Source organism: Oncorhynchus tshawytscha, linkage group LG33 (assembly GCF_018296145.1).
Source record: "Oncorhynchus tshawytscha isolate Ot180627B linkage group LG33, Otsh_v2.0, whole genome shotgun sequence".
In the NCBI taxonomy this organism is placed as follows: domain Eukaryota; kingdom Metazoa; phylum Chordata; class Actinopteri; order Salmoniformes; family Salmonidae; genus Oncorhynchus; species Oncorhynchus tshawytscha.
The window spans coordinates 3,999,823-4,110,847 of record NC_056461.1 but is presented as its reverse complement, the minus strand read 5'-3'; the positions used below and the strand labels follow the sequence as shown (position 1 = coordinate 4,110,847).

Genomic DNA, 111,025 nt, shown 5'->3' with positions numbered 1-111,025 from the left:
GCTGTCATTGAAAATAAGAATTTGTTCTTAACTGACTTGCCTAGTAAAATAAAAAATAGTTGTGCCATGATTAGCTCAGTGTTCTGTCAGTTGGGGACAGTACGTCACCACCAAGTCTAAGGGTAGACCTTGAAAATTCAAGCCACTTAGGTGCTGCCATAGTTATATTAGAAATGTCCATCCAAGAAGGCTCAAGGCCATTGGCCACATATAATGTAATTTGACATCATTTTATATCTACAGGAGCTTTGATTGGACTGATACTTTCAAAATCTTAGCTAGCCGTCGTCATCATGAATCAAGTCGACAATCTACTTTTAATCCTTGTCATATGAAGAGAAATAATTAGGAGAAATTCTAGATAAAATGTGTCAGTGCTCATTGGCCATTTGACATAAACATTAGACAGCAAGTTGGAATTCGCAAATTCAACAACGAGTGGCTAACTGCAAGCATTCAAAAGCAATTACTAGCCTGCTATTCAATGGAGTGGCTGTATGGTCCCACATTTGGGATTAAGTGTCTCTGTTCCAAGTTAAAATGATAAACATTCAACATTGGCCATGCTGTCAATGAAGCATGATTTGTGCCATGCGCAAAACAACTGTTAACTCGGAACTGCGAAAACTTGACTTCAGTGAGTTCAAGACAACTGGGAATTCCGGGAGAAAAAGAGCTCCAACTGGGAAATGTGTTTTGAACGGTCATCCAACTCGAAATTGTAAGTCGGGAACTCTGGCCTCTTTCTAGAGCTACGACCTGAAGCTCAATGACGTCATCATGATTCAACCTGGTTTTTTTCAGAGTTCCCAGTTGTCTTGAAAGCACCATAAATCCAGAGAATACCAGACTTTGATGACAAAATTTGCCCACGAAGGACCGCCGCGTCACCTTCCTGTTCAAGTGAGCACAGCACAACAAAGTGAGTCAAAAAATGTATTGTATGCTGCTGCATAAATGATGTAATATGCCAGGGAGATATGTATCCTGGAGCTAAGAAAGTACCACTTTGCTGTGTAGTAAGCTGTTAGTAGCCCATGTGCCTCACCCTAATAATTTGGTCTATTTACCCCTCTTAATTTCACCTACTGTTCTGATTTGGTGGTGCACATGTAGCCTAGAACTTGTTTTAGAGAAATGTAATCATCACATTTTGTAAGAGCCTTCATTGTCTGCTTATATGCCCCCATTATATATCCTATGGTTCTGATTTGGTGTACAGGGAGAACACTGTAAGAACGGCCCATGTTCTGAATTCTGTCGCTGTACATTTCAAAAGTGCTGAACAAATAGTTATATTGACTACTTACGTCCTACCTCGCTCATTGTCTTAATTGAAATTGCATATTGCATCTTATCCGCTTGTTCTCCTAATGCAATAGTTTGTGCTTATCAATTGCCATTAGAAACCACATTTGTTTAAGCAAGTAAGCCATAACAGCGGTTTTAATTTTTTTAAAGCAGTAAATGAGGCTGGATGAACTGTTTCGCTGCCAGACAAGGCTCCACTGATTGTCTGGTGTAGCAGTGGTAAGATGTTGGGACTGCTGCTGGCACAGCTTTATGTAGACCCAAACAGTTTGTGGGCACCGTTTGTCACCGTTATAATGCAATTAATGCATTGTTTAGTTTTGTGTTGCGTGGTGGTTTGCTGGCATGCATCCCTCTACTGTTAATTTTTTTTGCCCCACCAAGATTTATATGATGAAATCGCCACTGATCACTGGGCTTGATGGATTAACCACTTTTGTCCAAATTTGAAACGTTTAGCATTTTGGCTAACCCTTAACCTAACCTAATTATCCTAAACTGCTACCGAAAAGGCACATCTGACGTTCATTTGACAAAAGCTGTACCCCTTCTAGCCATGCCCAGGCCATTGGCCCTTCCCACAAACACTTTCGTTAGTCAAAATGGCTGCGTCTTTGAGCTGTCGGGGTGTGAAATTATCGGTGAGAAGCATGTTTACATTTAGTCCATAATTTGACAACATTATACTTTAAAGTATTGTTACATTTGAAGTATGAACCGTTTTTGTTTAGATACGTGTGTGGGCTTGGAGAAAGTGTGTTTCTGGCTGGCTAGCCGATGTAGCTAACGTTAGCTGTCAATGTTACTTGTCTGTTTCTCGGTGTCTTTGCATTCATGTCTTTGCCTCACAGATCGCGCTTGCCAGAGTCGGTACCCCGATATGCGTCAACTCTGGAACACGAACACTTCATGCCACTGCAATATGCTGCAAGGTATCTTTTATTCGAAGACAAACGTTACAGCATTTCCCTCCTCCACATTGGACATTACCTAGTCACTCACTTGCTGCTGACACGGCTGCTTTCAACTAAACATCTGTACCTTTCTTTTGTCTTAGAATCGGGCAGCCCGTATCCGAGTGGGGAAAGGAGACCGACCACTGACCTACGAGCAAGCCCTCCACCCCCACCACATAGGCCACCGCAAAGGTTGGCTTTCCCAGCACACTGGTGAGTTTAAAAAAAATCCTACACACTGAGTTATCTGATCTTATATGTAAAGACAACCCCAACCATATGAGCAAATATGCTGTCCTAGGGGCTAGCCTTCAACTCATCAGTTAATTATGCAGCTAAGTAAACTTCATAATTGTTCAAGTATTCCTAATGTTTGTCTCTTCTCCCTCCATCCTCTATTCATCCCTCTTTATCTACTAGGCAACTTACAGGGAGAGGCAGGAGCATCCGATCGTACAGTAGAGGACATGTTTGTGCGGCGTTTCATCTTTGGCACCTTCCATAACTGCCTAGCCAATGAGGTTGTGATAAAGCGGCGAGGGAACATGCTGGTGGTGTGTGCCCTGATGGTGCAGAAACTCCCTCCTCAGAAGTTCTACTTCCTTATTGGCTACACAGAGACGCTGCTCTCCCACTTCTACAAGTGTCCCGTCAAGATGGAGGTCCAGACCTTAGCGGACAAGGCTGTCTACAAGTACCTCTGAGGAGGAACAGGAACTGCTGACAGGAGACTGGTCATGTAGGACTTTGTGGAAGGACTTAGACACAATAGTTACCATTGTTAAAGCTACATTCTGGGAACCGAACACAACAAAATGGCCACCCCACCACTTGTTTTGCTATATAGCTGAGGGATGAGATTAGGAAACTAACATTTCTCAAATTCATAAATCACACCCTAGATGCATGGACTGACTCACTGACAGTCCATGACATCCACATGATAATTTTAAACATATTGAGGGGTTTATGTCCTTGTTTGTAACCAGTGAATAAAACCTTATATTTTGGGATAGGCTCATGAGGCTATATATTCAAGAGTCAATGGGTATCTTATAACTTGTAAGTGTCAAGACTTGAAATGACCAGATTCCCAGACTAGCTTTACCCTGGGTGAAAAACCTTTGAATAAAGAATATTTGAACATGTCTATTGAAATCTGTTTTCACATGGAATTCCTTGCATTTATTTACCTTGTGTGTGTTAAACAGCTGGCTGTTCACAGTAGGAAGGAATAGGCGGGTTAGCTGACAACGTCACAAACGATGCACACAATTTAATGGGGCAGAAGTCTTATTCTGGATGGGCAGATGGCTAGCAACAATGACAAGAAGCTGCCATGTGGGGAATTGTAGGTGGCTATTTTATCTTGTTCTTTATACCATGTCTTGTTTTGACTGATGTCATGCCTATGCTAATATGGCTCAAATCTGCTAGTTAGCTAACCAACAACTGCAACAATGTATTTGAGAGAAATGCTCACTGTGCAAATGTACTTCTGTTTTCAATAAACATTGGAGACGAAATATAGTCTACATGTTAAAAATCTAAGCCAACCCTGTCCGGTTTGCCCCATAGTTTCGCACACATTGGTTTTGTTGCTAATCAACCAGCCCGTCTATGGAGACCGTACCAGATGGTGTTATTGGATGTATTCAGTCTGGTGAAACGATCAGAACTTTGCATGTTAATGTGTAGAAACAGACATGCTTCTCTATTCTACATGGCAGGCAATCATATCAGTCCTTTACATTCTCTATGGTGCAACACAATACATTTCTTTAAATACAAATTGAGTTAATGCGCAACTCCTCCACATTTCATTATCTCCAGCACAATACCAATGTCAGCATATGTGAAAATTTGCCCATTTCTAAGTTTTGTAGAAAATAAGTTAAGTTCTAGCCGATGACATCAAACACTTATAAGATTCGCAGTCAATCAAGTTTGCAGACGACACTACAGTGGTAGGCTTGATTACCAACAACAACGAGACGGCCTACAGGGAGGTGAGGGCCCTCGGAGTGTGGTGTCAGGAAAATAACCTCACACAAATGTCAACAAAACAAAGGAGATGATCGTGGACTTCAGGAAACAGCAGAGGGAACACCCCCCTATCCACATCGACGGGACAGTAGTGGAGAGGGTAGCAAGTTTTAAGTTCCTCGGCATACACATTACAGACAAACTGAAATGGTCCATCCACACAGACAGTGTGGTGATGAAGGCGCAACAGTGCCTCTTCAACCTCAGCAGGAAATTTGGCTTGTCAACAAAAACACACAAACTTTTACAGATGCACAATCGAGAGCATCCTGTTAGGCTGTTTCACCACCTGGTACTGCAACTGCTCCACCCACAACCGTAAGGCTCTCCAGAGGGCAGTGAGGTCTGCACAACGCATCACCGGGGGCAAACTACCTGCCCTCCAGGACACCTACAGCACACAATGTCACAGAAAGGCCAAACAGATAATCAAGGACAACAACCTCCCGAGCCACTGCCTGTTCACCCCACTATCATCCAGAAGGCGAGGTCAGTACAGGTGCAAAGCTGGGAGAGAGAGACTGAAAAACAGCTTCTATCTCAAGGCCATTAGGGTAGGGTATAACACTCGTATTAACATCTGCTAATCATGTGTATGTGACCAATAAAATTGGATTTGAGTTACGTAGGGAGCAAGAAAATCCCCTCCCTTGGGCTAGAAACTCATTGCAAGTTCTGAAAGTCTACTTATATTGGTCACCAAATACAAGAGGTGTAGACTTTGCTGTGAAAAGTTTATTTGCGAGCCCTTTCCCAACAAAACACAGTGAAAAAGTATGACAAAAAAAAATTGTAACAAAATAACGAGACTATATACAAGGAGTACCGGTACGGAGTCAATGTGCAGGGGTTCGAGGTAGTTGAGGTAATTATGTACATGTGCTGTAGGTAGGGGTAAACGTGACTAGGCAAACATGATATAATAAACAGATTAGCAGCAGCATACTGTATGTGGAGAGTGAAAGTGTGTGTGAGGATATGTAGTGTGTTGGAGTGTGGGTGTAATATGTGTTGGTCGGTTGATAGAGTCCAGTGAGTGTGCACAGAGCCTGTGCTAGAGAATCTGTCAATGCAAATAAGGGAAACCATTTGATGAATTGTTCAGCAGTCTTATGGCTTGGGGGTAGAAGCTGTTCAGGAGCTTTTTGGTCCCAGACTTGGCACTCTGGTACCGCTTGCCATGCGGTAGCAGAGACAACAGTATATGACTTGGGTTGGAGCCTTTGACAAATTTTCGGGCCTTCCTCTGACACCGCCTGGTATAGAAGTCCTGGATGGCAGGGAGGTCGGCCCCAGTGATGTACTGGGCCATAGGCACTCCCATCTGTAGCGTCTTACGGTCGGATGCCAAGCAGTTGCCATACCAAACAGTGATGCTCTCAATGGTGCAGCTATAAGTGCCAATACGGACTAAGATTGAATTCTTCTACATCGGATCTAACGCTCATCAGATGGGGCAGGGCTTGCAAACTATCACGGATTACAAAGGGAAACCCAGCCTCCAGCTGCCCAGTGGTGCGAGACTACCAGGAGAGCTAAATGCCTTCTATGCTCGCTTGAAGGCTAGAAACACTGAACTTTGCATGAGAGCACCAGCTGTTCCGGACGATGCCAAGGAAACCTGTCTAAATGACTTTCACCCTGTACCACTCACATCTGTAGCCATGAAATGCTTTGAAAGGCTGGTCATGGCTCACGTCAACACCATCATCCCAGACACCCTGGACCCACTCCAATTCACATACTGCCCCAACAGATCCACAGATGATGCCATCTCCATTGCACTCCACACTGCCCTTTCCCGACCTGGACAGAGAGAATGCTGTTCCTTGACTACAACTCAGAGTTCAACACCATGGTCCCATCAGAGCTAATCACTAAACTTAGGACCGGGACTGAACACTGAACACTGAACACTTGACGGGCCAACCCCAGGTGGTGAGGGTAGGCAACAACACATCCGCCGCACTGAACCTCAACACCGGGGCCCCTCAGGAGTGCATTCTTAGTCCGCTCCTGTACTCCCTGTTCTCTCACGATTGTGTGGCCGCACACAACTCCAACACAGTGCCAACAACATGACAGTGGAAGGCCTGATCATTGTTTTTTAAACTTTTAAACCTAGCCTGTGATGTCACAAAGAAGCATTTCTTTAGGACCTTTTCTTTTTAACCACAGATCATATTAACGTGCTGTTTTCATATATGTAGACACTGGTTTGGGTCAGATTCGAATCCATGCAGACACTGGTAGGCATGTGAGCTCTGGGTGATGGAACGGACCGCCAGACCACCCCAGGCAACAATACATTTGTTTCTGAATGTTCTGTAACATTATGTCTCCTGAACGACTGCCAAACTAAGCCTGATTCAGATGACCATCCTTCCCATGCTAGATTACAGAGACGTAATTAATAGATCGGTGGGTAAGGGTACTCTCGAGTGGCAAATGTTCTTTACCATTCGGCCATCAGATTTGCCACCAATGGTCCTTATAGGACACATCACTGCACTCTATACTCCTCTGTAAACTGGTCATCTCTGTATATCCGTCGCAAGACCCACTGGTTGATGCTTATTTATAAAACCCTCTTAGGCCTCACTCCCCCCTATCTGAGATATCTACTATAGCCCTCATCCTCCACATACAACACCTGTTCTGCCAGTCACATTCTGTTAAAGGTCCCCAAAAAATACACATGCCTGGGTCGCTCCTCTTTTCAGTTCGCTGCAGCTAGTGACTGGAACGAGCTGCAACAAACACTCAAACTGGACAGTTTTATCTCAGTCTCTTCATTCAAAGACTCAATCATGGACACTCTGACTGACAGTTGTGGCTGCTTTGTGTGATGTTTTGTTCTCTCTACCTTCTTTCCCTTTGTGCTGTTGTCTGTGCCCAATAATGTTTGTACCATGTTTTGTGCTGCTACCATGTTGTGCTGCTGCCATGTTGTTGTCATGTTGTATTGCTACCAGGCTGCCTTGCTGTTGTTGTCTTAGGTCTCTCTTTATCTAGTGTTGTGTTGTCTCTCGTTGTGATGTGTGTTTTCTATATATTTGAATCCCAGCCTCCTGGCTTGCCTAGTTAAATAAAGGTTAAATGAAATAAGTAAAAACAGGCACCATTGGGTTTTGCCACCTCAGTTCTCCTCTTGGAACTGGATTCCCTTCCTGTCATGTCTAATATAACAGTAACACTTCATTTGGATTGTCCATCTGAAGATGCTCTACAGACTATCATGAACATTTCAACTAACTCTCTACTAATCCTAGCCCTAACCTTAATCCCTATCCTAACCCTAAACCCAGCCCTAACTCTAAACCTAAGATAGGGCTTCACCGAAGTCCGTCATCCTCACTCTGCTCATGAATGAACAGAGATGGTTTTCAACATACAGATAGTCTCCTCCTGCTAAGGCTTCAATGTAATCCTTCACCTCAGCAACTGGGATTGTATTGCAGTACACTACACCCAACAGACCATCATGCAGCGCATGCAACCCAAAAAGGAGACACAGTTATCAGATTCACTTCAGTTCTCTACCAAATTGGTGGAATCACACACAGATACAAGTGACTGTACTTACGTTACCTATACATGTAAGGTGGTGCAACTATATCAAATTCAAAATTCATCATCTGTTTACTCATTATCTCTCTGATTTGGTCCTGCGGTGTATACTTACACGTACTATACAGCCACAAGATACAGGCCTGCTAATTGTTAGTAGAATTTCTAAGCAAACACTGTGAGGCAGAGCTATCTCCTATAGAGCTTAATTTGTATGGAATGGCCTGCCGATCCATGTAAGAGACATAGTCTCAACCTTTAAGTCTTTACTGAAGACAACTCTTCAGTAGGCCCTATGATTGAGGGTAGTCTTGCCCAGGGGTGTACACTACCCTTGGTGTCTTTGCCTTGCTATTCCCCTCTCTCCACTGGGATTCCCTGCCTCTGACCCTATTATAGGGGTTGAGTCACTGGCTTGCTAGTGTTCTCCCATGCCGTCCCTAGGAGGGCTGCATCATGTCTTGCCAGGCTTTTTTCTGCTATACTCGACTTGAGTGGGTTGAGGCACTGACGTTATTTTCCAGTCTGGTCGTGCACCCCCTTAGGCCCGTGTGGTGGGGGAGATCTTCGTGGGCTATACTCTGTCCCCAGTGTCTATGCTGCAATAGTATGTGTGCCGGTGTCAGTCTGTCCTATCTGGTGTCTTTCTCCTGTCTTATCTGGTGTCCTGTGTGATCTTAAGTATGCTCCCTCTAATTCTCCCATCGCTCAATCTCTCTCTCCCCTGCCAGAGGACCTGAGCCCTAGGATCATGCCTCAGGACGTTAAAATCACACACAATCAAGCATTTCACACAAACTCGGCAAAAAAAGAAACATCCTCTCACTGTCAACTGCGTTTATTTTCAGCAAACTTAACGTGTAAATATTTCTATGAACATAACAAGATTTAACAACTGAGAAGAAAACTGAACAAGTTCCACAGACATGTGACTAACAGAACGGAATAATGTGTCCCTGAACAAAGGGGGGTTCTTGCTGTGAGATGTTACCCCAATCTTCCACCAAGGCACCTGCAAGTTCCCGGACATTTCTGGGGGGGAATGGCGCTAGCCCTCACCCTCCAATCCTCAGCAGTCCTAGACTTGCTCAATGGCATTGAGATCCGGGCTCTTCGCTGGCCATGGCAGAACACTGACATTCCTCTCTTGCAGGAAATCACACACAGAAAGAGCAGTATGGCTGGTGGCATTGTCATGCTGGAGTGGCATTGTCGTGCTGGAGGGTCATGTCAGGATGAGCCTGCAGGAAGGGTACCATATGAGGCAGGAGGATGTCTTCCCTGTAACGGACAGCGTTGAGATTGCCTGCAATGACAACAAGCTCAGTCCGATGATGCTGTGACTCACCGCACCAGACCATAATGGACCCTCCACCTCCAAATCGATCCCCCTCCAGAGTACAGGCCTCAGGGTAACGCTCATTCCTTCGACGATAAACGCAAATCCGACCATCACCCCTGGTGAGACAAAACCGCAACTCGTCAGCAAAGAGCACTTTTTGCCAGTCCTGTCTGGTCCAGCCATGGTGGGTTTGTGCTCAAAGGCGACGTTGTTGCCAGTGATGTCTGGTGAGGACCTTACTTACAACAGGCCTACAAGCCCTCAGTCCAGGCTCTCTCAGCCTATTGTGGACAGTCTGAACACTGATGGAGGGATTGTGCGTTCCTGGTGTAACTCAGGCAGTTGTTGTTGCCATCCTGTACCTGTCTCGCAGGTGTGATGTTCGGATGTACCGATCCTGTGCAGGTGCTGTTACACGTGGTCTGCCACTGCGAAGACAATCAGCTGTCTGTCCTGTCTCCCTATAGCGCTGTCTTAGGCGTCTCACTGTATGAACATTGTAATTTATTTCCCTGGCCACATCTTCAGTCCTCATGCCTCCTTGCAACATGCAAGGCACTTTCATGCAGATGAGCAGGGACCCTGGGCATCTTTCTTTTGGTGTTTTCAGAGTCAGTAGAAAGGAGTCTTTAGTGTCCTAAGTTTTCATAACTGTGACCTTAATTGCCTACCGTCTGTAAGCTGTTAGTGTCTTAACGGCCATTCCACAGGGGCATGTTCATTAATTGTTTATGGTTCATTGGGGTGGCAGGTAGCGGGTAGAGCGTCGGACTAGCAACTGGACTAGTAACTGAAAGGTTGCAAGATCGAATCCCAGAGCTGACAAGGTAAAAAAATCTGTCGTTCTGCCCCTGGACAAGGCAGTTAACCCACTGTTCCTAGGCAGTCATTGAAAAAAATAATTTGTTCTTAATTGACTTGCCTAGTTAAATAACAGCGAAATAAAAATATAATTTTAAAAAATTGAACAAGCATGGGAAACAGTGTTAAAACCCTTCACAATGAAGATCTGTGAAGTTATTGGGTATATTTAAAAATTATCTTTGAAAGACGGGGTCCTGAAAAAGGGACGTTTCTTTTTTTGCTTTGTTTATTATCCAGATACTGACTATTAGTACTTGGTGGCCTTATAGAAGCACCCCAAAAGAAGAAGCTTTAGATGAGGCAGGTGAACCAACAAATCAAAAACATTAGACATAAGACATCCTCTCTAAGCTTTACAGGAATATGGCTCTGAATATACAGTACCAGTCAAAATAGATTTGAGATTCTTCAAAGTAGCCTCCCTTTGCATTGATGAACGTTTTGCACACTCCCACATGCAGTTGAAGTCGGAAGTTTACATGCACTTAGGTTGGAGTCATTAAAACTTGTTTGTCAACCACTCTACAAATCTCTTGTTGACAAACTATAGTTTTGGCAAGTCGGTTAGGACATCTACTTTGTGCATGACTCAAGTTATTTTTCCAACAATTGTTTACAGACAGATTATTTCACTCATAATTCACTGTATCACAATTTCAGTGGGTCAGAAGTTTACATCCACTAAGTTGACTGTGCCTTTAAACAGCTTGGAAAATTCCAGAAAATTATGTCATGGCTTTAGAAAGTTCTGATTGGCTAATTGACATCATTTGAGTCAAATGGAGGTGTACCTGTGGATGTATTTCAAGGCCTACCTTCAAACTCAGTGCCTCTTTGCTTGACATCATGGGAAAATCAAAAGAAATCAGCCAAGACTTCAGATAAAATATTGGAGACCGTCCCAAGTCTGGTTCATCCTTGGTAGCAATTTCCAAACGCCTGACGGTACCACGCTCATCTGTACAAACATTAGTACACAGGTATAAACACCATGGGACCACGCACCTGTCATACCACTCAGGAAGGAGACGTGTTCTGTCTCCTAGTTATGAACGTACTTTGGTGCGAAAAGAACAGCAGCAAAGGATCTTGTGAAGATGCTGGAGGATACAGGGACAAAATATCTATATCCACAGTAAAACGAGTCCTATATCGACATATAACCTGAAAGGCCACTCAGCAAGGAAGAAGTCACTGCTCCAAAACTGCCATAAAAAAGCCAGACTACAGTTTTCAACTGCACATGTGGACAAAGACCGTACCTTTTAGAGAAATGTCCTCTGGTCTGATGAAACAAAAATAAAACTGTTTGGCCATAATGACCATCGTTATGTTGGAGGAAAAAGGAGGATGCTTGCAAGCTGAAGAACACCATCCCAACCGTGAAGCACGGGGGTGGCAGCATCATCTTGTAGGGGTGCTTTGCTGGACGAGGTACTGGTGCACTTCACAAAATAGATGGCATCATGAGGCAGGACAATTATGTGGATATATTGAAGCAACATTTCAAGACATCAGTCAGGAAGTTAAAGCTTGGTCGCAAATGGGTCTTCCAAATGGACAATGACCCCGAGCATCCTTCCAAATTTGTGGCAAAATGGTTTAAGGACAACCAAGTCAAGGTATTGAGTGGCCATCACAAAGCCCTGACCTCAATCCTATACAAAATGTGTGGGCAGAACTGAAAAGGCGTGTGCAAGCAAGGAGGCCTACAAACCTGACTCAGTTACACCAGCTCTGTCAGGAGGAATGGGCCAAAATTCACCCAACTTAATGCGGGAAGCTTGTGGAAGGCTACCCGAAATGTTTGACCCAAGTTAAACAATTTAAAGGCAATGCTACCAAATATTAATTGAGTGTATGTAAACTTCTGACGCACTGGGAATGTGATGAAAGAAATAAAAGCTGAAATAAATCATTATCTCTACTATTATTCTGACAGTTCACGTTCTTAAAATAAAGTGGTGATCCTAACTGACCTAAAACAGGGGATTTTTACTCGGATTAATTGTCAGGAATTGTGAAAAAAAGTTAAAATGTATTTGGTGTATGTAAACTTCCGACTTCAACTGAACAGTCTAGAAGGAGTTCCCACATATGCTGAGCACTTCTTGGCTGCTTTTCCTTCCCTCTGCGATCCAACTCGTCCCAAATCATCTCAGTTAGGTTGAGGTCGGGTGATTGTGGAGGCCAGGCCATTTGATGCAGCACTCCATCACTCTCCATCTTGGTCAAATAGCCCTTACACAGCCTGGAGGTCTGTTTGGTCATTGTCCTGTTGAAAAACAAATGATAGTCCCACTAAGCGCAAACCAGTTGAGATGGCGTATCGCTGCAGAATGGTATGGTGGCCATGCTGGTTAAGTGTGCCTTGAATTCTAAATAAATCACTGACAGTGTCACCAGAAAAGAACCCCCACACCATCACACATCTTCCTCCATGCTTCATGCTCCAGGCTACTCTGCGTCTCACAAAGACACAGCGGGTAGACCCAAAAATATCAAATTTGGACTCATCAGACCAAAAGGACAGATTTCCACCGGTCTAATGTCTATTGCTCGTGTTTCTTGGCCCAAGCAAGTCTCTTCTTATTATTGGTGTCCTTTAGTGGCAGAAATTCGACCATGAAGGCCTGATTCACACAGTCTCCTCTGAACAGTTGATGTTGAGATGTGTCTGTTACTCTGTGAAGCATTTATTTGGGCTGCAATTTCTGAGGCTGGTAACTCTAATGAACTTATCCTCTGCAGCAGAGGTAACTCTGGATCTTCCTTTCCTGTGGCGGTCCTCATGAGAGCCAGTTTCATTAAAGCGCTTGATGGTTTTTGCGTCTACGCTTGTAGAAACTTTCAAAGTTCTTGACATTTTCCGCGTTGACTGACATTCATGTCTTCAAGTAATGATGGACTGTCGATTCTCTTTGCTTATTTGAGCTGTTCTTGCCATAATATGGACTTGGTCTTTTACCAAATAGGGCTATCTTCTGTATACCACCCCTACCTTGTCACAACACAACTGATTGGCTCAAACGCATTAAGGAAAGAAATTCCACAAATGAACTTTTAACAGGGCACAGCTGTTAAATGTATTCCATGTGACTACCTCGCGAAGCTGGTTGAGAGAATGCGAAGAGTGTGCAAAGCTGTCAAGGTAAAGGGTGGCTACGTTGAAGAATCTCAATATAAAATATACCCTGCTCAAAAAAATAAAGGAAACACTAAAATAACACATACTTCTATCCTTCCATCAGCCTTCTATAGACTAGGCCTACTACATTTATTTCTCATCTTTCCTAATATTAAGCACATTGTTTATAGTGTAGCCTACCTGGCTGGCATGAAAATGAACCATGGGGAAAGCATCCTCCATTTGTATTTTTCCCCCTCTCCCTGTTTCGAGACAGGTGCATTCTAAATCAAAACAAATTTCAGACATATATATTACTTAGTATATGTAAAGACCAGATTAAATCAACAATAGTCTGATGGGTTTATTTTATGTCACCTTTATTTAACTAGGCAAGTCAGTTAAGAACAAATTCTTATTTTCAATGACGGCCTAGGAACAGTGGGTTAACTGCCTGTTCAGGGGCAGAATGACAGATTTGTACCTTGTCAGCTCAGGGGTTTGAACTTGCAACCTTGCGGTTACTAGTCCAATGCTCTAACCACTAGGCTACCCTGCCGCCCCATGCTTAGTCTAATAATGTTTCTGTTTTCTTTGCAACTTGTGGTAACTCTCCGTTCTATAGCAGTGGTTGTTTAGTCGTCAGGAAATGTCAGAAACCTCAACTTGTGGTAACTCTCCGTTCTATAGCAGTGGTTGTTTAGTCGTCAGGAAATGTCAGAAACCTTAACTTGCTTGACTATGCTGTAGGTCATGTAACTGTTTGTTACATGCAATATGCTTTGAGGACTTCACCGTACAGATGAAGCTACTGCTTCTTTCTCTCCTTTAGAGCTCACTTGTGTTCATCCAGTTTCACATGGTGCACAACCAGGTTAGAACCTTCACTCGATCACCATCACAGGTGGTGTCCCTCCTCAGTCTAGATAGTATAGATGGGAAGTGAAGGATCTCCTCAGCAGTCCTACTCTGTTAATGTTCTCCCCAGAATAACAGGCTTGGTCCCTGTGGTGTCTCTCCAGCAGCAGCAACTACTGTACTCTACTCCTCTACCATAGTAGTTGTTATTAATTGCCCGAACTGTCACTACTGCCAGAGGCACTGGAGGATACAGCACTCAGAATAACAAACCCTGGTAGGATAGATGCGATGGGGGAGGGAGAGAAGAAACATTAACAAGGAAGGGAGGGGGGCGAGGGAAGGAGAAGGCTGTTGGCTGTGAAGCTGGAGTTACTTTCACCCCACACCCCCTGAGACATACCGTTACATGCATGCACACACAGCACACAAGATGCAAGAGTTTATCTTTTCAAAATTATATATTTTGAGGGGGGAATACTGAAATTTGTATTGGTCAAGTTGATCATTCTTGTTTTTACAGATATAAATTGACTTGAGTTTTATTTCAGGACGTGCCATATTCTCACTTCACAGCTAGCTGATGGAGTCATCCAGTCGCTACCTTTGGTGTGGTAAAATCAATTGGCATGTTGTCAAGGAGGGTGGGGTCACGTTTGTTTGTGAAGCAGAGGATCACTGGTTCGGGGCAGTCGGACACTGGAGGAAGGTAAGCTGTTAGCAGCACACTGACCCCCGTTAGTGGTACTGTGACCCGGATTGGCAGTTGGGCTCATCTCAATGGCTGGGGTAGCTTAGAAGGGGGGAGTGTAACCGAGTTAAAAGGGACAGTTGACCCAACTTACACAGTTACATAGGTTTCCTTACCCTGTAAGCAGTCTGTGGACAAGGTATGACAGCAATCCATTCTTTGGTTTACTAACATTTTATATTATTTGAACGTGTGCAAAAAATGCTCATATCAGTCCCATGACTTGAATGGGATTTGTACCACAAATGCTAAAGGAGCCATCCAATCAGTTTGTCAAGGAGGGCGGTCACTTGTTGCGAAGCAGAGGATCACTGGTTCGAGCCCAGTATGGGGCAGTTGGACAGTGGAGGAAGCAAAGGTGTTAGCAGCACCTACATCAAGAAAAGAAAATAAATCAATAAATGTAGCTAATCAAGAAAGTTCAGAAGTCTGATGTCTGAAATAAATACTGCAGAATGGTTGGGGTCATTTCCATTCCATTGTATAGCAGGGTCTGAGTCAATTCCATTTCAAGTCAGTCAATAAAGTGAAATTCTAATTCCAATTCTCCTCAATGCTTTTCTATGGGGAAAATGTTGAATTTCAGTCTACTTCCTGATTCGACGTAATTGAAATGGAATCTACCCCAACCCTGGCTGGAGTACAGTGACATGAGGAGCTGAGAGGCCAGTCTGCTCCACAGCCACAGGCGAATAGGAGTCTGGCATCTAGAACACTGCACAATGACATACTTAAGGCACAAAAGTGACCGCCAGTTGTATGCATGTACGCTCCCTGTCCTTAGAGGTTTTTTCCTACAGAGACACGCTTTAAAGGTTAGCAGACTGCCTTATTTGTTGCTCACAGAGATGGGGAGAGGTGGTAGCAGGTTGCTAGGCAGGTGCTGACTGATAGGACAGTGTTCATTAGGCACCAAACGGAACAAAATGGACAAAAAAACAAGGAGGGCGTTGTTGGTTTTTGACGCGTCAATAAGAAATGCTCATTTTCAGTTGTAAAACATTTTATTAAACGTTTTCTGTTGCATGCCCCAATGAACACAACCCTGGTGGTTTAGTTAATCAGCCGGTTTCTACTAATCAGAGCTCAACAATGTGCCTTAAAAGTCTCTAAAGTTAAGTTATGCTGACTTTTCAATTATCTCCCAGAAATGTTGTTCCACTAAGCCAGTAGCTTGTAGAGGTGGACTTTTCTTGATGAAGCATGTTCCACATAGGAATGAAAAGGACTAAGTAAGTAAGATAAATGATATCGCTCTCTTCGCCAGTCTGTCATACCCTTTTCACACTTCTGGTCAAATGGCCATATTAGCATGGGTAGCACCATTGAGGGCTTCCACCATTTTAATGTAGTCAACTTGGTGGGGCTTCCAATTTCATTGGTGATCCTTCTTAGTGACCCTGTCGGAGTCATGTCCAACTGGGTCATCAGCCAATCGTGAAGAAGAAAAGTGACCACTTCAAAATGGAGATGCTTCCAAAGCTGTCACAGACGCGATAATGGCACAGCTACAAAGACGAGTCCTCTATCTACAGCGAGCTCCAAAAGTATTGGGACAGTGACACCTTCTTTGTTGTTTTGGCTCTATGCCAGCACTTTGGATTTGAATGAGGATAAAGTGCAGACCCTCAGCTTTAATCTGAGGGTATTGTCAACCATATCGGGTGAACCGTTTAGAAATGACAGCACTTATTGTACCCCAATTTTAAGAGACCAGAAGTATTGGGAGAAGTATATGGTCCCATATTCACAACACACATTTGACTACATCAAGCTTGTGACTCTAAAAGCTTGATGGATACATTTGCTGTTTGTTTTGGTTGAATTTCAGATTATTTTGTGGCCAATATAAATTTACGGTAAATAATGTATGTTGTGTCATTTGAGTCACTTTTACTATAAATAAGAATATAATATGTTTCTAAACAATTCTACATTAATGTGGGTGCTACCATGATTACAGAATACAGATAGTCCTGAATGAATCGTGAATACTGATTTGTGAGAAAGTTAGACGCACAAATTTCCATTAATTTCTATAGAGTCACAAGCTTGATGTAGTCATCGTATGTTATGAATGAGAGACCAAATACTTCATTTTTTTCTACTTTAATACACAAGAGAATTTGTCCCAATACCTTTGGTCTCCTAAAATTGAGGGACTACGTACAAAATGTGTTGTCATTTCTCAACAGTTCATCCGACATGGATGAAAACACCCTCAAATTAAAGCTGACGTGACTAAGGCACAGTCATTGTGTCATTTCAAATCCAAAGTGCTGAAGTACAGAGCCAAACAACCAAAACTATTTCACTGTTTTGGAGCTCACGGCATTTCTATGGGCACAACGCTCAGATAGTCTATTGTACACAACACATCTATAACTCTGTTAGATATTTGATTTCACAAAATGTGCCGAACGAGACCGTTATAATGAACTAGACGGATGCATCATGGTGATGATGTTGTGAAATTGAACAGCTGATTCTTCTGAAACGTTCTCTTTCCATGGCTCTGCAGACTGGCAGTTCAGGAGGTTATCGGATTGGAGCATTCAAATATAAAAGCAGCCAATAGCAACTGACCCTGATCCTCATCTTACGTTAGATGGCGCAGCTCCATTTGCATTGAAGGACTAGTGTTGAGTTCGAGTGGTGCCGCCTGTCGGAAGACAATGGGATGGTCCTGTATGGGGTACAGTGTGGTGAGGTGAGGTGCAGGACTCCTATGGTCATGAGTCATGAAACATCTCCATGTCTCGTAGTGAAACAAATGTGCAAGGTGCAGACAGGAGCGGAAAGCACTATGTGGGACTAGCACATAAAGTGGCTGACGAGAGAGAAAACAGTACCATAGTTGAACCAGAGTCCAGCAGTACACACCCTGCCTCCTGATAACACAGTCTGCAGTACTTTGGACTGGAGTACAAACAAGAAGTTATTTAAGAACACATCCCTTCAACATATCCATTCATTTCAAATGACTATTTTGGGGGGAAATGAGAGGTCAAATCACTGCAGCAGACTTGACATTGTTGATAGTTCAATGTAAGTAGGGATGGTGTATCAAAGCAATCTGCACACATACGTACGTGCACACACAGACACAAACATACATGCATACTCGCTCACACGCACACACTCATACACAAACTATCCTTTCGCAATGAAGCTGACAGATTAAACACAGTAAATATCAAACAAGCTTCTAAGGCTGCTCATACACACACACACACACACACACACACACACACACACACACACACACACACACACACACACACACAAACAGATTGAAATACACTCATTTCAACTTAGCATAGCATACAGAGAAACAAAGAATCAACTGGACACAAGGGACAAACAAAAAAATCTTTGACAAAAGGCAGATTTAAAGATGTGCATCTCATTTCAACTTTGTCAACTTCAGAATATGCCAATAACAACAATAACACACAGATAAGCAAGTGGTGATGGTCCCTACAACCAGAGTCCCAGATTGTCCAGCACACTATAGGTCCCACAGGGAGCTCTGCCGATCTTGTGGTTGCATGCTCCTGGATAAAGTGGTGATGGTCCCTACAATCAGAGTCCCAGATTGTCCAGCACACTATAGGTCCCAGAGGGAGCTCTGCCGATCTTGTGGTTGCATGCTCCTGGATGAAGTTTCCCTTAAGTACAAATATACGATCAGCAAACCCTCCCCCAATCCTAACCTTAACCATTAGTGCTGAAAATACAAAACTGAACCAAGATCGGCGTCTAGGGGCATTGGCACCCTGCTCCTGGTTGGGTCAACACTGTTAAGTGGCTTTTCTAAGTACCCTTTCCTATGTACTCAAAATGCTCGCCAACAATCTTTAAGAAATGGGATAACTAAAAGCAGTATGTTGGCAAGGGTTATCAGTAGGCTTCATAGTGCTTTCATCTGTCCAGTAGTAGAACATGGTAAATAGGAGGGGAGGCCATTTTAAAGTATTAGGATCCCCCACCACTGCTGGGGGATCCATTGTGATGTCACTGAAGGGTTATCAGTAGGCTTCATAGTGCTTTCATCTGTCCAGTAGTAGAACATGGTAAATAGGAGGGGAGGCCATTTTAAAGTATTAGGATCCCCCACCACTGCTGGGGGATCCATTGTGATGTCACTGAAGGGTTATCAGTAGGCTTCATAGTGCTTTCATCTGTCCAGTAGTAGAACATGGTAAATAGGAGGGGAGGCCATTTTAAAGTATTAGGATCCCCCACCACTGCTGGGGGATCCATTGTGATGTCACTGAAGGGTTATCAGTAGGCTTCATAGTGCTTTCATCTGTCCAGTAGTAGAACATGGTAAATAGGAGGGGAGGCCATTTTAAAGTATTAGGATCCCCCACCACTGCTGGGGGATCCATTGTGATGTCACTGAAGGGTTATCAGTAGGCTTCATAGTGCTTTCATCTGTCCAGTAGTAGAACATGGTAAATAGGAGGGGAGGCCATTTTAAAGTATTAGGATCCCCCACCACTGCTGGGGGATCCATTGTGATGTCACTGAAGCCAGTGCACTTTGTGATGCAACAGAAAAAGGAGAAGCGAGTCTATATGGCTCCATCTCAAATTACACCCCATATAGGGAACTAATATTTACCAGAGCCACACATATACTGCATAGGGCCGGGACGATACTGGCAAAAATGAAAACACAAAACAGACCCAACTCTTTGGTCCTTTAAAACCAATCTGTATGTAAAATATTGTGCGCTATAGCTTGGAAAATAAAAACATTTCACTCTGGATAACATAATGTTTGTTTCCATCAGGGCTGTTTCCCTAAAGAAGTTAAATCCGCTTTGTGTTTTGTTTCCTTGCCACAATATTAACGAGTATTGAAATACTGGTGTCATCCCGGCCCTAATAGTACATTTGTGTATACTATATAGGGAATATAGATGTCAATATTAACGAGTATTGAAATACTGGTGTCATCCCGGCCCTAATAGTACATTTGTGTATACTATATAGGGAATATAGATGTCAATCGAGATGAAACCATGTGCAATGTCCAAACACAGCGACGGCTCTGCATTTCCTGTGAGGTCACAAAGGCACCTGAACCTCCATCATGGGATGTCAGAGTGAAGTTCCTGCACTTCCTGCGAGGTCAGAGGGTGATGACCACTTCCTGTGAGGTCATAGTGGTTTCAGGGAGATCCCTCAGTTAAGAGAGGGCTCCGGTTTCAATTGTAAACAGGGCACACAGTGAGGACAGCTATGACCCGGAAGCATAGAGAAAGGGGTGTGGACAGACATCCCCTAATGGCTCCTCCTCCCCGGCCCCCTACCAAGTCCAGCAAACACTAAATAAAACGTGTCTTTGTGCACCACCGGTGTGGGAGACTGGGACCTGGAAAAGGAGGAAAAATTCCATCCCCTAACACTGGAATTACACATGCATCAGCAGACGACAACTTTTCTCTCAACACGCCTCCCTCTCGCTAACCTGGAGTCTGTGCTGCTCTACTCACCACTAGTAGTCCATCATTATGTACAAAGAATAAAAATTGAAAAAAAGGTCCAATGCAGAGATCAACTCCTCCTCTTGGTTCTCCATGCAGACTCCACAGACAGCGTCCCCCTGTGGTTTTGCCAGGCCCTACCACACTGTACAGCGGTGACCAGTGTTCATCGGGGAGCCAGTGGGGCACTGGAAGTGCTCTGCAAAGGCTGGCGAGTTGGAGAGGGTGCCGATGACGCGGTACTTTGGGGGGCTGTGGAGGTCTGTCATGAGTCCCTGGTGGGCACTCTCTGGGGTTCGCACGGAACACCACACCTGAGAGAAGAGAGGGTCCCCCGATAAGTCAGACCGTAGCTAGTGTTCTCCTCTCTGGACTTCCAACTGTTGTGTGTAATTCATTCACTTGGACTCAGTTTGGTTGACACTTCTCTCAAACAGTAGTTGTAATAGTCCACTCTTACTACCACCCCAGAACACATTCACCCCCGTGTCTTATTCCATGAAGCAGGGCCAGAAATTCGTCCTGAGCAGGACCTGACTAGGAAAAACTTTTACAACCTATGATGTGGTCAGGCAAAATCCTTGCAAGTACATTATATACAGTGCCTTGCGAAAGTATTCGGCCCCATTGAACTTTGCGACCTTTTGCCACATTTCAGGCTTCAAACATAAAGATATAAAACTGTATTTTTTTGTGAAGAATCAACAACAAGTGGGACACAATCATGAAGTGGAACGACATTTATTGGATATTTCAAACTTTTTTAACAAATCAAAAACTGAAAAATTGGGCGTGCAAAATTATTCAGCCCCTTTACTTTCAGTGCAGCAAACTCTCTCCAGAAGTTCAGTGAGGATCTCTGAATGATCCAATGTTGACCTAAATGACTAATGATGATAAATACAATCCACCTGTGTGTAATCAAGTCTCCGTATAAATGCACCTGCACTGTGATAGTCTCAGAGGTCCGTTAAAAGCGCAGAGAGCATCATGAAGAACAAGGAACACACCAGGCAGGTCCGAGATACTTTTGTGAAGAAGTTTAAAGCTGGATTTGGATACAAAAAGATTTCCCAAGCTTTAAACATCCCAAGGAGCACTGTGCAAGCGATAATATTGAAATGGAAGGAGTATCAGACCACTGCAAATCTACCAAGACCTGGCCGTCCCTCTAAACTTTCAGCTCATACAAGGAGAAGACTGATCAGAGATGCAGCCAAGAGGCCCATGATCACTCTGGATGAACTGCAGAGATCTACAGCTGAGGTGGGAGACTCTGTCCATAGGACAACAATCAGTCGTATATTGCACAAATCTGGCCTTTATGGAAGAGTGGCAAGAAGAAAGCCATTTCTTAAAGATATCCATAAAAAGTGTCGTTTAAAGTTTGCCACAAGCCACCTGGGAGACACACCAAACATGTGGAAGAAGGTGCTCTGGTCAGATGAAACCAAAATTGAACTTTTTGGCAACAATGCAAAACTTTATGTTTGGCATAAAAGCAACACAGCTCATCACCCTGAACACACCATCCCCACTGTCAAACATGGTGGTGGCAGCATCATGGTTTGGGCCTGCTTTTCTTCAGCAGGGACAGGGAAGATGGTTAAAATTGATGGGAAGATGGATGGAGCCAAATACAGGACCATTCTGGAAGAAAACCTGATGGAGTCTGCAAAAGACCTGAGACTGGGATGGAGATTTGTCTTCCAACAAGACAATGATCCAAAACATAAAGCAAAATCTACAATGGAATGGTTCAAAAATAAACATATCCAGGTGTTAGAATGGCCAAGTCAAAGTCCAGACCTGAATCCAATCGAGAATCTGTGGAAAGAACTGAAAACTGCTGTTCACAAATGCTCTCCATCTAGCCTCACTGAGCTCGAGCTGTTTTGCAAGGAGGAATGGGAAATAATTTCAGTTTCTCGATTTGCAAAACTGATAGAGACATACCCCAAGCGACTTACAGCTGTAATTGCAGCAAAAGTTGGCGCTACAAAGTATTAACTTACGGGAGCTGAATAATTTTGCACGCCCAATTTTTCAGTTTTTGATTTGTTAAAAAAGTTTGAAATATCCAATAAATGTCGTTCCACTTCATGATTGTGTCCCACTTGTTGTTGATTCTTCACAAAAAAATACAGTTTTATATCTTTATGTTTGAAGCCTGAAATGGGGCAAAAGGTCGCAAAGTTCAAGGGGGCCGAATACTTTCGCAAGGCACTGTATATATATGTATATGCCTGCATACGCGTATGTGGACACGCCTTCAAATTAACGGATTAGAATATTTCAGCCACACCTATTGCTGACAGGTGTATAAAATCGAGCACACCGCCATGCAATCTCCATAGACAAACATTGGCAGTAGAATGGCCTTGCTGAAGAGCTCAGTGACTTTCAATGTCTGTCATAGGATGCCACCTTTTCAACAAATCAGTTTGTGAAATTTCTACCCTGCTAGAGCTGCTCCGGTCAACTGTAAGTGCTGTTGTTGTGAAGTGGAAACGTCTAGGAGGAACAACCGCTCAGCCGCGAAGGAGGTAGGCCACACAAGCTCACAGAATGGGACCGCCGAGTGCTGAAGTGGGTACAAGTAGTCTGTCTTTACCACAGAGTTCCAAACCGTCTCTGGATCAATGTCAGCACAAGAATTGTTCGTCTGGCGCTTCATGAAAATGGGTTTCAGTGGACGAGCAGCCACACACAAGTTTAAGATCACCATGCGCAATGCCAAGCGTTGGCTGGATTAAAGCTCGCTGCCATTGGACTCTGGAGCAGTGGAAACGTGTCCTCTGGAGTGATGAATCACGCTTCACCATCTGGCAATCTGACGGACGAATCTGGTTTTGGTGGATGCCAAGAGAATTCTACATGCCCGAACGCATAGTGCCAACTGTAAAGTTTGGTGGAGGAATAATAATTGTCTGGGACTGTTTTTTATGGTTCTGGCTCAGCCCCTTACTTCCAGTGAAGGGAAATCTTAATGCTACAGCAGACAATGACATTCTAAACAATTCTGTGCTTCCAACTTTGTGGCAACAGTTTGGGGAAGATCCTGTTTCAGCATGACAATGCTCCCATGCAAAGCGAGGTCCATACAGAAATGGTTTGTCGAGATCAGTGTGGAAGAACTTGACTGGCCTGCTCAACCCCTTCAAACACCATTGATATGAATTGGAGCACCTACTGCAAGCAAAGACTAATCGCCCAGCATCAGTGGCCGACCTCACTAATGCTCGTGGCTGAATGGAAGCAAGTCCCCGCAGCAGTGTTCCAACATCTAGTGAAAAGCCGTCCCAGAAGAGTGGAGACTGTTATAGCAGCAAAGGAGGGTCAAACGCCATATTAATGCCCATGATTTTGGAATGAGATGTTCGACGAACAGGTGTCCACATATTTTTGGTCATGTAGTGTATTTGACTTGAACTCTAACAGGATGCGTGTAATGCTGTTGACAGTACCAAGACCCACCTGGGCGAATCCCACAAAGAACAGTTGGTCATTGGTCAGGTTGACCGCCGGCAGCCTCTTCTCCTCACCATTCTCCTGCACCCATGACTGGTACGCCTGAACAGAACAGAAAACACCATTACCTCACTGCTGCTCGATCATTCTATTTTTCCAACTTATTTGAGGAAAATAAGAACAATCCTAAATTAATTTTTGATACTTTCGCAAAGCTAACTAAAAAGCAGCATTCCCCAAGAGAGGATGGCTTTCACTTCAGCAGTAATAAATTCATGAACTTCTTTGAGGAAAGGATCATGATCATTAGAAAGCAAATTACAGACTCCTCTTTAAAACTGCGTATTCCTCCAAAGCTCAGTTGTCCTGAGTCTGCACAACTCTGCCAGGACCTAGGTTCAAGAGAGACACTCAAGTGTTTTAGTACTATATCTCTTGACACAATTATGAAAATAATCATGGCCTCTAAACTGTCAAGCTGCATACTGGACCCTATTCCAACTAAACTACTGAAAGAGCTGCTTCCTGTGCTTGGCCCTCCTATGTTGAACATAATAAACGCTCTCTATCCACCGGATGTGTACCAAACTCACTAAAAGTGGTAGTAATAAAGCCTCTCTTGAAATAGCCAAACATTGACCCAGAAAATATAAAAAACTATCGGCCTATATTGAATCTTCCATTTCTCTCAAATTTTTTTGAAAAAGCTGTTGTGCAGCAACTCACTGCCTTCCTGAAGACAAACGATGGATACGAAATGCTTCAGTCTGGTTTTAGACCCCATCATAGCATTGAGACGGCACTTGTGAAGATGGTAAATGACCTTTAAATGGTGTCAGACCAAGGCTCTGCATCTGTCCTCGTGCTCCTAGATCTTAGTGCTGATTTTGATACCATCGATCACCACATTCTTTTGGAGAGATTGGAAACCCAAATTGGTCTACACGGACAAGTTCTGGCCTGGTTTAGATCTTATCTGTCGGAAAGATATCAGTTTGTCTCTGTGAATGGTTTGTCTTCTGACAAATCAACTGCTAATTTCGGTGTTCCTCAAGGTTCCATTTTAGGACCACTATTGTTTTCACTATATATTTTACCTCTTGGGGATGTCATTTGAAAACATAATGTTAACTTTCACTGCTATGCGGATGACACACAGCTGTACATTTCAATGAAACATGGTGAAGCCCCAAAATTGCCCTCGCTAGCAGCCTGTGTTTCAGACATAACGAAGTATATGGCTGCAAACTTTCTACTTTTAAACTCGGACAAAACAGAGATGCTTGTTCTAGGTCCGAAGAAACAAAGAGATCTTCTGTTGAATCTGACAATTCATCTTGATGGTTGTACAGTCGACTCAAATAAAACTGTGAAGGACCTCGGCGTTACTCTGGACCCTGATCTCTCTTTTGAAGAACATATCAAGACTGTTTCAAGGACAGCTTTTTTCCATCTACGTAACATTGCAAAAATCAGAAACTTTCTGTCCAAAAATGATGTAGAAAAATTAATTCACATCTAGGTTAGACTACTGCAATGCTCTACTTTCCGGCTACCCGGATAAAGCACTAAATAAACTTTAGTTAGTACTAAATACGGCTGCTAGAATCTTGATTAGAACCAAGAAATGTGATCATATTACTCCAGTGCTATTCTCTCTACACTGGCTTCCTGTCAAAGCAAGGGCTGATTTCAAGGTTTTACTGCTAACCGACAAAGCATTACATGGGCTTGCTCCTATCTATCTTTTCGATTTGGTCCTGCCGTACATACCTACACGCACGCCACTGTCACAAGACGCAAGCCTCCTAATTGTCCCTATAATTTCTAAGCAAACAGCTGGAGGCAGGGCTTTCTCCTTTAGAGCTCAATTTTTATGGAATGGTCTGCCTACCCATGTGAGAGAATCTTTAAGTCTTTACTGAAGACTCATCTCTTCAGTAGGTCGTATGATTCAGTGTAGTCTGGCCCAGGAGTGTGAAGGTAAACAGAAAGGCTCTGAAGCAACGAACCACCCTTGCTGTCTCTGCCTGGCCAGTTCCCCTCTCTCTACTGGGATTCTCTGCCTCAAACCCCATTACAGGGGCTGAGTCACTGGCTTACTGGTGCTTTTCCATGCCGTCCCTAGGAGGGGTGCGTCACTTCGAGTGGGTTGAGTCATGGACGTGATCTTCCTGTCTGGGTTTGGCGCCCCCCCACGGGTTGTGCCGTGGCGGAGATCTTTGTGGGCTATACTTGTCCTTGTCTCAGGATGGTAAGTTGGTGGTTGAAGATATCCCTCTAGTGGTGTGGGGGCTGTGCTTTGGTAAAGTGGGTGGGGTTATATCCTGCCCGTTTGGCCCTGTCCGGGGGTATTAGCGGATGGGGCCACAGTGTCTCCTGACCCCTCCTGTCTCTGACTCCAGTATTTATGCTGCAGTAGTTTATGTGTCGGGGGGCTGGGGTCAGTTTGTTATATCTGGAGTACTTCTCCTGTCTTATCCGGTGTCCTGTGTGAATTTAAGTATGCTCTCTCTAATTCTCTCTCTTTCTTTCTCTCTCTCGGAGGACATGAGCCCTAGGTCCATGCCTCAGGACTACCTGGCATGATGACTCCTTGCTGTCCCCAGTCCACCTGGCCATGCTGCTGCTCCAGTTTCAACTGTTGCCTGCGGCTATGGAATCCTGACCTGTTCACCGGACGTGCTACCTGTCCCAGACCTGCTGTTTTCAACTCTCTAGAGACAGCAGGAGCAGTAGAGATACTCTCAATGATCGGCTATGAAAAGCCAACTGACATTTACTCCTGAGGTGCTGACTTACTCCTGAGGTGCTGTAATGTGTTATCACCCTCGACAACTACTGTGATTATTATTTGACCATGCTGGTCATCTATGAACTTGGTCATGTTCTGTTATGATCTCCACCCGGCACAGCCAGAAGAGGACTGGCCACCCCACATAGCCTGGTTCCTCTGTAGGTTTCTTCCTAGGTTTTGGCCTTTCTAGGGAGTTTTTCCTAGCCACCGTGCTTCTACACCTGCATTGCTTGCTGTTTGGGGTTTTAGGCTGGGTTTCTGTACAGCACTTTTAGATATCAGCTGATGTAAGAAGGGCTATATAAATAAATTTGATACTATAGAAACATTAACTACCACTCTGCTGGCCCTGAGGTGAAGTATAGTAATAGTATAATAAGAGTCCTGTGTGGTAACATATAAGTAACATGTTACAAAGCAGTAACTATGTAATTGCTTTAGAATTACATAGTAATGGATTTGGGCAATAACCGCTCAAGCCCATCACTGTCCATTACTACAGTTCAGATTCACTACAGTGATTACGGAGTTACTAGACAGACATGTGAGCAACTAAATGTAATGTGTTATCAAGTAGGGAGACCCACTCACATTATAGGCTGCCTTTAGGCCGCCGTTGTCAGCAATGTTCTCTTCCAGCGTCTGCTTGCCATTTATATGCGTCCCATTGTACTGCTCTACCATGCATTCCGTGCGATTCTTAAATGCGTCCACAGAGGAATTTTGCCACCATGGCCGAAGGTTCCCATCTTTGTCGTATTCCCTGCCTGATTAAGGAATACAAATATATATATTTTTAAAAAGCACACCTGGTGATCAGGTACAGTATATGCATACATGCTGGTGTGTGTTGGTCAGTGGGTGTGTTTATGAGTTCTGTGAAGTGTAAGTTAAAGGTGGACACTAACCCTGGACACCAAAGGCATGAATGAGTTCGTGTCCCATCACCACTCCGATCCCCCCGAAGTTCAGTGCTCTGCAGAGAATTCACATGAGGTCAGAAATGCAAGCACACATGCACACACTCATATGCACACACTCATATGCACACACTCATATGCACACACTCATATGCACACACTCATATGCACACACTCATATGCACACACTCATATGCACACACTCATATGCACACACTCATATGCACACACTCACTTGGGGTGATGCTGGGCGTAAAAGGGTGCCTGAAGGATTCCAGCTGGGAAGACAATTCTATTCTTGTTGGGCATGTAGTAGGCGTTGACTGTGAGAGGGGTCATACTCCATCTAGGGGGAGGTGGCGGAGACTAGTGTAAGAGAGCAGACCAGTTGAGGCTCTTGAGGACAGCTCATAGTCATTTCTGGAATGGAATGTAGTATGGAGTGGTATAGTATATGTTTGTTTTTTATAGCGAATAGGGTGCTATTTGGATTTGCTCCATGAGAATATCAAACAATATATATATTTTTGTTTTAATGTAATCAGATTACAAATACTTTTGATAAACTGGATGATTACTTTTTTAATTACTTTTGCATTTAGAAAGGATGTTAGCGAGAGAAAAAAATACATTAGGACACCTTTCAGTTCTCTCGAGGCTGGTTTAGTTTTTAATGGTAGTAAAGTACATGTCGGATAAAAAATGACAGGCCTGATGGGAAAAAACACCAGACAAGGTGGGATCTTTATGTGTTGGTAAAATGAATTACTCAAATTTCAGTGGAAAAGCTTTTATGCGCAAATATTGATATAATAACCATCATATCGAAGTAAACTCCTCCCACTACAACTTATTAGGATTAAAGTAGCAATATGTACCTTTTTTGGGCGATTTGACCAAATTCACATAGAAATGGGAGTTTTAGATCTATCATTCTACTTGAAAGCAAGTCTAAAATGAGATAGATCTGTTATTGTTTTTGTGTCTTTTACTTGATGTTTTGTACACAGCTGAAACAACAATATAATTGGTTATAGAAAATATATTTCAACGTGGTTTAGATGGTACAATGATTCTCTACACTATACTAGCTTATCTAGTCACAAACTAGGCGAACAATTAAGCGTTTTAGAAACCAGGAAATGGCAGAGCGATTCCTGCATAGCGCACTTTTAAATGATGAACTTCACAGGGTGGTGAATGTTCAAGATGAGCTTGATGCACCTTTCCAATAAATATCGATGGTCTTATTCTGGGGACAATATAATCTATGCTTGCCTGCCTTTTTTCCATAATAATAGGAGCTATTGGCTACAGTGCACGTGCCAATCCCAGAGTGTGCACACTCGCTATATAACGCAAAAATGTTTGTTAGAAACCCCTTCAGTAGAGTTAAAAATGCGAGTGTGTATGGTATTTAACTGCAAATGTTATTTTATGTGCCCTACGTCATCTCGCACAGCCTTTTACCTGCAACAAGTCAATTTGATGGAAACATCTCTGGTGGGAAAATGTGCATATTGTTTTTAGAATATTCACATGAAAATCTGTCTAATTGGATGGAAACCTAGCTACTGACATTCAATTCAGTATTGAAAAAAGGCGCAGGTTTAAATTCGTTCCACCTTAGCACCTTAGTAGAAAATATGCACTGAGGTAAAGTGATGGTGGTGGTGATGATGTGTGTAGCTGATGAAGACTCACTGGTCACTGCTGGGTGGCTTGCGGAGATGATCGGCCATCACCCTGGCAGAGAAGTTATAGAAGTTGAGCGTGTTCTGGAAAAAGTTGTCTTCTGAGACGTCATACTGTGGACAGAGATGGATATACAAACAAAGACAGACAGAGAGAGAGAAATAATTACTCACTGATCTACGGGGCCCTTGTAATTTGACCTTCAACTCGTCAATCATGACAACTGAACAAAAAGGCACCGCTCACCCCGTCGTAAACATCATCCAGTTCTTTGGGGTCCAGGATAAAGTCAGGGAATCCAATCATGTTGTAGATGGTGTCCGCCTAAAGATCAGGGGGACAAAGTGGATAAGAGAGAGGGCAAGATGGAGGAATGGGGCCGGAAAACCTCCTAGTTCCATTATCTGGAGATCTAAACAAAGAGGGCTATCTATTCAAAACTACTGTATTATAACCTGTAACCCTATAATACTCCCTGCCTGTCCTCTTACACACACGCAGAAACAAACTACTGTATTATAACCTGTAACCCTATAATACTCTCTCCCTGTCCTCTTACACACACGCAGAAACAAACTACTGTATTATAACCTGTAACCCTATAATACTCCCTCCCTGTCCTCTTACACACACGCAGAAACAAACTACTGTATTATAACCTGTAACCCTACTGTATTATAACCTGTAACCCTATAATACTCTCTCCCTGTCCTCTTACACACACGCAGAAACAAACTACTGTATTATAACCTGTAACCCTATAATACTCCCTCCCTGTCCTCTTACACACACGCAGAAACAAACTACAGTATTATAACCTGTAACCCTATAATACTCCCTCCCTGTCCTCTTACACACACGCAGAAACGCACACGCACATGATACCCTGTGGCAACCATGCAACCATGCATAGCCTATCCAGTATCCATCCCTCCCTGACCTCTTACACACACGCAGAAACACAGACACACATTATACCCTGTGGCAACCATGCAACCATGCATAGCCTATCCAGTATCCATCCCTCCCTGACCTCTTACACACACGCAGAAACACAGACACACATTATACCCTGTGGCAACCATGCAACCATGCATAGCCTATCCAGTATCCATCCATCCCTGACCTTGTCTTTGGCTGCCATCCGTGTCTGTTTGTCCATCCACTTGATGTGATCCAGAGCATCTTTGAACGCAGTACGGATCTCATTGATCATCCCCTCTACCTGATAGTGGGGTGAGAGACATACATTAAATGTAAGAAGGAAGAAAGATGGAATAGATCATTCTTCTACAATTAGCCTCTGATATGTAATGAAATACCCACGGCAATCCGAACCAGCCCATCCCTCAAACATAAGGACATTTTGATAGAAATATGTAACCACTATAAATATGAACAATTGTGAGTGACAGTCTATAACCCCCTTGCCAGTCCTGTGCCTCACTGTGCCTCTCCGCTTCCATGTCTCCCTCTTCTACTTGCCCCTCTTTTCTCTACCCAATAACAATCTCTCCTTTTAATAGTCCACTTTTTGTCTTCTTTATCACTCTATATATCTCCCTCCCCTCTACAGGACAGGGAACTATTACTAAATTAGTATTTCATTAATTGTAAACATTTATAAGAAATTAGCATAAGCGATCAGCATTATTAATGTTACAATTCATAAGCATTTATAAAATCATTCAAAGCATTTATAGGCATTCAAACATTGATAAGAATTTAAAATAGCTTATTATAATACAGTGCTAGCAAATAGGGTTATTTTATGATGGCTGTGTTTACGGTGAGACCCCATGACATTTCACTACACATGGTAACCACTAGGAGGCAGTCATACATCGTTCATCTGTTTTTTTTAAAACACCACAGGCTTGAATAGACATAAATGCAGTTGTACGCCTATCAAACTCACAATCTTTTTGCTGTGTTTATCAAACGTCGCTTTTACAAAGAGCGCTCCCAGGGCGAAGCCGAGCGTGTCATCTGTGTTCCCAATGCAGGTCTGCCATCGAGGTGTGCGGGGCTGAGCGAACACACGCAGAGACAGACAGACAAGTCTCACACCAGCTGTTTACTCTATCATTCTGGTTGTGAAAAGTGTGTGTACTGCAAGTTTGTGGAGGTAGCACACATTGCTTGCTAGGAGCCCAAAAAGTCTCACATACAAATTGCAAGTGCTGGTCTCCCGGACACAGATCAAGCCTTGTCCAGTACAAAAAAGCAGCTCAACAGAGGATCTCCATTGAAATAGCTCTTTAGTCCTCGACTAGGCTTAATATGTGTCCGGGAAACCAGACCTAACCAGGTATTTCAAAAGCAGGGTTAATCAATGGCATAAGTAAGAATATGTCCCAAATGACACTATATTCCCTAGTGCACTACTTTTAACCAGGCTCTAAGGGCCCTAGTCTAGGGTAGTGCACTACTTTTAACCAGGCTCTAAGGGCCCTAGTCTAGGGTAGTGCACTACTTTTAACCAGGCTCTAAGGGCCCTCGTCTAGGGTAGTGCACTACTTTTAACCAGGCTCTAAGGGCCCTAGTCTAGGGTAGTGCACTACTTTTAACCAGGCTCTAAGGGCCCTAGTCTAGGGTAGTGCACTACTTTTAACCAGGCTCTAAGGGCCCTCGTCTAGGGTAGTGCACTACTTTTAACCAGGCTCTATGGGCCCTAGTCTAGGGTAGTGCACTACTTTTAACCAGGCTCTAAGGGCCCTCGTCTAGGGTAGTGCACTACTTTTAACCAGGCTCTAAGGGCCCTAGTCTAGGTAGTGCACTACTTTTAACCAGGCTCTAAGGGCCCTCGTCTAGGGTAGTGCACTACTTTTAACCAGGCTCTAAGGGCCCTAGTCTAGGGTAGTGCACTACTTTTAACCAGGCTCTATGGGCCCTAGTCTAGGGTAGTGCACTACTTTTAACCAGGCTCTAAGGGCCCTCGTCTAGGGTAGTGCACTACTTTTAACCAGGCTCTAAGGGCCCTCGTCTAGGGTAGTGCACTACTTTTAACCAGGCTCTAAGGGCCCTAGTCTAGGGTAGTGCACTACTTTTAACCAGGCTCTAAGGGCCCTAGTCTAGGGTAGTGCACTACTTTTAACCAGGCTCTATGGGCCCTCGTCTAGGGTAGTGCACTACTTTTAACCAGGCTCTAAGGGCCCTAGTCTAGGGTAGTGCACTACATAGGGATTAGGGTGCCATTTAGGATTCAGCCTTTTTTTTAAACACACCTTCTTGGTTCCATACAGGCTCTCTAGCAGCTTGTCCTGGGCGCTCTCAAAGCGCTGGTCCAGACTGGACGCTCCCTTCTGCACCAGGTTCCAGATCATGTAGTTGTTGAGCAGGCTGAGAGACAGAAGAGACGGGGAGAGATGAGGAGGAAGAGGAAACAGGAGGACAATCCAATGACTGTTTTCCCACCAAGGATGTTATTATGACGTTTATCCATTACATTATGGTCAGATTGTATACTGGTTGTACTGTGCCTTCAGAAAGTATCACAACCTTAAAAATGTGGCTTTTAAAAAATGGGATTAAAATAGATTTGTCATTTTTGGTCAACAATCTACACAAAATAGTCTGTTGAAGTGGAAGAAAAGATCTAACATTTAATAAAAATGTATTAAAAAGAAAACAATATCTTGTTAGATTCACCCTCCCTGAGAAAGAACATGTAGAAACACCTTTGGCAGTGATTACAGCCGTGAGTCTTTTTGGGTTAGTCGCTCTTTCCACACCTGGACTGTACAATATTTGCCCATTATTCTTATTAACATTTTTCAAGCTCAGTCAAGTTGGTTGTTGATAATTGCTTGAAAGCCATTTAAGTCTTGGCAGAGATTTTCAAATACAGTGCCTTGCGAAAGTATTCGGCCCCCTTGAACTTTGCGACCTTTTGCCACATTTCAGGCTTCAAATATAAAGATAGAAATCTGTATTTTTTTTGTGAAGAATCAACAACAAGTGGAACACAATCATGAAGTGGAACGACATTTATTGGATATTTCAAACTTTTTTAACAAATCAAAAACTGAAAAATTGGGCGTGCAAAATTATTCAGCCCCCTTAAGTTAATACTTTGTAGCGCCACCTTTTGCTGCGATTACAGCTGTAAGTCGCTTGGGGTATGTCTCTATCAGTTTTGCACATCGAGAGACTGAAATTTTTTCCCATTCCTCCTTGCAAAACAGCTCGAGCTCAGTGAGGTTGGATGGAGAGCATTTGTGAACAGCAGTTTTCAGTTCTTTCCACAGATTCTCGATTGGATTCAGGTCTGGACTTTGACTTGGCCATTCTAACACCTGGATATGTTTATTTTTGAACCATTCCATTGTAGATTTTGCTTTATGTTTTGGATCATTGTCTTGTTGGAAGACAAATCTCCGTCCCAGTCTCAGGTATTTTGCAGACTCCATCAGGTTTTCTTCCAGAATGGTCCTGTATTTGGCTCCCTCCATCTTCCCATCAATTTTAACAATCTTCCCTGTCCTTGCTGAAGAAAAGCAGGCCCAAACCATGATGCTGCCACCACCATGTTTGACAGTGGGGATGGTGTGTTCAGGGTGATGAGCTCAGGGTGATGAGCTGTGTTGCTTTTACGCCAAACATAACGTTTTGCATTGTTGCCAAAAAGTTCAATTTTGGTTTCATCTGACCAGAGCACCTTCTTCCACAATGACTTCCGGCGCCGACAGAGATGGCCGCCTCACTTCGCGTTCCTAGGAAACTATGCAGTTTTTTGTTTTTTTACGTGTTATTTCTTACATTAGTACCCCAGGTGAGCTTAGGTTTCATTACATACAGTCGAGAAGAACTACTGAATATAAGATCAGCGTCAACTCACCATCAGTACGACCAAGAATATGTTTTTCGCGACGCGGATCCTGTGTTCTGCCTTACAAACAGGACAGCGGAGTGGATCCCATGCAGCGACCCAAAAAAACGTCTCCGAAAAAGAGGGAAACGAAGCGGTCTTCTGGTCAGACTCCGGAGACGGGCACACCGTGCACCACTCCCTAGCATTCTTCTTGCCAATGTCCAGTCTCTTGACAACAAGGTTGATGAAATCCGAGCAAGGGTAGCGTTCCAGAGGGACATCAGAGACTGCAACGTTCTTTGCTTCACGGAAACATGGCTCACTGGAGAGATGCTATCCGAGGCGGTGCAGCCAACGGGTTTCTCCACGCATCGCGCGGACAGAAACAAACATCTTTCTGGTAAGAAGAGGGGCGGGGGCGTATGCCTTATGGCTAACGTGACATGGTGTGATGAAAGAAACATACAGGAACTCAAATCCTTCTGTTCACCAGATTTAGAATTCCTCACAATCAAATGTAGACCGCATTATCTACCAAGAGAATTCTCTTCGATTATAATCACAGCCGTATATATCCCCCCCCAAGCAGACACATCGATGGCTCTGAACGAACTTTATTTAACTCTCTGCAAACTGGAAACGATTTATCCGGAGGCTGCATTCATTGTAGCTGGGGATTTTAACAAGGCTAATCTGAAAACAAGACTCCCTAAATTTTATCAGCATATCGATTGCGCAACCAGGGGTGGAAAGACCTTGGATCATTGTTACTCTAACTTCCGCGACGCATAAAAGGCCCTGCCCCGCCCCCCTTTCGGAAAAGCTGACCACGACTCCATTTTGTTGATCCCTGCCTACAGACAGAAACTAAAACAAGAGGCTCCCACGCTGAGGTCTGTTCAACGCTGGTCTGACCAAGCTGACTCCACACTCCAAGACTGCTTCCATCACGTGGACTGGGACATGTTTCGTATTGCGTCAGATAACAACATTGACGAATACGCTGATTCGGTATGCGAGTTCATTAGAACGTGCGTTGAAGATGTCGTTCCCATAGCAACGATTAAAACATTCCCTAACCAGAAACCGTGGATTGATGGCAGCATTCGTGTGAAACTGAAAGCGCGAACCACTGCTTTTAATCAGGGCAAGGTGTCTGGTAACATGACTGAATACAAACAGTGCAGCTATTCCCTCCGCAAGGCTATTAAACAAGCTAAGCGTCAGTACAGAGACAAAGTAGAATCTCAATTCAACGGCTCAGACACAAGAGGCATGTGGCACGGTCTACAGTCAATCATGGACTACAGGAAGAAATCCAGCCCAGTCACGGACCAGGATGTCTTGCTCCCAGGCAGACTAAATAACTTTTTTGCCCGCTTTGAGGACAATACAGTGCCACTGACACGGCCTGCAATGAAAACATGTGGTCTCTCCTTCACTGCAGCCGAGGTGAGTAAGACATTTAAACGGGTTAACCCTCGCAAGGCTGCAGGCCCAGACGGCATCCCCAGCCGCGCCCTCAGAGCATGCGCAGACCAGCTGGCCAGTGTGTTTACGGACATATTCAATCAATCCCTATACCAGTCTGCTGTTCCCACATGCTTCAAGAGGGCCACCATTGTTCCTGTTCCCAAGAAAGCTAAGGTAACAGAGCTAAACGACTACCGCCCCGTAGCACTCACATCCGTCATCATGAAGTGCTTTGAGAGACTAGTCAAGGACCATATCACCGCCACCCTACCTGACACCCTAGACCCACTCCAATTTGCTTACCGCCCAAATAGGTCCACAGACGATGCAATCTCAACCACACTGCACACTGCACTAACCCATCTGGACAAGAGGAATACCTATGTGAGAATGCTGTTCATCAACTACAGCTCGTTATTCAACACCATAGTACCCTCCAAGCTCGTCATCAAGCTCGAGACCCTGGGTCTCGACCCCGCCCTGTGCAACTGGGTACTGGACTTCCTGACGGGCCGCCCCCAGGTGGTGAGGGTAGGCAACAACATCTCCTCCCCGCTGATCCTCAACACTGGGGCCCCACAAGGGTGCGTTCTGAGCACTCTCCTGTACTCCCTGTTCACCCACGACTGCGTGGCCACGCACGCCTCCAACTCAATCATCAAGTTTGCGGACGACACAAAAGTGGTTGGCTTGATTACCAACAACGACGAGACGGCCTACAGGGAGGAGGTGAGGGCCCTCGGAGTGTGGTGTCAGGAAAATAACCTCACACTCAACGTCAACAAAACTAAGGAGATGATTGTGGACTTCAGGAAACTGCAGAGGGAACACCCCCCTATCCACATCGATGGAACAGTAGTGGAGAGGGTAGCAAGTTTTAAGTTCCTCGGCATACACATCACAGACAAACTGAATTGGTCCACTCACACAGACAGCATCGTGAAGAAGGCGCAGCAGCGCCTCTTCAACCTCAGGAGGCTGAAGAAATTCGGCTCGTCACCAAAAGCACTCACAAACTTCTACAGATGCACAATCGAGAGCATCCTGGCGGGCTGTATCACCGCCTGGCACGGCAACTGCTCCGCCCTCAACCGTAAGGCTCTCCAGAGGGTAGTGAGGTCTGCACAACGCATCACCGGGGCAAACTACCTGCCCTCCAGGACACCTACACCACCCGATGTTACAGGAAGATAAAAATCCTCAAAATCCTCAAATCCCCATAAAGATCCTCAAGGACATCAACCACCCGAGCCACTGCCTGTTCACCCCGCTATCATCCAGAAGGCGAGGTCAGTACAGGTGCATCAAAGCTGGGACCGAGAGACTGAAAAACAGCTTCTATCTCAAGGCCATCAGACTGTTAAACAGCCACCACTAACATTGAGTAGCTGCTGCCAACACACTGACACTGACTCAACTCCAGCCACTTTAATAATGGGAATTGATGGGAAATTATGTAAATATATCACTAGCCACTTTAAACAATGCTACCTTATATAATGTTACTTACCCTACATTATTCATCTCATATGCATACGTATATACTGTACTCTATATCATCGACTGTATCCTTATGTAATACATGTATCACTAGCCACTTTAACTATGCCACTTTGTTTACATACTCATCTCATATGTATATACTGTACTCGATACCATCTACTGTATCTTGCCTATGCTGCTCTGTACCATCACTCATTCATATATCCTTATGTACATATTCTTTATCCCCTTACACTGTGTATGACAGTAGTTTTTTTTGGAATTGTTAGTTAGATTACTTGTTGGTTATTACTGCATTGTCGGAACTAGAAGCACAAGCATTTCGCTACACTCGCATTAACATCTGCTAACCATGTGTATGTGACAAATAAAATTTGATTTGATTTGATGTGTCTCCCAGGTGGCTTGTGGCAAACTTTAAACAACACTTTTTATGGATATCTTTAAGAAATTGATTTCTTCTTGCCACTCTTCCATAAAGGCCAGATTTGTGCAATATACGACTGATTGTTGTCCTATGGACAGAGTCTCCCACCTCAGCTGTAGATCTCTGCAGTTCATCCAGAGTGATCATGGGCCTCTTGGCTGCATCTCTGATCAGTCTTCTCCTTGTATGAGCTGAAAGTTTAGAGGGACGGCCAGGTCTTGGTAGATTTGCAGTGGTCTGATACTCCTTCCATTTCAGTATTATCGCTTGCACAGTGCTCCTTGGGATGTTTAAAGCTTGGGAAATCTTTTTGTATCCAAATCCGGCTTTAAACTTCTTCACAACAGTATCTCGGACCTGCCTGGTGTGTTCCTTGTTCTTCATGATGCTCTCTGCGCTTTTAACGGACCTCTGAGACTATCACAGTGCAGGTGCATTTATACGTAGACTTGATTACACACAGGTGGATTGTATTTATCATCATTAGTCATTTAGGTCAACATTGGATCATTCAGAGATCCTCACTGAACTTCTGGAGAGAGTTTGCTGCACTGAAAGTAAAGGGGCTGAATAATTTTGCACGCCCAATTTTTCAGTTTTTGATTTGTTAAAAAAGTTTGAAATATCCAATAAATGTCGTTCCACTTCATGATTGTGTCCCACTTGTTGTTGATTCTTCACAAAAAAATACAGTTTTATATCTTTATGTTTGAAGCCTGAAATGTGGCAAAAGGTCGCAAAGTTCAAGGGGGCCGAATACTTTCGCAAGGCACTGTAGATTTAAGTCAAAACTGTAACTCGGCAAACATCCAATGTCTCCTTGGTAAGCAACTCCAATTTAGATGAACACTAGAGCACTGTCAGAGTAACCATCAGCTTATTGGTCACCTCCTTGACCAAGGCCCTTGCCCCCCGATTGCTCAGTTTGGCCAGGGGGGCCAGCTCTAGGAAGAGTCTTGGTGGTTCCAAACTTCTTCCATTTAAAAATGAAGGAGGCCACTGTGTTCTTGGGGACCTTCGATGCTGCAGAAATGTTTTGGTACCCTTCCCCAGATCTGTGCCTCAACACAATCCTGTCTCAGAGCTCTACAGACAATCCCTTCAATCCCTTCAACCTCATGGCTTTGTTTTTGCTTTGAAATGCACTGTCAACTGTGGGACCTAAAATAGACAGGCGTGTGCCTTTCCAAATCATGTCCAACCAATTGAATTTACCACAGGACTCCAATCAAGTTGTTGGATGATCAATGGAAGGACGCACCTGAGCTCAATTTCAAGTCTTCTAGGAAAGGGTCTGAATAGTTATGTATTGTCATTAAGGTGCATTGTGTGTAGATTTGATGAGAATATTTTTTTTGAATCACTTTTAGAACAAAATGTGGAAAAAGTCATCAGGTCTGAATACTTTCTGAATGCCCTGTATAGGCTACAGTAGGCTACTAAATAAACTTTCCAGTGGCACTGACTCACCCAATTATGAAACCTACCATACTCAGGGATGGCAAATGCTCTAGTGACAATAGCCTATCCGAAGATAAGCTACTTTTAAAAACAGTGTTGTTTGTTCTGAGTCGCTGAAAACTCAATTATTATTATTTTAGCTTCTACAGACAGATTTTCTCTTTTCAGCAGTAGGCATTTGCAGCAAAACATTTTTGCATTTTGAAATTTGCCAAAGACAAACTGACAGCCGCGACCAACCATATATACATATATATAAATAAATACAACCAATAGATGGCAGTTCCCATTCAAGTGACCGGCAGCCATTGATAGTGTACCCATGAGTTCATTGGTCAAATTGCCAGGGTTCGAGGTTCCAAAATCCTTCTATGGATTATATGTCTATGGCCACATGGCAACAAGCTGTTTGGCCTGCATGCTGCCTAAATTGTGGCCTTCCACAGCTATTGATCCTCTGCGGCTAAAGTATGCTCCCTGGTGTAGTATTTTGAATTATTTTATTTCTATGTCTGTTCAGACAAGAGTTAAATCATTTTTGAAATCTATCTTTATGTTTTTGGAAAAATTATTTTTACTTATCAGAGGGTGCTGCAGCACCTCCAGCATCCCTATTTCCTGCAGCTATGGAAGGCCCTGTAGTACTTCATAACCACGTGACGGCACCTTTGGCTGTAGGGGGACGACTAGGTTGGCTCCCGTCCAGGTCCTTACCTGCGATCAGTCTTGTTGATCAGGTCAGACACCTGCTGCAGGAACTCCTTGGCATAGAGCACCACGGGCTCCGTGTCATTCAGGTCCAGAGGGGACAGGACCAAGGACAGGTAGTCCAGCCAGTCCACCGCCGGAGCCAGCAGCTGATGGCGAGAGAGGTTAAAGGTCAGAGGTCACTTTTGTGAAAAGGAAAGTTGACCACAAAAACTACATTTTCAGACATGTTCAGAATCCACATAGCTTCATGATTTCACACACAAAATTGTGTCAATCGATCCAATTCATGAGGCATATTGTTGGATCCGCACAACATGTGGCAGACAGAATAAGGAATTAGAATACTAGACAGGACATTAACCTTAAGGTCAGCCATTTTGGTAAGGCAGTTGGTCAATCATGGTTTGCCAGTGCTGTGTTAAGATTGTTTTAAACTATGAATTTGAATATTATCTGCACTGTATGTTTTTTAGCTTGCAAGCCAGCCAGTTTTAGAGAAATTATTCCATTAATTTGTCAAATGAACTACCAATAGACCAATATTCCAGTCAAACGATGCAGTCAATCCATACATTTATGGCATGTTTACATAATATTTTAGAGGCTATTTATACAGCAAATTGGTATACAAGATGCATAAACTATTTATAATTATATGACCAGTGGAGACCTGTCATTCAGGGAAGGTGGGGCTGCCCCACATTTTTGCAAAGAATTTAATAAAAATAAAAAACTTGGGGGGGCTTAGCCTGTTTTGCATTAACACGTGTCACATATCAGTTTGCAAATAAATAAGAGAGTTAATAAAACTGCATACAAACACGTCCTCTTTTTGTTTCCTTGAGTAAGCCAGCTCCAGAATGCAGGTGGTTCAGCCTAGCTCAGTGCTTTCTGTGGTGGGGCAAGCCAGCAGAAAATCCAGAGCATTGCGCCGTGATTGGCTCAGTGTTCTGTCACTCATGGGGACAGTACGTCACCACCAAGGCTAAAAGGTAGAGCTCGAAAATTCAAGCCACTTGGGTGCTGCCATAGAGTTACATTAGAAGTGCCCATCCAAGAAGGCTCAAGGTCATTTGCCACAAATACAATTATGTCAAATCATTTTATATCTACAGTAGCTTTGATTGGACTGATACTTTCAAAATCTTAGCTAGCCGTCATCATCGACAATCTACTGGCAAATCCTTTTTAATCCTTGTCATATGAAGATAAATAATTAAGAGAAATTACACCTAAACGTATCAGTGCTCAACGGCCATTGGACATAAACATTACACAACAAGTTGGAAATCGCAAATTCAACAATGAGTGGTTTGGAAGGAATCAGTGGCTAACTGCAAGCATTGAAAAGCAATCAGAATTCAGTGGAGTAGCTGTGTGGTCCCAAGTCTAAGGGTCTCTTTTCCTAGTATAAAATTATAAACATTCAACATTGGCCATGCTGTCAAATGAAGCATGACCTGTGTCACGCTCATAACAACTTAACTCGCAACTGCGAAAACTGACTTTAGTGAGTTCAAAACTACTGAGAACACGGGGAAAAACGAGGTACGCATGGGAAAATACGTTTCAACTTTCCTCCAACTCGACATTGTAAATCTGGAACGCGGGTTCCCAGTTGTCTTGAAAGCACTATCAATCCAGAGAATGGCAGACTTTGATAACAGTTTCATGACTAAATTTGCCCACGAAGGACCGCCGTGCCACTTTCCTGTTCAAGTGAGCACAGCACAACAAGGGGAGTTCAAAAATGTATTTTATGCTGCTGCATACATGATGTAATATGCCAGGGAGATATGTATAGTAGCCAATGTGCCTCACCCTAAAATGGTCTATTTCACCTACTGTTCTGACTTGGTGGTGCACATGTAGCCTATAACCGTTTTGAAAAATGTAATCATCTAATTTTGTAAAGAGCTTTCATTGTCTGCTTATATGACCCCTTTTTTCATCCTACACTGTACATTTCAAAAGTGCTGAACAAATAGTTATATTGACTAGGTCCGTCCTAGCTCGCTCATTGTCTTAATCGAAATTACAGATTGCCTCTTATCCGCTTGAATTAAATGTTTGACTGCCACACAAGGCTCTGCTGATAGCCAGGTGTAGGGGGTGTTGGGACTCAGCTGATGGGACAGCTTTATGTAGGCACTAACAGTTTGTGGGCACGGTTTGTCACCGTTATAGTGCAATTAATGTATTGTTAAGTGTTGTGTAGTGGCTTTGCTGGCATGCATCCCACATTTATTCATTTTTTTGGCCCACCAAGAATTACATTCTAAAATCGGCACTGTATATGACCATGTTTTAGGTTGATATTAACTTTATTAAACAAATCACATGCCTTACTTTTATTTTCCTGCGTAAGTCAAATCAGGAAATGCGTCCCCTACTCCTCTGCCATTCAATTCCAATTAAAATGGTTTGGATTTCTCCCGGACACAAAAGCTACCATTTTCTAACTTTTGTGTGTTTCCTGATATAGCCCCTCTAGTAATTTTATATGATTAGACAGCTCAACGTAGTTTTTTGAAGCAGTGTGAAACCGTCTGAACGTAGATGTTTTGGGTGGTTTTGGCAACAATCCCCTCTTCCCTTAACGTCACTGTATTAACTGTTCAAATACTCCGCTCCTGACTGTAAGTGCTGCCATAGAAATAAAATGAATAGAACAGGCATCCCCAAGTCAATGATGGCATAATGGATGGACTGGCTGCCATTGCAAGTGTACCCACAGAGCAAAGCAGGAAGTATAAAGTATGTGCTAAAATACGTGCTGTGATTTGTTGATTCAACACAACTGACTTTAAAAAAGACATTCCCATTGCATGAGCCACATCAGTTGACATCATTTGAATGAGCATTCTACATTACCGTGGAAATTATTGCATCACTATACCAGGCAGCCATTGGGGAGTGTACCAGTCAAATTGCCAGGGTTAAAGGTTTCATGCCTCAAATTGAGAAATATCAATTTTGTCGATTTGGGACAATCACTTGAGCATTTGTCTTTCCAATGTGTGTATGTGACTATGTTCTGGGTGGATCTTAGGCTGGACTTGGGTAAAGGATTTGGTAAGGACATCCATCTGCAAGCTTGTGGTGTTCTTTTTGTTTTTGATAGTCCACGATTCTCCATTAACGAGAAGTATGTGATGAATTTGATTAAATTATTGCGAAATATCACATCGACCTAACTATTTTTATTTAAAAAAAACCACCCTATTCAATATTTGTAAAGGTAGATTTAAATAACCAGTTTGCGCAATTGAATACTATGCTCTGTAAGAATAAGAAAGGTAATGAAATCAATCGATACGCAGATGTATTTTAAATGTTTAAACAACGATGCATTTCTGTTTTATGTTCAGTTTTAAGGATGTACAGAGTATGGATGTATTGGTATGTCCACCAAAGCTGTTGCCAGAGAATGTAATGTTCATTTCTCTACCATAAGCCGAGTCCAATGTAATTTTAGAGAATTTTCTAGTACGTCCAAATGGCCTCACAGACCACAGACCACGTGTAACCACACCAGCCCAGGACCTCCACATCCGGCTTAAATCACCTGCGGGATCGTTAGAGACCAGCCACCCGGACAGCTGATGACACTGTGGGTTTACACAGCTGAAGAATTTCTGCAAAAACTGTCAGAAACAGTCTCAGGGAAGCTCATCTGCTCGTCCTCTTGACCCGATTGTAGTTCGGCATCATAACAGACTTCAGTGGGCGAATGCTCACCTTCTATGGCCACTGACACAGTGGAGAAGTGTGCTCTTCACAGATGAATCCCGGTTTCAACTGTACCGGGCAGATGGCATCGTGTGGGCGAGTGGTTTGCGGATGTCAATGTTGTGAACAGAGTGCCCCGTGGTGGTGGGGCAGACATACATTTGTTCGGTGTTTATTTCAACAAAGTATTGTTGCAGGAGTGCTAATCTTATCAGTTTCTAACATGAACGATTTTCAGAACATTCTGAGATGGAAGAGGATTGACACACCCACCTAGTGCTTTTTGAGGTGGAACATCACATAAAATTGTCAGTGGTATACACAATCTACCCATTAGCACCCATTTTAATGATTCAACCCATCCTACAAATGCTGACTTTCAATTCCTGACTCTCAAACGGCCTGTCCATTCGTTCTTTCTGTTGACAAAAGATCCTTCTTTTCCTCCTACCCTTCACCATCTCTGTTGTTGTGTCTTTGCTATGCCAGATTAAGTGATATGACATGCTATTTTATAAAATAATTTCTCTGTAATTAATATTACCTGATTTACTAATCATGTAAATGTAATTAACTAGAAAGTCAGGGCAGCACGGAAAAATGTTTATAGATCTGTTGTCTTCCGAATAAACTCTTAAAGACCTGGTAATATATTTTATATCAATAGCAGTCAATTATTTATCGTTACCTTATTCAGTCTTATCAGAACGTTGTAAATTCTTGGTTATCTTCACGAACCCTGGCTAACAAGTTGAATCGGCAATAGAAAATGTGGTTTAATTATTTATTTACTAAATAATCACAGAATTATATATACACAGGATGGATCATACATTGATTACTAATTGTCATACAAGAAAATGTCCCTGGCGGACGGAACCGATATGACGGCTGGTTACACAAAGAAAGGGGGTTGGGTTTGAATGAAAGCGCGGGAAGACTGAGGAACAAAGAGAGGCCAAATCCATCGGACCTTATGAAGCTATGCTATCGTAAATACAGAATCAAATGAATTCTAAATAACCGCCCATTTGGAAAAGGAAAATGCAATAAATATTTACTCTGAGCTGTGCTTCGATAGATTGGTCGTAGATGGAAGGCAGGGTTGCCCAGCAGAGATCTCTCTTGTCCTTTGAAGAATATGTCTTGTGGTAGAAAGTATATGTTGTAGTACCGTCGTCGTGTGGTAGATCGGATACGTTGTAGTACCCTGTGTTTCTGAAGAGATTGTCCGTCCTTTCCTAGCCCACGTTTACAGCTGCTTCTGCGTTTGCTGCTGCTAGCTCGACATCTAGAATGTATCACTTCTTTAGTGAATAAGAGTTCAAAGTTCATACCAAGTTGCCATTACTATAAGCTCATGCTATATTCTGGCTGGTATAGTCGAAATTCATCCTTCCAGCTTGTCGATCGTCACCTCCACATTGAAATTCGCCCTTCTAAACGTATGGACATCAGTCCTCACGTCACCGGGAACACAATGCTAATTAGGTTGTAGTCATTCAACCAGTCGCAATCAGAGCTCACGCCGAGGTTGGCTTAGTTCTGTAGTTGATATTAGCCCTTTTAAACATATGGTCAAAAGTCCTCACGTCATCGGAAACACCAGGTTGACTTTCGTCAATGGGCTTTTGTAGTGGAGAGAAGGGCGTGTTTCATAGTTCACAACCAATGTCTGTTCACTTGGGCAGGGCCACTGAGTGAGCAGAGTTTACAACCAATGTCTGTTCACTTGGGCGGGGCCACTGAGTGAGCAGAGTTTACAACCAATGTCTGTTCACTTGGGCGGGGCCACTGAGTGAGCAGAGTTTACAACCAATGTCTGTTCACTTGGGCGGGGCCACTGAGTGAGCAGAGTTTACAACCAATGTCTGTTCACTTGGGCGGGGCCACTGAGTGAGCAGAGTTTATAACCAATGTCTGTTCACTTGGGCGGGGCCACTGAGTGAGCAGAGTTTACAACCAATGTCTGTTCACTTGGCCCACTGAGTGAGCAGAGTTTACAACCAATGTCTGTTCACTTGGGCGGGGCCACTGAGTGAGCTGAGTTTACAACCAATGTCTGTTCACTTGGGCGGGGCCACTGAGTGAGCAGAGTTTATAACCAATGTCTGTTCACTTGGGCCCACTGAGTGAGCAGAGTTTATAACCAATGTCTGTTCACTTGGGCGGGGCCACTGAGTGAGCAGAGTTTACAACCAATGTCTGTTCACTTGGGCGGGGCCACTGAGTGAGCAGAGTTTACTTTATGAAAACAATTCTCTCATTTAGAAGCTAAAATTACATTTCATCTTTTCACAAATAGTTTCATATTTAAACATTTAAATTGCACAACAATGTCCGTGTGAATCTGATAACTAGAATGTGTAGCCTTTCCAAGATACAGTTTATGTCATCCTATCATCAGTAATAATGTCTCAGACGACAACTGATCTGACATATTCTTTAAGTACCAACAGATATTTTCAACTGGTTGGATTCCCAAAATATGGTTCCGTTCCCAACCTTTTGATGTTACCAGACTCTCTCTATGTTAACAAAGGGCTTTCCAAGAGTCAAATGTAGAGTTGAGAGAGAAAATAGGGATAGGATAGGTATTTATGAGGGTCATAAACCTCCCCAACAGGGCAACTTCATGACAATGTGCAGTTCTGCTGCGGCCGTGGAGATAGAAAGGTCTAGCAACAGCTCTTGGCAAGAGGCACCTTGGTGACCTGGACAGTGTTCATAAACAAAGAAGAGGACCGCAGGAGAAGCAGAGGAGAATAGTCCTCAGAGGAGGAAAAAAACAGACAAAGGTTGTGAAGAGGTCACAGGTTTCAGATGGTGGTGGTGATTTGGTAGGGGATGGGATGTGTGAAAAACCCATGCATGTTTTGACAAATGGAGACAGGAGGAACAGTGAGAACAGACTATAATTGATTAAAGAATAAAGTTTTTCCAGCCTGATCCGATGGCATGTGTCCACTCAAATCCACCTCACTTTATGTACCTCCTTCCCGCTCTCCCACACACATGGAAGCTCACGTTCTCTCCCTCTCTCTCTGTAACCCCCACCTGAAAGATGCACACACACCTGCAGCTCGGCGATGGTGATCTTGTGGTAGATCTTCTCGCAGCATTTGTCCTGCGATATGGTGATGTTGGCGAGCGTTGTCTCAAAGTCCAGGATCTGCTGCATCTGGCTCTGCGTGGAGTTCTTATCCCCTCCCAACAGCAGGCCCAGCTCCACCATGTAATCCAGATACGCCTTCAGCGCATGGGAGGGGATATAATCCACGTTTTTCCTCATACAAGTAGAAACAAGTGTCATTAACCACCCACGGACTGGTTCATAATAATGGACTATTCCACCCTGACAGCGTTTGTGTGCATTGTGTCACGCGATATGATTGATCACGTTTGCTAATTTAATTTGTTACAGTACCTAATTTTGACAGCCATGGATAGGCAAAGACCCCACCCTTACTGGCCACCACCCACCCCTCTAGCCACCCAAACTTTACTCACCTTTTCATTGGCTGTGTTGCCGTCATAGTCCCGCGGGGGGAGGAACAACCCTGATTGGCCCACCTGGCCGAAACACAGCAACAGGTGAGCCAACACACTAATCATAAGGGAGAATGAATTGAAGTGTGCGGAGTCCATTCACTTTCACATTTGGCACCTGTTAAAAGCCTTTGGATATTTATTCTCAAACAAATGAATCCCGACGTCAGGGGAAACATAACACCTTATTAAAAAAATACTCCTGCACATACCTCTGAACTGCTGATTTGGTTGACGTTACGGTCATTATATGGTTTTGTTCTTACATAAGGAACTGGCTTCATTAAAGTGTTACCAGACTGTTATTCCCAGCACCACAAAGTGACAGTGTGTTGTGCGAGCGTGCATGCGTCTCTGTGCACATGCACAGGCTACATTATACCTAAATGTAGGCCTACAGCATTTTATAATCATCTTCTTCGTTACATATGCGTTATTGGACTCGAGGACCAGCAGTGGGGCATTTTGTCCACGAAGAAAAGCCCCAAGTGGGATTCAAACTCACAGTTCTTGTACCTCGTCATCTCCAGGCTTACCACCTTGCCTACAACAAAATGTGGAATAAGTCAAGGGGTGTGAATACTTTCTGAATGCACTACATTACTTCATTCCAGCATCTCATCACTATAGAGCTGCTGCCTATGCTGACTGACAAAATCACTATTTTAGTAGTTCTTCAGAGAATAAGGCATACTTTTATGAAAGCTGAATGCCAACTATCAATCACTTAGTGCCTTCAGAAAGTATTCATACCCCTTCACTTATTCCACATTTTGTTGTGTTACAAAGTAGGATTAAAAATTATTTGTCAATTTTGGTCAATGTTCTACATAAAATATTCTGTCAAAGTGGAAGAAAAATTCTAACATTCATGAAAAATAAAACAAATAGAAACCTCCCTTTTACAGGACCCTGTCTTTCAAAGATCATTTGTAAAAATCCAAATAACTTCAGAGAACTTCTTTGGAAAGGGTTTAAAAACAGTTTCCCATGCTTGTTCAATGAACCATAAACAATTAATGAACATGCACCTGTGTAACCATCGTTAAGACACTAACAGCTTACAGACGGTAGGCAATTAAGGTCACAGTTATGAAAACTTAGGACACTAAAGAGGGCTTTCTACTGACTCTGAAAAACACCAAAAGAAAGATGCCCAGGGTCCCTGCTCATCTGCTTGAACGTGCCTTAGGCATGCTGCAAGGAGGCATGAGGACTAAGGATGTGGCCAGGGCAATAAATTGCAATGTCCGTTCTGTGAGACGCCTAAGACAGCGCTACAGGGAGACAGGACAGACAGCTGATCGTCCTCGCAGTGGCAGATCACGTGTAACACCTGCACAGGATCGGTACATCTGAACATCACAACTGTGGGACAGGTACAGGATGGCAACAACAACGGTCAGAGTTACACCAAGAACGCACAATCCCTCCATCAGTGCTCAGACTGTCTGCAATAGAATGAGAGAGGCCGGACTGAGGGATTATAGGCCTGTTGTAAGGCAGGTCCTCACTAGACATTACTGGCAACAACGTCGCCTAAAGGCACAAACCCACCGTCGCTGGACCAGACAGGACTGACAAAAAGTGCCGTTCTCTGACAAGTCGCGTTTTTTTCTCACCAGGGGTGATGGTTGGATTCGCGTCTATCATCGAAGGAATGACCGTTACACCGAGGCCTGTGCTCTGGAGGGGGATCGATTTGGAGGGTCTGTCATGGTCTGCGGCGGTGTGTCACAGCATCATCGGTCTGAGCTTGTTGTCATTGCAGGCAACGGACAGCGTTGAAACATCCTCCTACCTCACGCGGTACCCTTCCTGCAGGCTCATCCTGACATGACCCTCCAGCATGACAATGCCACCAGCCATACTGCTCGTTCTGTTCGTGATTTCCTGCAAGGCAGGAATGTCATTGTTCTGCCATGGCCAGCGAAGAGCCCAGATCTCAATCCCATTGAACACGTCTGGGAGCTGTTGGATCAGAGGGTGAGGGCTAGGGCCATTCCCCCTAGAAATGTCATGGAACTTGCATGTGCCTTGGTGGAAGAGTGGTGCAGTCCATGAGGAGGAGATGCACTGCAGTACTTAATGCAGCTGGTGGCCACACCAGATACTGACTGTTACTTTTGATTTTTACCCCCCTTTGTTCAGGGACAAATCATTCAATTTCTGTTAATCACATATCTGTGGAACTTGTTCAGTTTATGTCTCAGTTGTTGAATGTTATGTTCATATAAATATTTACACATGTTAAGTTTTCTGAAAATAAACGCAGTTGACAATGAGAGGAAGTTTCTATTTTGCGGAGTTTATCTTGATTAAATTAGTATTCCTCTAGGGTTTTGTCTGTGCTTAGCTCCATCCCGTTTATTTTTTATCAGGAAAAACTCCCCAGTCTTTAACGATTACAAGAAAACCCATAACATGGATGTAGCCACCACTATATTTGAGAATATGGAGTGGTATTCAGTAATGTGTTGTATTTGCCCCAAACATAACACTTTGTATTCAGGAAATTTTTTAAAATATTACTTTTGTGCCTTGTTGCAAACAGGACGCATGTTTTGGTATTCAGTAATGTGTTGTATTTGCCCCAAACATAACACTTTGTATTCAGGACATTTTTTTAAGTATTACTTTAGTGCCTTGTTGCAAACAGGACGCATGCTTTGTACAGGCTTCCTTCTTTTCACTCTCAATTAGGTTAGTGTTGTGGAGTAAAATACAATGTTGTTGAACCATCTAGAGTTCTCTGTTTTAAAGTCACCTCGTGGTGAAATCCCTGAGCCGTTTCCTTCCTCACCGGCAACTGAGTTAGGAATAATGCCTGTATCTTTGTAGTGACTGAGTGTATTGATACGCCATCCCAAAAGTGTCATTTATAACTTCACCGTGCTCAAATGGATATTCAAATGTTTGCTTTTTTACCCATCTACTAATAGGTGCCCTTCTTTGCAAGGCATTGGAAAACCTCCCGGGTCTTTGTGGTTGAATCTGTTTGAAATGTACTCATCGGCTGAAAGATAATTCTATGTGTGGGGTACAGAGATGAGAGATGAGTCCATGCAACTTATGCGACTAGTTAAGTAAATTTAAGGAAATGTATTTAGGCTTGCCATAACGAAGGGATTAACACTTATTGACTCAAGACAGTTCAGCTTGACATTTTCTATTCATTTGTCAACATTTTAAAAACATAATTCCCCTTTGACATTCTAGGGTATTGTGTGTAGGCCACTGACAAAAATAAAATCTACATTTTATATATTTTCAATTCAGGCTGTAACAACAAAATGTGGAAGAAGTCCAGGGGTGTGAGTACTTTCTGAAGGCACTGTAGCTCATGGGTTTTCAGGTAGAGAGACCCTGCAAAGCAACTGTTCTTTATCCTTCTTGATCGTGCATTCTCTTCTCTCAGTCTCCGGACAATTAGACACGCAATGGATTATGGTCATTGTTGTTAATTACCACATTTTCTGCACTAAACTATGTAGAATATTGGCATGTTGGAAACTACAAATTCCTACTACATCGCACAGTTCAGGCTTGACCTGATTTATCTATGGAGAAACTACAGTGAGAAAATGTGCATTGAGCTCACAGAAGAAAAAGGAATTAAATGAAATTTAAATAATTTAAACAAATGTCGGTCAATTAGTTGTTTAAAAACCGAACAATAACAAAAATGTTGGTTAATCGCTCAGCACTAGCGTTTGGCCACCAAGAGCTGCCAGAACAGCTTCAATGCGCCGTGGTATAGATTCTACATGTGTCTGGAACTCTATTGGGGGACGCGGCACCATTCTTACAAGAGAAATTCCATAACTTGGTGTTTTGTTGATGGTGGAGAACACCGACTCAGGCACCGCTCAAGAATATCCCATAAGTGTTCAATTGGGTTAAGATCTGGTGACACACACACACACACACACACTTTAAACCCCTATGCTCCCTTTAGACCCCTTTTTCAAAGTCACAGATCTCTTCTTCTAGCCATAATGAGCAATAATGAGCAACTGGGCATTTTTATACATGACCCTAAGCATGATGGGATGTTAATTGCTTAACTCAGGAACCACACCTGTGTGGAAGCACCTGCTTTCAAAATACTTTGCATCCTTCATTTACTCAAGTGAGCCTTCTCTGGTCTCTCCTCATCCCGTTACGGGGTCTGAGACGCCGAAGCCTCCTACCATTAGCTCTGATAAATTGAAAACTCTAGTCATTGGCGACACCATTACCCTCAGTATTAGACTTAAAACGAATCATACAGCGATCATACACTGTTTACCAGGGGGCAGGGCTACTGACGTTAAGGCTAATCTGAAGATGGTGCTGGCTAAAACTGGCGAGAGTATAGGGATATTGTTATCCACGTTGGCACCAACAATGTTAGGATGAAATGGTCACCAAGCGCAACATAGATTCAGCGTGTAAATCAGCTAGAAAGATGTGTCGGCATCGAGAAATTGTGTCTGGCCCCCTCCCAAATAGGGCCAGTGATGAGCTCTACAGCAGAGTCTCACAACTCAATCGCTGGTTGAAAATTGTTTTCTGCCCCTCCCAAAAGATAGAATTTGTGAATAATTGGCTCTCTTTCTGGGACTCACCCACAAACAGGATCAAGCCTGGCCTGCTGAGGAGTGACGGACTCCATCCCAGCTGGAGGGGTGCTCTCATCTTATCTACGGACATAGACAGGGCTCTAACTCCCCTAGCTCCACAATGAGATAGCAAGCCTGTCAGCTTAGAGGTCTGCCACTAGCACAGTCAGTGTAGTCAGCTCAGCTATCACCATTGAGACCATGTCTGTGCCTCGATCTAGGTTGGGCAAAACTAAACATGGCGGTGTTCACCTTAGCAATCTCACTGGAATAAAGACCTCCTCCATTCCTGTCATTATTGAAAGGGATTGTGATCTCTAATAGGGCTACTTAATGTTAGAGCCCTCACTTCCAAGGCAGTTATAGTCAATTAACTGATCATGATGTGATTGGCCTAACTGAAACATGGCTTAAGCCTGATGAATTTACTGTGTTAAATGAGGCCTCACCTCCTGGTTACACTAGTGACCATATCCCCCGCGCATCCCGCAAAGGCGGAGGTGTTGCTAACATTTACTATAGCAAATTTATATTTATACACAAAAACGACTGCGTTTTCATCTTTTGCGCTTCTAGTCATTAAATCTATGCAGCCTGCTCAATCACTTTTTATAGCTACTGTTTACAGGCCTCCTGGGACGTATACAGCGTTCCTCACTGACTTCCCTGAATTCCTATCGGACCTTGTGGTCATGGCAGATAATATTCACATTTTTGGTGACTTTAATATTCACATGGAAAAGTTCACAGACCCACCCCAAAAGGCTTTCGGAGTCATCATCGACTCGGTGAGTTTTGTCCAACATGTCTCCGGATCTACTCACTGCCACAGTCATACTCTGGACCTAGTTTTGTCCCGTGGAATAAATGTTGTGGATCTTTTTCCTCATAATCCTGGACTATCAGACCACCATTTCATTACTTTTGCAATCGCAACAAATAATCTGCTCAGACCCCAACGAAGGATCATCAAAAGCCGTGCTATAAATTCTCGGACAACCCAAAGATTCCTAGATGCCCTTCCAGACTCCCTCCACCTACCCAAGGACATCAGAGTACAAAAATCATTTAACCACCTAACTGAGGAACTCAATTTAACCTTACGTAATATCCTAGATGCAGTCGCACCCCTAAAAACAAAACAAAACAAAACATTTGTCATAAGAAACTAGCTCCCTGGTATATAGAAAATACCCAAGCTTTGAAGCAAGCTTCCAGAAAATTGGAACAGAAGTCTCCTGACTAGCTTGGAAAGACAGTAACGTGCAGTAGCGAAGAGCCCTCACTGCTGCTCGATCATCCTATTTTTCCAACTTAATTGAGGAAAATAAGAACAATCCAAAATGTATTTTTGATACTGTCACAAAGCTAACTAAAAAGCAGCATTCCCCAAGAAAGGATGGCTTTCACTTCAGCAGTGATAAATTCATGAAATTCCATGCCGCCCCTAGGAGGGGTGCATCACTTGAGTGGGTTGAGTCACTGACGTGATCTTCCTGTCCGGTCTGGCGCCCCCCCTCCCCCTTGGGTTTGTGCCATGGGGGAGATGTTTGTGGGCTATACTCGGCCTTGTCTCAGGATGATAAATTGGTGGTTGAAGATATCCCTCTAGTGGTGTAGGGGCTATGCTTTGGCAACGTGGGTGGGGTTATATCGTGCCTGTTTGGCCCAGTCCGGGGGTATCGTCAGACGGGGCCACAGTGTCTCCCAACCCCTCCCCTCTCAGCCTCCAGTATTTATGCTGCAGTAGTTTGTGTTGGGGGGCTAGGATCAGTCTGTTATATCTGGAGTATTTCTCCTGTGTGAATCTCTCTCTCTCTCCTGGCCTGATGACTCCTTGCTGTCCCCAGTCCACCTGGTGGTGCTACTATTCTGCCTGCGACTATGGAACCCTGACATGTTCACCAGACGTGCTACCTGTCCCAGGCCTGCTGTTTTCAACTCTCTAGAGACAGCAGGATCTGTAGAGATACTCTGAATGATCAGCTATGACAAGCCAACTGACATTTACTTCTGAGGTGCTGACCTGTTGCACCCTCTACAACCACTGTGATTATTTGACCCTGCTGGTCATCTATGAACATTTGAACATTTTCGGCCATGATCTGTTAATCTCCACCCGGCACAGCCAGAAGAAGACTGGCCACCCCTCAGAGCCTGGTTCCTCTCTTGGTTTCTTCCTAGGTTCCGGGATTTCTAGGAACTTTTTCCTAGCCACCGTGCTTCTACACCTGCATTGCTTGCTGTTTGGGGTTTTAGGCTGGGTTTCTGTACAGCACTTTGTAACATCAGCTGATGTAAGAAGGGCTTTATAAAAAAATAAATAGTTCCTTTATTTTGGCAGCTACATGTATATTGGCACACTTACCCTATTGTTACAGACCAAGGGTAACAAAGTCAACCTTGAAGTTGGCCAAGTTGACCTGTTAAATGTGACCTGATGGTGGCTCTACCGTTTAACATCTCCGATAGGTTGATTTGTTATTTTGTTACTGGACATAAAATGACTCGTGGTAGCAGGGTGGCTATTTGTGCCAGGATTTCCTATGAGAAAACCTAGGAGCTAGCCACTTTAGACCAAAGGTCTAAACCTCCAGTCTAAGCACAAGTTTGCAAGTATGGACCCACACTGTATAGCCTGGAAACATGTGCCACACCCCGCGGGCCCAGAGAGTAAATCAAGTACACATACATATAGGCTTACAGGTGGCTAGCTCAGATAACCGCGTCTTTAGCTGGTGACTGTCAAGCAATTAACTTCCAGTCTCAAGGTAATTGACCATTAATGAACAAACACATTCAGCATCTTCTGGCTTCCACACACAGCCTACAAGTCACTAATGCAGGACTTTGGAACATCTACATTTCAACGTATCATACATCTCTATAATATAGCCTGCTCCAGCACAATAAATCCATTATATATTTATTTTAGACAGGTCTAAAGAAACATGATATAAAGAAAATGTAGTCTATTTCAGAAGAACAGAACAGCATACTCTCCCGAGTTTTTTGTTTTTATTTTACTAGGCAAGTCAGTTAAGAACAAATTCTTATTTTCAATGACGGCCTAGGAACAGTGAGTTAACTGCCTGTTCAGGGGCAGAACGACAGATTTGTACCTTGTCAGCTCGGGGATTTGAACTTGCAACCTTCCGGTTACTAGTCCAACGCTCTAACCACTAGGCTACCCTGCCGCCCCGAGTTCTCCTTATGTTAGGCCCTGATCTGGCTGTGGGCTACACGAGTTCATGTAGCTGGCAAGATTTGCTTAGAATTTTATAGTATGAAGAATATAATTGAACATAGCTGAATAACATAGAAGGGGTATTTTCTCCAAAATGATGAGGGAGTGCGCACATGTGGCTATTCTGTGTTGAGCGATTAACAAATCGTTCAACACAAATCGCTTTTTTACTTCATTTCACCTTTATTTAACCAGGTAAACCAGTTGAGAACAAGTTCTCATTTAGACTGCAACCTGGCCAAGATGAAGCAAACCAGTGCAACAAAAACAACAGAGTTACAAACAAACGTAGAGTCAATAACACAATAGAAAAATCTATGTATAGCGTGTGCAAATGTAGAAGATTAGGAAGACAATAAACACGCCATAGAGGTGAAATAATTACAATTTAGCATTAACACTGGGGTGATAGATTTGCAGATGATGATGTGCAAGTAGAGATACTGGGGTGCAAAAGAGCAAGAAGATAAATAACAATATGGGGATGAGGTAGTTGGGTGTGCTATTTACAGATTGGCTGTGTATAGGTACGGTGATCGGTAAGCAGCTCAGACAGCTGATGCTTAAAGTTAGAGGGAGATATAAGTCTCCAGATTCAGTGATTTTTGCATTTCGTTCCAGTCATTGGCAGCAGAGAACTGGAAGGAAAGGCGGCCAATGGAAGAGTTGGCTTTGGGGATGACCAGCGAGATATACTTGCTGGAGCGTGTGCTACGGGTGGGTGTTGCCGTGGTGACCAGTGAGCTGAGATAAGGCGGGGCTTTACCTAGCAAAGACTTATAGATGACCCGGAGCCAGTGGGTTTGGCAACAAATATGTAGCGAGGGACAGCCAACGAGAGCGTACAGGTCGCAGTGGCAGGTAGTATATGGGGCTTTGGTGACAAAACAGATGGCACTGTGATAGACTGCATCCAATTTGCTGAGTAGAGTGTTGGAGGCTATTTTGTAAATGACATCACCAAAGTCAAGGATCGGTAGGATAGTCAGTTTTACGAGGGTATGTTTGGCGGCATGAGTGAAGGAGGCTTTGTTGCGAAATAGGAAGCCGATTCTAGATTTAATTTTGGACTGGAGATGCTTAATGTGAGTCGAAGGAGAGTTTACAGTCTAACCAGACACCTAGGTATTTGTAGTTGTCCACATATTCTAGGTCAGAACAGTCCAGAGTAGTGATGCTACTCGGGCAGTCGGGTGCGGGCATCGATCGGTTGAAAAACATACATTTAGTTTTACTAGCATTTTAAAACAGTTGGAAGCCAAGGAAGAAGTGTTGTATTGCTTTAAAGCTCGTCTGGAGGTTTGTTAACACAGTATCCAAAGAATGGCCAGATGTATACAGAATGGTGTCGTCTGCGTAGAGGTGGATCAGAGAATCACCAGCAGCAAGAGCGACATCATTGATCTATACAGAGAAAAGAGCCGGACCGAGAATTGAACCCTGCGGCACCCCCATAGAGACTGCCAGAGGTCCAGACAACAGGCCCTCCGATTTGACACACTGAACTCTATCTGAGAAGTAGTTGGTGAACCAGGCGAGGCAGTCATTTGAGTCTGCCGATAAGAATACAGTGATTGACGGAGTCGAAAGCCTTGGCCAGGTTGATGAAGACGGCTGCACAGTACTTTCTTTTATCGATGGCGGTTATGATATCATTTAGGACCTTGGGCGTGGTTGAGGTGCACCCATGACCAACTCGGAAACCAGATTGCATAGTGGAGAAGGTACGGTGGGATTCAAAATGGTCGGTGATCTGTTAACTTGGCTTTTGAAGATTTTAGAAAGGTAGGGCAGGATGGATATAGGTCTATAACAATGTAACTTTAGCTGCGATTCCAACGGAGTATATGTTCTGATTTTTAATACATTATAAGGCTGCATGATCCGACTAATTATGATTTGAAGAAAGTCGGTCGCATGAAAGGCTCTGCTTTGTTTTTTCAAAGGCTGTCACACTTTATCACTCTCATTCACAAATTTACAATAATAATAATCACATTTCCCAGCGGCATCCCCTTTATGTGGCTGTAATGCCCACCGTTATGGGCTGAATATAATAATTATAATTCCCTTCTCCCGGCTGGGCGCTCCAAAGCACCTCTCACTCACATGGCTCTCCATCATATGACAGGTCTTTCTAACAGGCTACAAGTGAAGACCAATACACCGGGGATGCAACTCCGCGCGCCCTTAAAACCAATTTCAAGGTGCATATTGAAGATATTGGAAGAACTGTACACATTTACTTCACGTCAGCCAACAAGATGAGCAGGCCAAACGAACAGCAAAAGCATATGTCAATCTACTATCCTCCATAGTACAAAGGTTGACCTATTCTGTGCGTGAAATAAATATTCCAAACCGTCTGGGATAGCTGTGGGATGCAATAGATCCTAAATTAATACAACCATTAGCATTAAAAAAATGTTAAGTAATGAGTGATGCAACAGATCAGAAAGTTTATCAACATTAAGTTAAACGATTAGGCCATTTCTTCAAATTATAAGCGCAGCAATGCATACATGCTATATGCTCAAATGTTCCATTAGCAGGACAACACCATTCTCAAAAGTGACCGCAGATGTGATTATGCATGTTATGCTTTTATTATAAAGGTGCATTTTTATGGTGAAAATTATCTTCCCCAAACTTGAAACTCACACCCTGCTTATGTATGCCAGGTAGGCTCTACACCTGTTGTAAAGTGGATTAACGTGCTTCATTTTAAGAAGTTATTTGGCCACTTCAGTTGTGATACAAACCATATAAAAACATAGGCCTATTGGCTAGGCTCCATGAGGTGTGCGACTATGATCTGAAAAGGTTTTTAAAAAAAAGGCATTTTCTTGCCTTAAAGCTGGACATCATTCACAAGAGATAATATATTCATAGGGGTGGCGGGGTAGCCTAGTGGTTAGAACGTTGGGCTAGTAACCGAAAGGTTGCATGTTCAAATCCCCAAGCTGACAAGGTCGTTCTGCCCCTGAACAAGGCTAACCCACTGGTTAACAACAAGGTTAACAAGGTTAACCCACTGTTCCTAGGCCGTCATTGAAAATAAGAATTTGTTCTTAACTGATTTGCCTCGTTAAATAAAGGTTAAATAAAATAGGAGATGGGCTAATATTGTCACCCATCAGACTATTGTTGATTTAATCTGGTCTTTACATATACTAAATAATATATATGTCTGAAATTTGTTTTGATTTAGAATGCACCTGTCTCGAAACAGGGAGAGGGGGAAAATACAAATGGAGGATGCTTTCCCCATGGTTCATTTTCATGCCAGCCAGGTAGGCTACACTATAAACAATGTGCTTAATATTAGGAAAGATGAGAAATAAATGTAGTAGGCCTAGTCTATAGAAGGCTGATGGGATCCTCCTTTTAAAAGGCCATCACTCTGTTTTCTCAGGCAAGTCAATAGCCTATAGAAATGTAGCGTAACATGAGGTCATGAAGTGATTGATTAGATTTTCATTGATGTCAGACTGATTAGAGCTACAATAGAATGCTGAGTACCAGGCAGTTAGCAAGTTTGGTAAGCTACTAATGACCACCAGCAGCATCAGAGCTTGGAGAAGCCTAATTGGTCACATGGAATTTGACTATAGTTATGACTTGTGACTGCCAGTGTGGCAGTAATACAGTCATTGTAACAGCCTTATGCATGCATGCGTTTGTGTGTGTGTGTGTGTGCTAGCCCATGTCTTTTCATTTAAAATAGACCCAAAGCCAGAGCAACTGACCTGGATGACGTTGCTATTTGAATTCTTGGGGTCCACACGGACTCTGACTGTGAAGAAGGGCTGGGCGCGGTAGGGGCCCGACACGGTCTTCAGCACCTCCATGAAGTTGTCCTTCTCCCAGGGCCCAGTGATGCTCCAGCCCCCTGTCTGAACACACACAGACCAAACAGAGGGACAACAAGTTCAGAGGCACAGATAAATGTATTACCTTTGGTCAGTTTTGCATTTTCCCCCACTAAGGCGAGGGGAACTGATTCCTAGATCTGTACCAGTGGAGGCTGGTGGGAGGAGCTATAGGAGGATGGGCTCTTTGTAATGGCTGGACTAGAATAAATGGAACGGGATCAAAATACATCAAACATATGGGAACATTGTTTGACTCCGTTCCATTTATTCCATTCCAGCTATTACAATTACAATTACAATGATCCTGTCCTCCTATAGCTCCCTCCCACCAGCCTCCACTGAGCTGTACCTAGGGACAAATTCTCCTCGGAGCATTGATTTCTCTACAGTATAGTCAGAGCATTGTCTTCCGATTAATGGCTTCCATTAATCGCACAACAAAGGACTCCTACAGAATTGCCGCCACTATTCCTGTCCAGTGTGGAAATGCTCGTTTAGTTCCACCCTCCAAACAACATATGGCTACTTACAAATATTGATTAAATCGGGCATGCACATCTCCACCTTCCTCTGTGTGCACAGCCCACACTTCATGAGTAAACAAAACAAAAAAGCCAGGGTCATGGTAGCTTCGCTAATCGCTACAGAGCACAGCTAGCTACGACAAGAGAGGACCATCCACTCTCCTCCTCCCTCTCCTCCTCCTCCTCCTCCTCCTCCTCCTCCTCCTCCTCCTCTCCTCCTCCCCCTCCTTACTCTCCTCCTCCTCCTCTCTCCTCCTCCTCCTCCTCCTCCTCTCCTCCCTCCTCCTCACCTCCTCCTCCTCCTCCTCACTCCCTCCTCCTCCTCCTCCTCCTCCTCCTCCTCCTCCTCCTCCTCCTCTCCTCCTCTCCTCCTCCTCCCTCCTCCTCCTCCTCCTCCTCCTCCTCTCCCTCCTCCTCCTCCTCTCTCCTCCTCCTCCTCCTCCTCACTCTCCTCCTCCTCCTCCTCCTCCTCCTCTCCTCCTCCTCCTCCTCTCCTCCTCCTCTCCTCCTCCTCCTCCTCTCCTCCTCCTCCTCCCTCCCTCCTCTCTCCTCCTCCTCCTCTCCTCCTCCTCCTCCTCCTCCTCCTCCTCCTCACCTCTCCTCCTCCTCCTCTCCTCCTCCTCCTCCTCCTCCTCCTCTCCTCCCTCCTCCTCCTCTCCTCCTCCCTCCTCTCTCTCCTCCTCACCTCCTCCCCTCCCTCACTCTCCTCCTCTCTCCTCCCTCCCTCCTCTCCCTCCTCTCTCCTCCTCACTCTCCTCCCTCCTCACTCTCCTCCTCCTCCTCCTCTCCTCCTCTCCCCTCACCTCCTCCTCCTCCTCTCCTCCTCCTCCTCTCCTCCTCCTCCTCTCCTCCTCCTCTCCTCCTCCTCCTCTCCTCCTCCTCACTCTCCTCCTCCTCCCTCCTCCTCCTCCTCTCCTCCTCACTCTCCTCCTCCTCTCCTCCTCCTCTCCTCCTCCTCCTCCTCTCCTCCCTCCTCCTCTCCTCCTCCTCACTCTCCTCCTCCTCCTCCTCCCTCCTCTCACTCTCCTCCTCCTCCTCTCTCTCCTCCTCCTCCTCCTCCTCCTCCTCCTCCTCCTCCTCCTCCCTCCTCTCCTCTCCTCCTCCTCCTCCTCCTCCTCCTCCTCCTCCTCCTCCTCCTCCTCCTCTCCTCCTCCTCCTCACTCTCCTCCTCCTCCTCCTCTCCTCCTCACTCCTCCTCCTCCTCCTCACTCTCCTCCTCCTCCTCCTCCTCCTCTCCTCACTCTCCTCCTCCTCTCTCCTCCTCCTCCTCTCTCCTCCTCCTCCTCCTCACTCTCCTCCTCCTCCTCACTCTCCTCACTCTCCTCCTCCTCTCTCCTCCTCCTCACTCTCCTCCTCTCCTCCCTCCTCCTCCTCCCTCCTCCTCCTCTCCTCCTCCTCCCTCCTCTCTCCTCCTCCTCCTCCTCACTCTCCTCCCTCTCCTCCTCCTCCTCCTCTCTCCTCCTCCTCCTCCTCCCCTCTCCTCCCTCCTCCTCCCTCCCTCTCCTCCCTCTCCTCCTCCTCCCTCTCCTCCCTCCTCCTCCTCCCTCTCCTCCTCCTCCTCCTCCTCCTCCCTCTCCTCCTCCCTCTCCTCCTCCTCCTCCCTCTCCTCCTCCTCACTCTCCTCCTCACTCCTCCTCCCTCTCCTCACTCTCCTCACTCTCCTCCTCTCCTCACTCTCCTCCCTCTCCTCCCTCTCCTCCCTCTCAAATCAAATCAAATTTTATTTGTCACATACACATGGTTAGCAGATGTTAATGCGAGTGTAGCGAAATGCTTGTGCTTCTAGTTCCGACAATGCAGTAATAACGAGCAAGTAATCTAACTAACAATTCCAAAAAAAACTACTGTCATACACAGTGTAAGGGGATAAAGAATATGTACATAAGGATATATGAATGAGTGATGGTACAGAGCAGCATAGGCAAGATACAGTAGATGATATCGAGTACAGTATATACATATGAGATAAGTATGTAAACCAAGTGGCATAGTTAAAGTGGCTAGTGATACATGTATTACATAAGGATGCAGTCGATGATATAGAGTACAGTATCAACGTATGCATATGAGATGAACAATGTAGGGTAAGTAACATTATATAAGGTAGCATTGTTTAAAGTGGCTAGTGATATATTTACATCATTTCCCATGATTAAAGTGGCTGGAGTAGAGTCAGTGTCATTGACAGTGTGTTGGCAGTAGCCACTCAATGTTAGTGGTGGCTGTTTAACAGTCTGATGGCCTTGAGATAGAAGCTGTTTTTCAGTCTCTCGGTCCCAGCTTTGATGCACCTGTACTGACCTCGCCTTCTGGATGGCAGCGGGGTGAACAGGCAGTGGCTCGGGTGGTTGATGTCCTTGATGATCTTTATGGCCTTCCTGTAGCATCGGGTGGTGTAGGTGTCCTGGAGGGCAGGTAGTTTGCCCCGGTGATGCGTTGTGCAGACCTCACTACCCTCTGGAGAGCCTTACGGTTGAGGCGGTGCAGTTGCCATACCAGGCGGTGATACAGCCCGCCAGGATGCTCTCGATTGTGCATCTGTAGAAGTTTGTGAGTGCTTTTGGTGACAAGCCGAATTTCTTCAGCCTCCTGAGGTTGAAGAGGCGCTGCTGCGCCTTCCTCACGATGCTGTCTGTGTGAGTGGACCAATTCAGTTTGTCTGTGATGTGTATGCCGAGGAACTTAAAACTTGCTACCCTCTCCACTACTGTTCCATCGATGTGGATGGGGGTGTTCCCTCTGCTGTTTCCTGAAGTCCACAATCATCTCCTTAGTTTTGTTGACGTTGAGTGTGAGGTTATTTTCCTGACACCACACTCCGAGGGCCCTCACCTCCTCCCTGTAGGCCGTCTCGTCGTTGTTGGTAATCAAGCCTACCACTGTTGTGTCGTCCGCAAACTTGATGATTGAGTTGGAGCGTGCATGGCCACGCAGTCGTGGGTGAACAGGGAGTACAGGAGAGGGCTCAGAACGCACCCTTGTGGGGCCCCAGTGTTGAGGATCAGCGGGGAGGAGATGTTGTTGCCTACCCTCACCACCTGGGGGCGGCCCGTCAGGAAGTCCAGTACCCAGTTGCACAGGGCGGGGTCGAGACCCAGGGTCTCGAGCTTGATGACGAGCTTGGAGGGTACTATGGTGTTGAATGCCGAGCTGTAGTCGATGAACAGCATTCTCACATAGGTATTCCTCTTGTCCAGATGGGTTAGGGCAGTGTGCAGTGTGGTTGAGATTGCATCGTCTGTGGACCTATTTGGGCGGTAAGCAAATTGGAGTGGGTCAAGGGTGTCAGGTAGGGTGGAGGTGATATGGTCCTTGACTAGTCTCTCAAAGCACTTCATGATGACGGATGTGAGTGCTATGGGGCGGTAGTCGTTTAGCTCAGTTACCTTAGCTTTCTTGGGAACAGGAACAATGGTGGCCCTCTTGAAGCATGTGGGAACAGCAGACTGGTATAGGGATTGATTGAATATGTCCGTAAACACACCGGCCAGCTGGTCTGCGCATGCTCTGAGGGCACGGCTGGGGATGCCGTCTGGGCCTGCAGCCTTGCGAGGGTTAACACGTTTAAATGTCTTACTCACTTCGGCTGCAGTGAAGGAGAGACCGCATGTTTCCATTGCAGGCCGTGTCAGTGGCACTGTATTGTCCTCAAAGCGGGCAAAAAGTTATTTAGTCTGCCTGGGAGCAAGACATCCTGGTCCGTGACTGGGCTGGGTTTCTTCCTGTAGTCCGTGATTGACTGTAGACCCTGCCACATACCTCTTGTGTCTGAGCCGTTGAATTGAGATTCTACTTTGTCTCTGTACTGGCGCTTAGCTTGTTTGATAGCCTTGCGGAGGGAATAGCTGCACTGTTTGTATTCAGCCATGTTACCAGACACCTTGCCCTGATTAAAAGCAGTGGTTCGTGCCTTCAGTTTCACACGAATGCTGCCATCAATCCACGGTTTCTGGTTAGGGAATGTTTTAATCGTTGCTATGGGAACGACATCTTCAACGCACGTTCTAATGAACTCGCACACCGTATCAGCGTATTCGTCAATGTTGTTGTCTGACGCAATACGAAACATCTCCCAGTCCACGTGATGGAAGCAGTCTTGGAGTGTGGAGTCAGCTTGGTCGGACCAGCGTTGGACAGACCTCAGCGTGGGAGCTTCTTGTTTTAGTTTCTGTCTGTAGGCAGGGATCAACAAAATGGAGTCGTGGTCAGCTTTTCCGAAGGGGGCGGGGCAGGGCCTTATATGCGTCGCGGAAGTTAGAGTAACAATGATCCAGGGTCTTTCCACCCCTGGTTGCGCAATCGATATGCTGATAAAATTTAGGGAGTCTTGTTTTCAGATTAGCCTTGTTAAAATCCCCAGCTACAATGAATGCAGCCTCCGGATAAATCGTTTCCAGTTTGCAGAGAGTTAAATAAAGTTCGTTCAGAGCCATCGATGTGTCTGCTTGGGGGGGATATATACGGCTGTGATTATAATCGAAGAGAATTCTCTTGGTAGATAATGCGGTCTACATTTGATTGTGAGGAATTCTAAATCAGGTGAACAGAAGGATTTGAGTTCCTGTATGTTTCTTTCATCACACCATGTCACGTTGGCCATAAGACATACGCCCCCGCCCCTCTTCTTACCAGAAAGATGTTTGTTTCTGTCGGCGCGATGCGTGGAGAAACCCGCTGGCTGCACCGCTTCGGATTGCGTCTCTCCAGTTAGCCATGTTTCCGTGAAGCACTCTCCTCCCTCTCCTCCTCCTCACTCTCCTCCCTCTCTTCCTCCTCCTCTCTCTCCTCCTCACTCTCCTCCTCCTCCTCTCCTCCTCCTCCTCCTCACTCTCCTCCTCACTCTCCTCCTCCTCACTCTCCTTCTCCTCCTCCTCCTCACTCTCCTCCTCCTCTCCTCACTCTCCTCCTCCTCTCCCTCCTCTCCTCCCTCCTCCTCCTCCTCCTCCTCTCCTCCTCCTCCTCCTCCTCTCCTCCTCCCTCCTCACTCTCCTCCTCTCCTCCTCCTCCTCCTCCTCCTCCTCCTCCCTCTCCTCCTCCTCCTCCTCCTCCTCCCTCTCCTCCTCCTCCTCCCTCCCTCCTCCTCCTCCTCTCCTCCCTCCTCCTCCTCTCCTCCTCCTCTCCTCCCTCCTCTCCTCTCCTCCCTCTCCTCCTCCTCCTCCTCTCCTCCCTCTCCTCCTCCTCCTCCTCTCCTCCCTCCTCCTCCCTCCTCCTCCTCCTCTCCTCCTCTCCTCCTCCTCCTCCCCTCCTCCTCTCCTCCCTCCTCTCCTCCCTCCCTCCCTCCTCCTCCTCCTCCCTCTCCTCCTCCTCCTCCTCCTCCTCCCTCTCCTCCTCCTCCTCCTCCTCCTCCTCCTCCTCCTCCTCCTCTCCTCCTCCTCCTCTCCTCCTCCTCCTCTCCTCCTCCTCCTCTCCTCCTCCTCCTCCCCTCACTCTCCTCCTCCTCCTCCTCCTCCTCTCCTCCTCCTCCTCCTCCTCCTCTCCTCCTCCTCCTCCTCCTCTCCTCCTCCTCCTCCTCCTCTCCTCCTCCTCCTCCTCCTCTCCTCCTCCTCCTCCTCCTCCTCCTCTCCTCCTCCTCCTCCTCACTCTCCTCCTCCTCTCCCTCCTCCTCCTCTCCTCCTCCTCCTCCTCCCTCCTCCTCCTCCTCCTCCTCCTCCTCCTCCTCTCCTCCTCCTCTCCTCCTCCTCCTCCTCCTCCTCCTCCTCCTCCTCTCCTCCTCCTCCTCCTCTCCTCCTCCTCCTCTCCTCCTCCTCCTCCTCCTCTCCTCCCTCCTCCTCCTCCTCCCTCCTCCTCCTCCTCCTCTCCTCCTCCTCCTCCTCTCCTCCTCCTCCTCCCTCCTCCTCCTCCTCCTCCTCTCCTCTCTCTCCTCCTCCTCACTCTCCTCCTCCTCCCTCCTCCTCCTCCTCCTCCTCCTCCTCCTCCTCCTCCTCCTCCTCCTCCTCCTCCTCCTCCTCTCCTCCTCCTCCTCCTCTCCTCCTCCTCCTCTCCTCCTCCTCACTCTCCTCCTCCTCACTCTCCTCCTCTCCTCCTCCTCCTCACCTCCTCCTCCTCCTCCTCCTCCTCCTCCTCCTCCTCCTCCTCCTCCTCCTCCTCCTCCTCCTCCTCCTCCTCTCCTCCTCCTCCTCCTCCCTCCTCACTCTCCTCCTCCTCCTCCTCTCCTCCTCCTCCTCCTCCTCTCCTCCTCCTCCTCTCTCCTCCTCCTCCTCCTCCTCCTCCTCCTCCTCCTCCTCCTCCTCTCCTCCTCCTCTCCTCCTCCTCCTCCCTCCTCCTCCTCCTCTCCTCCTCCTCCTCCCTCACTCTCCTCCTCCTCCTCACTCTCCTCCTCCTCCTCCTCCTCCTCCTCCTCCTCCTCCTCCCTCCTCCTCTCCTCCTCCTCTCCTCCTCCTCCCTCCTCTCCCTCCTCCTCTCCTCCTCCTCCTCCTCCTCCTCCTCCTCCCTCCTCTCCTCCTCCTCCTCCTCTCCCTCCTCCTCCTCCTCTCCTCCTCCTCCTCCTCTCCTCCTCCTCTCCTCCTCTCCTCTCCTCCTCCTCACTCTCCTCCTCCTCTCCTCCTCACTCTCCTCCTCACTCTCCTCCTCACTCTTCTGCAATGGAATTGAATGATCAAGGATAAGCTGCACAATCTACTCCTTTCACCAATAAACCAGGTAGCCAGTAACTATTAGTACCTGTAACCAGAGCCATATATTTAGTGTAACTTTTTGAATATTGTTCTAATTCTAGACATTCGGTTAGATAGCACTGTTTAAATATTCCCCATGTAATGTTAATGGGGAGCTAAGGTGGCTGCCATAGAACGTTGAAGTGTCATGTACTGTAAAATGCATCATATGCAACGTTTGGCAGCTGCAGGTTTCGTCGTGTTCTTTGACTGCGTCGATACAAAGTGTCAATGTTTCTTGATGACAAGAGCAAGGATATTGTGCTGATCACTGCAATTCGATAGTACTTCGGTCTCTGTGGCTTGGTGTTCCTTCAGTGCAGCAACATTATGTAGCTAATGGTACTGCATTACGGAAAGCCAAAAGGTTCAAAGTACTTAATTATCTGCATCAATAGTTTTAGGTCTTGCATTTTATCCATTTTTTACTCATTTTTCATGCATTTTACATAGGTAGTCCTAGTCCCTCAGTCATTAGTTCTACCAGTAGTAATTACTGTAGCAACAGCATAATCCCATTCATATGCTATGCTATGTATGCTAGTATAACACTGTTTTAGTGTGTTACATGAATAAGCAGGCATCATCTCTGATATGACTTGTATTCACAATGTTCTAAATATAACTTCAAAGCTATCATGTTCCCATGTCTTGTGCCCAACTTCATCCTCCTTATTTGGATTTTACAATGTTGGGGTGCAGTCCAATATTAGAAGCTATCTCAGTGGCATGATTACGGCAGAGTGTAGATTTTCATTTACCAAGACGGCAAGTTCATCTTGCCTTAGCGAAGACCCTGGGCGAGTAATATGAGAAATAAGCCTACACATTATTCTGAGAAGCATCTTAGTAGAATGCAATTATAGCAGTGTAGTTGGGTAGAATATTTAAATTTACAAAGATGGTACGTTAATCTTGCCAAGGGCTGTGGTGGTAACAAAATTTAGTCAGCCGGTGATTGTCAAGTAAGTAACTGTCGGCCTCACGGTAATTGACCGTTAATTAACAAACACATGTAGCATCTCCTGGCTTCCACCCACCTACAAGTCACTGATGCAGACCTTTGGAACATCTACAGCCTAATAAATCCATGTACTATAGCCTACGCCTTCACAAAAATTCCATTATTTTAGACAGGTCAAAAGAAGCATGATATGAAGAAAATGTAGTCTGTTCGGTCCCAATCTGGCTATTTTAAATGGCTGTGGGCTACACTAGTTCATTTAGCAGACAAGATTTGCTTAGAATTCCGTAGCATTTTATAGTATGAAGAATACATTTGAATAAAATAGAAAGGATATTTTCTCCAAACAGTTTGAGGGATTGCACACATGCAGTTATTCTGTATTGAGCGGTTAACAAAGAAATAGGTAGTTCTATATGCTTAATTTAGAGTTATTAATGTAACTTTAGTAGTTAGTAGGCATCCTAAAAGAATTTGTGGCCTTCTCACTGCACTCAATCACCTAACTCACATGGCTCTCTCACAGGCTACAAGTGAAGACAGACACGTCGGGGACACAACTGCGCGCGTCCTTATCCAATTCCAAGGTGCATATTGAAAGAACTGTCCACATTTACTTTTCGTCAGCCAACATGATAAGTAGGCCTAACAAACAGCAAAAGCACTAGCCCATGCCAATCTACTATCCCCCATAGTGCAAAAGTGAACCTATTCTGTGTGAGAAATAAATATTCCAACCATAGTCTGGGACAGTTGTGGGATGCAATTGATCCCAAATTAATACAACCACTAATATCAAAAAACCTTGACACAACAGATCAAAATGTTTAAATGTTGATAAACTATTAGGCTAGCACTTCACATTATAAGCGCAGCAATGCGCACATGGTAGTAGGCTACAAGCACAACTGTTCCATTAGCAGGACAACACCATCATCAAAAGGGACCGCAAATACATTCATGCACGTAATGCTCTTATTATAAAAGGTGCATTTTTATAGTGAAAATTATCTTCCCCAAACTTGAAACTCACACACTGCTTATGTAGGCCAGTTAGGCTCTACACCCTGCTTATGTAGGCCAGTTAGGCTCTACACCCTGCTTATGTGTTCCAGTTAGGCTCTACACCCTGCTTATGTAGGCCAGTTAGGCTCTACACCCTGCTTATGTAGGCCAGTTAGGCTCTACACCCTGTTATGTATGGCCAGTTAGGCTCTACACCCTGCTTATGTATGCCAGTTAGGCTCTACACCCTGCTTATGTAGGCCAGTTAGGCTCTACACCCTGGCCAGTTAGGCTCTACACCCTGCTTATGTAGGCCAGTTAGGCTCTACACCCTGCTTATGTATGCCAGTTAGGCTCTACACCCTGCTTATGTATGCCAGTTAGGCTCTACACCCTGCTTATGTAGGCCAGTTAGGCTCTACACCCTGCTTATGTAGGCCAGTTAGGCTCTACACCCTGCTTATGTAGGCCAGTTAGGCTCTACACCCTGCTTATGTAGGCCAGTTAGGCTGTACACCCCTTGTAAAGTGGATTAGGCTCTACACCCTGCTTATGTATGCCAGTTAGGCTCTACACCCCTTGTAAAGTGGATTAAGGTGATTCATTTTAAGCAGTTATTTGGCCACTTTAGTTGTTATAGTTGTGATACGCTGCTGCTACTCTCTGTTCATCATTATTGCATAGTTATTTTAACTATACACTATGTACATACTGCCTCAATTGGGCCGACCAACCAGTGCTCCCGCACATTGGCTAACCGGGCTATATTGCATTGTGACCCACCCACCACCCGCCAACCCCTCTTTTACGCTACTGCTACTCTCTGTTCATCATATATGCATAGTCACTACTGTATAAAGCCTGTCTTTTTACTGTTGTTTTATTTATTTACTTACCCATTGTTCACCTAATACCTTTTTTGCACTATTGGTTAGAGCCTAAGCATTTCACTGTATTCGTGTTGTATTCGGTGCACGTGACAAACAAACTTTGATTTGATACAATCCTTATCAGAACATATAGGTCCATGGGCTAGGCTACATGAGGTGCGAAACTATGATATAAAAACATCACCCCCCCAAAAATACATTGTTTCTTATGCTGGGCATCATCCACAGGTGATAATATATAATTCCCAAGTAATAGGTTAATATTGTCACCTATCAGTCTATTCTTGATTTAATCTGGTCTTTACATATACTAAATAATATATGTGTGACATTTGTTTGGATTTAGAATGGACTACTATCAAAACAGGGGCAGTGGGGAAAATGACATGTCGTCTATGCACTTAGAAAATGGAGGAAGCGTTCTCGTGGTTAATTTGTGTGTAGGCTATACTCCTGTTGTAAATATAAGCAATGTGTTTAACCCTTTGATGCGTATGATCACATATTTGTGATCATTGAAGAGTGGTTCCTGCAGCGTACGATCACGCATGATGCAACAAACGCATCTAAACAGCATTGTCGGAAAAGCATCTGTTTTGTACTGATGGGGAAGAAAGGTCTTCAAATGTATTCCTCAAATTCACCTTTTATTTAAAAAAAATGCGAACTTCATCATTCAAACTAGAGGTCGACCGGTTAATCGGAATGGCCGAATAATTAGGGCCGATTTCAAGTTTTCATAACAATCGGAAATCATTAAAAAAAATTTAAAAAATGTACACCTTTATTTAACTAGGCAAGTCAGTTAAGAACACATTCTTATTTACAATGACGGCCTAGGAACGGTGGGTTAACTGCCTTGTTCAGGGGCAGAACGACAGATTTTTACCTTGTCAGCTCTGGGATTCAATCTTGCAACCTTACGATTAACTAGTCCAACGCTCTAACCACCTGCCTTACATTGCACTCCATGAAGAGCCTGCCTGTTACGCGAATGCAGTAAGAAGCCACGGTAAGTTGCTAGCTAGCATTAAACTTATCTTGTAAAAAACAATCATAATCACTAGTTAACTACACATGGTTGATGATATTACTAGTTTATCTAGCGTGTCCTGCGTTGCATATAATTGATGCGGGGCGCATTCGCAAAAAAGGACTGTCGTTGCTCCAACGTGTACCTAACCATAAACATCAATGCCTTTCTTAAAATCAATACACAAGTAAATATTTTTAAACCTGCATATTTAGTTAATATTGCCTGCTAACATGAATTTCTTTTAACTAGGAAAATTGTGTCACTTCTCTTGCAACAGAGTCAGGGTATATGCAGCAGTTTGGGCCGCCTGGCTCGTTGCGAACTGTGTGAAGACTATTTCTTCCTAACAAAGACAGCCAACTTCGCCAAACGGGATGATTTAACAAAAGCGCATTTGCGAAAAAAGCACAATCGTTGCACGACTGTACCTAACCATAAACACCAATTTCTTAAAATCAATACACAGAAGTATATATTTTTAAACCTGCATATTTAGCTAAATGAAATCCAGGTTAGCAGGCAATATTAGCCAGGTGAAATTGTGTCACTTCTCTTGCGTTCATTGCAACCAGAGTCAGGGTATATGCAACAGTTTGGGCCGCCTGGCTCGTTGTGAACTAATTTGCCAGTTATTATGACATTGAAGGTTGTGCAATGTAACAGGAATATTTAGACTGATGGATGCCACCTGTTAGATAAAACACGGAACGGTTCCGTATTTCACTGAAAGAATAAATGTTTTGTTTTCAAGATGATAGTTTCCGGATTCGACCATATTAATGACCCAAGGGCTCGTATTTCTGTGTGTTATTATGTTATAATTAAGTCTAAGATTTGATAGAGCAGTCTGACTGAGCGATGGTAGGCACCAGAAGGCTCGTAAGCATTCATTCAAACAGCACTTTCGTGCAATGCTTCAAGCATTGCGCTGTTTATGACTTCAAGCCTATCAACTCCCGAGATTAGGCTGGTGTAACCGTTGTGAAATGGCTAGCTAGTTAGCGGGGTGCGCGCTAATAGCGTTTCAAACGTCACTCGCTCTGAGACTTGGAGTGGTTGTTCCCCTTGCTCTGCAAGGGCCACGGCTTTTGTGGAGCGACGGGTAACGCTGCTTCGAGGGTGGCTGTTGTCATTGTGTTCCTGGTTCGAGCCCAGGTAGGAGTGAGGAGAGGGACGGACGCTATACTGTTACACTGGGAATACTCATGTGCCTATGAGAACATCCAATAGTCAAAGGTATATGAAATACAAATGGTATAGAGAGAAATAATCCTATAATAATTACAACCTAAAACTTCTTACCTGGGAATATTGAAGACTCATGTTAAAAGGAACCACCAGCTTTCACATGTTCTCATGTTCTGAGCAAGGAATCAATGTGTAATAACTACGTAAAAGAAAATGTATGAACGAGTTAAATTATTATGTGACTTAAACGTTAGCTTTCTTATATGGCACATATTGCACTTTTACTTTCTTCTTTTAGTTTGTTTTTGCATTATTTAAACCAAATTAAACATGTTTCATCATTTATTTGAGGCTAAATTGATTTTGTTGTATTTTATTACGTTAAAATAAGTGTTCATTCAGTATTGTTGTAATTGTCATTATTACAAATAAATAAAATGTTTAAAAAAATAAAAATTAAATAAATAAAAATCGGCCAAATTAATCGGCACCAGCTTTCTTTGGTCCTCCAATAATCGGTGTCGGCGTTGAAAATCATAATCGGTCGACCTCTAGATCAAACAGAACACGGAACACATCCACAGCTACTCATTCCATAAACCAGTCTAAATACCTCTAGTCCAAACAGAACACGGAACACATCCACAGCTACTCATTCCATAAACCAGTCTAAATACCTCTAGTCCAAACAGAACACGGAACACATCCACAGCTACTCATTCCATAAACCAGTCTAAATACCTCTAGTCCAAACAGAACACAGAACACATCCACAGCTACTCATTCCATAAACCAGTCTAAATACCAGGTTGCACTGACAAAGCAAACATAAGTTACTGACCTAACAGCTAGACTTGTTTACAATGTACGACATCTCTGGTGAGCACAAGGGAGAAATGAAATATTGTTTCGAAAAGAGATGGGTGTCAGCTAAGCTAACAGTATAGATCATGGGTGGGCAACTCCAGTCCGAGGGCCTGATTGGTGGCACACTTTTTCTCCATCCCTAACAAACATAGCTGATTAATCAAATGGCATTTGAAAGTGAAGATCATGATTAGGTGATTATTGGAGTCAGGTGTGTTAGCTGGCACTGGGTCAAAACTGTGACACCAATCAGGCCCTCGAGGACTGGAATTGCCCACCCCTGGTATAGAAGGGATGCGATAAGAGGGTTTGTGACAAAGCAGGAGGGGCTCCTAGATTCAAACCCGTGTGGTCACGAGCATAATGTGTTAATGACATTGAATCATGGAGTGCGTGGTTGTCTCCCAATACTATCTCCTTTCTCATGAAGTGTGCACTCGTTCATTACTCCCCACTAATGTAAAAGCACTGGATTGGTGTAGGCATAAAAGAGGGAGTTTCTATTTACCATTTCCTTTCAAATCCGTGAAGGGTACACACTTTGGCAGAAAGCGGAGATCATTAGGAGGTAACCTGAGTGTATTTGGGGGCGGGGTCTGAAGCAAAACTGACCTTTGTGATGAGGTCAATAAGGGGCGTGGCTCCCAGCTCCTCAATGTGCTGCTCATTGAGACAGGACAGATAGTAGAACTGCGTCTTCCTCTCCGCCGCGCTGCTGGAGTTGAAAGTGACGTTCTCTGAAGGAGGAGAGAAAAGAGGAGTAGGATTTGATTAGGAGCGTTGACCGAAAATTCAAAACTGATGCTACCCGAGTCTGGTGAGCCATACATTAAATACATTGAGCCCTACATTAAAAATACAATTTGAAATCAAAGCCCAAATGATTGTGTCTTTATTCAAGACATATATGATATAAAGGAAAGGGAGATACCTAGTCAGTTGTCCAACAATGTATTCAACTCAAATGTGTCTTCCGCATTTAACCTAACCCCTCTGAATCAGATAGAGCCAGTAGACTACTGCGCATTACACACGACAGAAAAACAAGAGCCCATAGATGTAGCTAGCTACAGTAAATGGGTAAATTAATTAAACAGTGTGCACTGTATTATATGACTGGAATTACACACCTCGTTCAAACCATGCTAAAGCTAAGAGAACATGTGATTCTGGTGCAGCACGTGGCCTATAAAGTTACAAGTAAGCTATAGGCTAGAGAATTTGATTTTAATACGGCCTATCTGTATAATTAGTAGGCTGACGCATATATACACACACACTATATACAAAAGTATGTGGACACCCCTTCCTTTTAGTGGATTCGGCAATTTCAGCCACATCCGTTGCTGACAGGTGTATTACAAATCGAGCACACAGCCAAGCAACGTCAGCACAAGAACACTCGTCGGGAGCTTCATGAAAGGGGTTTCCATGGCAGCCGCACACAAGCCTAAGATCACCATGCACAATGCCAAGTGTCGGCTGGAGAAGTGTAAAGCTCACCGTCATTGGACTCTGGAGCAGTGGAAGTGATGAATCACACTTCACCATCTGGCAGTCCGACAGACAGATCTGGGTTTGGCAGATGCCAGGAGAACACTACCTTCCCCAATGCATAGTGCCAACTGTAAAGTTTGGCGGAGGAGGAATAAAGGGTCTGGGGCCGTTTTTCATGGTTAACGCAACAGCATACAGTACAATGACATTCTAAACGATTCTGTGCTTCCAACTTGGACAGGGGAGCATGAACATTTACCTCCCCTCATGATTTGTTCTCTATGAATAAACCTATTTCCTCCCCCTGATTTGTTCTCTATGAATAAACCTATTTCCTCCCCCTGATTTGTTCTCTATGGATAAACCTATTTCCTCCCCCTGATTTGTTCTCTATGAATAAACCTATTTCCTCCCCCTGATTTGTTCTCTATGAATAAACCTATTTCCTCCCCCTGATTTGCTTTGTGGTCTGTGTTAACATCAACTGCTAACACTGAAAAATGTATCAAATGGCCACTCGGACTATTTCAATTGACACCCCCACCCCAATAGTTAAACAAAAAAGTTGTTTACTTTGGTATATTTAGTAAATATTTTCTTAAAAGTGCATTGTTGGTTAAGGGCTTGTAAGTGAGCATTTCAGGGTAAGGTCTACACATTCGGTAAATAACATTTCATGTGTATGCTTGCGTGTGTGCGTGTACATGTCTTGGTTCCAACTCACCCAGCAGGTGTTTGAGGACAGCCTGGTTCTGGTCCCTGACGCTGTTGAAGGTGCTCCAACCAGAGCGTCCGTCGGGGAGAGGGTTCTTGCGGACCCAACCCCCGCAGGCATACTGGTAGAAGTCCTGGCAGGGGTCAGCGCTGCGGTCCAGGCCCTCTACGATCTTACTGGCCACCGTGAAACAGGCCTTGGTCAGACACGGGCTCTGTGCTTGGTCTTGTGTGAAGGTAGAAAAACAGCATTCTGTAACACTCTACTTAAAGCTTAATGGTGTGGTTATAATGGATTGTCACAAGACTTTTGTATGATCCCATTATATTTTTATTTTGTTTAACCAGGAAAAAGCCCATTGAGACCCAGAGTCTCTTTTTCAAGGGAGACCTGGCCAAGGCTACAACAATCAATGCATTACATAATCAAAACATACAACAATACAACATGATCCAGCCTAAAAAAAGCATTTACACTCCTCTGTAACAGAGTCTCCCATCAATATTTTAAATTCATTCAGTGGCACTAACACATCGAGATGAAGCATGGATTGTAGATTATTCCATGCGTCTGGTGCACAAGTATAGAAGGCAGTCTTGCCAAATACAGTGAATGTCCTGGGGACTTTAAGTAGCAACCACCTGGGAGACCGGGTATGGTAACTGCTGGTGGTGAAGGAGACCAGACTACAGAGGTAAAGAGGGAGTTTACCCAAAAGGGCTTTGTAGATGAACACATACAAAATGTATCTTTCTGCACATATAAAGTGAGGTCCAACCTACCATTTGGTACAATGTGCAATTGTGGGTGAGTGACTCGACATTTGTAATAAAGCGCAAGGATGCATGATAAACAGAGTCTCTGTCAGACGGAGGAGGATGCATGATAAACAGTCTCTGTCAGACGGAGGAGGATGCATGATAAACAGTCTCTGTCAGACGGAGGAGGATGCATGATAAACAGAGTCCAGTCTCTGTAAGACGGAGGAGGATGCATGATAAACAGAGTCCAGTCTCTGTCAGACAGAGGAGGCTGTATGATAAACAGAGTCCAGTCTCTGTTAGACGGAGGAGGATGCATGATAAACAGTCCAGTCTCTGTTAGACGGAGGAGGATGCATGATAAACAGTCCAGTCTCTGTAAGACGGAGGAGGATGCATGATAAACAGTCCAGTCTCTGTAAGACGGAGGAGGATGCATGATAAACAGAGTCCAGTCTCTTTAAGACAGAGGAGGCTGTATGATAAACAGAGTCCAGTCTCTGTAAGACGGAGGAGGCTGCATGATAAACAGAGTCCAGTCTCTGTAAGACGGAGGAGGTTTCATTGATATACAACAAGTCACCATAATCAATTACAGAGAGAAAAGTGTCTGAACAAGCTTTTTCAAGCCATAAGCAGAAAGCAAGCCTTATTACAAAAATAAAAACCCAATCTTAATTTAAGTTGTCACAAGATTAACCACATGAACTTTAAAGGACAACTTGTCATCCAACCATATACCTAGGTATTTGTAGGATGACACTTTTTCAATGGATAAGCCACCAGATGTGGCAATGCTAACGTTCTCTGGCAGAGTTCTAGCTCTGATAAAGGTCATGAATTTAGTTTTATGTACATTCAAGACCAGTTAGAGACCATAAAGGGAGGCCTGCAGTGACTGAAAAGCAGTGGAGCTCTTCAACAGCCTGAACCAGAGAAGGAGCACATTAATATATGACTGTATCATCTGCATATAGATGGAACTTAGCTGGTTGCATCCCGTTTCCCAAATCATTAATAAAAATTGAGAACAACACAGGAGCTAAAATTGAACCCTGATGCACACCTATATTAATCTCAAGAAAGCTATACTTGTGATTGTCAGGATATACACATTGTGTTCTGTCAGAAAGATAGTTCCTAAACCAATTTACTGCCCCTTCACTGAGACCAAATGTTACTGAGTCTAGCTAGGAACAATTCATGGTCAACTGAATGCATGCATGCGTGTAACCACAGGCCGCTCACCTTTGTTGTAGCGCATGCCTAGAGTGAAGGTACATCCGAACAGGGCGAGGGCAGAGAAAAGCAGCACGCCAGCCAGCACCATCCTCCTGCCCAGGGAACTGAGAAGCTGGATGCCACCCTTCTGGAAGCCAACCTGTGGAAACCAACCGAGTCAAAGAATAGTGGATGGGATGACATCACAAATGCCACAGAAACAGTTAAGAGGGCCTCCATTCGTGCAGAGCTGTGGTGGATTTGAACCTTTTTGGCACGTCACCTTTACAGATCTCCCCATCGGAGACCAGGGTTCAATCCCTGCATCCCCTCTTCCCACCGTTTATCCTACCGGCCTGTATCCCCTTCTGAAATATATACAGGTATGCAGTGCATTCAGAAAGTATTCACACCCCTTGACTTTCTACACATTTTGTTGTGTTACAGCCTGAATTTATAATTGATTAAATTGAGATTGTTTGTCACTGGCCTAGACACAATATCCCATAATGTTAAAGTGGGATTATGTTTGTTTTTTTACATTTAACTAATTAATAAAACATTTAAAGCTGTGTTTTGAGTCAACCCCTTTGTTATGGCAAGCCTACTACATAAGATCAGGAGTAAAAATGTGCTTAACAAGTCATACAGTTATAAATTGCTTGGACTTTGTGTGCAACAATAGTGTAACATTATTTTTTAATGACTACCTCATCTCTGTACCCCACACATACAATTATTTGTAAGGTTCAGTGGTGGGAAAAGTAGTAAAAGACTAAGTATTTGGTTTGAAATATAAACTCAGCAAAAAAAAGAAACGTCCTCTCACTGTCAACTGCATTTATTATTAATAGAATAATTTGTCCCTGAACAAAGGGGGGGAGGGGATCAAAATCAAAAGTAACAGTCAGTATCTGGTGTGGCCACCAGCTGCATTAAGTACTGCAGTGCATCTCCTCCTTATGGACTGCACCAGATTTGCCGGTTCTTGCTGTGAGATGTTACCCCACTCTTCCACCAAGGCACCTGCAAGTTCCCAGATATTTCTGGGTGGGGGGGTGGCCCTCACCCTCACCCTCCGATCCAACAGGTCCCAGACGTGCTCAATGGGATTGAGATCCGGGCTCTTCGCTGGCCATGGCAGAACACTGACATTCCTGTCTTGCAGGAAATCATGCACAGAACAAGCAGTATGGCTGGTAGCATTGTCATGCTGCAGGGTCAGGATGAGCCTGCAGGAAGGGTACCAGATGAGGGAGGAGGATGTCTTCCCTGTAACGCATTGAGATTGCAGTCAATGACAACAAGCTGAGTCTGATGATGCTGTGACACACCGCCCCAGAACATGACGGACCCTCCACCTCCAAAAAGCGATGCCGCTCCAGAGTACAGGCCTCGGTGTAACGCTCATTCCTTTGACGATAAATGCCAATCCGACCATCACCCCTGGTGAGACAAAACAGTGACTCGTCAGAGAAGAGCACTTTTTGCCAGTCCTGTCTGGTCCAGCGACGGTGGGTTTGTGCCCATAGGTGACGTTGTTGCCGGTGATGTCTGGTGAGGACCTTACAACAGGCCTATAAGCCCTCAGTCAAACCTCTCTCAGACTATTATGGACAGCCTGAGCACTGATGGTGGAATTGTGCGTTCCTGGTGTAACTCGGGCAGTTGTTGTTGCCATCCTGGACCTGTCCCACTGGTGTGATGTTCGGATGTACCGATCCTGTGCAGGTGTTGTTACACGTGATCTGCCACTGCGAGGATGATCAGCTGTCCGTCCTGTCTCCCTTAGGCGTCTCATATTACGGACAATTTACTGCCCTGGCCACATCTGCAGTCCTCGTGCCTCTTTGCAGAATGCCTAAGGCACTTTCACGCAGATGAACAGGGACCCTGGGCATCTTTCCTTTGGTGTTTTTCAGAGTCAGTAGAAAGGCCTCTTTAGTGTCCTAAGACCATTCCACAGGTGCATGTTCATGAATTGTTTATGGTTCATTGAACAAGCATGGGAAACCGTTCTTAAACCCTTTCCTACGCAGCTCTGTGAAGTTATTTGGATTTTTACGAATTATCTTTGAAAGGCAGGGTCCTGAAAAAGGGATGTTTCTTTTTATGCTGAGTTTATATGCACACACATACACCACCAGTCAAAAGTTTGAACACACTCATTACACTCATTTTTCTTTATTTTTACTATTTTCTTTTACTATTTTACTATTTTCTGTAGAATAATAGTAGACATCAAAACTATGAAATAACACATATGGAATCATGTAGTAAACAAAAAAGTTAAATCAAAATATATTTGACATTCTTCAAAGTAGCCACCGTTTGCCTTGATGACAGCTTAACATACACGTCATTCTCTCACCCAGCTTCACCTGGAATGCAGTTCAATTAACATGTGTGCCTTGTTAAAAGTACATTTGTGGAATTTCTTTCCTTCTTAATGCATTTGACCCAATCAGTTGTGTTATGGTAGGGGTGGTATACAGAAGATGGTATTTTACCAAATAGGGCTAAGTCCATATTATGGCAAGAACAGGTCAAATAAGCAAAGAGAAATGGCAGTCCATCATTACTTTAAGACATGGTCAGTCAAGCCGGAACATTTCAAGGACTATGAATGTTTCTTCAACTGCAGTCGCAAAACCCATGAAGCGCTATGATGAAACTGGCTCTCATGAGGACCACCACAGGAAAGGAAGACCCAGAGTTACCTCTGCAGAGGATAAGTTCATTAGAGTTACCAGCCTCAAATTGCAGCCCAAAAAAGTGCTTCAGAGATCAAGTAACAGACACATCAACTGTTCAGAGGAGACTGCGTGAGAATCAGGCCTGCATGGTCAAATTGCTGCAAAGAAACCACTACTAAAGGACACCGATAAGAAAAAGAGACTTGATTAGGCCAAGAAACACGAGCAATGGACATTAGACCGGTGGAAATCTCCAAATTAAAGATTTTTGGTTCCAACCACCGTGTCTCTGTGACGCAGAGTAGGTGATCTCTGCATGTGTGGTTCACACCATGAAGCATGGAGGTGGAGTTGTGATGGTGTGGGGGTGCTTTGCTGGTGACACTGTCAGTGATTTATTTAGAATACAAGGCAAGTATGTCTACCACAGCATTCTGCAGCGATACCCCATCCCATCTGGTTTGCGCTTAGTGGGTCTATCATTTGTTTTTCAACAGGACAATGACCCAACACACCTCCAGGCTGTGTAAGGGCTATTTTACCAAGAAGGTGTGTGATGGAGTGCCGCATATGACCTGGCCTCCACAATCACCCGACCTCAACCCAATTGAGATAGTTTGGGGATGAGTTGGACCGCAAAGTGAAGGAAAAGCAGCCAACAAGTGCTCAGCATATGTGGGAACTCCTTCAAGATGGTTGGAAAAGCATTCCTCATGAAGCTGGTTGAGAGAATGCCAAGAGTGTGCAAAGCTGTCATCAAAGCAACGGGTAGCTACTTTGAAGAATCGCAAATATATATTTTGATTTTTTTAACACTTTTTTGGTAACCACATGATTCCAAATGTGTTATTTCATAGTTCTGATATTTTCACTACTATTCTACAATGTGGAAAAATATTAAAAAATAAAGAAAAACCCTTGAATAAGTAGGTGTGTCCAAACTTTTGACTGGTACTGTGTGTGTGTGTGTGTGTGTGTGTGTGTGTGTGTGTGTGTGTATATATATATATATATATTATATTTGTTTTTTTTTGTCTTTTTCTTTTTGTCTCCATTCCTCTTTCCAAGCAACTTTCTAATGGATCAAATTTCACTGTAAAGTTAATTTCAGAACCAAGAACCCAATAGCACTAGCCAGCTCTCAATTTGGCATTCAATCTGTCACAAGAGATTATCATGAAGTATACATTTAGTCTACTTTAAAAACGTAAACAGTAAAAAAATATATTTAAAAAAATAGGTAGCCCTACACTTAGGAAGGGTGGAAGCAGGGATTGAACCCCAGTGTCTGGTGGGGAATAATATGCTGTGCCTCGCCAGGGGCCTCATTTATCAAAAAGACTAAACCTTTATTAGAAAGACTAAACCTTGATTAGAAAGACTAAACCTTGATTAGAAAGACTAAACCTTGATTAGAAAGACTAAACCTTGATTAGAAAGACTAAACCTTGATTAGAAAGACTAAACCTTTATTAGAAAGACTAAACCTTGCGTGCATCAGTTTTCCCACAAAGGTTGGCAATTGTCAATTTTGAACTTGACGGGAAAGTGTTGCGCATCTCTTCGCAAATCTCAGACCATGCTTCCGCACAACTTCTAGTGGTTGAGCAACTGTATTCCAAGCAAATATTGTTACTTTGTGGGAATTGTTGGTGTTTGATGCACAGGAATTGAAATAATGGTAGGCTAATAACATTAAAACGTAGGCCTAATGATAAAACAGATGCCTTTGCCGATGGTAAGAAGATTGCATAGCCTAATATTTATTTAACTTTATTACATAGGGTTAATCCATTTGAATTTAATCACTTTTTTGACAGCTCCCCTTTCGATTTTTACAAAACCTTCTTTACACATTTGACCATTTTAGAAGTGCTCAGAAACTGACTTTTTGGACCCGATTGCCAAATCATTAAAGTGATAAAGGTGCTCAAAGTTGAATAATTTTACATACCGCACCATACAATGAGACAACCATGTCTTCATTAGTGGAAAAGATAAACGGTTGAGATTGATATAATTTAAAAGCTTACAAACAGGGTTGGCAAACTATTTTATAATTTATGGGGAAATGTTTTTCTTTTTGGTCATTTTTTAACCATAAACATCATCTAAAAAAACACTCACTTATTTTATTCAAATTCGCATGTATTGTAGCTTAGACCCTATTTCACATAATCTGAGGTGTTTGTGTTGTGCCCGCCATCGGTTGAGACAACATGCTCTTGAATACAGGGTAGGTGTCATTTTTTTGCTGATAAAATGTACTAAAATGGGAATAAAAATGGTATTTCTACTTTCAAAATGGTACCACAAACATGGTTGGAGGTCCACACATCAGAGAATGTTGACTTGAAATGGGAATATCTGTTTAAAATTATACTGTCAATCCTCCATAGGAGAACTATTGAAATCATAGAAATACAGATAATAGAATATACATGACCATTTAAGCTGACATTCAACCGCGGGTGGACATCTTTGTGGTAGTAATTAGAAGTTAGAAGTCAATTCAATTTAAGCTTCAATGGTGTAACAGCTCAATTGCAGTTGTCTGAAAGGATAGGTCCATTCTATGAATTATATTTATGTAGGGGCATCTTGTCTCAACCGATGGCAGGCACAACACAAAAACCTCAGTTTATGTGAAATAGGGTCTAAGCTAGAACATATTTGCCTGCCTATCTAGACTCCTAGCTCTGGCCAAGCGCTACGGACACGGATGTTAGGTTGTTCTCCACAATGAGGATTAGATTAATACGGCCCGGGAGCCTGCCTGGGTAGGTGTGTTTTGCGCTGGGTGAAAGTTGATTGCATTCGTTTTGGAACCGGGCTGCCTCCCAGGTGCCCTGTTCAAAGCCCACGGTGAAGTCAGCTCAAAACAAAAAGGTAATTAAGCATGAAGAGTAATGAATAGGAGTCTGTGTTTGCATGCAAAAGTGATTGCTTTTGACAAAATCACTTAATCTGCCTTCTGTTGACAACATCACCAAGCAGCACAGTTTACTAGAAGATTTGAAAAGGGCACTCCTCCCTCATCACCTCACCCGTTCCTCATCATTGTGCCCCTGGTGCTCAGCATAATCGAATCTGACCACATCGACGCTCGTCGGATGTGGCAGGGCTTGCAAACTATTACAGACAACAAAGGGAAGCACAGCCACGAGCTGCCCTGAGACACAAGCCTACCAGACAAGCTAAATGACTTCTGTGTTTGAATGCTGTTCATTGACTACAGCTCAACACCATAGTGCTCTCAAAGCTAATCACTAAGTTAAGGACCCTGGCCCTGTATTACTTTGTTAGTTACAGCGAGCAAGGACAACCCATTGCCACACATACCACAGGTGTCGTAAATCATCACTCAGAACCCCATCAATACATCTTCCATTTTATATACACTTTTTTTTTTGCAAACATACACATTTCATTAACAAGCCATGTCAATTCACAAATAGCAATTAATCTGTTTTCAAATAGTCAATCATGAACATATCGTAACAAACCCCAACAACTCAGTCTTTGGTCAGTCTTTGGTCCATCACACAAACATCACCACTGAATATTCAATCTTTCTGGAGACCCGCTGGCCCTCTCAGACCTGCGCAGGGTCTGAGGCACTGTGTCCGCTTCTGTCCCACTCCCAGCTTCTGTCCCACTCCCAGCACCTTCTGTCACATCCCCACTTGTTCTCCTTTCTTTTTTTCTGTGCGTCCAGTGTCAGTATGCCGGTGTCCTGAGTGTCCCCAAACGTCTCCTGTGTTGTCAAAAGGTTTTGTCTATTGTGCCGATACACAGCCCCATCTTCTGTCCTGACTGTATATGACTGAGGCGCATCCCATGAATCCAGACCTAGAATTCTAACCACATACTGAGCTGCCAACAGCAACTCTAGCGGTTTTGTCATAGCATCATTTTTGTCTTGCCTTCAGCTTGCCTTCAGCTGTCCTATCCTTTACAGCTAATGGTCATTCAGGTAGAAACCAGGAAACCAGGAACACAACTTGCATCCCTTTTTTTTAACCTTTATTTAACTAGGCAAGTAGGAAACCAGGAACACAACAGTTAAGAACAAATTCTTGTTTTCAATGACGGCCTAGGAACAGTGGGTTAACTGCCTGTTCAAGGGCAGAACGACAGATTTACCTTGTCAGCCTTGTCAGCTCGGGGATTTGAACTTGCAACCTTTTGGTTACTAGCCCAATGCTCTAACCACTAGGCTACCCTGCCGCCCTGGTCTCTGCAGGTGACCGTCCACATTCCAAGGGAGCTGCTCTGTATGACAATAAAGCCAAGTATGGATCAGTGTGCTGCTTTTACTTAATTAAGAGTCTCTTCACGATTTGCACACTTTTTTCAGCCTTCGGTTACTTTTAGGATATAGCGGACTAGAGGTTATATGTCTGAACTCCTAATGTGCTGCAAACATCTTAAACTCACTGCAAGCAAACTAAGGTGCATAATCAGAAACTATCGACTCCAACCTTCTCCCAGGCTGAGGTGGGTACCTCTCCCATAACCATGGGTTCCTTGGGCTGTCTATACTGAAATTTGAGACGTGTCACAATTTCCCACCATTTGCTCAATGTCAGAATTTATATTTAAAGGGACTCTGGCCCTTACATTTCTCAGCTCCCAGATGTCCTTCATGTACACTCTTTAGCATCTCCTGGCGCATTGAAGTGGGTATTACCATTCTGTTATTCTTCAACAGCACACCATTCACAGCTCTGCGCTTAGTGGGAACAAGAGCCTTTTTGCCATTTTCCATATTATGAATCACCTTGCAAAGATTGGAAGATTGGGATCTATTGTGGTCTCTTCAGCTATTCTCCTTAGTTGCTGCTCAGAAACAGGAAGTGACTCCATGACCATATCCACATGTAAGGCAACCTCCTCCACAATAGACTCCTGATTGAGGATGATTTGGGCCACTACTGGTGGAGTCCTTGAGAGGGCATCTGCTACCACTAAAGTTGACCCAGGTACATAGGTTAGAACAAAATCGTAGCGTTGCAACCTCATCATCATCCTTTGGAGATGAGGAGGCATGCCATTCAGATTTTTTTAGAGAGAGATTGGAATAAGGGGTTTATGGGCTGTTCGAGAATCACCTTTGGTAAGCCATAAATGTAACAGTGAAACTCAAAGTCAAAGAACGGGCCACATAAGCCACAGGCTTCCACACACCTTGATGCTCCGGAAGCAGCACGCCTCCAATGCCATCTTTAGAGGCGTCCGTGGACACCTTATTAGGCCTGTCAGGTTCGAAAAAAGAAAAAAACACTGTCTCTTCAGCCAAGATGTTCTTTACATTGTCCCACTCTCTTCCGTGTTCTGTGTTCCACGAGAACTCTCTTGTCCTGAAGGAGTGTTATTAAGTTCACTGTTTTAGCTGACAAGATTTGGTACAGACTTCCCCAAATAATTGACCATACACAAAACACGCTGAATGCCTTTCCTATGTGTGTGATTTGCCATCTCCCTCACTAAACATTGACCTTGGCATGATCAGGCTGCACACCCTACGAGGATAGCCTATCCAAGAAATGTGATTTCCTTCACACAGAACTGACATTTAGCCCGATTTAGCTCATTGTGTTCCTGAAGTGGACCCACAGACCACAGAATCATCCACATACACTCAAACTCCCTCTAACCCCTCAATGGACACTTTCCATGGCCTTGTGAAAGAGCTCAGGGGCAGAACGTATGCCAAATGGTAACCTCTGAAAGGAATATCTTCCAAAGGTGGTATTGACTATACAAAGCTTGGTGCTGGCTGCATCCAACCTCACCTGCCAGAATCCATTTGAGGCATCCGACTTGGAGAAATAATGTGCGCCAGCCATTTCAAACGCCATCTCCTCCCTCTTAGAAATCTGAACAGTCTCCCTTTTGATATATTTAAGGTCCTTGGAGGTCCATACAGACTCTCAGATCTCCATTCCTTTTCCCAACACAAACCATGGAATTGACCCAGTCTGTTGGCTCGTCTGTTTTCACAAACACATCGAGTTTTGCCATTCTGCCCAACTCCATAGTGGCACCGGAAATCTGCGTGGTGCATAAATCACTGGCTTGGCATTCTATGTGAGGGTAATAGAGTGAATGAGAAGCAATGCTCCAAATCCTGTGAACACATCTTTGTTCATTCTCCTCCATCTCAATGGTGTGAACATTTTGTCTCCCATACCTGTCCTTTGCAAAACACATTTGTCCAATAACATTTTTTCCCCTTGCACTTTTCCCAAAGACAGGACATTTCCTTGTCTGGTGCCACACCTGTTACAATCATATTGCTTGTAAATCCTTTGCTCATAGCTCATAGTGTCTTTATGTACAAAAGCGCTTCCCACCTCCATAGCAGTGCTTGCTGGTGTGGAGCTAAAGGTTTTAATATGCAATTGAGCCCGCTTATTCACCTGACATATTTCTACTGCACTGTCCAAATGTAACTCACCTTCCCAAAGCAATTTTTCTCTTGCTCTGGAGTCATTTATAACAAAAACAATCTGATCTCGAAGCATAGATGAGATTAGGTCTACAAAATTACACGTCCGGTTCTTCACGTCTTTCTTCTTCAAACAACATGCATCAAACTGAACCAGTACCTCCGCAAACTCGTCTTTATCCTCCATATTTGCAAACTTGAAGGAATTGAATATATTGAGAGCAACTTTACATTCTTCCGGCTCCTTTGTAACGCCAATGGCAGACATATACAACAAAAACCTCTGCCGAAATGTTTTCCAATTCGTGTCAGAATTCCCATCCAGGCACAAAGCCTCTGGTGGCTTGATTACATCCATTGCACTTCCATAAACTCCAACATCCACAGGGGAAAAAAACACGATTTCCACTCCTGGAACCATGTCCTACTTTGTTAGTTGTTGTTAGTTGTTGTTAGTTACAGCGAGCAAGGACAACCCGCACCATCGATCATAGTTGAATGAGTTTAAATGTTATTCCGCCATTGCCACACATACACCACAGGTGTTGTAAAAAAGTGTTGTAAAACATCACTCAGAACCACATCGATATGGGGACTAAACACCTCCCTCTGCAACTGGATCCTGGACTTCCTGACAGGCCACCACCAGGTGGTAAGGGTAGGTAACAACACATCCGCCACGCTGAACCTCAACACAAGGGCCCCTCAAGGATGTGTGCTCAGTCCCCTCCTGTAATCCCTGTTCAATCATGACTGCAAGGCGAGGCACGACTCCAACACAATTATCAGGTCAGTGGTAGGCCTGATCACCAACAACGATGAGACAGCCTATAGGGAGGTGGTCAGAGACAAGGCCATGGGGTGCCAGGACAACAACCTCTCCCTCAACGTGATCAAAACAAAGGAGATACAGTGCCTTGCGAAAGTATTCAACTTTGCGACCTTTTGCCACATTTCAGGCTTCAAACATAAAGATATAAAACTGTATTTTTTGTGAAGAATCAACAACAAGTGGGACACAATCATGAAGTGGAACAACATTTATTGGATATTTCAAACTTTTTTAACAAATCAAAAACTGAAAAATTGGGCGTGCAAAATTATTCAGCCCCTTTTAATACTTTGTAGTGCACCTCTCTGCCAGAAGTTCAGTGAGGATCTCTGAATGATCCAAGACTGTTGACCTAAATGACTAATGATGATAAGCTAACAATCCTTTCCACCTGTTGGAATCAGGTCTGGACTTTGACTTGGCCATTCTAACACCTGGAAATTTTTGAACCATTCCATTGTAGATTTTCTCAGTTTTGGTCATTGTCTTGTTGGAAGACAAATCTCCGTCCCAGTCTCAGGTCTTTTGCAGACTCCATCAGGTTTTCTTCCAGCATCATCAATTTTAACCATCTTCCCTGAAGAAAAAGGCCCAAACCATGATGCTGCCACCACCATGGCAGTGGGGATGGTGGGGTGATGAGCTGTTGCAAACAAACGTTTTGCATTGCCAAAAAGTTCAATGGATCTGACCAAAACATGATTGGTCTCCCAGGTGGCTTGAAACTTTAAACAACACTTTTTATGGATATTTTTAAGAAATGGCTTTCTCCTTCCATAAAGGCCAGATTTGTGCAATATACGATGGACAGAGTCTCCCAAAGATCTCTGCAGTTCATCCAGAGTGATCATGGGCCTCTTGGCTGCATCTAGTCTTCTCCTTGTATGAGCTGAAAGTTTAGAGGGACGGCCAGGTCTTGGTAGATTTGCAGTGGTCTGATACTCCTTCCAATATTATCGCTTGCACAGTGCTCCTTGGGATGTTTAAAGCTTGGGAAATCTTTTTGGATCCAAATCCGGCTTTAAACTTCTTCACAACAGTATCCCGGACCTGCCTGGTGCTGGACCTCTGAGACTATCACAGTGCAGGTGCATTTATACGGAGACTTGATTACACACAGGTGGATTGTAGTTCATCATTAGTCATTTAGGTCCATTGGATCAAGATCCTCACTGAACTTTTGCTGCACTGAAAGTAAAGGGGCTGAATAATTTTGCACAGTTTTTGATTTGTTAAAAAGTTTGAAATATCCAATAAATGTCGTTCCACTGATTGTGTCACTTGCTTCCAAAAAAAATACATTCTCATCTTTATGTTTGAGGCTGTAGTGGAGCAGGTTGAGAGCTTCAAGTTCCTGCCCAGGACACACAATCATGGTCTAAACACACCAAGACAGTCGTGAAGAGGGCACAACAAAACCTATTCCCCCTCAGGAGACTGAAAAGATTCAGCATGGGTCCTCAGATCCTCAAAAGATTCTTCAGCTGCACCGTCGAGAGCATGCTGCCTGCTGGTATGGCAACTGCTCGGCCTCCGACCACAAGGCACTACAGAGGGTAGTGTGTACGGCCCAGGACATCACCGGGGCCAAGCTTCCTGCCATCCAGGACCTCTACACCAGGCGGTGTCAGAGGAAGGCCCTAAAAATAATCAAAGACTCTAGCCACCCTTGACACCCTAGTTCTCTCTGCTGCCGGGCGGCAAGTCTAGGTTCAAAAGGCTTCTTAACAGCTTCTACCCCATAAGACTCCCGAACAGCTAATCAAAGGGCTACCCAGACGCCTCTTTTACAATGCTGCTACTCTGTTTATTATCTCTGCATAGTCAATTTAACTCTACCTACATGTAGAGGGAGTGGCAGGTAGCCTAGTGGTTAGAGCGTTGGGCCAGTAACCGAAAGGTTGCTGGATCAAATCCCCGAGCTGACAAGGTAAAAATCTGTCGTTCTGCCCCTGAACAAGGTTAACAAGGTTCCTAGGCCATCATTGTAAATAAGAATTTGCCTAAAGGTTAAACAAAAAATACCAAAAAAAATTACCTCAACTAACCCACAAATTGACTCTGTACTAGTACCCCCTGTACATATTCTGCTCTATTGTTCTTTTACTGCTGCTGTTTAAGTATTTGTTACTTTTATTTTCTCATTTTAAGTGAAAGGTAAGCCTTTCACTTAGTTTCCACATGTTGCATTTGGCGCATGTGACAAATAACATTTGATTTGACATGAATGTCTCTGCAAAGATGGGTCAACTTTGAGCACCTTCATTTCTTGAATATTTTGTCATTCAGGTCATAAAAATCATTTTCAGAGCGAAACCATATTAAACTAAGCAGCTAGAGGACAACCGGTAAACTTAGATGTAATTTTATTTAAAAATTCTTACTTGTAAGGAACACTTACACCATTTTTACAGGCATAGGTTTACGGTTGGCGGCTAAATCAATGAATTGTGTACAGCCTGATTAATCAAACTACTACAGAATATTTTTCCGAAAACATAGAATAATGTCCTCTCTGAACTCAGTAGTCTACTGATGAGACACTGCGGTGTATGTCACGATGCGATTGCGAGCTCACGTCTACTGTTCTAACAAACACTTCAAACTACCGGTCTCAATTCCCCACATGCCAAGTACAAACATGTCCATTTCTACAACTCCATTACTGCTGTTGCATGAAATGCAGGTGTACAGTTTATCAAAGAGTGCCTTACTTTGCGAATTTCATTCAATGTAATACCTGTTTGTTTGAGAGCTCCGTCGATGTCGGGCGTGCAGCGTTGCTACTGAGTGCACCTGCCACACCTCTCGAAAGCCTATTCGGGTGTTCTCAAAGTGGGGTCAGAGGTACTGCAAAGGTACATATCTTTAAAATAATTTTGACCAAGAGATCCATGGAATAAATTTAGAGTGTCATATTACGTATCTACAATGTATGTTCTTAGCCCTGGGCAACATGGGACTGGGAGTCTCACAGGGATATTGGTATCCACAGTACTGCACCATTTTTTTTAAATATATCAACTCAATACTCTTTGATTTACATAAATGCAACGTTTTTTCTCTGCCTCGTGGGGAAATGTGTAGAATTGCAGGATATTAGCTTGAAAGCGGCAACAACAATAAAATCTCTCCGCCCCATGAAAACATTTGCAAAATTACAGGATATTAGCTTAAATATGGCAACATTTTCTCTCCAATGCCACAGTGCAAGTGGATTGAAACAGAGAGAGAATAATCTGGTTTACCTTGCAAAACATTTAGCTACGGTTGACTATGGTCTTCACTAAGGAATTTACCCCAGTCTTCAGACACATTCACACAAATGGAGATGCCCTTTGAATTTGAATTGCATTTGTCAAAAATATCTAGACCACTAAGAGACAAAGCCTGTATGTATAATGACCATAAACTAGATCCAGTCTAATAGCATAGCTAACTAGCTAGCTAGCCATCCAGCTTGATTTATTCCACATTTTTGTTGTGTTACAGCATGAATTCTAAATAGATTAAATTTATTTTCCCCCTCACCCATCTACACACAATATGCCATAATGACAAAGTAAAAATATATTTTTAGAATTTTTTGCAAATGGATTGAAAGTTAAATACAGAAATATAGTGGCAGAAATATTGCATGTAGAGGGCTATATAGGTCCGCTAATACAGGACTAGTAAAGGCCCAGTGCATTACTTTTATGAGGAAAAAAGGTTTTCTCACAAATGTTTCATTTTTAATGAAATTTGTTTTATTATTCAGACTTTTCAGGGGTGCTCCAGCACCCTCAGCAACCCTATTTCCCGTGGCTATGCCTTCCTGTGTGGTGTCTAGTATACAACAGGAGTTCCCTGATCCAGGTGCAGAATACACTGGGTTTCTTCCTCATATTTACTGATACCATTCCATTTAATAATAAAAAAAGACAACACAAGTCAAAATGTTATGCCAAGTGCCACATCTCTCTCCATTTAGAGACATCAATATCAAACCCTTTTGTCAGTCTGGACTCGATCGGGGAGAGGATGAAAATGTCAGTGATGACACTTGCCAGTTGGTCCGCACATGCTTTGAGTACACATCCTAGTAATCAGTCCGGCTTTGTGAATGTTGACCTGTTTAAAGGTCTTGCTCACATTAGCTACCGAGAGCGTTATCACACAGTTGTCCAGAACAGCTGATGCTCTCATGCATGCTGCAGGGTTGCTTGCCTCAAAATGAGCATAAAAGGCATTTAGCTCATCTGGTAGGTTCCAGTCACTGGGCAGCTTGCAGATGGGTTTCCCTTTGCAATCCGTAATAGTTTTCAAGCCCAGCCACATCCGACGAGCGTCAGAGCCAATGTAGTAGGATTCAACCTTAATCATTTATTGACGCTTTGCCTGTTTGATGGTTCGTCAGAGGGTGTAGCGGGATTTCTTATAAGTGTCCGCATTAGTGTCCCGCTCCTTGGAAGCGGCAGCTCTAGCCTTTAGCTCGATGCGGATGTTGCCTGTAATCCATTGCATCTGGTTTGGCTGTGTACGTACGGTCACTGTGAGGACGACGTCGTCGATGCACTTATTTATGAGGCCAATGCCATTTGATGAATCCCGGAATATATTCCAGTCTGTGCTTCCAAAACAGTCCTGTAGTGTAGCATCCTCGTCATCTGACCACTTCTGTATTGAGCGAGTCACTGGTACTTCCTGCTTTAGTTTTTGCTTGTAAGCAGGAATCAGGAGGATAGAATTATGGTCAGATTTGGAGGGCGGAGAGAGCTTTGTATGCATCTCTGTGTGTGGATTAAAGGTGGTTTTTTAGAGTTTTTTTCTAGAGTTTTTTTTCCCTCTGGTTGCACATGTGACATGCTGGTAGAAATGAGGTAACATGGATTTAAGTTTGCTTGTATTAAAGTCCCCGGCCACTCGGAGCGCCACTTCTGGGTGAGCATTTTCTTGTTTGCTTATGGCCTTATACGGCTGGTTGAGTGCAGTCTTAGTGCCAGCATCGGTTTGTGGTGGTAAATAGACGCCTACGAATAATATAGATGAGAACTCTCTTGGTAGATAGTGTGGTCTACAGCTTATCATAAGGTACTCTACCTCAGGCGAGCAATACCTCAAGACTTCTTTCAAATTAGACATCGCGCACCAACTGTTATTGACAAATAGACACACACCCCCACCCCTCGTCTTACCAGAGGCGGCTTCTCTGTCCTGCCGGTGCATGGAAAATCCCGCCAGCTCTATATTATCTGTGTCGTCTTTCAGCAATGACTCGGTGAAAGATAAGATATTACAGTTTATAATATCCTGTTTGTCACGTCCTGACCATAGAAGCTTTTATTTTCTATGGTAGAGTAGGTCAGGGCGTGACTGGCGTGTTGTTCTAGTTTATATTTTTCTATATGGGGTTCTTGGTTTGAATTTCTATGTTGGTGATTTGTATGATTCCCAATTAGAGGCAGCTGGTTATTGTTGTCTCTAATTGGGGATCATACTTAAGTAGCATTTTTTTCCCACCTGTGGGTTATGGGATATTGTTTATGTTTAGTTGCCTGTTAGCACCACATTGTCGTCACGGTTAGTTTATTCTTTATTGTTTTGATTTTTCTAAGTTTCACTTTCTAATAAAATATGTGGAACTCTATGTACGCTGCGCCTTGGTCCGACCATTATTACGAACAACGTGACACTGTTGGTAGTGTAATCTTGATCGTAGGTCATCCATTTCATTTTATATCAAACCGAGTATTTTATATTTACAAAATTCACATCGGCGTAACACACATTACGGTTGTTGATGAAGCCGTCTGTGTCATTAGGACAATAAACGAATCACGCTAATTCTAGGTCGTCACTAGTTACCAAAGTCATAAAGCCCACCTATTTCTACAATTTATTTTCTTAAAATGTTATTTTAAACCTAACCTTAACTACACTGCTAACCGTGTACCAAATATTAACCTTAAATTAATACCAAAAAGCACATTTTTATTTTCATTAATTTTTATGGTATATCCAATCTTGATTTTGTGGTTATGGTAACTAGTGGAAACCCCTAATTCTATGCTTTCCTGGCTGTAGCTCCAGATTGGTTTAGATTCAGCGTTATGGTGTATTTCTAATCGTTCACTGTATTAGTCAGACTCAGACATGAGTTAGCTACCACGGTAGCTGCATCCATTATTTAGTTTTGCCCTGGGCAATACAGACTACACTTGTATGAGCTTCGAACTAACTTGCAAATTTTACTTGTAGGCTAATGTTAGCTAGCTAGCATATAGCTGCTAGCATTATCAAATGATAACGTTACATAACCAGCAGTATTTAAACAATACAAAATCAACTTGTATGAGCTACGAATTAACTAAAATTGTAATGAGGTAGCTAGCAAGCTAGTTATCTAGCTACACTAACGTTCACTAAAACGCTAGCTAGTCTGCGTCACTGACACTAGCTAACATTAGCTAGCCTGCCGAGTTTTATCAAAATACTGCTACCTACATGAAGAGATGTAACCTTACAGTGCATTCAGAAAGTATTCATACCACTTGACTTTCTCCACATTTTGTTGTGCTAGAGCCTGAATTCAAAATGGCTTAAATCTATTATTTTCAGCACCCATCTACACATAATACCCCACATTTTCCCATTATTCTTTTCAAAATTCTTCAAGCTCTGTCAAATTTGTTGTTGATCATTGCTAGACAACCATTTTCAGGTCTTGCCATAGATTTTCAAGTAGATTCAAGTCAAAACTGTAACTCGGCCATATTTTAGGTTAAATCAAATCAAATGTTTTTTGGTCACATACACATGGTTAGCAGATGTTAATGCGAGTGCTTCTAGTTCTGACAATGCAGTAAAATCTAACAATTCCACAACAATTACACACAAATCTAAAGGAATGGAATAAGAATATGTACAAATAAATATATGGATGAGCAATGACAGAGCTGCATAGGCAAGATGCAATAGATGGTATAAGATACAGTATATACAGTTGAAGTCGGAAGTTTACACACTAGCTAACGTTAGCTAGCCTGCCTAGTTTTATCAAAGGTTGGAGTCATTAAAACTCGTTTTTCAACCACTCCACAAATTTCTTGTTAGCAAACTATAGTTTTGGCAAGTCTGTTAGGACATCTACGTTGTGCATGACACAAGTCATTATTCCAACAATTGTTTACAGACAGATTATTTCACTTATAATTCACTGTATCACAATTTCAGTGGGTCAGAAGTTTACATACACTACGTTGACTGTGCCTTTAAACAGCTTGGAAATTTCCAGAAAATTATGTCATGGCTTTAGAAGCTTCTGATATGCTAATTGACATCATTTGAGTCAATTGGAGGTGTACCTGTGGATGTATTTCAAGGCCTACCTTCAAACTCAGTGCCTCTTTGCTTGACATCATGGGAAAATCAGAAGAAATCAGCCAAGACTTCAGACAAAATATTGGAGACCTTCCCAAGTCTGGTTCATCCTTGGGAGCAATTTCCAAATGCCTGAAGGAACCACGTTCATCTGTACAAACAATAATATGCAAGTATAAACACCATGGGACCACGCAGCCGTCATACCGCTCAGGAAGGAGATGCATTCTGTCTCCTAGAGTATCCTTGGGAGCAATTTCCAAATGCCTGAAGGAACCACGTTCATCTGTACAAACAATAATATGCAAGTATAAACACCATGGGACCACGCAGCCGTCATACCGCTCAGGAAGGAGATGCATTCTGTCTCCAATAAATGAACGTACTTTTGGTGCGAAAAGTGCAAATCAATCCCAGAACAACAGCAAAGGAACATGTGAAGATGCTGGAGGAAACGGGTACAAAAATATCTATAGCCACAGTAAAACGAGTCCTATATCAACATAACCTGAAAGGCCGCTCAGCAAGGAAGAAGCCACTGCTCCAAAACCACATAAAAAATCCAGACTTTTTGGAATCCAGGACTTGTTGGAGAAAGGTCCTCTGGTCTGATGAAACAAAAATAGAACTGTTTGGCCATAATCACCATTGTTCTGTTTGGAGGAAAAAGGGGGAGGCTTGCAAGCCGAAGAACACCATCCCAACCGTGAAGCACGGGGGTGGCAGGGGTGCTTTGCTGCAGGAGGGACTGGTGCACTTCACAAAATAGATGGCATCATGAGGGAGAAAAATGATGTGGATATATTGAAGCAACATATCAAGGCATCAGTCAGTAAGTTAAAGCTTGGTCCCAAATTGGTTTTCCAAATGGACAATGACCCCAAGCATACTTCCAAAGTTGTGGCAAAAAGGACAACAAAGTCAAGGTACTGGAGTGGCCATCACAAAGCCCTGACCTCAATCCTATAGAAAATTTGTGGGCAGAACTGAAAAGCGTGCGTGAGCAAGGAGGCCTATAAACCTGACCAGTTACACCAGCTCTGTCAGAAGGAATGAGCCAAGATTTGCCCAACTTATTGTGGGAAGCTTATGGAAGGCTACCCACAACGTTTGACCCAAGTTAAACAGCTTGAAGGCAATGCCACCAAAAACTAATTGAGTGTATGTAAACTTCTGACCCACTGGGTATGTGATGAAATAAATAAATGCTGAAATAAATCACTCTCTCTACTATTATTCTGACATTTCACATTCTTAAAATAAAGTGGTGATGCCAACTGACCTAAGACAGGGAATTTGTACTTAAATGTCAGGAATTGTGAAAAACTGAGTATAAATGTGAACAAATAAACAAAATACAGTACCAGTCAAAACTTTTGGCTCATTCAAGGGTTTTTCTCTTATATTTTCACTATTTTCTACATTGTAGAGTAATATTGAAGACATCAAAACAAAACTATGATATAACACATATGGAATCATGTATTTTATATTTGAGATTCTTCAAAGTAGCCACCCTTTGCATTGATGACAGCTTTGCACACTCTTGGCATTCTCTCAACCAGCTTCACCTGGAATGCTTTTATGAGTCCGGGTAAAGGAAAAGCAGCCAACAAATGCTCAGCATATATGGGAACTCCTTCAAGACTGTTATAAAAGTATTACAGGTAAAGCTGGAAGGCAAATGTTGGCTATTTGAAGAATCTCAAATATATTATGATTTGTTTAACACTTTTTTGGTTACTACATAATTCCATGTGTGTTATTTTATCATTTTGATGTCTTCACTATTATTCTACAATGTAGAAAATAGCACAAATTAAGAAAAACCCTTGAATGAGTAGATGTTCTAAAACTTTTGACCAGTAGTGTATATACAGTATCTACTTTCTTAGACTGCTGAACTACCAAAACTAAATATGACACAAATTTACAAAAGATACAAAACCGGCTGATATACAAGTGAATATTCTGTTATTTTGAGAGAGAAAAAACTATTAGCACAGGGGTCAAATAACTGAAATCTCCTTCCTCTTTGCAACCCTACCTAATATCTATAATGTCTAATGTTTACACAACCACCACCTCTTCCTATGGGATTTTAAAGGTTTATTGGAAACATAGGGTAATTTGTCAAATTTAACCTGTGTGTGTGAAGTGTCTGTGAGTGTGTGCGTGTGTGTGAGGTGTCTGTGAGTGTGTGCGTGTGTGTGTTCACAGGCATTCCAGCACCTCTTCCTAACAGCCTCATTAACTTCTAAAAGCCGGTTTAACTTCAAAGGCAGTGCTCACACCTCTGTTACACCCCCCTCTCTCTCTCTCTCTCTCTCTCTCTCTCTCTCTCTCTCTCTCTCTCTCTCTCTCTCTCTCTCTCTCTCACTCACTCACTCACTCACCCTCTCACACACACACACACACACACACACACACACATATATATAAACACCTCACCTCAGACCTCTCTGTCACAACAAACTCAACGGACAGAGTGAAAGACCCCTAGGCTATACCCCTCCTAAAGGCGTTTCTGACTGTTTGTCAAACTAGTTATCATGAATACATTTTAAAATAATCATGTATTTAGATAAGCATGTCAAGGGGTTTGTTAATCTCAGAGTGTCTGTGTGTTCCTGTTGTGCGTGTGTGTTTGTGAGAGAGGGAGAGAGAGAGAGAGAGTTAATTTTTATTATTAATTTTTATTATTAATTTTTATTGTTTATTTCACTTGATATATTATCTACCTCACTTGCTTTGGCAATGTTAACACATGTTTCCCATGCCAATAAAGCCCTTGAATTGAATTGAATTGAGAGAGTTCCAAAAGTTCTTTAGGAACTTTTTTGAGTGTAATGTTTACTGTTAATTTGTATGGTTTATTTCACTTTTGTTTATTATTTACTTCACTTGCTTTTGCAATGTTAACATATGTTTCCCATGCCAATAAAGCCCTTAAATTGAATTGAAATTGAAATTGAATTGGGAGACGGAGCACCAGTTTTCCACCACGACACCTGCTTCCCATTGGCACGTCACCTGTTCCCACGCCAGTGTCACCATGTGTGAAACAAAAGTTAATGACTGGGAGGGAGGGGAACACAGCAACAACACCTTCCTGTTCTTAGGGGAGCAGCGGTGACTGGAGGTTTATGGGACTGGGTCGTGTTCATCAGGGCATACTGTAGCGAAACCTAGAATTCTTTCCTTTTGTTGCCTACTAAACACATGCCTACTGGTGTGTGGGTTCATGTATGCATGTACTTGTGCGTGTGTATGTAAGAGAAAGTGTACGTCTCCAATGCCTCACCTCTACAGATACGGTAAAGGAGACTGGGGCCTACCCACTGTAGATAATAATGGTTTCGTAAGGGGGGATTTCACAACCAAAGGCTTGCTCCCCCACCCTCCTCCTCCTCCTATTCCTCATTCTCCTCGCTTCCTCTCCTTCTCCATTCCATCATGGGAGCCACGGTGCCTGCTTATCCTCCACGACCAGTTCATCAAAGCCCCAAGAGGCTTTGAAGGATCTGATAGGGATCACTAAGACAAGGAGAAGAAGTCTGACTGTCTGACTGCCTGACTGACTGTCATAGGCCAGACGGGGCGGGACACTAGTGGACAACAGGAGCCAAACGGTTGAATAATCATTACATCACAGACACACTAACATTAAGAAACGGGGCACGACTGACAGATCCACTGATGTACAACTTCAATCAGAGGGTTTCCTTTCTGCATCTGATTGGTCTGTTTGGTTTTTGAAGTATTAAAATAAAGACACCACTGTATGTGAGATATTTTGACACTACCGTCCGAGTCACTTACAATTGTCCTTGTTTTCCATGAAAACATTCATGAAATTACTTGCAAAAATCAATTGGAAATATCGTCAAGACGTTGACATGGTTATAAATAATGATTTTTAATTGGAATAATAATTGTGTCCTTTCATCAAAGAATCCTCAATTTGCAGCGATTACAGCCTCGCAGACCTTTGGCATTCTAGTTGTCAATTTGTTGAGGTAATCTGAAGAGATTTCACCCCATGCTTCCTGAAGCACCTCCCACGAGTTGGATTGGTTTGATGGGCACTTCTTACGTCATGGACAGCCACATGTTTTTGGTATCTTTCTTTGTTTTCAGTGAATTATACTAAGCATATATAGCCTTGTTGATTTAATGGTGTTTTAAATGTTTAAGTTGAGGTAGTGCTCCTCTTGTCTTTGTGCTGACATGCGGTTTTAAATCAGTAGTTGTTTAGTGAACTGTCAAACATTAACTTGCTAGACCATCCTGCAGGTCAGGGGTGTTACATGCAATTTTTGCTTTGTGGACTTCACCATACAGATGTTGTTCTCCGGTTTCAAATCAAATAACATTTTACTGGTCACATATATGTGTTTAGCAGATGTTATTGCGGCTGTCGCGAAATGCTTGTGCTTCTAGTTCCTACAGTGCAGCAATATCTAACAAGTAATATCTAACAATTTCACAACAACTACCTAATACACACAGTTAAGGAATGGAATTAAGAATATTTAAATTTATGGGTGAGCAATATATTTATATAGTATTAATTCCTTTACTTAGATTAGTGTGTGTTAGGTATTTGTTGTGAAATTGTTAGACATTACTTGTTAGATATTGCTGCACTGTAGGAACTAGAAGCACAAGCATTTCGCTACACCTGCAATAACATCTGCTAAACACAGGTTTTGTGATGAAACCAATGTATGTGTAGTTGAATTTATTCCGCCTCTGTGTGACTATTGCCTTTTTGTTGTCACGGCCTTATTGTGTATCACGGTGGCATATGAATGAATGGGCTATAGAGCGAACAATGCAATTATCATAACATAGGTTGTGAATTGGCTTTTTAACTAGCTTGGCTTGGCTTCCTCAGTGATTTTACCCACACACAGCCACTGGATCAGTGACTAGTAGCAACTTCTGTTTGTGTGTGTGTGCATGCGTGTGTTTCGTCCATGGCTGTGGGTGCGTGCGTATGTGCGTGCACCTCTGCATGCGTGTATGTGTCCTGAGGGGGGCGCGGGCAAAGTTTGTGTCCATAGCAGAGTAGCAAACAGGGCTATTAGAGTTGAAAGGCTGTGAATTGAGCCAATCAAAGAGGGGCACGGCTGGAGACCGTCAGCCCACAGACAGACTGGCCTGGCCTGGGGCCCGATGGGATGACCTCGTCTCCTCTTCATGGATCACTGACACACACAGGCACACACACAAACTATGTGAGCTAATACAGTTGAAGACACACACACACGCACGCACGCACACACACACACACACACACACACACACACACACACATACAGCAGAGTGTTGGTCGATGTAATTTTGTCGAAAGTGGAGACAACGGGGTAAATCTCAAATTGGGTGTTAAATTTAACACGAAGGTACAATAGGGCCTAGTTATGGGCCCAACAGACACATACACACAAATCAACACACATTGTAGTAGGGTTTGACCCAGTTCAAAACAGTGTGGTTCATAAATAACTGTAATGGCAAAGCAAACAAAATATGTGAGCTAGCTAATACAGTTGAAGACACACACTACAAAATTCCAATCAGTGACTAAACTAACAGAGTCCTAATGGAATGGGCCTTTAAACAAGGCAAACAGGCGAAAAACAAACAATCATGAGAACCAGGAAGATGCCTGAACACTGTATTTATGAGTGGTGTTGGATAGACTAACTCAATGCAATGTGCTATCATCACATACAAGATTTTTATGACTCTGGAAGTAGGGCGTCGTCATGAATAAAATGTTATAATTTGTTTTGTAGATTAGAATGTTCCGAGAGATTCCATCAATAGAATAAGACCTAATTCTTAAGTTCCATCTTGCACAGACAGCAGTGGTTCCCAAAAGCACCCTCCCTCCATACTCTGCACAAGGACTGTATGAATAAAATAGTAATTCAATAAATGAAGTAAATAAAGTACATTAAGATTAGAAGTAGTAGTGCAGAGACGCATTACTAGGATTAATTTCCTCAAGTGATCTGTCATCCACACAGACACTGAGGAACTTACACACAGACTCATTGATTACAGTTATGACTTCCAAAGATCCTGATCTTTTTGTTTACTTTCTCCTTCCATATCTCCATCCCTTTCTCTCTCGCTCTCTCCCTCTTTTTCACTGCTAGGCCCTCAGTCTCTCTAGAGCGGGATGGGTATCAGCCTAGCTCACCTGTCTGTCTCCCCTCTCTCATCCTGATCAGTGATAGTGGGCTGGGTGCTGTGCTTTGATGTCGACCTGTTGAGCGAGAAAGAGAGGGGGAGGGGGTAGAGGGAGAAAGATAGGGAAAAGAGAGAGACAGGAGTTTTAAACAGGCGGGAGATGTACTGCAACAGACAGAACGGCCATCTCCCATACCACTGCCATACAGATACCATCAAAGACCCTGATTGCAACATTCTCTCTCTCTCTCTCTGAGTGTGTGTGTGTGTGTGTGTGTGTGTGTGTGTGTCTTCAACTGTATTAGCTCACATAGTTTGTGTGTGTGCCTGTGTGTGTGAGTGATCCATGAAGAGGAGACGAGGTACTCTAGTTTATTTAGTAAATATTTTCTGAACTCTATTTCTATTTTCTCTATTTCTATTTCAGCCACACTTGTTGCTGATAGGTGAATAAAATTGAGCAGACAGTCATGTAAATCTTCATAGACTAACATTGGCAGAAGATTGGCTTTACTAAAGACCTCAGTGTCTTTCAATGTGGCACCTTCATAGGATGCAACCTTTCCAACAAGTCAGTTCATAAAATGTCTCCCCTGCTAGAGCTGCTGCAGTCAACTGTAAGTGGAAACGTCTAGGAGCAACAACGGCTCAGCAGCGAATTGGTAGGCCACACAAGCTCATAGAACGGGATCGCCGAGTGCTGAAGCACGTAAAAAATCATCTGTCCTCGGTTGCAACACTCACTACCGAGTTCCAAATTGCCTCTGGAAGCAACTTCAGCACAAGAACTGCTCATCAGGAGCTTAATGAAATCGGTTTCCATGGCCGAGCAGCCGCACACAAGCCTAAGATCACCATACGCAATGCCAAGCGTCGGCTGGAGTGGTGTAAAGCTCACCGCCATTTGACTCTGGAGCAGGGACAAATCCCGATTCACCATCTGGCAGTCCGACAGACAAATCTGGGTTTGGCGGATGCCAGGAGCATATACCGGTCCCAATGCATAGTGCCAACTGTAAAGTTTGGTGGAGAAGGAATAATGGTCTGGGGCTGTTTTTCATGGTTCGGACTATGACCCTTAGTTTCAGTGAAGGGAAATCTTAATGCTACAGCAGACAATGACATTCTAGACGATTCTGTGCTTCCAACTTTTGGCAACAGTTTGTGGAAGGCCCTTTCCTGTTTCGGCGATGTGGAAGAACTTGACTGGCCTGCACAGAACCTTGACGTCAACCCCATCGAACACTTTTGGAATGAATTGTAACGCTGACTGCGAGCCAGGCCGAATCGTTCAAGAGCAGTCCCTGACCTCACTAATGCTGAATGGATGCAATTCCCCCAGAAATGTTCCAACATCTAGGGGAAAGCCTTCCAGAAGAGTGGAGACTGTTATAGCAGCAAAGGGGGGACCAACTCTATATTAAAGCCCTTGATTTTGGAATGAGGTTTTCGAGAATGTTCATGTGGTGAACAAGCCTGTAGTGGCCTTGCCTGCCTGGATAGGCCTACAGCCATCTATCCATTTAAAGCAGTCAAATATCTGATACCATTTAATTAAAAAACGATATAATTAAAATGTAAGAACCAGTATATATTACAAACCTATTTCCAAACAGTATTAGGTTACTTTACAAAACCCCCACTTTCTGCCAGGCAGGGAGCGAACTTGGCCAAATGCGCACTATGCAGTGTAGATGGGTTTGGAGACAGGAGCGGTGACGCGCTGCTGTGGATTCGTGCTTCAGCTGGGTTTCTGCCAGCCTCATGGTCTTTCTTTCAGTGTTTACAATAAGGATCAGGGGATCAAGTCAATCGTTTGCCTTTATGGCGGATAACAGACTAAACGGTCCTTTCTTTTCTGAAAGACCAAAGCTGTGAAGTAGGCTAGCCTATCCCCTCCACTGCGTCTTGGAAGCCAGGGGTGGGGGAGGGAGTGGGTGGCATGTGGATAATATGCAGGGTGACTGAGTGAGTGATACATTGTGTTAGGGATTAATCGGCTCAATCACAAACCGACCCATTGATAAGATAATGACGGGCTGTTATTCGGACCGGTGGGTGGAATGGATCCGGGGGCTGCTGCGTTCTATCTCTCCACTTCTCCACCGCCAGACGGCTGTCTCCGCGCGCCATGGCGCTCGGTGTAGTCTTGCTAATTGGTCATTAACGTAGACTGGTCACTTCAGAGGGCCGCGGTTCTTTGATACTCACATTCCCGATTGACAGGGAAGTCTCGAGGCGACCGTCTTAAGAGACAGAAATCGCGTTTAGTAGCCTTTCACAACTCCATAATGGGACACCATTAAATGGGAAATAGTTTCTATAATGTAAAACAGTGATGTGGTTGATTGAAGGACAGTTTTATAATTCCAGGTTTTTAGCGATACCGCAGTTCATTAGGCTAATATTTAGCCTAATATTTGTGACTGTAATTAATTTGTGACTGTAACACTAGGCCAATAGAAGCCTACACAACCGGTCAAAAGTTTTAGGCACCTACTCATTCAAGGGGTTTTCTTAATTTTTTAAAACTATTTTCTACATTGTATAATAATAGTGAAGTCATCAAAACTATGAATTAACACAAATGGAATCATGTAGTAACCAAAAAAGTGTTAAACAAATCAAAATATATTTTATATTTGAGAGCCACCAGTTGGCTTGATGACAGCTTTGCAGACTCTTGGCATTCTCTCAACCAGCTTCATGAGGTAATGCATTTCAATAAACTGGTATGCTTTGTTAAAAGTTCATTTGTGGAATTTCTTTCCTTCTTAATGTGTTTGAGCCTATCAGTTGTGTTGTGACAAGCTAGAGGGGGTATACAGAAGACAGCCCTATTTGGTAAAAGACCAAGTCCATATTATGGCAAGAACAGCTCAAATAAGCAAAGAGAAACGACAGTCCATCATAAAGAAAAACCCTTGAATGAGTAGGTGTTCTAAAACCTGACCGGTAGTGTATATCGTAGACCAAGGGGATCGTCACATTTTTGCGCAAACAAATCGTCAAAAACCCAATCATCAGAGCTGTCAGTCCTCTCTCTCTCATCAGTAGAGACAGATCCAATGAGAATGATAATTATTAAACAATCATCAGGCAGATAAGCCATCATTGCATTATGTTAAACCAATCAATCCTGGTCACCATCCAACTGGTTGAATGTGGCCTATACCCACATACAAAAGACTACAGTTTACTATAGAATACTACAGTACTTACTTTAGTGTGTCGTTAATTGTGTCGTATACTGTAGAATATTATTATGTCATTATGTTAAACCAATCACTGTAGTAGGCTATCATGTTGATCATGGGGGTTCAACAAGGGTTCTTCTAAGATCCTCAGAGTTCTTTGAAGAACCTTAGGGTTCTTGGTACTGAAAATGGCCCCCAAAAGGTTCTTCCAAGAACCCCATAGGAGGTGGAGTTCATCGAGGAACCTCTTTACTTGGTGGAGGTTCTTGCACGAACCTAACTGCCCAACTGAAACATTTGGATTGGAATTTGAAAGGATAGCAGTTGAAGGCATTTAACAGAAAAATGTAAGTTTGTCCCTTATATGATCTAAATTAACATTGTTTTATGATGATACCATCTTTTTTATTTGTATTTTTTTATTTAACCTTTCTTTAACTAGGCACGTTAGTTAAGAACAAATTATTATTTACAATGACAGCCTACACCGGCCCAACCCGGACGATGCTGGGCCAATTGTGCGCCGCCCTATGGGACTCCCAATCACAGCCGGATGTGAAACAGCCTGGATCTATCTTTTCATATTTGTGTAAATATTTCTAAAAAAGAGACTGGATAAAATTCAATGGATATGGATAAAAAAAGAGGTAAGAATATGCAGGCTATAAGAATATGTTGAAGGCTAGCTGTATTGGGTGTAGATGAACAGCTAGCTCACTTTTGTGTCTGCAGGTATACAGACAAGGAGGCATACAAAGGTATGTCAATTGCTATTGGTATGTTATCCAGATCACATTTACTATCCTCCTCCTGTACCTCTTCAATGAATATCAAATAGACCTCTACATTATGGACAAGGTATGTGTATGAACACCATTCTAAAAACATATTTTTTTATTCACATTCACCACAAAAACAAAGGTATGAATATTGTCATGTGTTTTGTTAATCATCTGTATAATTAAATTTTGGGGGGATTCACAGACTTCACCCTCCCTACACCTCTGATGAATATAACAGGAAACCTGTTCGATCACCATACACTGTAAAATCATTCTGTCTATGGATACGGAGAACATGAACACAATAACATCAACACGCCAGAGGATATATCTATTGGACTTGGGGATCTGCTGGGAGTTTACCTCATATTTAGATTTCTAAATTCTGCTTTGCCACTAAAATCATAATAAACACTGAGAACTAAAATAGTGTTATTGTTATGCATATTATTATCAATACTAATAATAACAGGGGGGGGGGGTAGTTAAAAAATAAACCCCCAACGGTTCTTCAAAAGGTTCTTTGAGGATCCATTAAATGGGGTTCGTTGAAGAACTTATAGGGGTTCCCCCACAGTTTTAATTTGAATAACCCCTAAAGGATACTTCAGGAACCTTTTATTTTTAGCGTGTATACTGTAGAATACTTTAGTATATATTACAGTATTATCCACACAAAAAACAACAAACATTTTTTTTGATAACTATAGTAAATACTACAGTATTTAATTTGCATACAATACCAGTCAAAAGTTTGGATACGCCAACTCATTCAAGGGTTTTTCTTTATTTTCACTATTTTCTACATTGTAGAATAATAGTGAAGACATCAAAACTATGAAATAACACATGTGGAATCAAGTAGTAACCCAAAAAGTGTTAAACAAATCAAAATATATTTGATATTCTTCAAAGTAGCCACCCTTTGCTTTCTACACTCTTGGCATTCTCTCAACCTGGAATGCATTTAAATTAACAGGTGTGCCTTGTTAAAAGTTATTTTATGGAATTTCTTTCCATCGTAATGCATTTGAGCATATCAGTTGAGTTGTGACAAGGTAGGGGGGTATACAGAAGATATGCCTATTTAATAAAAGTCCAGATTTACCTCTGCTGCAGAAGATACGTTCCTTAGAGTTAACTGCACCTCAGATTGCAGCCCACATAAATGCTTCACTGAGTTCAAGTAACAGATACATCTCAACATCAACTGTTCAGAGGAGACTGCGTGAATCAGGCCTTCATGGTCGAATTGCTGAAAAGAATCAGCTACTAAACTACACCAATAATAAGAAGACACTTGCTTGGATCAAGAAACATGAGCAATTGACTACTAAATGGTGGAAATCTGTCCTTTGCTCTGATGAGTCCACATTTGAGATTGTTGTTTCCAACCGCTGTGTCTTTGTGGGACGTCCTTCAAGACTGTTGGAAAAGTATTCCTCATGAAGCTGGTTGAGAGAATACCAAGAGTGTGCAAAGCTGTCATCAAGGCAAAGGGTGGCTACTTTGAAGTACCTCAAATATAAAATATATTTTGATTTGGCAAAGGGTGGCTACTTTGAAGAACCTCAAATATAAAATATATTTTGATTTGTTTAACACTTTTTGGTTACTACATGATTCCATGTGTTATTTCATAGTTTTGATGTCTTCACTATTATTTACACAATGTAGAAAATACTGTATACTCTGCCCATACCACCCTTCCTTATATCCCAATTTGTGCCACCCATAAGTGAGAAACCTACATGCTAAGTATAGACCATATTGTGTTCCCTATGGTTATAGAAAAGAGCAGACGGCTGAACTCTCCATTCAGAACCCAGTGTCACTTACCTACCTACAGATTATGGAACATTTGCTATTTTAGTATTTCTCCAGTAGGTTTCCTCAAGGAGAAAGCCCTCCACTTCTAAGTTAAAGATAATAAAACAAAAACACTTTAGTAATGTCCCCAAAAACACTACAGTAAATACTAAAGTATATTACAATCTGCAAAAACGCTACAGTAATTACTATAGTATATGCAAAAACAATTTCACTACAGTATTTATACGATAGTATAATGTAAATACTACAGTAAAGTCTGCAAAAAATACAACTGTGAATACTATGCTATTCCTACCATAGTATACACTATATTTTTTTCATGTGGGTAGCATCAACAGGACAGATCATAGAATGTATGAAGTCATCCTATAATTTTATATGACAAATTACACAAGAATAGGTGTTATTGGAAGAGTTAATGATATTCATATTGTTTTCATTCCATGGGTAGAGCCGAGGAGCAGGAGGAAAATATTTAATATTAAAGGAAGTGAATACGCAATGCTATTTGAGAATACATGAATAGGATTAAGTAATGAGCTCTCTCTCACACACACACACACACACAAACACACACACACACACACACGGAGCTATATTGAGAGCAGCGGGTTCAATTCGGAAGTAAACTAACAGTTACAAATCTATAATTGAAAAAAGGGAATTTATTTTCCATGACTTCTCAATAAACTGTAAAAAGTAGAAGCTATTTATTTAAAACATTTTTACATTTCTGAATTTCAAATTCAAATCACTCGAATTGAGCACAACCCTGATTGAGAGAGGAGGTGAGGACAGCAAGGATGTGACTGTGTGTGGGGGAGAGGCTCTCCAGACTCACTGGAGCCAGCGGGTAATGGCCTCATTCAGGCCGATTGAGACGTCTTAATTTCTGCAGTTGTGAAAACTGAAGGAGGGAGGGAAGAAGGATGTGTCCTTTGATCCTGGGCTGAGTGAGTTGTAAAATGAGGAGGTATGCCCTGCATAAATACTGCCTCTACTCAGATCATTACTCCATTTATCAGGACAATGACCCACTGAGAGAGAAGAACACTCTCACACACACTCTTCCCTAAACTTACCCAGCTCTGAGAACTGTGTCTGCATTTCTGGAACCTGAAGGATAAGATGCATTAGATTCTATCCATCCAAAAGGACAAGTTTCTCCACCCCAACAACAGGATTTTGGTTAATTTTGTTGGATATTTCCATCATCCAAACATGAGGGGACATTTCTCCATTGAGTGGCTGGCCCAGAGTAGTCGGGCATCGGGCAGCACGAGCCCCTCACCTCCCTCCTCTTCCTGGACATCTGTTGCGGCTGGACCCACCAGCACCTCTGGGACCCACCCTGAGAGCTTGCCTGGGTTCTACTGCCGACCGAGACCTAAGAATAAAGAGAACCAGACAGAGAACAAGGTGAGGAGAGGTCATGGGCTGATCCTATGCAGCAATCCCAGCCTGGCAGGCTCCGAGACAGCTAAGAGGAGTAGCCCCCTCCACCACAAGCACCAAGGTAGGTTCACTCTCCCTCAAATCAACTCAGGATCTGAGTTTACATGGGAACCATACATTCATTGAAATAGTGTGTCTGTTGTTTGTGGGTGTGTTTTGAGCTATATGTTGATTGAATTAACAGAATTCTTTAGAAATAGCTACATCTGATTTTGCTCTTATAGTGCTGAAAGCTCTATAGTTAGGACTCACTTCAGACTGAGTTGATGTCTGGAGACATGGTTGTGTTCGAAAGGTTCAGAGAACACAAAAGTTTTGGAAACCACTGATGTAGCATATGAATGGATTTGGAATCTCTTCTCCCTTTCTTCAGTAGTGGCTGAGACTGGCTTCATTAGTGGAACAGAGGGGGAAACGTCAGGGTATGAGAGTGAGGGCGGGCGCTCCCTCTCCCCAACCACCCCCCTGGATGTCTCCTCTTCTCCCCCTACGGGGAGGCGGCCACGTACAGCCTACACAGCGGAACAGATCAACAGTCTGGAGAGGGCCTTCAAGAGGAATGCTTACCTGGGAACTCGGGACAAGGTTGAGCTCTGCAAGAAACTCAACCTCTCAGACAAACAGGTAGGCAATGCAGACAAAAATACATATAGGGACTCTATTGCAATGGTTATCAAAGGTTTCTTTGATCGCTGTCTAAAACGCCTGTCTGTTTCTCCTCAGATCCGTAACTGGTTCCAGAACAGGCGTATGAGGATGAAGAGGATGGTCCAGGACGCTCTTGCCCAAGCGTGCCAGGCTAAAGTAGCCTCTCACCTGCTGCACTACCCCGAGCTACATGCCTACCACCCCCATCATGCAGGAGCAGAGGGGGGCGCTGCCACCCCATACCTCCACCCACACTACAGCTCATCCACAGCCAGTCCAGCCCTGCCCAACCTCCCCCTGGACTCTTTCTACCAGTACTCCAGCCTCCCAGGCCTGGTGATGCCCACTACTGGGTCCTACCAGCCGTACACTCACCAGTATTAAAACTTTTGATGATATCTCAATAGTCTAAAGTGGTTTTAAGGAAACCACTTTAGACTAGTGAGACACATCCCAATACATTTTCCACTGGCTTCCACTTCTCATCTAATGTATTGACTATAGAAAAAGTTTTCCACTCAGGGTAGAGAGCAATAATGAATGTGTTTCTGCTCTCCTTTTGTCATACTGTAATTTCTATTTAAGTATAAAATGGTTTTATTGGATCGGTTTCAAGTCATGTGGCTGCTGTATGAAAGTGTTTGTCCCCCCCATTGCATTATACATCAGATAATCTCAGTTCTTCCACTTGATTTATATATTTGTAAGTATTGTGTGAAAATAAAATGAAAAACAATCCCATTGCCAGAATATGGACTGTTTTTGTTGTAGTCATTTCAAACACCTCAATAGCTCCGACCAGTTTACAAATGGCCACCTAGTGCCCGACAAAGAACTTGGTCATACTGTGTGGATGAGTCAGTACGCAGCCAACTCACACAATCCGTAAAAGAGAGAAAGATGGTCCACACATGAACTTGTGGTGAAAAATGTAATAGATTTTTCAGAACAAGCCATACACCCAAATGGACTTCATTGGGCTCCTGAGTGGCGCAACGGTCTAAGGCACTGCTTCTCAGTGCAAAGAGCATCCACTACAGTCAATGGTTTGAAACCAGGCTGTATCACAGCCGGCTGTGATTGGGAGTCCCATAGGGCGGTGCACAATTGGCCCAGCTTTGGCCATCATTGTAAATAAGAGTTTGTTCTTAACAGGCATGCCTAGTTAAATTAAATTTTAAAATCTGTCCAATTTTCCTTTCCCTCCACAAAATGACAACCTTCTGTCTCCATGGAATACAATGAAATAATCTCAGAACTACTGTATCTCTGAAGGTAAGCAAGGTCAAAGCTAAATAAGAAATCACTTTATGACTAAAATAACAGACACAGGTTGTTCAAAAAAGATTTTTAAACTTTGTAAGTATAAAACACTTTTGGAGCTAAATCCAATCAACTCAAACTTTCTCAGAAAATGACAAGAACTTCAGCATTTGTTGGTCTATGTACAAAATGTACAAGTTTCTTGTCAGAAAAAAACATCTTAAAACTTCCCTAAACACCCCACCTTTCACCTTTAAAACAGTACAAATGGTTACAAAATTACCCAAACAAATATGCAAAACAAAATCAATATGGCTCCTCTTTCCTTCTGGACTTGCCTAGTTAAATAAATAAAATTCCTGGTGGTGTGAGGTCACTTCCTCTATGCAGTCTTCTGCTGGCCCTTCTTTCCAATCAGAGACTTGTGGATGTGAGGAATTACACCTGCAGGAGGGGGAGAAAGGAACATTATGAATGTGTGATGCTATTGCTACACATTGGTAGGTGAAGAGGTGTTTGCGCCCATGTAATGTAAAACACTGAGTTCCTAGAAGACCAATACATGAATCCAATCCAAGAGTTTACAACTCACCTCCCCCAGCGATGGTGGCCTTGATGAGTGAGTCCAATTCCTCGTCTCCGCGGATGGCCAACTGTAAGTGACGCGGAGTGATACGCTTCACCTTCAGATCCTTGGAGGCATTCCCTGCCAACTCCAACACCTGAGAGTGACACAACAATAGTCTCAGTCTTTGCCCATTAGGGTAGGGTTGGAGTAAAAACCTGCTTGATTGACCTCCATCAGAGCCCTCAATGAGATATATATAAATGGTTAAATTAAAAAAATTCACCTCAGCCGTGAGGTACTCCAAGATGGCGGCGCTGTATACTGCTGCGGTGGCTCCCACTCTGCCGTGGCTGGTGGTTCGGGTCTTCAGATGTCTGTGGATACGACCCACCGGGAACTACAACACACACAGTCATAAATGCTATAGGTAGAAGTTGCCCATTTATCTGTGTTGCAGGATTCACTTCTGACTGATACAACAGAGAAACCCTGGGGAAAAAGAGATGTAGGTACATGCCTGGAGTCCAGCCCTTTGGGAGCGAGACACAGCCTTCGCCTTGGCTTTGCCACTGTCCTTTCCAGCTTTTCCTCCTGCCTGGAAAGTGACAACGAGATTCAGTGAAATGGCTGATGCATGAATGTGATTAAATGTGTTTTCTTTGACTTTTTTCTTCTCAAAGCGATGTATAACTGTGACCAAGCTGAACAAGATGCAAGATGGTGTAGGTGTACAAAAGAAACATGATTAATACACTAAAAATCTCCAATTTATTTTTGTAGCCTAGTGGTTAAGAGCATTGGACCAGTAACCGGAAGGTCTCTGGTTCGAATCCCATTGAGCAAGGCACTTAATAATTGTTCCTGTAAGTCGCTCTGGATAAGAGCGTCTGCCAAATGACTAGCTAAAATGTAAATGTAACTTCAAGCAAACCGAAGGCACATGCAGCTGGTCATTACAGTAATCTGATTCATCACACACACGTCTCTCCACCAACTGAAAGATAAAGGACAACTTCCGATTCATAACGTTTGCTATGTAACTGGCAAACTGTCATTTGAGTTCTCGCGAAGACAATTCATTACAATTTTGAAAACAAAAAAAGCCTAAACATGCCTTTCTATAGCTAACTACAATACAAATACGAAGGAAGAATGGTTTAGGTATCTCGCTAAAACTGAAATACATATTGGTACATTTGTAGCTTGCTACCACAGCAGGTAGTGTTAACGTTACTGTAGTTAGCTAACAGTGCTAAGGTAAGGAGATGGTAACTAACGTTAGTTACCGTAACTAGGTACTTCAATAAACAATCCAAACTCTGCGAATATCTTGTAATATTACGTCAGAAAGAGACGGGACTTAACGTATATTAGATAAATATATGTTTGAAAAAGCATGAGAAGCATGTCGGTTGTAAGCCAGGTGGCGTAGATGTAGCTAGATGGCACTCTTTCGTTAGTTTTCGAGTGTTGGTCGACGTCCTATTTCGCACAGAACAAGCAGTCGTGAATCCTAGTTACTCTTACTAGCCAGTTTAGCATATCAGTGCTAAAATGTAATGACATTTACGATCATCTGTCCTATAATACAGACAACGTACATAAAATACATATTTTTTTTTAAACTCGTTACCATGTCGCGGTTGAGTTTTCCCTGTTGTATTTCCAAACCGAGAAAACCAATAAACCCGAAGAGCAAAAAAGGCAAGCGAATGAATGAGGAGAGCTTTCAGAGCCAACCAATAGCGTCTCTGTTTATTGGTTCGAACAGTCTCTTCAACCAATTGCAATAGTGTTTGTACAGTGTAGG

At 43.5% G+C, this 111,025-nt stretch overlaps 4 protein-coding genes and 1 non-coding gene across 7 annotated transcripts in view; 3 read left to right on the top strand and 2 right to left on the bottom strand.

Annotated features, from left to right (window-relative positions):
* The first annotated feature begins 1,846 nt into the window (after positions 1-1,846).
* On the top strand, positions 1,847-3,415 carry mrps24 (mitochondrial ribosomal protein S24). The gene is made up of 4 exons (XM_024396819.2): positions 1,847-1,952; positions 2,163-2,243; positions 2,369-2,480; positions 2,688-3,415. The coding sequence occupies exons 1-4, from the start codon at positions 1,914-1,916 to the stop codon at positions 2,969-2,971; spliced, it is 516 nt and encodes a 171-aa protein (XP_024252587.1). The 5' UTR covers positions 1,847-1,913; the 3' UTR covers positions 2,972-3,415.
* Positions 3,416-18,204: 14,789 nt separating this feature from the next.
* LOC112230545 (endothelin-converting enzyme 2-like) lies at positions 18,205-88,800 on the bottom strand. Of its 2 annotated transcripts, XM_024396815.2 has the most exons (18): positions 88,644-88,800; positions 75,949-76,081; positions 73,949-74,164; positions 72,340-72,464; positions 58,475-58,621; positions 46,836-46,898; positions 46,402-46,575; positions 39,597-39,739; positions 32,433-32,547; positions 31,124-31,234; positions 30,332-30,430; positions 29,452-29,529; positions 29,215-29,318; positions 27,746-27,856; positions 27,499-27,566; positions 27,182-27,357; positions 23,800-23,895; positions 18,205-20,636 (listed from the first exon to the last, which is right to left on the bottom strand). In XM_024396815.2, exons 2-18 carry the CDS (start codon positions 76,028-76,030, stop codon positions 20,460-20,462), a joined length of 2,085 nt encoding a protein of 694 aa, XP_024252583.1. In that variant the 5' UTR covers positions 76,031-76,081; positions 88,644-88,800; the 3' UTR covers positions 18,205-20,459. The 2 variants fall into 2 exon arrangements, with proteins under 2 accessions (XP_024252583.1, XP_024252586.1); XM_024396818.2 differs by lacking the exon at positions 31,124-31,234.
* Positions 88,801-105,303: 16,503 nt separating this feature from the next.
* LOC112231503 lies at positions 105,304-105,358 on the top strand. The gene has a single exon (XR_002950465.1). It is a non-coding gene; the product is annotated as a U7 small nuclear RNA (small nuclear RNA).
* A 1,144-nt stretch (positions 105,359-106,502) lies between these two features.
* LOC112231480 (homeobox protein vent1-like) lies at positions 106,503-107,768 on the top strand. The gene is made up of 3 exons (XM_024398232.1): positions 106,503-106,797; positions 107,113-107,360; positions 107,460-107,768. The coding sequence occupies exons 1-3, from the start codon at positions 106,503-106,505 to the stop codon at positions 107,766-107,768; spliced, it is 852 nt and encodes a 283-aa protein (XP_024254000.1).
* A 957-nt stretch (positions 107,769-108,725) lies between these two features.
* Positions 108,726-111,025, bottom strand: part of LOC112230773 (histone H2A.V) — a 5,994-nt gene continuing 3,694 nt past the window's right edge. Inside the window, exons 1-5 of one of the 2 annotated variants that reach the window (XM_024397052.2) lie at positions 110,849-110,962; positions 109,733-109,810; positions 109,499-109,612; positions 109,240-109,369; positions 108,726-109,091 (exon numbers count right to left, since the gene is read on the bottom strand). In XM_024397052.2, coding sequence (XP_024252820.1) covers positions 109,030-109,091; positions 109,240-109,369; positions 109,499-109,612; positions 109,733-109,810; positions 110,849-110,851 — 387 coding nt within the window. In that variant the 5' untranslated portion in view covers positions 110,852-110,962 and the 3' untranslated portion in view covers positions 108,726-109,029. Of the gene's footprint in view, positions 109,092-109,239; positions 109,370-109,498; positions 109,613-109,732; positions 109,811-110,848; positions 110,963-111,025 lie in introns of those variants that run through there. The other variant, XM_024397051.2, reaches the window with a different exon arrangement.

What these genes read in the sequence shown, in the direction of transcription:
- mrps24 (XM_024396819.2), top strand. Translation starts at nt 1,914, where the DNA reads ATGGCTGCGTCTTTGAGCTGTCGGGGTGTGAAATTATCG. An exon ending in GTCGGGGTGTGAAATTATCG is followed by an intron (nt 1,953 to 2,162) that starts GTGAGAAGCATG and finishes TTTGCCTCACAG; the next exon opens with ATCGCGCTTGCCAGAGTCGG. An exon ending in CCACTGCAATATGCTGCAAG is followed by an intron (nt 2,244 to 2,368) that starts GTATCTTTTATT and finishes CTTTTGTCTTAG; the next exon opens with AATCGGGCAGCCCGTATCCG.
- LOC112230545 (XM_024396815.2), bottom strand. Translation starts at nt 76,030, where the DNA reads ATGGTGCTGGCTGGCGTGCTGCTTTTCTCTGCCCTCGCCCTGTTCGGA. An exon ending in TTATTGACCTCATCACAAAG is followed by an intron (nt 58,622 to 72,339) that starts GTCAGTTTTGCT and finishes GTGTGTGTTCAG; the next exon opens with ACAGGGGGCTGGAGCATCAC. An exon ending in TGGATGATGTTTACGACGGG is followed by an intron (nt 29,319 to 29,451) that starts GTGAGCGGTGCC and finishes CTCTGTCCACAG; the next exon opens with TATGACGTCTCAGAAGACAA.
- LOC112231480 (XM_024398232.1), top strand. Translation starts at nt 106,503, where the DNA reads ATGAGGGGACATTTCTCCATTGAGTGGCTGGCCCAGAGTAGTCGGGCA. An exon ending in CCTCCACCACAAGCACCAAG is followed by an intron (nt 106,798 to 107,112) that starts GTAGGTTCACTC and finishes TTTCTTCAGTAG; the next exon opens with TGGCTGAGACTGGCTTCATT. An exon ending in TCAACCTCTCAGACAAACAG is followed by an intron (nt 107,361 to 107,459) that starts GTAGGCAATGCA and finishes GTTTCTCCTCAG; the next exon opens with ATCCGTAACTGGTTCCAGAA.